Consider the following 143,526-nt stretch of genomic DNA (forward strand, 5'->3'; position numbering starts at 1 on the left):
TCAGATTGAGCACCCGCAGAAATTACTTTCAATCCCCTTAAAGACCGTAAGTAATTGATTTTTGGACTTTTATCAGGACTTATATATCCTCTTCTTTGTGGATTACAACTTTACTTAAGAAGCCCAGGTGTCAGAACTGCCTGAGCAGTAGAACTGTCAGACTGCAAATTTGGATACATTGTATTTAAACTTTGAGGCATTCTGAGGGAGTTCAGAATGGTTACGTTCTTGCACTACGGAACTCCAGTAAGCACAACTTGAAATATTGTGGCAAACTTAAAACCAACTCTGCTAAAACCAACTCTGCTAAAACTACTTTTGTGAAGGTTCCTAAGTATTGTTTCAGATTTTGTATGATTGGAATGGACTCTCCTTCTTAGGACATTTTATGCTCCCCCCAGAGGATTGAGGATTTATAACAAAAATATTGTTTTACTTTCTATTTCCCGGCCCTCTGTTTGACTGCTACCACCTGGGCCGTTGCTTTCTCATGGGAACAACTCAGCTTGACCTTGACTGCTAGATAACTCTGGAATGAGTGGCGCAAAAAGAAAGGGATTAAGAACTAGACAAACAACTCTGACAACCTTAACTGCAGCCTCATAAACACGCAGATCATCTGTGCCTACTCTGCCCTCGGAGGAAAAAGCTACCTCCCTGTCACAGGCAGGGGAGGGAGAAACTGAGGAATTACAACTAGAAGAGATGGCCTCAGGAGGATCTGGCTCTGTATTAGAGAGAATTCTTGAGAAATTGGAGTCTTTGGACAGGAAAGTTGACCAACAAACTGCGAAAATTGACCTTAATACAGAAACTTTAAACAAATTATCTGGGCAAGTTGCACAAAATGCACAAGCAATTGGACAACTGAAGGAGGCTGCAGGTGAAAATCAGAAACTGGCCGAAGAGACCAGCCAAAGAGTGGGAGAGTTGGAAAAAGAAGTAAGGCCGCTCAGCAAGCAGGTTGGGGAACATCAGACCTACCTCTCTATGTTGGAACTTCGGAACAGGGAGACTAACTTAAGGATAAGATCGATACCAGAAGCGGAAGAAGGTAATCTAGCTGAGTTTTTGACCAAAGAATTCTCCAAGTTCTGGGGTCTAGAGGAGGAAGACTTTAAAATTGTGTCAGCCTTCAGACTTGGAAGACTCATAAAGAGAGAGAAGCCCAGAGACTGTTTGATTACGTTGAGATCAAAGGAGGAAAGGGACAAGATTTTGGGCCTGCACTACGGAAGATCCCTGAACATTTCGGACAAAAGAATTGAGATTTTTAAGGACATTCCTAAACAGCTGTTGGACCTTAGATCTGAATATCTGGACTTAGTAAAACTGCTGAGAAGCAACTCAATCATCTTTAGGTGGGACTTTCCTCAAGGATTATCCTTTACCTTTAGAGGGAAGAAGATTAAAATCAGAACTTTGGAAGATAGGGATAAGTTTTTGACTGCCTACGGAGAGGACCTTCATAAAGGACTTGAACTACCCCCAGGGCCTGAACCACCAGAGGTACCTGCACCACAGAACCCTGAAGACTCACAGAACAAAACACCATCCCAAGGAAATTAAACAGATTCATCCAGGATGTCTCTGCAACTTTTAAGCTGGAATATAAATGGCTGTAACAGCCCGGAAAAAAGGAAGAAAATTTTTCACATATTAAAAAAGGAGCAACTAGACATTACTTGTCTACAAGAAACACATGTGACTAGGCCCCACAGAAAAATATTGGTAAATAAAAGGCTAGGCCAAGAATTTATATCTTCGGATTCAGTTAAGAAGAGAGGAGTGGTGATATATGCAAAGGAGAGCCTCTCACCAAAATTTCTATTTAAAGATGAACATGGAAGAATTTTGGCAATTGAAATACAGCACCAAGGAGAGAAAATTTTGATATTAGGAATCTACGCTCCAAATGAAGGGAAATCAGAATTCTACAAGAAGTTGCATGAGATTATGCTGGACTATCTGGACTACGATAACATCATCATGATGGGAGATATGAATGGGATCGTCTCAACGAACATGGATAGGTCACAAAGCCAAAAGGTTACTAAAGATGGCAGACTACCAAAGACCTTTTTCGAAATGACAGACAACATGGACTGGATTGACATATGGAGGACAAAGAACCCCTTGGGGAAAGAAGGAACATTTTTCTCTGAAGCCCAACTGACTTGGACAAGAATTGACCAAATATGGATTTCTAGAGGTCTGGCTCCTAAGGTTAGGAAAGTGGAAATCTGCCCAAAGACCTGCTCCGATCATAACGCGTTGAAAATGGACATGACATTATTACCAACCGGCTCCTTTAGATGGAAGATGAATGACAATTTGTTTAGAGATCAGGAGATTATTAAGAAGGCCAAAAAAACAATAAAGGACTATTTTGAGATAAATTTGAACACTGCAGTGGAAAAAAGAACAATCTGGGACGCAAGCAAAGCTGTGATGAGAGGGTTCTTGATACAACAGAACGCCATAAAGAAAAGACTACAAAATGAGAAAAAAGATAAGATTTTGGGGAAAATTAAAGAATTAGAGAAGAAACTAAGAGTAAACCCGAAGTCACAGCCGATCTTGAGAGAAATTAAACTTCATCAGGCACAATATTCTAAACTGATAAATCAGGAAATAGAATGGAAGATTAAATTAATGAAACAAAAAACATTTGAATCGGCTAACAAATGTGGGAAACTGCTGGCTTGGCAGTTGAAGAAGAGACAAAAGTTGAACATAGTAACAAATTTGGAAATCGAAGGAAGATATATTCAGAACCCGGTGGAAATTAGAAAATGCTTCCAGAAATATTTCAAGAAATTATATACTCAAGGGCCACAAAATGAGGAGGAGATTGCAAAATTTTTGGAGAAAAATGGACTTAAAAAACTATCACAAGAAAATAGATCACTCCTGAATAGCAAAATAACACGATTAGAGATAGAACATGCCATTCAGAATATGAAGCTGGGCAAGTCTCCAGGGCCAGATGGCTTGACCTCCAAGTACTATAAGACATTAAGTGACTATTTGATTCAACCACTGATGGAGGTCAGCAATGAAATTATGGAGGGAAAGAAGGCGCCTGAATCGTGGAAGGAAGCTTTCATCACATTGATACCAAAATCAGAAACTGAAAAGACACAACTTAAGAACTACCGTCCCATTTCCCTTTTAAATGTGGATTATAAAATATTTGCTGATGTTTTGGCAGGAAGACTCAAAAGAGTTTTAAATGAGATAATTCATAAAGACCAGGCAGGCTTTCTCCCAGGAAGACACTTGTTTGCTAATACAAGGAATATTATTGACATTTTGGAACTTTTGCAAACAAATATTAACACTAAAGCAGTTTTAATTTTTATAGACGCGGAGAAGGCCTTCGATAACATCTCTTGGAAATTTATGAAGGGGAATTTAAAAGAAATGGGAGTGGGGCGGGGTTTTGAAAATGGGATTGATGCGATTTACTCAGAACAAAAGGCAAAACTGATAGTTAACAATGTGGTTACAGAAGAGTTTAAGATTGAAAAAGGGACACGACAAGGCTGCCCGATTTCCCCCTTGCTGTTTATTTCTGTCCTGGAGGTGCTCTTGAACTTGATTAGAGGGGACCGGTTGGTGCAAGGGATTCAGATCGGAGCGAAACAATATAAACTTAAAGCTTTTGCAGATGACCTTGTCTTGACATTGCAAGAGCCAGAATCTAGCACAAAAAGAGTGTTACAATTGATTCAGGACTTTGGTCGGGTGGCGGGTTTCAAACTAAATAAACAGAAAACTAAGGTGTTGGGAAAAAACTTGACAGATACAGAGTTGGAACGGTTTCAGAGAGAAACAGAATTAAATTTGGTAAAAAGGGTGAAGTACCTAGGGGTAAATATAACAGCAAAAAATTTATGTCTCTTTAAGGATAACTATGATAAATGTTGGTCTGAAATTAAGAGAGACTTGGACAGCTGGACAAATTTGAAGCTCTCTCTGTTAGGCCGAATTGCTGCTATCAAGATGAATGTATTGCCAAAGATGTTGTTTTTGTTTCAAACATTGCAGATTGTAGACAAAACGGAGTGTTTCCGGAAGTGGCAGAGAGATATTTCTAAATTTGTCTGGCAGGGCAAAAAGCCCAGAATTAAGTTCAAGATACTAACTGACGCGAAAGAAAGAGGGGGCTTTGCCCTGCCAGACTTAAGGCTGTACTATGAAGCCGCAGCTTTCTGCTGGCTAAAAGACTGGCTACTTCTAGAAGACACTGATGTCTTAGATTTAGAAGGTTTTAACAATGCATTTGGTTGGCATGCATACTTATGGTATGATAAAGTTAAGATCAATAAGGCCTTTAAGAATCATATTGTCAGGAAAGCAGTGTTTAATGTCTGGATAAAATACAAAGACCTATTGGAAAATAAAACTCCAAGATGGCTATCACCTCTGGAGGCCAAGGCCCGAAAAAGACCCAATATGGAGGCCAAATGGCCGAAATATTGGGAAATAATAGAGAAAGAGGGCAATAATTGGAAATTGCAGAGTTTGGAAAAAATGAAAGACAAAGTGCGAGACTGGTTACACTACGCTCAGATCCAAGAAATTTTTAAAAATGATAAAAAGTTAGGATTCCAGGTGGAGAAATCGAAGTTGGAAACAGAATTGTTAGAACCTAAGACTAAAGTACTCTCAAGAATGTATAACTTGCTGTTGAAATGGAATACACAAGATGAAATGGTTAAGTCGGCCATGATAAAGTGGGCACAGGATATTGGGCATAATATTATGTTCGAGGATTGGGAAAGGTTGTGGACCACGGGGATGAACTTCACGGCATGTAATGCTCTGAAGGAAAATGTAATGAAAATGATATATAGGTGGTACATGACCCCAGTTAAACTTGCCAAAATATGCCATGTGCCAGACAATAAATGTTGGAAATGTAAGGAAAATGAAGGAACATTCTTTCACCTCTGGTGGACTTGTCCCAGGGTGAAGGCCTTCTGGGAAATGATATATAATGAGCTGAAAAAGGTATTTAAGTATACCTTCCTTAAGAAACCAGAGGCCTTCCTCTTGGGCATTGTCGGCCAGATGGTGCCAAAGAAGGATCGAACACTCTTTTTGTACGCAACAGCAGCAGCAAGGATACTTATCGCTAAGAAGTGGAAAACTCAAGATCTACCCACGCTGGAAGAATGGCAGATGCAGCTGATGGACTATATGCAACTGGCAGAGATGACTGGCAGAATTCGAGACCTGGGAGAAGAGAGGGTTGAAGAAGATTGGAGGAAATTTAAGACTTATTTACAAAAATATTGTGATTTGGTGGAAAGTTAAGTAGGATGTTTGATCATAAATAATTGGCCATCACAAAATCGGATTGGAATGGGATGTAAAGCGAGACTAAGAGAAACAAATTTTCAGAGGACTATATTTAAATAAGCGGTTATAAAATTTGCAAACTAGATGATAAATTGCTTGGAAAAAATTTATGATGATGAAAATGGCAGTGGGAGATGTGAGGAAGTCCAAAGAAGTTATGAAACTCTGTTGAGATAAAAGTAAGGTTGTTTATTGTCTTTGTACTTTATTCTGTAAAAAACCCTAATAAAAATTTTATTAAAAAAAAAAAAGAAGCAGCTGACAGGTCCCTATTTTTATAGAGGATACAGATTTCCGCTCTCCACTGCATGATGCAGGACTATAGACATTAGTGTTCCTGGGCATCCTGCGAGGGAAACATTGTAATTTAAATCAATGAGTTATTGATCCATTTTTCATGCTCAGGAAGATAAAAGGGAGCGTGTTATTTCAGCTTGTACTTCTAATGACCTCAGAACCTATAGCATAAACCCACTGTAAAATATTTTGTCGGCTAATAAGGGAGGGATTTCAATAACAGTGGGCCTAGATGAGCAGAAAAGCATCGGCAAAACAGCCTGCTGCAATCCACGGCCATCCTGGATATGGAGCTGCTTCTGGTAGAAAGCTAACACCCCAAAATTCAAAAGTAATCTTTTCCTGAGATGGCAATTTCTCTTTTGTGGGTGCGTGGAGGGGACTTCTGCAAACCTCGCAACTTAAAACGCAAGAGCCCTGCTGGATTAGGCCAAAGGCCCCTCTACATAGCCTGCAACCATCCTGTTTTTCTCAGGACACCCCAGAATTATAGAAGCCACCTGGCTTCTCATGGGATCCTGGAATGTCCCACACTCTCATCCAAATCAGCCGTCTCCCGCAAGAGTGAGGCAGTGAAAGACGTGAGTCTGAATGCTGGAGGGTCTGCATCTGGCCCAACATCTTCTTCTGACTGTGGCCAAGCAGATGCCTGTGGAAAAGCCACAAAGAAGAGCTGTGTGGAAGACCACTCTCCTCACTTGCGATTCCCGGGTACACAGAGACGTGGAGCAGGAACACAGCCATCGCGGCTTGTAAGCATTCTCCATGAATTTCTCTACTCCTCTTTTAAAGCCACCTTGTGGCAGTGAATTCCCTAGTTGAACGATGCCCTATGTGAAGAAGTGCTGTCCTGAAACTTCCAACACGGAACGGCCTGCAGTTCTGTTGTAAGAGAGGGAGAAAGGCTTTATCCACCTTCTCCGCATCGTGCATAATTGTAAACACCTCTATCATGTTCCCACTCCCTTAGCCATTTTGCTAAATTAAAAATTCCCCAATGTTGTATTCTTTGCTCATAGCAGGGTTACTCCAACCCCTTGGTCATCTTAGATGCATTGTAGGTCTCCCAAAGCCTGCTGACATCTCCTAAGGTGCATATGGTGGTGTTTTGGCTACATAAGGATTTGCCCTCACAGAACTGAGCCCACTACAGGTAAATAGGATTCATTGCATATGTACCCCACCCTTCATTCACAGAACTCATGGAGGTGGAGGTGCTCTTCCCTGCTCCCCATTTTATCTTCACAACAACTCTGTGAGATCAGGCTGAGAGATCGTCATCCAGTGAACTGTACGAATGGTGTGGGATTTGAACTTTTATCTCCTTGATCCTTGAACTCTGCACACTACAACACACATGGGAATGTATGTATAAAACCCAAATTTGTTTTAAATACGAATTCCAGGGGTTCTTGAGTGAGATTTGAATTTGGTTTTGTAACAGATTTGAATTTGGTTTTGAAGTAAGCCTTGAAACTACTTGCAAAAAACAAAGAACCTCAGTATTTTTGGAACAAGAATACACACACACACACACACACACACACACACACACCCCTTTCAAATTTTATCCAAATTCGGCCTCTGCATCAGGCTGATATTTATCATAGAAAGCTTGCTTGCTTGCTTGCTTGCTTATTTATTTATAAGTCCCAAGACAGATTACAACAATCTAGTATACTTACGAAAACTAGTAAAACACAGGAAACTATTATAACCAAAACAGAATGGTATATAGTTTCAGCAAAAGAGGTAGATTCCACAGAACAAAACAGCTTAACTGTTGAAGGCCCAGGATGAAGAGGTGTGTCTTCAGCATACAGCAAAAGCACTATATTTGTGGATTTCCACAAGCTTAGGAGGGGCCCTCACTCGAGCTGCCATTTTCTGGACTTCTGCGGGCAGCGGATCTACCAAGCTCCCTGCCACTCACTGCTGATCCTGCAGGCGGCCTTTCAGATATTTGGGGCCTAGGTCACTTAGGGTTTTAAACACTAGCCGGAGCCCCTTGAATTGGGCCAGGAAATAATTTGGCAGCTGTCTGAAGGAGGGGTGGCACATCCTGTTTTGCCACCTGAAGTGAAACAGGAAGGTGCTATCCTGCCTAGCTGCCACTACTTCGCCGAAGCCTCCTTAGCTGGGTTGTGTGTTGGCACCCACAAAGCAATGGCATCAACACCAGGTACTGGCAAGATCTTGCGCAGTGCAAAAGATCTCGTAAAATTTTGGTGAGATCTTGCCAAAAGCTGACATTGCCTCTTGGGCTTCTGCTGCCTGAGGTGGGCCGTCCCTGGTCTAAAGACGAGAGGAGGGGGTAACACTGTTCAGCCTAAGCAGGGTGTAAAATGAACGAAATTTACCACTGCTCATAACAGCGTTGATTAGATATTAGCCATCTCTGCACCAGAAGAGAACAGGGTTGCCTCTAAACTTTTCCAACTAGGGTTCAGAGCAGGACAGTCTTCCCCAGTAATCTAGCAGACAGCTAATTAACAGGAAAGCCAAATCTCCTGCTTCACCACATTAAACCAGGAGATGGTGAGCCAATAAAGCCTGCCAGTCATCGATCAAAAGGCATTTCCGAAGTGCGTGTTGGGGCGGGGAAGGGAATGCTGCTTTGACAAGGGTAAATGAGAGGTTCCTACAGACAGGTTGCCTTCACTACTTGAGGGCTCAAAGGGAAGTGCCATGCGCCAGCATTTAAGAAATTAAACCCACAAGGCGCCGCAGTGCCATCTTGCAATGACAGGGGGCCTCTCTGTCAAGAGGATAAATCCTTCTGAATCACTTTGCTTCAAGTGGGGGGCTCTTTCCAAAATTGCAAATGGCAAAGATCTAGTCTATCCAGATGGGAAATGCAAGACAGCCATCTGTCGTGGACAGGGAGTCTCAACAAACCAAAACATATTTATCTTCTTCTAAATACCTTTGAAGAAAGGTTACACCTTTGATTCCTTTTTAAAAAATAATTTTATTTATGAGTTTCAAAGGTTTACAAATTAATATATTTTTCCCAAATACACATTTATGTCACATTCGACTTCCCCTCCACCCCTCCATGGTTTCCCTGTCATTTCTAAATGTGCTGCATATTATAGACATTCTATACTTCATCTTTTCCATACTGTAATCCAATAAATATTCAACTGCTGTTCTTTATTCAAATCCTACCTGCGTTTTTACATGCTTACAATAATTATTTAAATATAGAACAAAAGGTTTCCACTCCTCCTTAAAATCTGCCTCTCCTTGATCTCTAGTTTTCCTAGTTAAATTTGCCAGTTTGGCATATTCCATCAGTTTTAACTGCCATTCTTATACAGTGGCTATCTCCTGGTTCTGCCATTTTTATGCATAAAGTATTCTTGCTGCTGTTGTGGCATGCAAGGATAGGTCCATCTGTCTTCTTGAAACTCTGACCCAGTTATCCCTAAGAGGGGTTTTTCTTTTTTTAAAAAATGTCACCTTAAACATTTTTTTATCTCATTATAAATCACCCCCCCAAGTCCTTAGCCACTTTGCATGTCCACCACATATGATAAAAAGTGCCTTCTATTTCTTTACATTTCCTGATTTCTTTGCCTAGTTCAGCAGTTTGCCAGCTGAGTTCTGGAGAAACCAGAGTCTCTACAGAAGCTCGTGGAGGAGGAGGAGGGAGGTTCTGAATAAGAAAAACAGCAATGAAGGGCTACCAATGACTCCTATTTATGAAGGCTGTGTACCACCTGGATTTTAGGGAGTTGTAGTCAGTTCCCCCACACAGTGCCCCAAGCCGAGAGGGCACAAAACTGAGAAGATCCATAACTGATAAGTTCTATTTGGGAGCACCAAATTTTGGGCTTCTACAGGGCGCTGTATTATGAATGATGACAAAAGTCCGCCCCTGATCAGAGGCTACCAGTTGCTGGACCTACGAGTCAGAGAGAGGTGTGCTCATGTCTTCCTCATGGTTGGCTACTGTGAGACCAGAATGTGCTTTGGCCTGATCCTACTCTGAACTCTGCTTCTTAAACCACTCTGCAAATTGTAGCGCTGTGAGGTGAATGGGATGTCTCCAAACAACTATTAAACAACAGGTCCCCTAATTCTTTGTAGGAACTCATGACTCTTTAAAGTGGTATCATAGTGCTTTAAATGTATGGTGTGAAAGTGACCATAGTAGTTACATAAATGGTGAGCACTGCTGGTTTTGATAAGGGGTGCTGCTAGATATTGGCCATGGGACACAGATTCCCCACTTTTTCCCTGAGCAGATACATAAATTGGGGGTGGGAATTGAATTACTGGTAGGATCTTAATTTGGGGCAATGATTTAAGATAACTTTCTCTGAAGATGATCTGAGGTTAATGACTGGGGTAACTGAAGGGGAGCTGAACTGATTTGGAGCAGAATTTGTTGGGAAGTTAATTGGGTGGGGCAAGTATATTGAAGAGGAACTGATTTGGTGTGATCTGTGTTGAAGTATAAATTAGTTGATTTATTTATTTATGGAGATGTGGATAGGGCTTGACTTCTGTGACATTTAAAATCTAAATTTCTGCTTATACATGTAAGCAAAATGCATATTTGATGTCATTTGTGTGTATTAACCCATTCCTGAGATCTTTAAGTATTAAGAGTTAGTGAAGAAGACAGTAATCTGACTTTTTGGAACTAGAGTACAAGAAGCAGTTTGGGGGGATGAGCACTGACAGCATACAGTTAGCTCTTGATCCAACTGATGTTGCTGTAAAAGTCCACCATGTCTGGGGGCTTGCCTGGGGGCTTGCCATGCTCATTAGTAAGCAATATTACATAACCATCACTAAGGCTGTTTCCAGACGGTTTATTGAGCACCAATCATTCATCCTCATTTCTTCACTTAAAATTTGAAGGAAGTTTGACAACAATGGTTATTTAGTAAGCATGCAGGGAGGTTAGACGACATCGCACCAAGTGATATCCCACACTCTCCAGTGCATTTCTTCATCACTCATCACCAAAAATTGGGGGGGGTAGGTGGGGTTGTTACAAATGAGCTCCAAATTGATTTTAATTGCACAATCTGATTTTTCTGGTTTGTAGTTGAAACCCACCCAAAAAAATAGTCATAAGACCACTGATATTGTAAAGATGCCAATAGAAATTGCTTCCACGTAGGAAAGTGACAAGAACAAAATTGGAGTGCAAAGGATATTATTATTGTCATTATCACTTATTTCATCTTCAAATATCTCAAAGGCTGTCACATGGAAGATGGAGCAAGTTTGTTTTCTCCTGCACTAGAGGACCAATTCAAGTTGCAAGGAAGGAGATTCTGACTAAACATCAGGAAATCTTTCTGACAGTAAGAGCTGTTCAACAGTCTCCCTTGGAGGTTTTTTAAGCAGAGGTTGGATGGCCATCTGTCATGGACGCTTTAGTTGAGATTCCTGCATTGCAGGAGGTTGGACTAGATCAGGGGTCAGCAACATGCAGCCCATGGGCTGGATGCGGCCCACGAAGACTGTTTTACCGGCCCACGAGCTGCCCCTGAACCGAGCCACCTGTGCACCTGTGCACTGTGTCTGACCATTGGTCCATCCAGCTGAGTACTATCTCTACACTGACTGCATCTCTGCAGGGTTTCCGGCAGGCGGCGCACCCAGCTCCACCTGGAGATGGCAGAGATCGAACCTGGGACCTTCTGCAGGCAAACCAGTTCACTGTCCTTTTCTGTTGGCTCCAGAGGAGCAAAGGGTCAAAGCCAGGGGAGGCTGCTGCAGTTGCTCCTCACCACTGTCACTCTTCACTTGGCCAAATGGCACAAGATTTTCTCAAGTAGTCCACTCTGGTGTAGCTGTTTTGCTTTTTTAAAACTAGCCAGCTTTTATTGGGGAGGGAGAGCCAAGCTGCATCAGGACTTGGTCTATATAGTAGACGAAGCCCTATATTGTAGAAAGTTTCTTGGGCCAAGTAGCAGTGAATCCTGCATAAGCAGACCTTTGCATATAACTTGCCTGGGCTCCTTTGCAGGAAGGCGTAAGTCAGACATCTAATGAATTAACAGGTAACTTTATCTATTGTAAACCGCTTTGACATCACCAGATAGTAAGTGGTCTATAAATGGAAATACAGTAAGTCTGTAACTTGTGCATATTTAACTTGCACACTTTACACACTTGGCAATATAAATAAAATAAATAAAAATAGGCTGGAAAGGGGGCAGACACCCATGAAAAAAGACTTCGACAATTCCACATGCCATTGAACCAAATGTGTTTTGACTACACGCGATTTTGCTTTAGGCACGATCCCCAGAATGTAACCCCTGTGTAAGTATTAATAACAATATACAAAATATTTTAACAATTGAAAGGCTTTTTCACAGCGTAGGAAAACAAACATTAAGAACCTTTGTGGCTTCTGGTTAAACTGGAACACAATTAGTTGCAGTTCTGCAAAACTGGGAGAAAGTTACTTGCAGTTGTGCAAAAATGAGAAAAAAAATGACTTGCAATTTTGCAAACTTAGGTTTTATTTCCCAGTTTGGCAAAGTCAAATATTTTTCTTAAAAAACAACAACCGAACAGTAGTCTAGCAATTAAAGCTCTCTCCCTCCTCAAAAAGCTAACATCCTTTTTTAATTTTGTGTATGTGTGTGTGATCCTTACATTACAGCCTTTTGTAGAGAGTCTACTGGTTCCTCCTATGCAAATATATATAAGTTAATAGTTTTGTTGTGCTTTATCATTCTTCTGAGCTAGTTGTCTTTCACTTTCGAGCTTATAGCAAGAGCCTCTGTGTACTTTGTTGCTGGATGTTGCGGAAAGCAATTAATCAAAAGTCCAACTCAGCCCCATAAAGGAAAGGTAAGCCGAGAACTGGGTGCTGCCACCGAGAAGCAGTTAAATGAACTGCATGCCTGCCATTTCAAATGCTGCAGAAATGCCACTTAGTCCATTAACCCCTTGCTATGGTATTTTGGATGCATTTTAAATGGGTTCACTTTATAACCAGTGGCCTGCCAAGCTAAATCAGCAAACCAGCCATCTAGGGCAGCCTGCTGAGGTCTGGGCAAGTCTGCCAGAATTGAGAGGGAGAGGGTCTCACCCCCAATACACAGCTTGTGTGCTGCATTGGACTGGGTGGGATTCCTGCTATGGAAGCCAGGGAGCCAGTAGCCAGTCTCAACATAGGAACACAAAAACAACCATGCTGGTTCAGGCCAATGGCCACCTAGTCCATCACCTAGTCCAGTTGCTGGAAACCGTGGGAGGGGAGAAGGCTGCTCTTGGGCTCATGTTCTGCTTGCCGGCTTCCCACAGGCGTCTGGTTGGCCACTGGGGGAACAGGAGGCTGGACCAGGTGGGCTACTGGCCTGATCCAGCAGTCTACTCACAGGCAGGACCAGAATGCAAGACCACTCTCCTCGCTTGCGATTCCCAACAACTGGTATACAGAAGCTTACTGCTTCTGACATTGGAGGTTCAACACAGGCATCATGCCTAGTGGCCACTGATGGCTTGGGAAGGAGGCAGCCTCATCTGCCTTCATCCTGTACAAACACTGAGGTATAAGAGGCAAGTGACTGTCCCCTCTGCTGCAGACTTCGATTTATTTATTTATTGCGGCCATTGGCCCATATCGAAAACAATACATCAAAATGTATCCATAAACAATACAATTTAAACAGTTCCAATTTAAAACACCCATATAAGACCAATTTTACTTCAGTTAAGTAAACACTATACACAATAAGCTCCCTCTATGTAAACCGCAATTCAAATCCATCAAACTTTGGGGTGTATGCGTCTTAGTTCTGGCACTTATTGATGGTTCTTAAGTTTAGCTAAGCTGTCAGAGTCATACAGTGATCCATTTCTCCTCTTTTGAAATAAAACATTAATCAGGTACCTAGCGACTGCAAGGGATCTACTTGTATCTTCGTCGTTTAATAAGTATATTATTTGGGCTTCCTGAGGTCCGTCAGCAATTCTCAATAAATATGGGGCCAGAAACTTGGACCCTCTGCTGCAGACTGTGGATGCGACTTCACCCTGGGAGTGCAACTGGCACCGTTTGTGCCACTTTGGCACCAGGCAAAGACTTACCTGTTTGCCTGGGTCTTTATGAGTGTCCCACTGCAATTAAAGAGCCACTGGGTCACTCTATGCATTTTCATTCTATATTAATGTGAAGAGATATGTTGCATTTTACGTGTGAGTGTGTATGTATTTGGGATTGAAGTTGCTTTGCGTTTCTAAATTTGCATTGTACTCTGGCATTCCTTCTGATCAAAATGACACTGCAGTAAACCGATCAATCAGCCAGCACTGGGGGAAATCAGCTGGGAGATTAATGCCTTTGGCTAGGGAAACAAGCACCTATTTGCCTTTTGCCTTTTAACAAGCGGCCTTGATTACTGCATTGACTTCGCCTTGACATTTGGGTAGTAGCAGGAGACCATTATCCCAAGACACTGTTTTGCACCACTTTCATTATCTCAAAATTATAATGAGAATTATGTAACCAGGAGGAGTTGGAGGAGGAGCAGAAGGAAATAGTGGAATTAGAAATATCTGTGTTTCAGAGAGCTGGGGTATGGGGGGGGGGCAGGAAAGAATTCCTTTTTCTCAAAAACTGGATGACAGACTTCAGGGTTCTAGTAAAAAAATGCAGGGGGATAGTAGATCCGAGAAGCTTGAGTTTTGCCAGTGGGAGCCAGATCCAAAACAGTGGCACAGGAAACAAAGCTCATTACAAAATGATGGCTGAGTGGCTGTGGTGCAGGGGTGAATGTTGACATGCAAGAGCTCATCATGACAGCCGCAACTCCTCCACAAGTAGTGTCCAAAACTGCTGGCAGCTATGTTGATCCTATATTATATATTTTATATTATTATATATTATATATTATTACATGTGTGTGTATGTGTGCACACAAAAGAGTCATTGACAATCTGGTGTCCTCTAGCTATCTCTGGACTACAATTTTTATCACCCCTGCCTGTTGGCCATGTTGGCTGGGGCTGATGGAAGATGGAGTACAACAGAAGTTTAGGAAAAGCCACTCCAGATGTGTGTGTGAAATAATCCAGTAGGTCCAAATTGTTTCCAGACCAGAACTGACAGGAGAACTGAGCCTTTCTTTTGCACTTAAATGCATGCAATCCATACTGAGCTTGTTGCACACACCCCTCCTCATCTGTTCCCCCAGTCGGAAAGCACCAGGCGAGTGGAGGCAAAAGTATAAAAAGGGCAGCGGAGACCCTTTGAGGCTGCTGGCAGTCTTTCGACAAACCTGTGGCCTGCTTCAGTGATTTACAGGCCTGCACCAGCACCTTCGGTCAGCTGCACTTTTCCAGGGTTGCTTAATGCTTGACTTGAAGGCCAATCGCATGCAGGTGGCACTGAGATGCCAGCTGCAAGCAGCTGTGCCAGGCTGGTTTGAGCTATTAGCTTTCATGCCAAAGCTTTTGAGACTGGGGGCAGAGAGATTAGAGGACAACTTTCTTTTGTCCATATCTCAGAAAGAAACAAAAGAAAGAAGTGTTTGCATCCTATTAATAACTGGAGTTTCATGAATAGTCATGATTCAAACAGTGCACTGGCCATGGTCCATTGGCAGGACCCCAGGAGAAAGGAATGGCTGTGTCCCTCGGGCCAGAGAGAGCATGGGAGGAGGAATGCAGAGAAGTGCAGCTCCAGGAGTTTTTCCAGACCAGGAGCAATGACATCATCTGCTGGGGTGGCCAGCATAAGTGCAGCCAGCGTAAGTGCTGGACCCTGCCTGCCCTGGCAAGTGAATGAGGGGAAGGCTTTCAAGTCGGTATGACTAACCTGGGCCAGTTAACGTCAATGGGTCTAGACCTAGTAGAACTCAGTTGGTACAAGTTCAGGGACGCAGGTGGCACTGTGGGTTAAACCACAGAGCCGAGAGCTTGCTGATCAGAAGGTCGGCAGTTCAAATCCCCGCAATGGGGTGAGCTCCCATTGCTCAGTCCCTGCTCCTGCCAACCTAAGCAGTTTGAAAGCAATTCAAAGTGCAAGTAAATAAATAGGTACCGCTTCGGTGGGAAGGTAAACGGCGTTTCCGTGCGCTGCTCTGGTTCGCCAGAAGCAGCTTAGTCATGCTGGCCACATGACCCAGAAGCTGTACTCCGGCTCCCTCGGCCAATAAAGCGAGATGAGCGCTGCAACCCCAGAGTCGGCCACAACTGGACCTAATGGTCAGGGGTCCCTTTACCCTTTACCTTTAACCCTCAATAAATAAAATAAAAACTACTCCAGGGTTATTTTGGAGCTAAATTGGGGTTGCTGGGGAGGGCGAGAACCAATTTGTATGTCACACCTTGGGTTCATTGAAAGGAGTGGCAAAATATTGTAATATGGTGCAGCTTTCTGGAACAAAAAAGACAGGATCTTCAGGTTTCTGCATGGCAGCCTAACAGCCATTGCCTTCAAGTAGGGATAAACAAAGATAAACAACAATACACTCTGTACTTCTAGTTCATGGTTGGTGCTAACACTATGCAATTGTGTACGAAGAGTGTAGCTGCTGGAAGACTCAAATCTTCCCAATGTGATACACTAGTTGGGAGTGTTAGACTAGGGCCACATCCGCCCGGTCATGACTTCCCCCAAAGAATTCTAGGAGCTATAGTTTGGTAAACATTGTAGGAGATCCCTATTCCCCTCAAAGAGCTACAATTTCCAGAGTAGTTTAACAGCCAAGGCTTCTTCTCACGAACTTTGGTAACTGTAGATCTATGAAGGGAATAGGGGGTCTCATAACAATGTTCATCACCTTTAACAAGCTATAGCTCCCAGAATCCCTTGGGGGAGGCCGCAGCTGTTTTCACAGTGCTTTAAAGGTATGGTGGGAATGCAGACTAGGATTAGAGGAGACCAGGCTCAAAGCAGAGTCCGCCTGGGAAGCTCCCTCCAGGACACTGGGCCCATCAAGGCCTAATCTACATCACAGGATTTGCTGTGAGGGGAAAAACTGTGGGCAGAGGAGAAACATGCCTGCAACTTTGAGGTCTTTGGAGGAAAAGGCAGGCTATAGTATGCAAGTAATTATTTGCAGAATATATGCAATTAATTATTTGCAATGTTCTAAGTGGCTAATGATTCACAGACAGGTTGACTTCAAAGCGGCTGGTTGACCACAGCAGGTGAAAGTGACCGGACTTCCTCTGCAAAACACGTGCGCATACACACACACACACACACACACACACAGAGGCTGGATGCTATTCAAACCACACAGGGGAAATCCAGCATGATGCTTTTTTCACTGTGCCCAGGTTTATCAAGGGCAGCACACTTCCTTAACCCAGATTAAACATTAAAACTAGGAGGGAGGGGATCTGGCTGATGTAGCTACAGCACCCTCACGGAACATTTGTTTACTACCATGCAGCAATATCTCCGCCCAGTGGCCAAGTGCTAAAGTGCTACTCCTAATGCTCCCAATCCTCTTCCACAGAAATGGGGAATTTGTGGGGGTCCCCTCCAGGCGTTTCTTGGACTCTAGCTCCCATCAGTCCTGGCCAATGTAGCCAGCAGTCAGGCACGATGGGAACTGGAGTCAAACACCACCGGAAGGCCAAGCATAGTAGTCCCCCACTTTGCCCCAACATTTTCACCAATGGAGATTCAGCAGGCACTTTCTCTATTAATGTTTAAATATTTGCTGAAAACTTTTCTATACTGTCAGGGCTTATGAAGACTAATAAGAAAAAATATTCCTGTAATAAGTTGGCTGCTTGATATGCGATTTCAGTTTTTATGAGGTTTTGTATTGTATATATAATAATTGTATAGCACTTCCGCTTCCCAAAACTGTGATTTATAAGCATTTCTATAAATAAACAAATAAAAAATTCTCATCATTTATGAAATCTTACCCCCACCACACACGCAAAGACTGTTTTGACAAGCCAACACTAAAATGCTTCTCTCCCTCTTCCCCTCTTCACAACCCTGCATTGACACACTAAGAGACCACCTTAATGAAAGACTCAGAGTACTTTAATTTTTCTCTTGAAAAAAGACACACATCTGGAATATTCTCTGTATACCATGGCATGGAAAATAGGATGAAATGGTATTTGGCAACAGTTGTTAAAAACAGGTCCTTTCCAGTAGCAAAGCTGGGATAAGGTGGAAAGTCTGAAACTGGAAACACTTTGGTGGTGGTGAGTTAAGTCAAGGATACTGTGCCACTCTGGTTCCCAGAATAATCTTAAGATAAAGGCACTTTCCCTTCTGTCACCCCAAAATTAGCACCGTGTTGTTACAGCCCTCAGCAACCCTGATGTGGAGAAGAACCGAGTGTTTCTTCTGTAATGCTGTGCGCATTGAAAACCAAGTGTCGTTTGTGCGCGCATGAGCAAGGAAGGATGCATCATGTTTCCAGCTGGGTTTAAACATACAAAAATGACAACAGCATTTAATTGCTTGTGGAGTGCAAGGCGTTGGGCTCAGGATAAAATCAGGGGGAGACTCTGATATCTTGCCTATGTGGCTTCCACAGATGCAAATTCCACCCTGCTCTCCAAACCCACCCAATTTTAATTCTTACATGAAACTTTTGGTAGGTTGTAATGGGAAGGTGGTGCTGTGGGAGTGAAGGCACTAAAATCTCAGGGCATGGAGATAACCACCTTTACTTTTTCAATAGGGTCAGCTTTCTGGAAAGCTACTTTAGTGTAAGAAGAGAAGAACCACGTGCACCTATCACTCTTCCAGAGTCAGTCCAAATACACCTGAGTTTGTTCTGCTGGGCCCACCCACACCACACCCAGGCCACATATATTGGTCATTAAGGATCCTTGGCAAAGAGGAACAGAGGTATCAAGTATCAGGAAAAATGCTGGAGTGAACTGTGTTTGAGTCCTTTTGCAGAAGAGGGGTAGTTTCTGAATCCTGAATTTGGCGGTTTGGTAGATTTGGCATCTGTGGAGTCTTTGCTCGAGCATCTCTCTGAAAGAAGCAAGAAGAGTCTAGTTAGAACCTGGACTGTCAGAAAGGAGAGTTTGCATTTGGTTCAGTTGGGCTGATCCTTCTCATAAATCCTGGTGTGGAGAGTCGGCTTGCAGTGGAACCTCGGTTCCCAAGCGCCTCCGTTATCGTACATTTCAGCTCCCGAATGCCAAAAACCCAGAAGTAAATGCTTCTGTTTTCAAACGTTTTTTGGAACCCGAACGTGCAACGCGGCGTCTGCTGAGTGCAAGAAGCTATTACAACCAATGGGAAGCTGCACCTTGGTTTTTGAACATTTCGGAAGCCGAATGGGCTTCCAGAACAGATTTCATTTGAGAACCGAGGTACCACTGTACCACATCCATTGCAGAAAGTGAACATTTTACCAGAACCCACCTCCACACAGCAGGAATCTGGCCTGCTTCACATGCAACACTAACAGCACAGCTAGCTAAGTGTCCGTGTGCAAGAGCCTCAGGCTTGGGCCCTTTCTGTTCCTCTTCAGTGTGGCTATGAGCTGTCACTTCCATTTTAAACGAACCATAGTTTAGTGTTGTGTCCGGACACTGTGATTAATTTTAATTCTGTTTTTTAAAAACAAAACAACATGCCAGCTTCAAAGACTACAGTTCTAAAATTTGCTTGTTTCAGATGTTCTGAACTACAATTCCAATCATGCCTAGTCAGCATAGCCAGTAGTAAGAGATGATAGGAGTTGTCATCCAAAAATTCTGTAGGGCACCAGGGTGATAAAGGCTGACGTAAGCCACAGCTGACTAGCCTTGGCTTGCCCAGGTTTGGACATGATGCTAAGCTGCAGCTAAACACAGAAGTGAAAGCTTCCAGTTTCCACCTAGCCATGCTGGAAAAGGAGAAAGGGGAAGAGTAGACAAGCCTGAGCCCCAGTCACTTCACCATAGTCCAGTGTTACATCCAAACACAGCCTCAATCTTTTACCACACTGAGGTGACTGAAGTTTCCCCTCACATTACCAACCTTTACCACACAAGGGCACCTTTGAACAAGATATTGATGAGGCAGAATTGATACATCCCTCCATCAGGCTAATTTCCATCTGTGTGAGAATATGCAAACTGCACAAATATCTAAAGCTCACATTACCTTCCCAACTACAGCAGCTGGTCAGAATTAACCAACAGCTTTTTCTGTTTCGCTGCCTTATATTTCATCTTTCCAATAACGCTAGAATTTAAGTAAAGCCAAAAAGCGGTAATTCCAGACAAACCAAGAGTAGGCAACTTCTTAGCACAATACATACCTGATAAGATTCACCGTTGTAAGATAATGGACCTTGTTTAGATGGCATTAAAAAACAACAACATTGAGGCAAATTCCTGGAGAAGAAATCTTAGCAAGGCTGTTGGTAACTAAAACAAAAACCCCATGTTGGGAGGCAGAAAGCTCCCAAACTTCGGGAGCTGTGTGTAGATAGTTTCAAAAGACACCTTCAAAAACAATGTGGACTAGGATGTCTGATCCGGAATGTATTTCTTACATTGGAATTATAGCAAAGGGTTACTTCCCAAAATCCCAAGCAGGCCTTCATGAACCTGGATCCAGCTTTATCATCATCATCATCATCATTATTATTTTCAAGAAAAATGAGGTGAGCAATAGCAGGGTATGGGGTGCTGGAGGAAGGGGATCCCAGGAGGCTGTTGGGATCAAGAGGGATTACCTGGGTGGAACTCAAGATGCCCACCGTTGCGCCTACGTCATTTTAAAAGCACCCAACCACTGAAGCAGCCGTTTAAAACCAAGAAGGTTTTAAACAGAATGAAGATACTTTGGTTTTACAATAGTTGACATTACCTTTTATTTTCATGTATCCACCTATAGTTTCGCTTCCTTCCGAGCTGCTGAGTTGATGTTTTTTTCTTTGGAGATGGGGTCGGTCCCTTTAGGTCCTGGCCCCTTATTACTACTCCAAAATAAAAAGAGCTTTCCCTAGAAAACAATCAGTCTGGTTTAAGCAGTGTTTTATGCTCTACTACTAGGTCTGTTTGGTTATTTATCTGAAGAAAGGAGAAGATTATCATTTAAGTGAGGGATGATTTTGTTTTTTTAAAAATAATAATTTCATCTGAAGAATAAGATCAAAGTAATCACTGGAACTAATTTATGGAGTCTAATTTATTCAATGTTTGGTAGAAAAGGTTTGGTTTTCTAGATACAAGATGATTTCCATCTTAGATTTATTAAGAGATGTCAAGTGTTACTTAGGATTTTTATTTTTTTAAGTTGGTTCTCAAGCCAGATTCAAAAATGGTTTGTTCACATCTCTCTCTCTCTTGTTTTTTTAAAGCAATGCTTTAAAAACTCAAATCTTCTCCCTTTGGAAATTTAAGGCAAGAGTTATAAGTCTGCAAGCTTCCCCTATGAGTTATACACACTCACACACACACCCTGTATGTTATTTTAGTTCACAGGGGGCTTTTCAATCTGTCTATCCACACAACCAGCTTACAAGGTAGGCCACTATTATAGACGGCCAGCCCAAGGGCAAGAGAGAGAGGAAGACAGACAGAACTTGGCCATGCATCACGGCTGGCTCAGGCATTTGCACGTCTTGGGGTCCAGGCAAAGTGCTTGGCTCTACTTGTCCCTCTGCCACATTCACTTTGCTCAGATTCCCCAATGGGGCAAGAAGCAGCGAGAGAGAGAGAGTTCTCTGTTTGCATGCCTGGCTTTTTCAGGATAAGGCTTCCCATCTAGGGGGCTCTTACCTGTGGGCCCCGATACTTATAGCCAGGGCCGGATCCAGGGTTAGAAAATTTTGTGCCAGACTGGGTCCGCATCTCAGTGGGCCCATCTTTCAATGTCTGTTGAGAGAATGAAGATTTCACGCGAACACCATTCTCAACTGGCTTGAGTGAGATTAGAGCTTCATTTAATTACTATAGTCATATTTTTTACTTGATAATCCAGGCTATGAATCACAGATAGCTGTGCAATTGAGTTGGAAGGAATTCTTATTGTTTAAAACAAAGTGGGCTTTAAAGAATCAGGATTCAACCTTCTTACACGTTTATGCCCAACAGTGGCAGCATCTCAGTAGAACTCCAGCTGATAAAAAAAAATCATGCTTAAAAGTTTAATGAATATTAAAACGATCAGCTAAGGAAATCAAGGAATGCACTCTAGTTGGAGCTGCAAGTTGGAGCTACAAGGCTACTTAACAGCCCTTAATGAGCAAACTACCAGCACTATGCCTTCATAGGGGAATTTTGTCCATTGAATCAGTATTGCACAGGACCAAACTGGACACATTATTCACAAATTAACTAATGTATAACTTTTTAAAATGTAATAGCAGTGGGGTGGGGAGGAAGACAGAAAAACTCTAAATTTAGAGTGTAGTCAGGACAGCAGAACATTTGATAACTTTCTTGATCAGCAACCAGTAACTGTTATTACTACTGGAAGGAGGAAGGAAACTGGCTGATTTGTGAACAACAGCAACATCATATGGGTAGAAGATGGGTCCTGGAGGATGGATCTTGGTACATGAGGCCACCAGCTTGCTGAAGCTAAGTACCGTACTTTTCGCACCATAGGATGCACTTTTTCCGTCTTAAAAACTAAGGGGAAAAGTCTGTGCGTCCTATGGAGCGAATGCAGGGGGGAGGCAGGCAGGAAAAGCCCCCAAGAGCCCCACACAAGCTTCGCGCGGTGCTTGCGGGCTTTTCCCCAGGAGGGAGAAGGGACTGACACCGCCAGTCAGTCCCTTCTCCCTCCTCTAGAAAAGCCTTGCACAACCTCTCCAGCTGGGGGGGGGCTGCGCAAGGCTAAAGAGGAAGCCCGGGCAGCGAGCGCGATCCACCAGAGGTAGATCTTAACCCTTGCCTCACCTGGGAGCTTCTCTGGGCAGGAATTCCCTCAGCTTAAGTGGGGTGGGGGAAGTGTGGCAGGTAGGGGGGTACCTACCTAGACACTGAAGCCAGTGTCTCTCCAATGAAAATTGGGAGTGGGCATTGTATGAAGTGGCTGTGGATCTCCTGCTGCAGAAGTGTAGGACTGTATAGAGTTGGGAGGGCCACCCGAGGGTCATCTAGCCCAGCCCCCTCACAATGTAGGAATCACAGCTAAAGAACGCCAGGCAGATGGTCCCCCAACCGCTGCTTAAAAGCCTCCAGTGGTGGAAACCCCCGACACCTTCCGAGGTCATAGAATTGCAGGGTTGGAAGGGAACCCCGGGAGTCATCTAGTCCAGCCCCGGTGGACAGCGGGCGCAAACCATCCCGTTGCGCAAGACTAAAGATGCTGCGCAAGGCTAAAGAGGAAGCCAAGGCAGCGAGCGGGATGGATCGCGCTTGCTGCCTTGTCTTCTTCTTTAGCCGCGCTGGAGAGGTTTAGCTCCTGGCTGGAGAGGTTGCGCGGCTATGGATCCCGCTCGCTGTCTTGGCTTCTTTGCTCTTTGGGGCTGGGGGGGGGGAACCTGGGCCTCCCCCGCAGCCCCGAGAAGCTCTGGGAGAAGCGGACAGGCTGCATGCAGCCTGTCCATTGCTCTTTGGGGCTGGGGGGGGAATAATATTTTCCCCCCCCTTGATTTCCCCCTCTTAAAACTAGGTGCGTCCTGTGGTCTGGTGCGTCCAATAGAGCGAAAAATACGGAAGGTTTGGATCTGGTCAGTGCCTGGGATGGGTGACACCTGGAAATTGCATTTATGCTGCCTTTGATCACATGTTGGAAGAAAGGTGCAAGATAGATGTCAACTAAATATTGTTGAGCTTAAGAAGTCCCGTCAGCCCCCGTCCAACATGGCCAATGGCCAGATGAGATGTGAGCTGTGGTCCTGCAACTGCTGACAAGCCACAGATTCCCAACCCTGGAAAGAACTATAGTTTGGTCCAAACTTCTATGTCTACTCATCTCTTCATATCAAGGATGACGTGAATCTAATGGGCCAGCATTTCCCCAAATTTTCAGGGGGGGGGGGGGAGGGGAGCTGTGCTTGCTGGGGTAGATGGGCATTGGGGTCTACAACATCTGGAGGATGCACTTGTATACCCTATACCCGTGGATCTCAGGGTGGTTCACAACATAAAATTAGAATATAAAAAACACAAAATACGGTATTTTGGATAAGGAATTTGTCAGAAGAGTGAGGGCTGGTGATAAATATGGGGGAAATCCCAGTGTCGTCATGAGAGCATGTGATTTGGGAATTGCTGAAATTGGCCATTTCTGACCCCAAGCCAATCATACGTATGATTACCACACCACTTTTCAAAAACTGTCAGTTTACACATTCAGCTGCCTTTTGTCGAAGACACAGTAATCAAGTGATCTATGCCTGCATGAACCTACTCAGAGTTTGTACACCCACCAAGTAGTTATTTGGAACCAAATTAAGTGTTTTATTTGTGAAAAGAGAAGTGGGGGTTGGGGGCAGATGGAGAGAAATAATTGCCCCCCCCCCCCCGCTGCCTGGAAACCCTTCTCCCTGCAAAACAGCCAGGATCCCCCTCCGGTGTATTAACTCAAAGGCACACTGCACATGACCAGAGGCATTCCAAACAAACAATAAAACCACACGGAATGGGTAATGTGCTTCTGACTGGTCTCAGTATAGTCTCTGACCCAAGAACTGAGCACCCTGCTTGTTTCAATAACTCTTCATTCCTCCCCCTACAAAGTTCAGCCTTTTTCATTCTGTTTTTGACTTTTTTTCCCATTCCTGCCTGAAAGTATTTGGGCAGGCAACCTGGGGACCTGCTGCTTAAGAAAAACAAGAGCACACAAACACATCAAAATCCCAACTCTGATCCTGAGCTGAAATCCTCACCACCACTTCTTGATCTTAAACAAGGAACATATCTACCCATCTAGTCCCTGTTCTGACTTCAGAGGCTGCCAAACGTTAGAGGCAACAAAGGGGAAAGACTACAGCACCCGAGAGACTGAACCTGGATCACTGAGCTATACACCTTTCCTCCGAGTAGTCCTTCCCTATTGCAGCAAGCCAGGCTTCCAGCACTGGTCAGGTGGTGGCAGAGTCTGCCAAATTTGATCCTACAGGCCATGCCAGACCTCACCAGAACCCATGGAGGGAGAATGGATGGGAACACCCAAAGTCATCAGCTGTGCTTGAGGGTCGATTTTTAAAAATTCCACTAGGAAAACCCTTATGTCCCTATGGAGATGGCCGTATTGAGTCAGTAGCTCACGTGCTTCTGGCTTGTACTCTTTATAAAGATTTGAGGAGTGAGGTTATTACCCCTCTACTACTATCCATACCAGATTGCTCAACCTTTGCTACTGTGTCTTTTTTTCCAGCAGATCAAGATAACCTGGCGACAGCAAAACCCACAATTTTTTTAGCAGGGGCAATTAGAATAAGATGTATTATTGTATTACTTCCTAACATTCCTCGGATGTTGTTTTTTCCTCACATTCAATCCTAGTAGTGCCTAAAATTGGCGAAAACTGGGTAAGATTAAATTAATACAGTTCTGAAGTTTATTTCAGTCGGTAGAGCATGAGGCTCTTAATCTCGGGGTCGTGGGTTTGAGCCCCACATTGGGCCAAAAGGTTCCTGCGTTGCAGGGGGTGGACTAGATGGCCCTCACAGTCCCTTTCGATTCTGTGATTCTAACACACTTTTCAACTTCCGAGGAGCATGACCAACTTCAAAGCAAACCTAATGAATAGTAGATACAATGCTATCAATTTAAATGGTTTTAAGAGTCTGTCAGAACAGGTTGCTTAAGCTTGCCTCCTGCAACATTTTGCAACAAAGGGATTTGCAACTGAACAGACGTAAGTCAATTATACAAAGGGGCACAGAGCAGACAGGGGAGGCTCCTTTAGGCAGCTTCAAAGAATGGGGGAGGGGCAAGAACAACTTCCTTTCTAACTAGGGGCTACTTTTAAAATGAGGGTGCATTTTAAATCACACTTTAACCTGTATTTTAAATTGCCCCCCCATTATGTTTTTACTGTAATTTTACTGGTGTTAGCTGCCCTGAGCCCAGCTCTGGCCAGGGAGGGCGGGGTATAAATACGTTGTTGTTGTTGTTGTTGTTACTAGCTCCCCAACCCCCTGGTCCCCTCAAATATAGACTGCAATTACATGAAAAGGATTCCAAAAGGAAATCCTAGCAATGTTGAACTCAACTCAATTGGTAACTGATTTCTCTCATGGCTGTGAACATTTGCAAGCTTTTGAAGGGACAGGTTTTCCTGTTTTCAAAAACAGGAAAATAATTTCTAGTAGCACGGGGCGGGAAAAAATACTTGCTTACTAATAGGAATCAGATTTGTTGTAAAATTACTCAGTCCGCCATCGCAAGCAGCTAATTTAGTAGCCCCGCTCTTGGTCTTCCCCAGTGTGGGAATGTTTTGGATGGCAACTACCATCAGCCCCAGCCAGCCTGGCCAGTGGTCAGGGAAGGGGCATCTGGAGGGCACCAGGGGGGAGAAAGCTGTCCTACTCCAATAGCCCGTTAACATACTTGTTTGTGTTATCTTCAAAACTCACAGCCAAAATCACTGGAGCACCTTCCAAACAAACTGATGGTTGCCCAGAGTCCACTTCATCCCATGCATCAGATGGAACATCTTGCGCACACCTATATCCCTTTGACAGCAAGAACTCACCTCACTGGTCATCCGTCTTTCAACGCTAAAAATGTAGCATCACCAACCTTGGCAGATGGTGACCAGGAGATTTACAGAGTACCTTTAAATCAGGGGTGGGGGGCCAGTGGCCCTCCACAAGTCACAGAATAATAGAATTGTAAAGTTGGGGTCCTGAGGGTCATCTAGTCCAACCCCTTCAGCCCCAGCAAGCATTGCCAATTACCAGGGGTGATGGGAGTTATGAACATTGGGTTCTCTGCCCCTGCTTAAAACATTGCCAGTGAAGAAGGCACCAGTGGGAAAACTCATTGCTACGTCACCCTACTGATTTGGTAACTATTTTGGTACAGCACAAAATTCCAAGTCACGTTCTAAACAAAGCCACTCAATCTTTGCTCCCTCCTGCGCACTTTAAAAAAGTGTGGATGCGCATGATGTGAGAAATCCAGGAAGTGAAGTGTCTTGTCAAAAGATCCTTGGAAATGCCTTTTCAAGTCATGGTATGCACAAGCCTTTTGACAAATCACTTCAATGCAGATAGGGATTGAAAACTGATAGGACAAAGACTTCAGGCATTTCCTTTAATTTAATTTAATTTAATTTAATGTTTTAAAAAATACTGCAGATTTCAACTGCAGAATTCTGGGCTGAAATACCTCTCTTCTCCAGCCTCTAAAAAGTTGAGATCTCATTACTGCCTGTCTAGTGTCATTATATAGTTTAGTCACAAGGTATGTATTTGGGTGGAATCAGGAGTATCCGGGGTCTATGCTTCCTGGTTGGAAAGAGAATAAAGTTCTTTTCAAACATCTCCCTCTAAGCTTTCTACAACAACTACCGGTACTTTCTGTTTCTTTGCCAGGTGACCTATTTCATTTTTAAAAGCAAAGCTTTCTACATACAGCTGAACTTCAAGAGTGACAGAATCACATCAGACAGCTGTTCAAGGAATGTACCACCTTCAGCAGCTGGTGCAGAAATAGCATCTTTGAATGCACACCATGTTAAATACAAGAAACCTCCCAACTTGTAGAAAACTAGTCTTTTTTTGGGGGGGAATGTAAATATGACTTTTTCTTCTTCTTGCCATTCTACTTCCTATATTGGAAATGGGAATGAAAGCATGCCACCCCCTTAGATTGCCCCCTCAGTTGGTGGTGCAAATCCATCAAGAGTCACGCCATAGAGTTGTTGCAGATCGTACAGCCTGGCTCTGAGTTTTGGCCTTCCTTTATAAAATGTGAGAGGATAAAAAGGAAAGCCAAAACCTGCATTCTGAAACAAATATGAATTTTCCAGTTTGAAAGCAAGTCAATCATGGGATTTAAGGAGCAAAGATTTCAGGGGTTCAGTTTTGATTTATTATTTTATTGATGTTGTAATTATGCACCAATTTGGATTTTTGTCATAAACAGCTTAGTGCATATTTACATGGAAAAGTGAAATAATAATTTACATAATTCAATCGATAATAATGATGTCGTTTTATTCCTACCTTGCTCCTGAGCCCAAGAAGAGTTGCAGTCACAAGCAGTAAACATCCCAGGGCGACCAGGATATACTGAGCATAGTTCAGCACCGCAGGGATAGTCACCATAAAGGTACGGTACATTGTGAATACATCACCTTCGATCTCTCCACTCTGCGCAAAATGAAGAAATGGGTGTCCATATTTTAAAATAAATAAGGTTATGAATAAACCTAATAAACCAAAGATAAAGAGCATAAAAAATACTGATACATCAGGCTGTAAGCAGCATAAGGTTGGACTTGCGGCTCCAAAACATTACAAAAAATAATCATTTCCCCATGAACTTGTTTGGCTGGTTTATATGTATTATTTTGTAATGTTAGCTTAATCACAGTTACTATGGACCAATATTTTTCAGTCTGTTCATATACAGTAAGATATATACTCCCTCTGCCCCCAGTTTTTAGATATTATAAACAACAGCAGTTATAAGATTGAGCACTAGTTCTTGATCATTTTCCAGAATGGCATCTTTTAGATAACCAAGCAGAAATATTTTAGGTTCCTAGCGTATATGATTTCCTAACATATCAGAGATATTCGCCTGAACAAATTTCTAGAATGCTTCTATTTGAGAAGAATTCCAAAAGATATATATGTATATGCTTTATCTGATCTACATATCCCAACATTTATCCAATCCTAATTTGTATATTAAATTCAATTTAAAAGGCATTACATACCATTGACAGAGGGTTTTAAAATAGTTCTCCTTTAGGTTTGCTGGAATTATATTAGAATGGAAATTGTCCCAAATAAAGTTCCATTGTTGCCTGGTTATTCTTTGATCCAAACCTCACACCCATTTTCTAACATATTTATCCTGTAAACCAAAGTTTACAGAATCTTGCAGAAGTTTACAGAATTATGCTTTTATCCAAATGAGAGATAAATAGAATTTCCAATTTCCCTCTTTCCTGACTTCCCCATATCAGAGAGGTCGCACCTCTAATTTGAAAATATTGGAAGAGGTTCTTATAGTAGCTAATACTGAGAGAAGAATTTCAAATTTAGATTCCCAATTCTTTACTTTAAAACACAGCATGTATTTAAGCATATCTCTTTTTTATCAATTCTTCCACCTCCAACAGTGGATTTTCTTTAAAACATTCTTTTAACTTAGTCAATTTTGTTGTGTACCCTTTCTGCTACGTACTGTCATACCACCACTGGTTGGTTTTTTTAAAAAATACAGAGTTTTGGCTGCTACCCTAGGTGATTTTTTTCATTCCATATAAAATACTGTAGCATCTCTGTCTCAGGCTGAGACCCCATCTGTCCACAGACTGTCTCACCAGAGTGGTGAATGCTCTAGTTATCTCTCGCTTGGACTACTGCAATGCGCTCTATGTGGGGCTGCCTTTGAAAGTGACCTGGAAACTACAACTAATCCAGAATGCGGCAGCTAGACTGGTGACCGGGAGTGGCCGCCGAGACCACATAACACCTGTCTTGAAAGATCTACATTAGCTCCTAGTACGTTTCCAAGCACAATTAAAAGTCTTGGTGCTGACCTTTAAAGCCCTAAATGGCCTCAGTCCAGTATACCTGAAGGAGCGTCTCCACCCCCATCATCCAGCCCAGACACTTGAGGTCCAGCGCTGAAGGCCTTCTGGCGGTTCACTCATTGCGAGAAGCCAAGTTACAGGGAACCAGGAAGAGGGCCTTCTTGGTAGTGGCACCAGCCCTGTGGAACGCCCGCTCAAAAAGAAGAACTACTACCAGACTTTTAGAAAGCATCTGAAGGCAGCCCTGTTTAGGGAAGCTTTTAACATTTAACAGACCACTGTATTTTAATATTTTGTTGGAAGCCGCCCAGAGTGGCTGGGGAAACCCAGCAAGATGGGCGGGGTATAAATTAGTAGTAGTAGTAGTAGTAGTAGTAGTAGTATTTTGACAGTATTTCAGATGGGACAACTAACGGAATGCTTAGTAGTATAATTACAATTTGGGGTAGGGTATTTTCCCACACCAAGAGATGGATTAGGAATTCCAGAATTCCAGTTCTTTCTCCAACTCACAAAATAGCTTTTGTTGATTAATCTTTACTATATCAGATTGGAAAACTGAGCCAAAACTAACAAAATGAATTTCAATAGGGACAAATGTCAAGTTCTTCATTTAAGTTGAGAATAACTACTTTTGCTGGCATCCGTCTGTCCTGCGAGACAATGGAGTGTGCCTCTGGGGGTGAAGCGCAAGCCTGTGTATGGAGTTCCTGGGCTGCCCGGACAACAAGATCCCCCCCCTCAGCCTCACTGATGTGGTCCAAAGGAAAGTAGAGCAATACGTTAGGCACCAGTCTGGCTGCAGGAGTTGCCGGAAGGAGGTGTAGAAGGCATTATCCAACCCTGTGAGGAACTCCACCCAAGATTTTGTAGGGTTTACTCCTTAGCCTTTTCTTCTCCGAAAGATATCCCGCAAGGCAGCGGAGGTTTAGCATCAGTTTTTCTTCTCCTAGATGGGGTTGAAGACCCTCATCTGCCCCTCACTTCCCTCTACAGCAGAAACCGCCTTCTTGATCTTTGGATCCACTATTGGCCTCGTCTGCTCAATCTGCTGGAGCCTCTTTTCGCATGCAGGCAAAGTCCCTTACTCACTGAGGGTTTGAGACCCATTGTCTACCCTCACCTGGTATAGTTGGCCTGGCAAAGCCATTCCCGGAATGGGACTGCTGTCACTGGCTGACAACTTCTAGAGGAGCCACAGGTGATAAGCTGAGTGCAAGGTGGCAACCAAAGATAGACAAGCTACCCCAGAAGGCACACAATGTGTCTAATATAACACAGGGGACACCTGAATTGCCAGCAGTAGATGTGAAAAGTATCTAGGGAGTTAGATTGTAAGTTTAACATAAGTCAACCGTGTGATACAGCAGCAAAAAAAGCTAATGCTACTCTAGGATGCTTAAAAGCTGACATGGATGGCGCCAGGCCTGCTTTCCTGTGGAGAGCATTAATTAAAGGGGGAGTCATCATTGAAAAAGCCTGTTCTTGTGTTGCCACCCTCTTCAGAGGATGCACACAGGGCTCTGGCCCTGCTCACCACCAGCAGGCAGCCCCTGGAAGGTGGCACAAGAGGGAAGGAGGCCTGGGGATTGGAAAAGGTCCCCCTGTCACAGGCTGTAGTAGTGCTGGGCTCCAGGGTCTAGGCAGCATTTCCAAGGGTGGCCCCAGATTGGCATGGGGACAATGTTACATGCACATCAGCCTCTTTTGGTTCATTTTGCAGAGCCTAATCCAGACGGTATCAAAAGTGGCAAAAATAGTTGCATTCTCACAAAGGGGTGGGGTGGGGGAGCTTTTTCTAGAAGAGATTATTCTGGACAGAGGCGTGATTCATGGCAAAAAGATTTAAAACTTGAAGCCAAGTGTTGAATAAGCCATTACAAAATTGGCTTACGCAAGACCAACAAATGTTTAAACACCCCCACTTTTAAAAAATTAAAAATAAAAGAGGAAGCAACAGTGTTTGGCCTGATTCAGCCCACTGCAAGCTTCTCACAACTCACCTCTGAGAACCAAAGGAGAGGTAACACGACTGTCTTGATTGACCCTGTTTGCCTGAAAGATGAGGGGACAACAATGAGAATTGCAAGAACTTTTGATGGTGTGACCGCTGGTTCAACATTCCTTTCTGGATTTAGGGCCCAGCTGAATGTTACATGCGAAGGCAGAGGTGGGAGGTCTCAGGCCCAGGGGCCAAATGCTTCCCTCCAGGCCTCTGCATTGGGTCCTTGGAGCTTTCCCAAGCCACATCCCTTTGCTGTATAGGCAAGCTATAGTTGATCTTATAGATAGTTTTAAGGAAAATGCTCCTCCAGGCATTCATCCCTCCTTGAATGCTGTTACCTGGATGGAGCATGGCCTTGCTTGCATGAGTAGAGAGGGGAGGTGTGCGCATGCATGCATGCATGCATGCACTCATCAAAACCTTTGGTTTTTTTGTAAAGCTCATTGGTGGGGAAGCTCAGACCAAGGAGGCAGATATGGCCCTGCGTGGCTTGAGAAGTTTTCCCAGGCCGCCCTCTCACTCCAGAAACACCCACGGTAACTGCTCTGCTTTTCACCTCAACTGTTTTTGCATGGCTGGAATATGGTCCCTGAATTCTGATAATGCCTCTTGCTTGTCTGGATGGAGGATACAAGGGTGGGTGTGCGTGTGCGTGGGTGTGTAAAAACTAGCCTAGTGTACACAGATAAAATTTACATTCGCTACTCTGTCCATTTCTGCCTCTGCTCTACACTGACATGTGGCCCTGGAAGGCTGCACAGATTGGAATGTGGCCCTCAGGCTGATAAATGTTATCCATCCTTGCGCTAAGGTGTACAGCAACCTGATCTGGCCAAAGCTGGCTGAGGAAGGGGTGGATCTGGATGAGAAGAACAGCCAAGATGGAGAGAGCAGAGGGTCACAGGGTTGAGAACAAGCAGGCTCAGGGCACCTGGAGAATTTTGCTACCTACCAGATGCCGGGGACTCTCTTCATGAAAAGATTCAGCTGCAACTTGATGGAGCAATTCATAGGAATGCCAGTTAACTGCATTAGGAGGAAAGAGATGGATTTTATCTTTTAAAAACTTTCCCCCCATTTAAGTACTTTTACACCGCTCTTCCAGGATTGACAACCTAAAAAAATCAATTCACAGCAGCAGCAGCAGCACACAAAACCAAATGAAAGCCTTTTAAAAAAGCAATGAAATGAGATAGCAGCAGCAAAACACTAAGTCACTTTTTAAAAGAAGTCACAGTACAGCAAAATAAAAAGCAACCATCAAAAGTTTGATAAAGTCTTTATTTCCAGGGCTCTTGGTTTTATGGCTGGCCCAACTGGCATGGAGTGAAGTGGGGGAGAAACACAACATGGCAGAAAGCACATATACCCTAGATTCTAGCACTTGTAAAAACAAGAAAATCTATGAAGTCAGTCAGGCAGAGAGATACTGGTCCAACATCACTCACTGAACTTCATAGCTGAGAAGGAATTTGACCTTCCCATCTTTGGTCACATTCCTCTACCCCACAGGCAGTGAATGTGCAGTGGCAGCCGGTGCCCACGGGGACCGGTAGGCTGAGAGACAGGGAGCCCACCATTAGGTGGCGCCAAAGCTACTGATAGGCAAAGCCTGCTATTCTACTTTTGTCCTAATCTTCCTCCCTGCGGAGTACAAGCGCAACACTTGGACTAAGCAGGGGGAAGCTAATAGGCAGTGCCTCCCTCTGCACTGGGTGGCAGGCAGGTGGGGGCCAGTTTGTGGGGCAGTGCCCCATTTGCCCTGATAGACCAGCCTCCACTGCAATGTGGTGCCTTCCAGATGTTGTGAACTATTCTTCACATTGTTCCTGTCCATTGGTCATGCTTGCTGATGGGAGTTAGGAGCAGCTACATCACAGTGGCTCCAGGTATATCCCTCCCTTCTTTGGGAAGCATGGGCCAGAAATGAGGAGCCAACACTGAAAACGCCCCTCCCTGGCTGCCAGACGTGTCACCTCTGACAGTGGGGACAGCCAGAGGAAAACCTCTGCCGCAGGACTGGCCAGGTTCATTGACCCAGAGTAGTCAAGACACAATTCAAACCCACCCCCCCAAAAAAATCATTTTATGCCTAGTAGTTATCTTGTTGAAGCAATATACCTCCTAGCACCAGCCACTAACTATCTTATCTCCTTAATTACAGTTACTTCGATAAAGTATTTATTGCTGTGGTGCTTGGTTTTATGGTTGACACAGCCAGGGTGTGTGGCAGGGAGAAGCACAATCCTTTTTATTTCAATATGACAGAAAGTACATATGCCTTAGGGACGCGGGTGGCGCTGTGGTCTAAACCACAGAGCCTAGGGCTTGCCAATCAGAAGGTCGGCAGTTTGAATCCCTCGGACTATAGAGTGAGATGAGCGTGCAACCTCAGAGTTGTCCGCAACTGGACCTAATGGTCAGGGGTACCTTTACCTTTTTTATATATGCCTTAGATTCCAGCACTCATAAAGGTAAGAAAATCCAGCATGTCAAGGGAGGTGCTCCTGATGTTACAATGACGCTCACCTGTGGCCCATCACCATGACTGTGGCTTGCAAAAGCTAGAGGGTTTGCAATGAAGCCAGTGGGTTGTGCAAAATGTTAGTCCCACTCTGAGGAGCCCCACTGAAACTAAGGACCATGACTAACCAGTTTGTTAATTGCAATGGGTATACTCCAAAGAAAACTCAGTTGGATGCACCTCATTACCTCCATGGGTGAGCAAATTTCCCAAAGGCTTCTGGGATTTGCGTGGTGTTTTTCTCAGCTAGAACCCCAAGGGCCACCAACTCGCCAGGTGCAAAATGGCAGCCTGGAGGACAAGCCAGAAAGATGGCAGAAGGGGTAGAGTCAGTTGCCAGATGGACCCCAGGAGTCACACAGCAGCCTTGTTCATGTGACATGCTAAGCCAAACCATGACTTCACTGTGAATATGCTTCTTCCCCTCTCCATCTTCCAACCCTTCTCAGGTACCACGTATATAACCTGGTTTGCCATGTAACCCCAAATCATGGTTTGTTTCAGACAGGCTACAACCGATGAGCTAAGACCTAAGCTCGGCTTTTTTCAGGCTTAGTGTTCATGTGTTGTTTCATACTACTCAGGTTTGCACAACAAACTGCACATAAGCTACACAAACGCTTGTTTGTGCTACCCATGGGGGTGGTGGAGGCACATTCACAATTAAGCCACAGTATAAAACAAACCATGGCTCAGTCTTGGGCCCGGTCTTATTCAACATCTTTATCAACGACTTGGATGATGGACTCAAGGGCATCCTGATCAAATTTGCAGATGACGCCAAACTGGGAGGGGTGACTAACACCCCAGAGGACAGGATCACACTTCAAAACGACCTTGACAGATTAGAGAACTGGGCCAAAACAAACAAGATGAATTTTAACAGGGAGAAATGTAAAGTATTGCACTTGGGCAAAAAAAAAATGAGAGGCACAAATACAAGATGGGTGACACCTGGCTTGAGAGCAGTACATGTGAAAAGGATCTAGGAGTCTTGGTTGACCACAAACTTGACATGAGCCAACAGTCTGACGTGGCAGTTAAATAGCCAATGCAATTCTGGGCTGCATCAATAGGAGTATAGCATCTAGATTAAGGGAAGTAATAGTGCCACTGTATTCTGCTCTGGTCAGACCTCACCTGGAGTACTGTGTCCAGTTCTGGGCACCACAGTTCAAGAAGGACACTGACAAACTGGAACGTGTCCAGAGGAGGGCAACCAAAATGGTCAAAGGCCTGGAAACGATGCCCTATGAGGAACGGCTAAGGGAGCTGGGCATGTTTAGCTTGGAGAAGAGGAGGTTAAGGGGTGATATGATAGCCATGTTCAAATATATAAAAGGATGTCACATAGAGGAGGGAGAAAGGTTGTTTTCTGCTGCTCCAGAGAAGCAGACACGGAGCAATGGATCCAAACTACAAGAAAGAAGATTCCACCTAAACATTAGGAAGAACTTCCTGACAGTAAGAGCTGTTCAACAGTGGAATTTGCTGCCAAGGAGTGTGGTGGAGTCTCCTTCTTTGGAGGTCTTTAAGCAGAGGCTTGACAACCATATGTCAGGAGTGCTCTGATGGTGTTTCCTGCTTGGCAGGGGGTTGGACTCGATGGCCCTTGTGGTCTCTTCCAACTCTATGATTCTATGATTCTAGTTCAGTGTCCTAACCAGGCCACTGAAATGACCTGCATAACAAAGCCCAAAGCTAATTCTGATTAAGTACAGATTAAGGATGTAAATACAAAAACTGTCATAAAGAACTCATCAAAGACAACCTATTAATATTCCTATTCTACAGGTATGGAACAATGAGGAAGAGAGAGAAGAAATTAGTACAAGGTGAGCTATGCATACCCTCCTACATTTCTCCGACGAAAATAGATGTCCTAAGCAAAAACCATTCCAGGATCAAATCAGAAACCGGGAAGGCTTCTGTAAGTCTGGGACTATCCCTGGAAAATAGGGACAGACCACTTGGAGGGTCTGTTAGAGCTAAGAGCATTTCTGAAACCTTTGCCAGCCTACTGCAAAAACCATCTAGACATCTACTCGTTGATCCTTGATGGACTCCCATAACACTTCACACTCCCACTTCTGTCCAGGTATAAGAATTACCTGCTGTCAGGAGGAAGCTAGTGCTGGCATTTCTACCTGAGCTGCCTTGCAGATCTTCCTTCTTAAAGAGAAGAGTGATCAGTGACTCATATATGACAAGATGCCTCTCCCAAAGGCAACCTCTCTGACTCCATCAGGGCTTTTATTTAACTGAAATATTGCAGCACACTTAGCATACCTTGGCCAACATGCCTTGGGCCATTTTCCTTTTGAGGTGGGGCAACCAGAATGGTACAACAGTGTTCCAGGTGTGGTTTCACAATCAATTTTTATAATGGCAGTTTGATAAAGTGTGTTCTCCTTCATGGAGAGCACATGTTGCGGTGGGGGCTAACAAGACACCCCACTGTTGCTGGGCGGGAAAAGAATGCTAGCCACCATTACAATTGGGTTCTATCTGTTGCTGAGGAGATTTATATGTTGCCATTTTGAGATTGACAGCCATAGCTTTTAAATACCTTGCACGCAGCACTGAGCTTCCTCTTTTCACTGCGCGCATCGGATCACCCACCCTCCCTCCATATGTTCAGGGTTGTTCGCTTGACCTTGCGATTGCCTGTCATGGGATCATCTGCTTTGGGGGCAGGGGCCCGGTAGGAATTTTGTCCATTTGGCTGATTGGCTGGTGCCATTTGGTTTTTGCCTGCTGCATAGCAAATTGTCACAATTTGTAAGGGGCAAAGAAAACACAGGTCATTCACCAGAGGGTTTTTTTGTTATCTTGACACAAGATAACCAAAGAACACTATGGGCCATGCTGAATCAGACCAAAGTCCCCTGCTCCCCTTCCAGCATTCTATTCTCACAGCAGCCAACCAGATGCCAGGCACCGACAATTCATAGAATCATAGAACTGTAGAGTTTGGAGGGACCATGAGGGTCATCTAGTCCAACCCCTTGCAATGCAGCAATCTTTTGCCCAACGTGGGGCTCAAACCCATCACCCTGAAGAGTCTCATGCTCTCCCAACTGAGTGAAGCCCCAAAGCAGGCCAAGAGCGCAACAGCACTCTCCTCACTTGCGCTCCCCAGCAACTACTACTTTTCTTTGTTGCTTATTAACTGCCGTCCACATCTGTCTCAACTGGTATCCAGAAGGATACCACCACAGACACCAGTGAACCGTCACTGTAGCTAGAATCCCCTGAAAGCCTTATCTTCCAGGAGTTTGTCCAACCCCCTTCTAAAGTTGTCCAAGTCTGTGGCCATTATTAAATCTCTGTGATGCGCCGGGTGGAAATGTTTTTCCTTGTCCAGGTTTCGATATTCTTTCAAATAAAGAGCTGTCAACTTGTCCAGCTCTGGCTTGAAACACCCTCATTTAGGGCCCAATATATCATGCTGCCTGAGGAGGAACAGCAAAAGGGATGTCCCTCTGCAGGCCTGCCTAATTATTTTGGGATCTGAAGCAGACAATCCTGTGAAGTGCCTGCCTTTGGCAGTAGAAAACAGCAGTCCATTAACTTATACGTAATTTACTGCCCCTCTGGAATTCGAAAACCAGCTGCTTGAGGCAACTGCTTCCCTCTGTCTAATGACAGGGCTGGCCCTGGCTGCTTTTATGCTGTTGTATATCCTGTTCTAAGTTAGCTATTTTTTACAATTGTATCCCTTTAGGGGTAGAACAAAAGAATATAAAGGGGCATACAAAATTATGTGTTTGTTGGAAATACACATAAAAATACAACTTACTCGACTGTCACCACCCCTGGTCTTTCTAACCTGACAAAGAACACAAACCTGCCATTTTAGAGAACATGCTTGGATTGGAGTGCAGAAGGCCCAGGAAATAGCCCTTACCATTGACTTTTCTGCAACTATGAGGTAACACTTGTTACGAGACAAAAATGCTATCTCAAGTGCCTTGGGGTGCAAAGTGTAATAAATCATTTAGTTTTTTTTAAAAATCAAACAACTTATCAGAAGCATGTTAAAAACAATCTTTCCTTTAATCTATATTATTATATTATTATATTAGTCCAGTGTAAAAGCTCAAAGATTAGGCTTAATGTAGTTCCAGAGACCTGCTATAGCTCTCTGAATATGCAGTTATGACAAAACTATACATTTAAAGCAGTATCATACCACTTTAAACAGCCATGGCTTCTCCCAAACGAGTTTACTAGGAAGAGGGATTGATTGTTCAATTACTCTGAGAATTGTCGCTCTGTGCGGGGAATAGGGGCCTCTTAACAGCTCTCAGTACCCTCTATAAACTACAGTTTCCAGGATTCTGCGTTGCGGGGACAACCATGACTGTTTAAAGCAGACTACATTAAAATGTATAGTGCAGATGGGTCTTAGAGTAAAAGAAGGAAAGTAAAAATCTAGTATGTAAAATTGGAGACAATGTTTGCTGAATAAAGCACCATTCTTCTCAAGATCCAACATACCTGAGATGGTCTAATGCAATATCAAATTATGAGTAGGGGTATATTGCACTTTCATTTATTTATTGCGATGTTTATACTCCACCTTGCCTCTAGAGAGCTCGGGGGCAAACACAATTCTTACCCTCCCCATTTTGTCCTCAACAACCCTGTGAGGTAGGCTAGGCTGAGTGATATTGAGAGGCCCAGGGCTGAGTGGGGATTTGAACCCTGGTCCTGCAGGTCATGGGTTCAACACTGTAACCACCAGTAACATTGTCATTTCTTTGTGTTACTTTCTTTTTATGTGGAATTTTTATATTGTATTTTTAAAAACTGGTAATCTCTTTTTCTTTTTTATGTTTAAAATACTTTTTTGTTCTTCTATTAATTATGTTGCTTTAAAAGTGGGTCTTTACTGTATCACAGAATTGTAGAGGTAGAAGAGACCCTGAGGATCCTCTAGTCCAACGCAGTGGTCCCAGACGGGATGGAACCTGCAACATTGGACTTATCAACAACATGTTCTAACCAACTAAGGTGATGTTCTAATTGATATTTTGAGCTAGATTATATACTTCTTAGAGGTTGGGGTTGTTGTTTTTTTGGAAATGTGAAGCAATCCAAAGGAGCCCAGACCTCCTAATCCTCAGATCCTTTGGGAGAGACTCTTCGGCCTCGTGTGAGCTGCTGGGCAAAAGGAAAGCTGGTTTGTTTTTGTGTTGTTTTTTTTTGCTTCTGTTTGAATTTGTGTGTTCAGGCCATTTTAGTTTCTTTTGAAGTGAGAGATGGCTGATGTAATTATTTTGTGTACAACATGTAGCTGTGTTTGTGTTGCGATTGTTCTGTTACTTATAAAAATAAAACATAAAAATGATTTAAATAAATAACTTAAGCTAGTTTCATAAAACTAAATAAAACTATTGTCGTCTCTCTCTCTCTGTTTTTAAAATTGTGTTGCACGTAACAGATTTTGTGTTGCAACTGTTTCCCCACTTAGGAAGATGTTTAGGAGGTTTTTTATTGGTTTGTTTTTAACTGTAATCTCTCATCTACACATTTACTGTTCCAGGTCTCTCCTAACCATCTTATTGCAACACTGGGTGAAATTAAAAATGCTATCACCTTGGTTGCCAAGTAACATTGACAAAGCTGAGTTGCACCATTAGTCCCAGGAAGGGGAGGCTGTGTTCCTCCAGGCGTAGCAACACTCCAGCTGCAACTCCCATCATCCCTGCTGCTTGGCCATAATGCCTTGGACTGATGGGAGATGGAGTCCAACAACAAAATACACGTTTTGCATGCACCATGTACACCAGGTGTCAGGAACCTGCCACTCTCCAGATGCTGCTGAACTACAACTCCCCTCATCCCTGGCCTCTGGCATTGTTGGCTGAGGCTGAGGAGAGGTGGAGTACAATAACATCTGGAAGCCGTAAGTGCTCCATTCATGTGCCTTTGAAAGCTCCTGGCCATCATAGGCAATCCTGAGTCTGATGGACTACCTGCCATAGTGCTGTCAGCCAAGGAAGGTCCAGAGGAAAGAATTAACTCTTTATTCTCAAAAGTACACTTACACGTTAGGACAAGGTACGTCCCTCAATCCTTCGTCCCTCAGCTATTCCTAGGTGTGTACCCAGTGAGGCGTCTCCTGTCTTTGATTCTCTTCTCCTGGCTGTTACAAGCTCCCCCAGATCACTGATCCCTTCTTCCAAGTCAGTCTCCAACCCCCTTTCTCCTCCTTATGCAGCCTCCACTCATCAGGGTCCAGCCAGTCCCTGACACTACCTGACGTCCCTTTAACTCAAGAGTAGGGAACCTTTGGCTGTCAAAGTGTTGCTAAACACATGCCCTAGGAAGCATGGCCGATGTCTAGGGGTGATGGGAGTTGTAGTTGAGCAACATCTGAAGGACCAAAGGTTCCCCATACTTGTTTTAGCTGGACATGCCAAGAAAGCTACAGGTTGGGTGACTGCAATGTTCAAACCTCTGCCAAGAGGAAGAAAGCAATTCTTGCTCTGTCTGCCACAGATCTTTCTTCCGCCACCCCGTATCTCCACATGCCTCACCTTCAGGTGTCCTGCCCACACTCCCACAAGGAGACAGAGCCAGCCCCCACCATTTGAGACAAATCACTGCACTAATTGATTTATGATTTTAAAGCTACCTTAATCAGTGCAATAATAAAAAATATCCTTGTACTATGGAATCCATGGCAAGCCATATGCCGCAAACAGATGACAGACACAGAGAGCAGATTAGATATAGGTGCAAGCAGGCGAGATTGTAAAACTGCCTTCTACAGATCAAGGGAAGGCTGTTGGGTTTGTACCAAGAGTAACTTCCCAGTTCAATTTCAAAAGAACAGAAAATACAGAAGTTATGTTCATGACTATTGGAATAGCATATTTGTTTCAACTTTTCCATTTGTAATTGTTGTAACCTGCCTGCTGGTGAAGGGTGGGTGGTAGTGGTAGCAATAATCATCATAAAAATAACCCTGGTCCACCCATGTAGTACAATGTGATGGTAAATGGACTGTATCACTGCATATGGGGACATTTGAAAACGTGAACACCGCGCTCCCTCCTTGCATGTAGAAAACTAGAACTGCAGGAAGAAAGTCAGGCTAGAATTCCTCACCCCCACCAATGCTGCTAATTTTCTACTTACAGACCATTATGTTTAACAGGATGGTGCATTAAAAGCATGGTATCCCTCCTCGCCTCCCCATAATCTAAAGTGATGCAATCTACTCTTCCATTCAACAGGCCATATTTGTGGGTCACAGATAAGGGTCCTCATTGTGCTGATAAAATATTACTGTAATCAAGAGGCAACCAGAAGGTTTACATCTAAGAGCCTGATAACGTTAAATACAGCAGGGTTTGCAAGTGTCATTTCACAAGCCCAATCTAGTTCTAGTAAAATGAGAGAGGGAGAAAAACTTCCCTCTGTCCACCTTCTCCACATCGTACATCATTTTATACACCTCTATCATGCCTCCTCTGACTTGCCTGTTCTCTAACCTAAAAAGCCCCCCCTCCCGGTTCCATCACCACAGTGACACCCACTAAACAAGCAAGAAAGCACCAGAGTTAGTGAATGAATGGTTCACTCACTGAGTGCAGATCCACAAAAAGCCCGTGCTTCTCTTCGTTGGGATGCAAGCCATCCACTGTCTCTAACAGTTCTGGGTCAGCATTCAGGAAGTGTGGGTGGGACATGAATACTGGTGCATCTAAAGAAGAAGAAGCAAAGACATGCAGATGAAAACAAAGCTGTTTGAGGCATAGAATCATCTCGCTACCTGTACTCATCCCTGATCCTGTGATTTTTTTTTATTTTTAGCCTTTGGAATATTTCAACCAGGAACTTGACATGAACAGTATTTCACACCCTTTATGATCATGAAGATTAGAAACGTCACTTAAAAAAACAATCACAACAATTGATCTTCTGCATGCAAAGCTGCAGGATGGAGATTGTGTGACACGCAAGTGGGTGGAAAAAATATATGATTTTGCAGACAAACAAGCATCAGACATTACTGTGAATAGCATCTTCTGTGCCGAATGCAAGCCTTGACCACAGCAAAAAAGTGCCAAAAATCATATTTGGAGAGCAAATACAGAGAGACTATGTTTTTAGAGCAGTGGGGGCCTTCAGGAAGACAACATAAAATGTAGGAGCAGCCCTGTGGGTTCACACCAAAGGTAAATTCCAGTCCAGCAAACTCTTTTCACAGCAGGGCCATCTGGTGCCCCTGCGTTCTGCCTGTAGGCTTCCCAGAGGCAACAGCCTTCACTGCATTCAATATAAAGGTAAAGGGACCCCTGACCATCAGGTCCAGTCGTGACCGACTCTGGGGTTGCGGCGCTCATCTCGCTTTATTGGCCAAGGGAGCCGGCGTACAGCTTCCGGGTCATGTGGCCAGCAGGACTAAGCCGCTTCTGGCGAACCAGAGCAGCGCACAGAAACACCATTTACCTTCCCGCCGAAGCAGTACCTATTTATCTACTTGCACGTTGACGTACTTTCAAACTGCTAGGTTGGCAGGAGCAGGGACCGAGCAAAGGGAGCTCACCCCGTCGTGGGGATTCGAACCGCCAACCTTCTGATCAGCAAGCTCTAGGCTCTGTAGTTTAACCCACAGCATTCAATATAGCCCTTGCATTCAATACAGATTGCAGCTTTTCCTCCCTGGGGCTGAGCTGGGGCTGGTTTTCCAAGGATGAAGCAAAAGCTGGCTGTGGACAGCAACTTCATTACCAATTCCTGGAGCAGCCCCCTCCCCTGCCCCCATTTTAAAGGAAAATAAATGTATAAGCAAATAAAAAATGCAAGCAGACATTTGCTTAAAAGGAAACGATTCACCTGAAGCATGAGTGAGGACCAAGACTCAACAGCTGAAAAAACACATTCTTTGCACACCTATACATCATTCCTGAAACGGTAAAGCCACAAATTTCAGAATCCCACACACTACAGGGGGTCTCTGTATTACATACTCTTTAACCAACTTGGCACCTAACACAGCTGGACTGGGCCACTTCTTAACGGCAGCTTGAAAATACTTATCCTAATTCTGAAGAGCATTACAGATTAGGGTAAATAATGGGTGATATTTCCAAGAGAGAGGCTGTGAATGGAAAGCCACTGATTAACACAAGTTAACCAAAGATCCATGAACACACAAACACAAAAAACCCACCATCCAGATTAGGCTACCAGTATGAATTGTGCAAATGAGAAATGTATTTTCCTTCTGCTAGCCAAGGCAAAAGTGCCAACGGAAGACACTCTTGGCCCCTGGAAACCTCATTCTGACATACATGGGGTCGGACCCGAGGTCATCCATCTAGTTCAGAACAGTCTACCACTGACTGGCAGAGGTTCTCCAGGGTTTCAGGCAGAGGACATTCCTAGCTCTGCCTCAAGGCACTGTGGACTGAATGTGGGGCCATCTGCATGGAAAGCAGAAGCTCTGGCACTCAGCCACTGCCTTTTCTCATGAGACTGCTCCCACAAGAAGCAGAGATGGCCACCAAGTTTGATGGCTTAAAAGGAGGACTAGCTAGCTGGCTATGATGACTAACTCAACTGTTGGAGGCCGAATGCCTCTGAGGGCCAGTGGCTGGTGGGAGGCTCAAGGGGGGAGATTATTTCTATTATTTCTGATAGCTAATGCTGTTCTAGGCTGCATCAACAGAAGTCTAGTGTCCAGATCAAGGGAAGACATAGTACCACTTTATTCTGCCTTGGTCAGACTACACTTGGAGTCATTTGTCCAATTCTGGGCACCACAATTCAAAGAGGATGTTGACAAGCTGGAATGTGTGCAAAGGAGGGCAACCAAAATGATAAATGGTCTCAAGAGTAACAGTTGAGGGAATTGGGTATGTTTAGCCCGGTAAGGAGGAGACTGAGAGGAGATATGATAGCCATCTTCAAATATCTGAATGGGTGTCAGATGGAAGATGCAGCAAGCTTGGTTTTTTTGCTTCAGAGGATAGGATTCAAATCACTGGATTCAAGTTACAAATAAACATCACAAAGAACTTTCTGACAGTAGGAGCTGTTTCATAGTGGAACGGATTCCCTCAGGGGGTTGTGGACTCTCCTTTCTTGAAAGTTTTTAAGCAGAGGTTGGATGGCCACTGGTCATGGATGCTTTAGTTGAGATTCCTGCATTGCAGGGGGTTGGACTAGATGACCCCTGGGGTCTCTTCCAACTCTATGATTCTGTTACTGGACACTCTGAGAACAGAATGCTGGATTAGATGTGACATTGGCTGGCCCAGCAGGCTCTTCTTATATCCTGCCCTTTCTCCAAGGTATTCATGGTGGCAAATATGGCTTCTTCCACTGCAATTTATTTTAACAGCCCCATGGAGGTGAGTTAGGCTGAGAGAGAGAGTAGCCCAAAGTCAGCCTCTGAGCCTGTATGTCCCCAAGAGGTGCTAACAATTATACGACACTGAGAGAACACGTCCGCACAATGAAGTCTGCCCAACAGCATTTTACGTATTACACAATCCCCACAGAGAACAGCATTGCCATTGTTCTCTCCCATAACAGTTTGTGATATTGAGCATTTTGTAAGGCAGAGGAACGATCCAAGTTTTCATCTTACAGGAAGCTGCTGTTGCACTCACTTGGCTTTTGTAAACTGCTCTGGGGATTTTATTGCAACCAAATCTTGGGAAATAAATTATATACAAATGTTAGGGGTTCAAACCCTGGCAACTCCACTTAAGAAATCTAGGGCAGGAGGGCTAGAAAAGGAGTCTGGCCGAGATGAACGGGCAAAACGAACTCTGAGCTAGATTGGCAATGTGTCCAGTTCCACATCAGGCAGGCTTTCCACATTCATGTGAGAGGCTATGGCAGCTGTCTCCCAATCTAGCACCCTCTAGCTGTTGCTGGACTACAACTCCCATCATCCCTGACTGCTGGCCATACTAGAAAGGGCTGGTGGGAGTTGGAGTCCCCCAAACACCTGGTGGGAACCAGGCTAGCAAAGGTTGGGTTATAGTACCAGATTTTCCTGCAAAACAAACAGCAACAGAACAATGAAAGAGATGTCTAAACACTTCTAGCCCCCCAACCCAACAAATTGGACAACACGGATGACTGCTGGGGGCAGGGACCAAAATACTTTTTAGACGTACTTAATTGACAGCTGCTGACATTCTGGATTCCAGACTGGCGGCACGGACAGAAGCCTTCGTTGGGAGGATAGTCTGTACCATTGTCAAACAAGTTCTTTGGAGCCACGTAACGCAGCGTTGGTATTCCCTTGAAGTCTCCAGATCTACTGTAGTTTAATTTAATGGACCTGAAAACAAGGGTTTCAAGAGATGAGGGGCATCCAAGCACCAGAAGACATACTTCAGAGATGAAAGTTGAAGACGTTGAGGCCCACTGCAGCATCTGCTGAAACGGGTCCCTTTGTAAACCTTGTACACCTTTCTAGTACTATCTATCTGCCACTTTTGAACAGAAGTGAGTCATGGTGTCTGGTGCCCATTTGGACTGGTAGGACTGATAAGGCGGAGGTCAGAGAAGCTCACAGGAAGTGGAGCCAAAGCCAATGCAGGCAGAACTAACAAATTCTGACACACACACACACACCATTTCTCCCCTCTTACTTCATGTTAGATGTTTTGGTATTAGTGATGTAAACTCTAAAGAATCAGACAAATGGGAACAGAATAAATAATCATATAATAAATATATAAATAAATGCAATGAATGTAATAAATAAAGGGCTTTATGTTCAAAAATAAAGAGAGCAAAAAACTACAAAAACAGTACTTTGAACTGTGCCTGTAAAGAAGCTAGAATGCTGAGTCATTTATTTTTGTAGAGACAGCCAACCAAGCTTCTAGGATGTTGGTCCGTCCCATACAGAGCAGCCCCTAATAGGCCACTGGGAATACCAAGAATCCAGTTTCAACATCCTCAACGGACCGCACCTGATTCAACCGTTCACACGGGAGCAGCCTTTTCTGAGAGAAGCTGCAAGAGGGACACTGCCAGGTAGGAGCAGGGACTGTGCCTTCTCCTGTGTGAGACCACAGCCTCATCAAAGGATTTCCTCCCCAAAAAGCAAACCCTGAAAGAACTCGCCAACCTCATATTTCGGCCAGGAGATGTTTCCACCCCTCTGCTTCCCAGCAGAGACTCCGACTTAGCCAACTTTTCCCATGGGCAGCTGCTGACAGGCCTAAAGCCCATTTGTGGATGATTCAAGGCATGTTTTTAATCACTTTCTGCCTTTTTGGATTGCGTCAAGTTCTGCAATTATGTATGTATTCACCCAGTGCCCAGAGCAGTAAGGGTACATCAAGATTGGGGCAGCCAGTGGGTGAGGCAAGGTGAAGCCATTTGCCTCAGATGGTGACTCCAATCCCCACCATGCTGCCAACGCAGTGCTGCTGCCCTTGCCGCTGCTGCTGCGTCATGGTAGCAGCACAGGTGCGGCTGCAGGTGAGGGTACAGTTGCGATGACAAGGCTTGTGGCAGCGAGGGCACGCTGGGGGCTGGGGGCAGCAGCAGCTGGGCAGCAGCAGGGCATTTTAACTACAGCAGCAAAATGTCTCGAGCCAGTCCTGATCAGGATATATATTCTAAACAAGCCAGAGGCAGGGATCTTGCACCAGAAGCCTCAAGTCAGCCTCTGCACTGCTTCCTCTAAAAGGGGGAAAGTGGGGTGTGCAGACTAGAGGTGGGTGCAAGGGAGTGTCAGGCCCCCGCAAAAAATAAGCAAGCTTTGGTCTCTGTCAACTGAAAAACACTGCAATGTGCCTGCCCTGACTGGGAGTGGCTCTCCAGGCTGGGTCTTTTCCAGGCCTACCAAGAGATGCCAGGGATTGAATCTGGGGCCTTCTGCATGCATAGCCGATGCTCTCCCACTGAGTCATGGCCTGTCCTCTTGACAAGTCTATCTACTGAGCTCAGGATAGAATGCAGATTCCTATGCTTCCAGTTTAGAACTGGGGGGGGGGGAATCCTGTGGCTTTCCAGGTGGACAACAGCTCCCATAATCTCCAAGGCCTGGCTTTGCTGGCTGGAGCTGATGTGGAGTCCAGCAATACCTGGAGGCGTATGCACTGTCCCTGCTGGGCAAGCAGGGATTTATTCTCAGCTTACCTGCAGGCATCAGGGCTGTACAATTCCACAGGTGAGGAAGGGGTCATAAATGGAGGCCAGATCTGTCCAGATGTTCCATTGATCATGTTGCATTGATCAGAGTTCCAGTAGGACACCTAGAGGGAAAATGGATCCCTAAGAATAACCAGAAGCTGGGCTGAGTCTAGCAAGAAACCCTCCCTGCCAAACAGGTTAAGCCTGGCTTTCATTACAAACCGTGGCCTCGTCTTCCCCATCCCCAATCCTGAGGAATTCTCCAGACCTTTCTGCCACACAACCTTTCCTTTAATTCAGTTACACAACTTGATTTGAAACTTTCCTTGCCATTCACAAACTGTACCAGGAAACTCTTCTGAGGTCTGAATCACTAGGAAGCAAAAGGTCTCTGATTAAAAGTACCATACAAAAGCTGTAAAAAAAAGAGTGCAGAATTTTTTTTCTTAGCTTGTGTAAAACTAAAGCAGCCACTCTAGATACAATCTCAAGTTATCTGAGCTGAATACATCCATTTAAGAACCTGCAGTCTTATCAATGTGGAAGGCACCCCTTTCAGATTGTGCAAAGGACTTAAATCTATTATTTGACATGGGCCAAAACATCTTGGCTGCATAGGAGGATCTGAATGGGTTGATTCTGTCTGCCTTTAAAAGAGAGACACTTACCTGGCCACATGGCTCACAAATAGGACTTGTGTCTGAGATGATTTCCAGAGGATTGTGTTGCACAAAGCACTGTTATTTTTCTATATTAAAAAATGCAGACCCTCTTCACTAGTATAGTTTATACCAGGGTGGGGAACCTCCAGCCCAAGGCCCAAACGCAGCCCTCCAGACTTCTCCATTTGGCCCCTGCAACTCCTCCCCTTTCCCCAGGCCTCACTGGCTCCACCTCACACCACAAGTACATTAGATTGGCTAGGATGCACCTTTGAACTCTGATGAATGACTCTTTTTAGTCCGGACGGAGGATAGAGAGGGGTGTGTGAGTATATTGTGCAGAAACTAGCCTACTGTGCAAAGGTATAATTGACCATGAGGTAAGCCCACAACTTATACAGGGCTTATTGCGCCTAAAGCCAAAATCATGTACAGTGGTACCTCTGGATATGTACTTAATTCGTTCCGGAGGTCCGTTCTTAACCTGAAACTGTTCTTAACCTGAAGCACCACTTTAGCTAATGGGGCCTCCCGCTGCTGCCATGCTGCCACCGCACAATTTTTGTTCTCATCCTGAAGCAAAGTTCTTAACCTGAAGCACTCTGGGTTAGCGGAGTCTGTAACCTGAAGCGTATGTAACCTGAAGCGTATGTAATCCGAGGTACCACTGTATAGTCAAAACACATTGGGTTCAATGGCAGGTGGGATTGCCAAAGTCATTTCTCCTGGAACTCCACCACCTTTCCACTATCTTTTAATCAATCAATTAATTAATTAATGGTCATGCACGTAAAGCTGAATGTCCACAAGTTAAGAATGTGCTTAAATTGCAGCTTCCATTTCTGCCCCAGCCCGTCATTGCCATGTGGTCCCTGGAAGACTTCCCAGAGGGGAATGTGGCCCTCAGGGTGAAAAAGGCTCCTCACACTTGGATTACAGCAACCGAAGAATTCAACTTTTTCTTGTGGCTGAATCTGAGCTGTCTCCATGGAAGTTTTTTATTCCCAACATGTGATGCACATGGGAGCAGGTGAGATTACAAAAGGAAAAAAATGAAGGAATCAATGGCTAATCCTATGCTGTGCCAAGTCTTCCACATTAAAAGAAGACTCTGTTCTGAGTTGATGGGGCAGCAAACAGCACTGGGAAGACAAAGGCAGAGCCAAAACATCTTGACTGCATAGGAGGATCTGAATGGGTTGATTCTGTCTGCCTTTAAAGAGAGACAATGGAAGAGGAGTTTCCACGAAGAGAGCAGTTTGCAGTTACCTCTTTCAGTCCATTCCAAGAATCTATCATATGGACTCTGCTGATGTTCTTCATGCCTGTGTACACCGTGAACAGCCCTGTATTTGAATTATTGAACTGCAGTAGAAGAGAAGATATATTATTAACATGCCTTGCTCACGTGCTTTTCAGAAGGGTTGGGGTTAGGGAAATCAGGGAGCAGAGAACAGGGAGGAAGGCCACTTCATACCTTGCCCTCTTAAGAAGGGTTTGCAAGGAAGGTTGGCCATAGCTCAGAGGTAGAGTATATGCTGCACCTCAGAGCCTTGAATAATGGTACAAATCCCTGACACCACCAGCAAAAACGATTTCAGGTTGCTGGGCTGGGCGAGATCTTGACCTTAGGCCTTGACAGTATCATTATCATTATCATTACATTTACACTCCACATTTCCTCTCCATTTTGCCCTCACAACAAGGTCACCCAGTGAGCTTCATGGCTGAGCAGGGATTTGAGCTTCAGTCTCCAAGGTGCGAGCGCGACACTCTAGCTGCTCTGCCACACTAGCTCCACCCAGTGAACAGAGCAGCCTTCCCCAATCTGGTGCCTTCCCAAGGTTGGCCATGCTGCCTGGGGTGGACGGTAACTGCTATCCAACATCTGGCAGGCACCACTTTGAGGAAACTGGAAGAGACACTGCTAAGCTGGATGCACCAAAAGTCTGATTCTGTACCAGGCACCCTAGACGGAAACATTGAACCAGTCACCGCATTGTTGCCACTGATACACGCCATAGCAGCCAACAGAAGGCGTAGTAGCCAGGATATGGTTACCAGATTTTTTTTTCAATGTATCCGGGGACACTCCCCCCCTTTTTTTTTGAAGCTGAGTGGCAACAGGGAGTCAGTAGTGGGGATGGTGAGGCAAAAGATCCTGGGCCCAAGCACACATGCATATTGTATAAAGGTGCAAAGCCCTTCTTTCACACCCTGTGAAACATAAATGCCCAGAGTTTTTAAAAAACTGGGCAACGGCCAGCCAGCCATGACTCCCGAGCCTCCCCCGATCATTCAAAACAAAGGGGGAAGGGGGCAGGAGATCTGTACTGCCGGACGTCCCCGGTCCCCCTTCGGCAGTGGCGGCGGCAGCAGCAGTCAGCAGCCTGGAGCCAACCTGGTAGCGCAGTTGGCTCTGGCTGGCTTCAGGAGCTGCTTGCTGCCATGGCGCCAGCCATTTTTCCTCGCCAGAAGTCCCCATATGATGTGTTGTGACACGGCAGCAAGCAGCTCCTGAAGCCAGCCAGAGCCAACTGCGCTACCAGGCTGGCTCCGGGCTGCTGGGGCTGCTGCCGCCATGCTTCCCAGGGGCAGATTTGAAAATCCGTGGACTGTCCCTGGGAACCAGGTGCTTCTGGTAACCCTAAGCTAGGAGCAAACCCTGCTTTCCAGAAATTCCTTATCTGGAGATGTCTTGCAAAACTGGCCTTACTTTTGCACACACTGCCCTGGACTGCTTCAGAAAGCAGTTCTCCAGTTACATGTTACTGGCAAGCCCTACAAATGCTGGTACATGGAAGGAGACTTCCTCTTAAGCTACTTGGTTTTGTCATGGGCGTGAAACTGTGCCCAATTATATTTTGCCTTAAATTCCTGACACCTCTGCTTGGAAGGATTAGTTGGGAGGTGACTGGGGAGAGCTGCTCTCTTTGAGGCTGGGCAGGGCAGGCAGATAGTTGGATCTGGAGCAGCTTCCCACGCCTCTCTCTTGGCATCTGCTACAGAATTGTTGCACCTGCCTGCTTCTCATTTCTGCCTTGCCCTTCATAACTTCCACCGCACCCCTCCACCACTAGCTTCAGAGACCCAAGCTCCCTCCCAAGGGTTTTACTTACTTCAGCAAACAAGCCAAATTTCCCTTTGAAGGGAAGTAAGCCAGGCTTGATGCTGTTCAGGAAGTCGATGAGCGGCTCATCATAACCCCACAAGATTTCTCCCACCGTCCGGTTCACAAAAGCACCCTGTCCGAAGGCAGCAAAGGTGGCACTGACAAGCATCTGAGCGGCCGCCGGCATGTCCTCCAACATCACCGCTGCAGCCTGGTTGTGAAAGATGGAAAGAAGAAAGAGGTTATCATGCATTGATGCTCCTAAGAAGAGCTCATGTTGTCTGGCACGGATACCTATTGCTGGCTAGTACTGGGAACAGATCCCCAGGCAAACTCTCTAATACAAGAATCACCTTCTATATATGTCTCATATTTAAACACACACCCCAACAACAGCTAAAGGTGCTGTGGAAACAGCACAATGTTAACCATCTCTACCTCAGAAGCAAGTCTTACTGAATTCAACAGGGCTTACTTCCAAGTATGGGAAGCTAGGATTGTAGACTTTTGCAATTTGTATGTATATATGAGAACAGTCGGTATGGATATAAAATGAACAGAAACTTATAGTCACCGATCCAGGAAATATAAAAATTAAAATAGATATTAAATCATTTGGGTATGTGGTAAAAATGTGTAAGAGGGGATGTTAACTTTGTTTAAGGCAGAGGTTTAATGTGTGACAGGAAGTGTCTCTGAATTTACTAGTGGATCTAAAATGATGTGTTTGTATTGCTTTGTTCTTTTATATGTTATACTTGGAATGTATAGAATAGTAAGTAATTTAAAATAAAGTAAATAAAATTAACTGGGAAACCAACCTCAGAAGAGGCAATTTGTCACATCTCTGTATGAGTCGGTGTTCTTGGCTCATCTCATTTCAATCAGGAAACCCAGAATAGTGACTCATTCAGAGATATTACCTTTAGAGCAGATAATTCTTACTCTTCAACAACCTACAAGTAAATTTTATGGGATGTAAGACTGGAGTGTGCCTCTGGTATTAGTTCAGGGGGAGGAAAGGTTGAGGGCAGGGAATGGGGAAAGGGGGGAATCAATTTTAAGTATGTAATCCATGACTATCCCTTGATTTCCCTGCATGTAGCTGGTGGCATTTCTGACTTTTTCCAGTGTAGGATTATCAAAATTCCTTCAGCCCTTAGTAAGCAATGAATCAATTCAACACGCTGCTCTGAATGGCCTACATACTTTCACGCATCTCTTCTCAACCATAAGCACTAGATGTTTGGGTATTTCTTTTTATTTCTTGTTTTAAAAGACAAAGATGGAAAGCCAGTATTCAGGGAATTGAAAACCTATAACCACATTGTACCCTTTCCCTTTCCTCCCACTGCATAGCATATGTTTAAACCCAGGTAAACAAAAACAATTAGAAACTAGAAATAATTATCACAGCAACTGTGAGTCCACTTACCGACACCAAGATATTTGGTATGACAACGTAGTCAGATTCTAACCCAACTGACAGCTCTGGCCGGAAGTAGAAACTCCGATACTCTAAGAAGGAGATGGTATCATTGTCATGGAAAGTTATGTTGGTTTTCTCTCTGTGCTCCCTGTAGAAGAGAGAGGCACAAAGACTCAGGCTAAATCAGTACCTGCATTGCTTCCACCATGGAAGGCTTTCCTCCATAATAGGCTATAGACGTTGCAGACACTCCATAGTTTTGTCATATGAAAGCTTTCTTGCAATGTCATTTTCTAGAGACAATATGCATAAAGAATTTAAGTGCTCTTCAGCAAAACAGTCTACTTACCACAACACTTCATCTTTACAACACCTGTGCTACTGACTCTCAAACTTTGGGATTGTTGAAATATATGCAACAAAAAAGTAATCAGTTTGAGTCATGCAACAAAAACTGGGTCCACTTGACCCAAAATGTGGACTGAAGTCGCTTCTGGGGCTCCTCTGGGAGCTTCATTACCTGCCCAGCAGATCTGCCCCTGAGGAACGGCCTAGGGCCCACTCCAAAGGAAGCCAGGGCATGCACCTCTCCCCTCCAGACACTGGCACAAACCATGTTCTTTGGTACACTTGGGGGTTTGTGGGTACACTTGTCAAGTGTTTCCAAGCGGCTGAAGATGGTAGTGGTGTGTGCCTCACTTTGACCAACAGCAGCAGTGGCTGCCACTGCCCGTGGAAGCAGGGGGGCCGAATGGAGGCTTGGCAGAGGCTACTGGTGCTACGCCTGGGTTGATGGCTGAGCATGGGTCTCCCCTCCCAGCGGCTTGGGGGTGACTGCAGGGAGGGTGCATGTGGTGATGTCACACTTGCGTGGACTTTGTAACGTAGCTATACAGTACTGCCCAAGTTATGGCTGACTGGGATAGAGGGGTTATCCATATTGTTTTCCTGAATTCTGAAGGGCTTGTGATATAGCTAAGAATGGGATGAAGTCATGAAAGACTGTTTGCTTTTTGTAGGAATGATGCTTTTGGGGAGGGGGCATTTTCTGGTTTGCCTCAGTCAACAAAATGCTGTGGGCCAGCCCTGACGTTTAGGTACAATGATAATGTTCATGTATTTGTGTTTATGTATTTATTATGTTTGTGTGGAGAGGGTATGAGTATTGCAAACCACTTTGAGATCTTCTATTAGCAAACAATTAATGATAACAACAACAGCAGCAGCAGCAGCAGCTTCCTATGTTCATTTAAAAACTGAATCACTATTTATGTCAATCGAATAAAAACCCCTTTAAATCATTTTTTTAAAGTGTCTTCCAATTGGGCAACAGATTTTTTTTAAAAAACAACATGGTTTTTCAATCAAAAGTACTCCTAAAAACTGTAAGCAGAGTCTTAAGAGGCGCTCTTGCTTTTTCTCACATGGGAGGGAATGACGCTTCCAGATACAGTCGTACGTTGGACCCCAAACGCAGCGAGAGTCAAACATTTTGGCTCCCAAATGCCGCAAACCGGTTTACAAGCGTTCTTTGGAATTCAAACATCTGACACGGCTTACGCGGCTTCCAATTGGCTGCAGGGGCTTCCTGCCAATCAAAAGCTGTGCCTTGGTTTCCAAACGTTTTGGAAGTTGATTGGACTTCCAGAACGGATTCCGTTTGACTTCCAAGGTACGACTATACAATACTTATTTGCATCTAAAAACTGAGTGTGTTTGTTACTCCAAAACATTTTTTCATTATTAAGATTTTATTGAAAGTTTTTTAAAGAGTTATACACATACAAAGTGTCCTCATTTGCCCACCAGTCAGGGATTAGGGGAACTGTAGCCCAAAATCTCTGCAGGGCAGACCAGGTTGGGAAAATCTGGCCCAAAGCAGAAAAAGCCCAGTGAGAAACTCTGTAAAAGTCATAGAACTGTAGAGCTGGAAAGGACCATGAGGATCATCTAGTCTACCTTCCTGGAATGCAGGAATCCTTTGTCCAATGTGGGGCTCAAACGCAGAATCTTGAGATTAAGAGTGTCATGTTCTGATCTCCCTGGCTTAGGAGTTACAGTGTTTTGAGACAAGAAGGCTGGATAGCATCATTATAACAAACTTCATGATTATCATCATTGTTCTCAACTCTCCTCCAAGGTGGTTCTTCCCCCACCCTTCCTATTTTATCCTCACAACCCCCCTGTAAGGGAAACTGGACTGAGACACAGTGACTGGCTGAGTGGGGATTCGAACCCTAGTCTCCTAGGTCTTTCCCCAGCACTACAGTTCACTACACTGGTTCTTTAGCACCATTTTTAATGTTATGAAGCGCTAAAAGCGCTATTTATCTGCTTTGTAAGTTGCAAGGCTTTTTTCATAACCTCCCTTGGATGTCGGCATTAATCCATTAATCCTACCTTTTCTCACCCTGACACTTCTAAAACAATCCTAGGTGTGCCGCAGACATAGCAATGGGTGCAGATTTCTCTCACTGGCCTCCCAACACTTTCTATTTCAACAGAGGGACAGATCAACACCTCGAACAAAAGGAGTCATTGATACTGAAACAAATAAGGAGCAATCATGTAACCTTTAATAAGTGGCCCAGCATAATCCACAGGCCAAGGGCGGAGAACTAAAAGGAAAAGCCAATTATATATTTCAACCACCAACTTCACAGAGGATGATGGTTCAAGACTTCTGAAGAAGTGTTCCGTTCAGACTACAACAAATCCTCAGAAGCTTCTGACGCTCTTGCACATGAGAGCCACCTGTTAGTTTTAACAGAAAAGCGTGCCAGTCGTGTGCAACCCTTTGCATGAACATGAACACTCACTGCATTGAAAGGCCAATGAGATGCTTGCAGGGGCTCCACCTGTCAGCATTGGTGGATTGACAGAGGCTTTGAACAGTAAAGATCAATTCAGCTGGTGGGGACTTCTGACCTCACATCATGCAGCTGACCAAGCCTGCCAAGAGCTGTCCAGTAGTTCTTAAAAGGAACTGGAGCCTCTGAGAGGAAGGGAAGCTGGCAATCCCAGACGGGTGACACAAGGATGGTGGATTAGGCAGCTCAGCAGAAAGCCCTGCTTGCTATGCGCCATTTAAATCCAATCTTGGGGCCGGAGCAGGAGAAGGGATAAGAGTCCCCATTCGCTTGGACTCTAATCTTGGGCAAAGGAGAAACAAAGACATTTGTGCTAAGAGGCTTTTGCTTCATTCCCTTTGCACAGAGCCACAATGCATACATTCAGCACCCGCAAGTGCATCAGGGAGCCACTATAGGCACAACATACGCAGAGGACAAGCTTGGCATTATGCTGGCAGCTAAGCCCAGTGGGGCGGGGGGGGGGGGGAATTGTGCATGAGATGGCAACAGAACTTGCTGAGTGCTGGGCAAAAGATTTGGATAAGCTTTCAAGAAGATCTTCCATCACTCCCTCCACTGACCTGTTTGGTGGCTTTCAAACTCCGTTCTTGGCTTGGAAGCTCCAAATCAAAGGAACTCCAAATTAGAGGAACTTTGAAAGCTGCCTTATACAGAAAGCCCACTGGTCTTTCTTGCTCAGCACTGTCCCCATGAACAGGCAGCGGATCTCCAAGGTTTCAGACAAAAGCCTCTCCCAGCCCTACTGGGAGAGGGCAGGGACTGAACCTGGATCCTTATGCATGCCAGGCAGGTGCTCTGCCACTGAACCACGGCCCTTCAATGATCCCTCCCCAATGGGAAGCAACATCTCCCAAGGAGACAGCCGGGCCACTGCTACCAACCATTAAAGGGCAGCTGGTGGGGGCACTAGGAACACTCTAGGTCTAGGACACATATTCTGCCCACAAGAGCCAAAAGGCCTGAGTTGATTATAAATGGTCTGGGCTCTGGGGTGAGTAAGGAGGTGTACTGGGGAACATGCGTTAGGGAAGCGCGGCAGATCAGTGGCACAGCATCTCCTTCAAAAGCAGAAGCATCTTTGGGTAGGGCTGGGAGTGCCTCTGACTCGTGAAAACAGGTTTTTTAATTTCACTCCATTGAGCTGGTGCTGGCAGTCAGAATGGGTCAGGGGTCAGACCACAAACAAAATAAACTGGAAATATTTATTTTAAAACAATGCTCAGAGATGATTAGCATATGCAAGCTTGGCAATAAGTGAAATATAATAATAAAGGGAATGTTTGAATTAATATATAAACATACGGGGTGGGGCGAATTAGACAGACTAATCATTTTTAATTGTTAAGCAGCTACAAATAAAGCATGAAAATCAGTAAAACCTGAACATCATGTTCCTAAATCTTCCACCAGTCCAAACTATTTACAAGTTTACTAAATTCCCAGCCTTATAGTAGCTGAAGCTAAAGATTAATAAGAAAACTGGATTATAACTACCAGTCCCAGCAGCAACCCAAGGAATTGGCTTCTGTGGACTAAGGGGCAAAGGTCAGAAAGGTGATCCAGAATGGCCCAAATAGGCAGTAAGTTCAGGCCAAGACTGAGGTGCAGCTGCTTTTTGATCTGGCGCCTCCAAATAGACCTGTTTTCTCGTCTGCTCTTATCTCTCACACACACCCTTTTTCTCACTTAAACAATTCTGTTATGGTAAATTATGTCAGGGGCAAGCTCCTATAAAATGAGCTTTATTTTTTTCTTAGCTGTTTTTGGGGAGGGACCTAGTCTCAAGCTTAAGCAGAGTGAAAGGAGTTTCATGAAGGTTACTCAGAGCTGCCAACAAATCTTGTATCTTTTTCACTCTGGCACACAATCTCCGCTGAACTAAAGCCTCTCCAAGCCTCCCAATTTCTCATATTCAGTAGACAAGAGACACTTCTACCCTAAAAGCAGACATTCAGGCTGGTTTAAACAATGGACCAGAGTTTTCTTGACCAGCCTGCTTTGCATTCTTTAGTTTCTGGGGGTGTCACCTTAACCATGCATGCAGGTTTCGTTGCTCATCAGGGAATGTGGTCTGCAGGCTAAAAAAAGCTTCTTCACCACCAGTTACATAAAAATCACGTGTGGTAAACTTTTGCTCCTCCAGATGTTGCTGGATCACAACTCCCATCAACCCAGCAAAGATGGCTAATGCCCAGGGATGATGAGAGTTGTAGTTCAGCAAGATGTGGTGGGCCAAAGGTTCCTCATGCCCAACATACAGGATAATTGACAAGAAAAATAATAAGATTGTCACATGGGATGAAGCAGACAGAAATGAGCTCAAACCTGTATACATAAGGACCACGCTGGCTCACTACCGGCTTTCCTCCTTGAAGAACTTCCTTTGGATTCAGCACCTCAAATAAATAGACTGAAAAGAAAAATGGCACCGGGAGGTCTTTCCACAAGTTGAATGCCATGCCACTGGGATCAAGGCGCACATTCTGTAATGACAAACATGTGCTTCATCAGAGGTTGTTGTTGTTTATTACACCCCCTTCTCCCTAAGGTGGGTGGCAACCATTTAAAAGACAAGATTAAAACCAAATTTTAAAACCTTACAATTACCAAAAAAAAATACAAACATGAAAAACAACATTTAGTAAAGATAAAAATTAGTAATAAAAAGAAACAAAAATTCTATGGCTGGGAAAAAAGCCCTAAGTGTGTGTATCTTATGCACCACATAGTCAATATAGCGTTTAACCAAAAAGTAGCAGAGAATTAGGCAGATATGCCAGTTTCTGTAAAATGAGGGCAATTGAGTAATAAAGAAAGGAGGGGATATTAAAACAAAGAAGGACAAAAGGGAAGTAAAAGAGAATACAGTTGTTTATTTCTCCTGGAACACATCAGCAGAGCATGTGTTGCGTTATATTTACATTCTTTGGCACATATTCTGGGAATTTTTGAGCTAGCATCTGATCTAATCTCAAAAATAAGAGGAATGCACTGCCCAAGTTTTGTACCCTTGAGATGAGGCAAGCCACAACTCGAAATTCTGTAATTAATGAGTAACTTTGTCTCTGAACCCTGAAGGGCCAGTCCCCCACCCTCCACCCCCGGGAGCTGGTGTTTAGGCCCTGTGTCCAACTCAGGCCAGGCTGCTTGGAACCAGCTGTGAGGAACCAGTGGCCATCCAGATGTTGGGCAGCATGACCAATGTCCAGCAACATGTTCACTATCCCTGAACCAGAATGCAAAATTACATCGCTCGCTTATCAGTTTAGTTAGAGCGTATTTAAATCAATGTTTGAACAACTCTGCAAATGCAGGATCCTTTGCTAGAGAGCCATTTTGGCACCATCTGCCTGCCTAGGTCAGGCCTTACAGGGTGGTCGTAAGTGGGCTGCTGCAAGAAATGTCATGGTGAGGGAGCAAGGAACCACGCTAGAAGAGAGAATAAATGCCTAAGGACATAAGACAAGCCCTTTTGGCTTGGGCCAAAACATCCTGGTCTCACAGTTGCCCCCCGGGTGCCTCTGGGAAGTCCAAACGAAGAACCTGCGTGGAACTCCCCCCACCTGTGATCATTCCCAGCAAAGAAGAAACAGAGCTACAAGGGGAATACAGAAACCCTAAGTTACTGAATCACTAACAATATCCATATATAATTGTATTTATAGGTTTTTTCTTTTTTTAAAAAAAATAAGGGTCTAATTCACATCAGTTATCCTAGTGCCTTTGTACTAAATGGCTAGAAAACCTTTTCACTGGGAGAAAAAGTTTACTTCTAAGCAAGTGGGATAAAATATTGCCTGTATCATTCTACTTATTTCTCTGCAAGTAAGGCCTGCTCTGCAGTATGCATTTAAAGCAGTAATGTACCCCCTTTTAAAAACAGCCATGGCTTCCATCAAATAATTCTGGGAACTGTCATCTCTGAAGGGTGCAGAGAGTTGTTAGGACGTCCCCATCTCCTCTCACCAAAGGACATCCTCCCCCCACCCCAGCTACAACCACCTCCACAGAACACCTCTGACTCCCAACGGTGCCAATCACAAGACGTTTTCTGGCATATGTGCCATAATAGCACATGATGTTCTGTCAGGGTTCATAACTAGCCAGTGCAGGGGATGGAACAAACAGCCTATTGAAAATGGACATGTTACGAGTCCTGAGATGCTACTGCGGGCTTTCTCCACACCAGATTAAATCCTCAGCTTCAAACAAAGTTCTGTTTTAAAGGGTGTTTTCTAGGATTGCAAGAACCACTTGAGGCAGAAGCCTGATCTTTTGAGATGCAAGAAGAACTTTGAGAACTCATTATATATGCTCCAGTTAGAACAGAAATTGTTTGTAGTGCCGTCAAAATGAGGTTTCTTGAGAGTGTGACAGCTCAGAAAGAGCTTGGAGAGGCAGCTGGTTCCCTTTAGAGTCAGTCATTTGGTTATCATCAGAAGAAGAAGAAGGAGAAGAAGAGGAGGAGGAGGAGTTTGGATTTGATATGCCGCTTTATCACTCCCCTTCAGGAGTCTCAAAGCGGCTCACATTCTCCTTTCCCTTCCTCCCCCACAACAAACACTCTGTGAGGTGAGTGGGGCTGAGAGACTTCAGAGAAGTGGGACTGGCCCAAGGTCACCCAGCAGCTGCAGGTGGAGGAGCAGGGAAGCGAAGCCGGTTCCCCAGATTACGAGTCTTATCGCTCTTAACCACTACACCACACTGGCTCAGAAGATACTTGGATAATTGATCAATCAAAAACCACAGCAGGAATCAAAGCAGTTTAAGAATTGGGCCCAGCGACTGAGTGGGCAGGGAGCCAGAGAGAATGCAGTAGTATGAGTTGGTATAACAGAGACCAAAGGGACTGAGCTACAAATTATGAATTCCCCAACTTGGAATTTGTCTGCTATGAACTCATTAGGCAGCCCCAGGAAAGCCACTCTCTTAAATTGGTTCTATCGGCAATAGGTTTTAATCTGAGTCATTCCAATGGATGCAGAGCGTGATGTTGCCTTGGACATTTTAATCACAAAGGTAGTGTGTCTTCCATCAAGATATCATTTAAACTTGCAAAAGATTTTATTAGAGGGAACAAATGTAATATACAAGTGTGATGTTGGGAAAGTATTAACAAAGCTTCAGAAACCAAGAATTACAAAAACAATTTGGTCCTCAGGAAAAGTAATTGTATAAGCTGCCACTTCACGGTTAGGTAACCTAACCAAGCACCTTTTATAAGACTGATGCGCATTAGACTAATAGCAAAAAAAGGGGGGGGGGACTGAACCGACATAGCCGAAGAGGTGCACACTCTTGACCACGGTGATAAACTCCAATCCCGTTTGGATTTTATTTGGAACGTTGCTGTATTGTTAAAACAAATATTTACAAGATACAACATGCTTTTCACGAGACATTCTATTTATTTCTGCAGTAATATCCAACCGTTTTAGGAACTCCTCTCCTTGGTCTTTTTTTGCTACTGAAGATGTCTCACAAGGCAGCGGGTACAGATTTTTCCTCAGGATTTACTCCCAAAGCCTTTCTCATGAATGAGCATAGCTGCAAAGTAGTGGAGGTTTAGGATCAGAGTTTTTCTTCTGCTAGATGGTTTACCTTCCCAGGTTGATGAGCCCCATCTGCCCCTCACTTCCCTCTACAGTATGTGCAGAAACCACCTTCTTGATCGTTGGACCCACTATTAGTCTTGTCCACTCCATCCGCCGGGGCCTGTCTTCACATGCAGGGGGTTGTCCCTAACTCAGTGAGGGTTTGAGACCCACCAGCTTCCTCCTGGTTTAGCCAGTCAGTTGAAGCTGTTTCCCAGGGTGTGGCCACTGTCACATCCTGACAGCTTCCAGGAGCCACAGGTGAGAGCTGAGTGCAGGGTGGGGACCAAAGGTGGACAAACTACCCCAGAAGGAGCATGGCATGTCCCCCACCAGAGGTACTACCTCTCCCCTAAGACACACCTGTGACCATGTAGTTGGTCCTTTTAAAAGGCATTGTGCTACTGTTGCTCTTTGGTTTCTTGCCTCTCATAGTTGTTTTAATACAGGGTTAGATACATGCAGAAGGTGCCAGGCTCAGTCCCGAGGCAGAGAAGAAAAGGCCCAGTTGGAACCCCGGCAGAGTTGCTGTTGCCAGTAAGACCAGTGGACAATGATAAGCTAGAGGGACTCATGGTCTGACTGGGAATAAGGCAGCTTCCTATGTTCTTGGGGTCCTCCAAATATTGTTGGACTCCAGCTGCCATTAGCCCCAGCCAGCATGCCCAATGGTGAGGTATCATGGGCAAGCATTCAAAATTAGCTAGGTGCCAGGTGCATTTTGCACCTTGCTTTTGACCACTTGTGAGCAAGTGAAGATGCCTGGGCCCCAGGATGGCACCTGACATTTCCACCATCTGGGGATCATTGGATCGGGACTGTTTGCACACACCAATACCCCATCCTGTAGAAGAGGTCACCATGAAGAAAAAGAGGTCAGAATAGGCCAATATATATGTGGCTGTCCCTGGATCAAGTGACTTTCCTTCTCTAAGTTTTCAAAGTTCTCAACCTGGCTTAAGGTTGTCATCTGAACTGAGAATCAATCAGAGACAGTCCATCATTTGAAAAATAAGACTTTTTAGAGCCATCTTGCCCCCCAACTAGACTTTCCGTTTTGGTGACTGTAGCCTTGGTTTAAGGAGCCCTTTGGTGCCTAGTTATATATTTGAGTTTCTAACACTGATCATGGGAGCTGTAGTCCAACTGTGTCCGAAAAGCCACAGGTCCCCTATCTAAATCAAGGATGTGTTATTATTTCCCAAGTGTAGATGCAAAAGTGGCTTGAATGCAAGGCAAGGAATGTCTACTGCTAAGTGGAGAGAGACTCTGGCAGGCAGAACAAGAGAGAGGGTTTCCTGCCAGGAGACAGGCAAGCACCACCCGCACAAGGCCATTCTTGGATTCCTAGAATATTTGGTTGTGCTTCAATAGACCACAACTGAAAATATTTGATCAGCCATAGTCATGTGGTCACTGGGATAGCTCAGCAGTGCCTTCCAACGCTGCAATTCTATGTTTCTGTGTCCCCAAATTCCCTTCTTCACAGGAATGTTTTTCTCAAGGTTGACCAAATTCATTTGGGCTTAATCCCTTTGCTCATTCTACAGCCTCAGCAGATAAGATCCAGATAAGAGAAGGCAGGAAAGGGCGGAGGGAGGGGGAAGCCAACCCCCCCTCCCTTACTTTTAGGGATATTTTGCAATGAGGCTCCTATTTGTGCATTAGAGCAGGAAGTGTTTCTGCTGATCTGATGCTTATGTAAGACAATGTCAGCTGCTCAAGCCCAAGCCTCCTGCCTTAACACGAGACTTCTGACCACAGCTGGACCCATGGTCTAATGCACCACCTGCCTGAGTCTTGCAGCTTTCCCTATCATTGTACCTCCATTTTTCAGATGTCCCTTAGGCAGTTGCAAAATACTTTTTCCTAAAAGTCCCCCAGCCCTACTGTATTTATTTAGGGCTTGACTAAGGCAGTTCCTGTTTATTTCCTGAAAAGCAGAGGTAAAGGATAGGGTTGCCAATAATTGGACTATAGTTATATTAAACCTACAGCTTATTCCTTCCACAAACACCATTGCCTCATGTGGTTTTCCAAAGGCTGAAGGACTGTTCAACTGAAGTCCCCCTTGCAGATTATGGTTCAGGCCAACCTCTTGGCCACGCTGGTGGGAGCTGGGGCCCAGGCACCTCTGAAGGGCCACAGCTTCCTCATGCCTGACTCAGGCCCTGGAGTTGGAGTTTCCTTTAATTACAGCTGCCAAACCTCTTTTCTTGGGAAACTATTGTGGCCATATTTAAAACAGTAAATTGTCTAACTTTGTAAACCACTCAGTGCAAGTGTATGGTCTCTCCTCTCTCTATAGGAGCTGGATACATTTATTATTCTGTACCAAACAATGTAGAAAATCATTATAGCATAAGCTCTTTTTGGAAATAGAAGTAAGAAATGTCATCATAAAGTTGCAGTCTTATAACTTATGTACATTTACCTGGGAGTATCACATTCCACTCAAAAATTCAGTGGGACTTCTTCTCAGTAAAGATGCATAGGGTCGTATTGCCTGCTGCAATATGTACACGTACTCATATGCCAAGGAATTGTGGCCCTGCAGAGATTGTTGTGTTCCAGCTCACATCAGCCCTAAGCTAACACAGCCAGTGATGAGAGCTGCAGTCCAGCACGCCCCCCCCCCGCCCCGCTCTCCAGAAATCACGCCTGCTTGTGGCGGAGTCAGGGGTCCATAAAACACAAGAACAGCTTGTGACATTCCAAGGCAAAGCTCAAGTGTATACTAGATAAGATGAGTGGCTCCATTCACAGCAGCTGAAACTGGTACCAACAATTTAATACAGCTCTGCTTTATAGAATTGTAGCATTGCAAAGGACCCCAAGGGTTGTCTAGTTCAACCGCCTGCAATGCAGGAATCTCAGCTAAAGCATCCATGACAGATGGCCATCCAACCTCTGCTTAAAAACTTTCAAGAGAGTCCACAACCTCCCGAACAGCTCTTACTGTCAGAAAATTCTTCCTGATGTTTAGTTGGAATCTTCTTTCTTGTAAGTTGAAGCCTTTGGTTCAAGTCCTACCCTCCAGAGCAGGAGAAAACAAGCTTGCTCCATCTTCCAACTAGCAACCCTTAAAATATTTGAAGATGGCTATCATGTCTCCTCTTAAGTCTCCTCTTTTCCAGCCTAAACACACCCAGCTTCTTCAACCGTTCAAGGCTTGGTTTCCAGACCCTTGATCATCTCGCTTGCCCTCCTCTGCACACATTCCAGCTTATCAATATCCTTCTTAAATTGTGGTGCCCAGAATTGGACACAATATTCCTTCCAGGTGTGGCATCACCAAGGCGGAACAGAGTGCTACAGTTGCTTCCCTTGATTTGAACACTAGACTTCTGCTGATGCAGCCTAGAATAGCATTAACTTTTTTTTGCTGCTGCATCTCATGTGTGACTGTGTGTGGTTGTGTGGAGTTTTCAATATATATATATATATATATATATATATATATATATATATATATATGCAGGTTTTGGTGTCCTCGGGTGTCTTCCCGTGTAAAAGTTGGGGTGTCTAGGCGACGTTTCGACGAGGTCTCACTCGTCATCTTCAGGCTGGTGCTTTCGGCTTCTTGTTACTGGAACAGAGCGGGATCTCAATGTTTGTTCATGTTGTGACGACACATCCCGCTTGCCAGACATCTGGAAATTAGCCCTCCCCACAAAAACTGACACCAGATCCAGAGGCACACAGAACGCCAACACCAATCAACCACACCAGACCCAAACCCAGACCCTCTCCACAGATGAATTACTGACACCATCCAGTAGCCAGTCCATGGTGGCACCTCCGGATGCTGCACCCCCCTGCAATCCCTACACAGATCTGGCTGACACAAGCCACAAAACCACAGCTCGCCCCTATACACGAAGCCAAGCCAAAGCACAACTAAGTGCAATACAGCCATCTTCTCAGGAAAACCCTTCACAAAGTTCAAGAGGTCAAGACACAAAGACTTTAGCAACTAATCCACACCTAATGACCCACCTAAGTGGTACTAAGGATATCACTCAAGAAATCACTCAAGGTATCTCTCAAGTAATTAAGGAACAAAAGAAGAAAAGGCACACTAGCCTGGGAACTTCCTCTCTGCCCAGAACATTGGAGGCTAGACACCACACCCCCTCTACAGTATTTATAGGAACTCAAACATTGAGATCCCGCTCTGTTCCAGTAACAAGAAGCCGAAAGCACCAGCCTGAAGATGACGAGTGAGACCTCGTCGAAACGTCGCCTAGACACCCCAACTTTTACACGGGAAGACACCCGAGGACACCAAAACCTGCATTCCTGTACCCGTGAAAATCTACGAAAGCATATATATATATATATATATATATACACACACAAAAGAAAAAGAAACACAACCTTTAAATATCTCCCCAAAATAAGATGGGTATAAGGTCTAGAATAAATCACTATACTGGCACTTTGGCACAAAGAGGAAGAGAAAATAAGTAAAAGGACAAATTGCATTTATAGTGAAGACAAAAAAAATAATGTAATCCAATCTCTGTTCTACGTAGCTAATGCGTAATTGGCATATGAAATAAAGTTACACTATATAGCTTGAATGTTTGCAGCTTCTCTTTCCCTTGTAATAGTTGTACATGGGAGTAACTTTCTCCAATATTCCAAAGATTTTTATCTCTGTGTATACTTTATTGGAAGCCGCCCAGAGTGGCTGGGGCAACCCAGTCAGATGGGAAGGGTACAAGAAATATATTATTCTTACTATAAAATGAAACAACAACAACAACTTTACCAAAAAGAAATACAAGGTCACTCCCATCAAAGGTGGAAGTATGTGCCTTTAACAGGAAACAAGGTTACAAGCAGGTCTAATATCTACCAGCTGTGCCTAAGTTCTGTATCAGCGGTGCAATATTTTCATTGACATTTCACAAATACCTGGTGACACAGATTTAAATCAGTTTTTTATCCACTCATTCAGACAGACTTCGCTACTGCTATATTCAAGCCATCCACCCAGATTTTCTTTGGGCCCAAAGAGGAACCTGTTTGACATAGCTTTGCCGTGCTAATTTAACATTTTTGAGGGTGGTGCAGGGAGTAGCCTGATCTCAGGTGAATCCTACATTAATTGAAGGGGTCTTGAGGACAAATAAATGCCGGGTCCTACCTGCACTAAACATTTAAAGCAGCACTCGCACCATCTTAAACAGTCAAGGCTTCCTCCAAAGAATCTTGAGAACTACAGTTTGTTATGAGTGGTGAGTTTTAGGAAACTCCCTATCAGAGCGGTAGCTGGGGGGGGCGGTCTAGCCACGGTTTCTGATCCAGTGAAGCCCCCTGTGGGTTTCTGCTATGGTGTAAGAAAGAAATTCTGAGGGACAGAGGGAGGGACAGGAAGCTGAGGAAGAGAATCAGTTGGACTAGATGACCCTTGGGCTCCCTTCCAACTCTACAATTCTATGATTCTATGATACCTTCAGAACTTTGAATGCGCTTAAATAGCTAAGGTTGAGGGATTTTACAGACTATACATGATCTGCACACAGGAAAGTAAAGGGTGTGTGTGAGCATTTTCCCTGCCAGAGGCAGTTCCCTGGCAAGCTCTGGTCAGCCCGGCTGCATTAGGAATGTAATAGATAGGCACTTTCTACCTTTCTACATTGGCTCCCAGTACGTTTCTGAGCACAATTCAAAGTGTTGGTATTGACCTTTAAAGCCCTAAACGGCGGCGTCCCAGTATACCTGAAGGAGCGTCTCCACCCCCATCGTTCTGCCCGGACACTGAGGTCCAGCTCCGAGGGCCTTCTGGCGGTTCCTTCATTGTGAGAAGCAAAGCTACAGGGAACCAGCCAGAGGGCCTTCTCGGTAGTGGCGCCCGCCCTGTGGAACGCTCTTCCAGCAGATGTCAAAGAGATAAACTACTACCTGATTTTCAGAAGACATCTGAAGGCAGCCCTGTTTAGGGAAGTTTTTAATGTGTGACATTTTAGTGTATTTTTTGTCTTTGTTGGAAGCTGCCCAGAGTGGCTGGGGAAACCCAACCAGGTGGGCGGGGTACAAATAATAAATTATTATATTACCTTAGACTTGCAAAAAGCATTTCTTCACCTCATATGGAACCTAAAATCACTACAAAACTATCATTTCCTAAAATGGGTAATAAAAAAAACAACTGAAAGGAATGTTGTTGAAGCTTACTCAGGAGTAAATTTACATGTCAAAACTCCTTGCACAGAACCAAGAGGGTTGGGTTTTTTCCTCAAAGAGGAAAAAAAATTAAAGGAAACACCAGAGGGTCTTGGCTGATCTTATGGAAATGCAGTCTTTTAATGATCCTGTGACCAAATAATCCAGTTCAAAACCTGACCAAATAGACAATTGCTGCACACAGAAGTTCAACTTTTGACAATTTGTTTTTAGTGGAAGAGATACTCATTTTCCCTTTGTTCATACAGTAATAATACTTCTTTGGATTCCTTTGTATTCAAATGATATTGCGCCTACTTTTATGTCCTTTACGAATAAATCTTTCAAGGGGGGGTGCTTGTATGCATGCATGTGTATGTACACAAACATGCATGGGGGGTGGAGTGCCAAACTGAGTCTAGGTGGCAGGAAGCCCAGTTTCAGCCCTGCTCCCTATTCCCTTCCAGAGCTGCACTCTCCAGATTGGTTTAACACTCAATCCCTTTTCCCAGGGAACTCTGGGAATTGTAGCTCTGTGGTGGAATAGAGTCTCCTAACACTCACAGCCCCCTTTAAAAACTGCAGCTCCCAGGATTTTTGGAGGAAGCCATGACTGTTTAGTGTGGTGTGATGATGCTTCAAATATATAGTGAAGACGAGTCTGGGGTAAAACAAACTTTGGCATTGACTCTTCACACATATATAAAAATAAAAGTTCCAAGAGGACAGGGGAGTGTTCAATCTACCTCAGAAAGTTTTTTCACGATTTCTCCCCTTCCCAAACAACACTGCACACCATAAGTGTCTTTATGGAAACTTCCCCAATGCTCTTCTTCTCTTTTGTTGCACACAGTCATTGCGCATTGCAACTACATAACATCTTCGGAGGGTATCGTTCAGGTCAACAACTGGTCCCCATCTGCCCTTAAACTTCTTGTAATTCTCAAGAGTAGGAGGAAGAATTGTCAGCTGACACCAGACAAGACTAAACAGTGTCCTGGAGTGCCTTGTATGTGGGTTTTCTTCCTCGGTGACCTGACACAGCAATTTAATTCTTATAGTTCTGCTGTGCAAGTTTGTTGGACCAACAACTGAAAAATGCCCAGAGACAGAACACTTCCTGTTCCCAGAAAATGGAGGCAGCAGTAGAAAGAACAGAAGCATGACCTCATTTTTTCAAATCTATCTTCAGCGCTATTTCTGCAAATGAGGACCCCAATTCTGCAGCAGAAAGTCAAGATTCTGAAAGTTTTGGATAATCATGTTTTCCCTAAGAGTTACTGCTTCCTGCTTCTTCCTGAATTAGCCAATGAGGGGTCATGAATGCTTTTGCAGAGTGGATAGATTTCCTTTGAGGAGATATTAACATGAGGGAGGCGTGAACAGAAGCTTAGTGAGAGGATGCTCACAAAGGAGGAAGCTTGCCCTCTGACCTGCATCAGATACCCATGCTAGCCCGCCCTCCCTCACAGCACACATGAAATCACAGCATTTGCTGCTTACCAGCTGAGGACCCCAAGGTGATCTGAGAGCTGGTGCGCTGTGCTTTGCCTCTCTCTGCCTTGGCCCCAAATCGCAAATGCGCACACACACAAACTCCCACCTTTCAATCTATCAAACAGGAATAAATTACAACAGCCCTGCAATGCACCTTATGATAGGCATTTTTGGCAGTCTGGATACTCTAATCAACAGCACAATACAAGTAGCAAAAATATTATAATTAACTAGCAAACAGGACATTCAAACTCACTATTAGTCATTCATACACAGGACAATAATTGTATCCAGTCAGCAAGTATATGCTTTGTGCAGGGGCCTTTAAAAAGCAAATATACGAACACACATTCAACTGGCACACAACCCAATTAGTTTGCAACATTCTGCACCAGATGAGATGCTCATTAGAAATCTTCCTCCAGCATTTTGCTTCAACCCAATTTCTGGTAAAGGAATAAAGAGACACACACATGCACACATAGTCTCTTTTTCACCTGGGCTGAACTGTGCTCTAGGTAAGGAACCCATTCCACATCCCCTCTACTTGTTCAGATTTGCATCACCTTATTTTATCCTATTAATTTCAATGGTAGGTGATTTGCATCCATGATTTATTGCTTCATGCAAGATGCCCAAGCTGCATGCACAGAGCAGAGCAGAAATCACACAGACCCACAATGCTACAGGGTGTGCCTTTCCCCACAGTTAAAGGAACAATTACATGAGGTATGTGCCAGATATCCAGAGTGAAAAGGAACTGTCTATTCTATTTGGACGAGCTGTTGAGTATAGAGTTGAGTGGATAGCCCATAGCAGGTGAGCCCAAGCCAGCCTCATTACTAAGGACATCACAGCTCAGTATAGAGCATCTCCCTGGCATCTCCAGGCAAGGGAAGAAAACTCCTGCCTGAAACCTTGGAGAATAACCATCAGTCTGTGAAGGCAATGCTGAGCCAAATCCTGCCCTCATCACACATCCCAAACAGAAATAAGCACCAGAATTTCTTAGATCTTGGAGAAAGGGGTTTAAGAGGAAGGTTTCATAAGCAGTTCACTTCAAAGGCTATATTGCAAATACAGCTGAACTAGAAGTTATGCAAAATGTGCAGTTGAATAACTACATGCTTAAAAAGATAATACTACTAGGTGCCAAGGGGAATCAGTTTGCACTGGGCCTGGAGCACATGAGGAAAGGAGCTCAATTCCTTCCCTCCTGTGACGGATCTGGGGGAAATTTCCCCTATTGAGGGTAATCTCAGATTAAGTGTCATGGACTGGCTGGAATGGTGGGAGGCACCAGCTGGGGAATGTCCAAGAGAAGGCGGCTCAGAGCCAAAGAATGGTGGTGGGATGACAATAAGTGGTCAGAGGGAGAAGAGAGAGCAGACTGGGAGTAGGTGGTGTTGGAAGCTGAAGAGGCAACGGGGGTTAGTGAGCAGGGGGAGTCTGTGGCAGAGAGCAGTCCAGCTGAAGCAGGAGAGGAGTGTGGCCAAGAGGCAGAGATGAGATAGGATGGTGAAGAAGCCAGGGGGTCTCCCCCTCCTGCTGTGACCAGCTCCCCTCCTCCCATTTGTCTCTCAGAACCAGAAGAGGTATGAAGAGGGATTGCTTGGGAAGGACCCAGGAAAGGAGATGATTTAGGTAGCTGTGGGAAGGCAGGGACCTTCAGTCTCCACAACTGCCTCATGGGGCAAGACCTATCCGATTTGCTGTGCTAATTACACCTGGCATTCCTCAGACGACCTTGTTTCTTCTAATAAAGAGTTAACTTCACTTACTCTGTGATTTATTGCTGGCTCGCTCCTGACAGAAAGATATGCTTGGTCTGCTTATAGAGTTCACCACACCTCCTGAGCTGTGATCCGAACAGAAATCTCCCCCACAGACACAAACACAAAACATACTCCATTTTGCCTTTGTGGGGAGGAGGCAGTCATTAGGAGCATTTTAAATAAACATTTTAAGATTCAGTGTTGCAATCAGCCTTAACACACATGCATAGTCACTAAGGATAATTAACTATGCTGTCCCAATTTCCATTCAAATGCGCAGGATGTATAAGATGGGGACAATTAAGAGCCTCCTTCCCAGGACAGGTAAACAAGCCACCTCAGGTGCATGCTGGCCAGGCTCTCTTCCCTCTGCAGCCCCAACCCAGGCCAACTGTTTTGAAGGCAGAAGGAGCAAAAAACTCATAAAAGCTGCCATATACTGAATTGGACCATATGAGCGTAGCAGCAGGAGAGTAGCTGGGTCAACTTCAAAGCAGGGAAAACTTTTGCTATGATCTTCCTGCTGTGCTACTGCTGCCCCTGAAGGAGAGGAGAGGCGCTGGACCATCCCTGGAGGAAGCTGGACCCGCCAAGCACGGATTTGCAACAGCTGGCAAATCCAGACTTTCCAGACTTCTGGAAAGGGGAAATTGTTCGTTTGATGTGAATGATTTTAGGACCAGGGGGAGGTTGTCTTCCCCCCCAGAGCGGCAAGTAAGATGTCGAGTCGCATTTTTAAAAAGCACCTCCAAGGAGCCCCCCCCCCCCCCGCCTGGAAGGGACCAGGTGCCCCTTCTGCCGGCGCCCCGCGGGAGCGCGCCGTGCCCGCCTCGCCCCTACCTTGACCACCTGCTCCTCCATGATGGCCGGCAGCGAGACCACCAGGAAGACCCCGAAGCCCAGGCAGAGCAGGCCGGCGATGGCCAGCCCCACGGCCGCGCGGAAGGCGGAGCAGCAGCGCGCCATGGCGAGCGCAGAAGGAGCCGCGAAGACGCCGCGGCCGCCGCGCTAGCCCCCATTTACGGTCCCGGATTGAGGCCGGGCCCTCCCCGCGGGACCGCCCCGTCGCGCCCAGAAAGGCCGGCAAGGGCCGCCCTTCGGAGCCGGGCGGGGGAGGCGCCGACGCGGCGCTGGGAAGGGATCTCGCGGGCGGGCGGGCGGGCGGGGGACGCGCTTACTCGCGAGGAAACGTGCTGCGCGCACTTTCCGGCGACTAAGTGCCCTGGGACGCAGCGGCGCTTCCTTCCGAGTAAAGCAGCACAGGGACGTGCCGTGTAAACACGTGGACGGATTGGTGGTAAACAGAGCAGGGCACAGGAGTTCGGTAGCTGCCTGCACGCCTCCAAGCCCAGTTTTGACTTCTCAAGCTCCTTAAGGGGAAGGAGCCTTCTTGGATATCAAAGCCAACCTCCCCACCCCCTCCTGGTTTGGGTAGACTAGGGTAGCATACCCTCCCTACATTTCTGCAATGAAAATAGGGACACGTTGGACATTCCAGGATCAAATCAGAAACTGGGGTGGCTTTTTTAAATCTGGGACTGTCCCTGGTGAAAAGGGACACTTGGAGGGTCAGGTATTTGTCCAGTTTGTCGGCTGCCAAAACTTACTGCTGCCTTTATGAGGTGACTGTTTTGTGTTTTTTTGGAGGAGCCCATTACTACATTTATGTTTTTTAATATACCAGAAGCTCCCTGTAGGCTTCTAGGTAACAAGCAAACTTACAATTATTATTGTTATTATTATTATTATTATTATTATTAAGTTCCTTAATAATAAACAGAGCAAGTTCCTTCAATGTTACTTTGGACTCTGAGGGCAGGGCACAGTGCACACAGCTGCTCCTGATTGCAGGCCCTTAGCACAGGTGTGAGGGAACCTTTGGCCCTCGGGGTGTTGCTAAACTACAACTCATCAGCCTCAGCAAAGCATGGCCAGGGGTGATGGGAGTTGTAGTTCAGGACCATCTGAAAGGCCAAAGATTCCTCACACCTGGTTTAGAGATCAGCCCTCAACCCTGCAATAGAGCAGACTTCACTGAGCAGGGGACTACAACTTCCTGAATGCTTGCTTTTAGAGCCAAAAACTGCCCATTGCCATTGCAGGGGAAGAGTAGCTGAGCCTTGAGAAGCTAAGACAGAGAGGTGTGGAAAAAGTGGGTTGAGAGCTATGGTTCCCCCCACCCTGAAAAAATTGGAAGACTGTATATGGAATGCATAAAACTGTTTACTATAGACAAGAGAGGAAGTATCTGTGCTAAGTGTGCATACATCTATACACAGGAACAGACATACCCCATCAATTGCTGCATTCTGCAGAAGAGGGCCTCCTGTCAATACATCTTCCATACTGGGCCACTAGGGCGCAAGCAACCTGTCCTTTGGAACTCTGTCCCATCTAGCAAGTATTGCCTCTGTTATCTTGTTAGTGCCAAACCCTTCCTGGATTCAGAAAATCTAAGTAGCTAATGGCCAGTCTGGAGCACTCTTGGAGGAAACTGAATTTCTAGATTCATTTCAATTGGTGTTTTGGCACAGAAACTGCTTTGATCACCTTGTATGATAACCTCTGTTGAGAAAGACAGCGAAAATGGGCCCCCATTAATTCTCCTCAACCTCTCAGCTGCTTTCAGTACTGTTGACCATGGTCTCCTAATCAAGCAGCTGCCCAAGTAAAAGATGGATGGCACTGCATTGTGGGCCTACTTGGTCATTTCCAGAGAGTGATGCTCGGTGAGTGCTCTTCAGCCCTGTGAAGCCTTCCATGTGGGGTTCCTCAGGACTGGATTTCATCCCGTATGTCGCTTAGCACCAAACCACTGAGGGGGGTTATCCAGAGTTTTAGAGTACCTTGTCAGCAAGACACACAGGGAATATGCTGGACTGTTGTCTTGCCTGGATTGGATGAGACCCAAAAAACTGAAGCTCAATCCAGATAAGAATGAGGCACGCTAGTGGGTGGTTCCCTAGACTGCATGGATGGGAGGTTGCCTGTTCTTGATGTGGTTACACTCCCTCTGAAGGAGTGGGTACGCAGCTTACAAATTATTCTGGATCCTTTGTCGCTTGAGGCTCAGGCAGCCTCAGTGGCACAGAGTGCCTTTCATCAGGGATAGCCTAGCTTCTGTTGTCTATGCTCTGGTAACCTCTAGGTTAGCAAGCAGAGCTGCCTGTGAAGGCAGTTCAGAAACTTCAGCTGGTGCAGAATTCAGCGGACAGTTGCTCACGGGGGCAAAACCTTTTGAGCACATAACGCCAATCCTGGCCTGACTTCACCAGCTGCCAATTAGTTTCCAGGCCCAATCCAAAGCGCGGATTTTGAACTATAAAGTCTTAACAGCTCAGGACAATACCTCAAGGACCACCTATCCCCATACAAGCCAACCTAGACCCTGTGATCATGCTGTGTGGCCCTCATTCGTGTGCCTCCTCCACAAAAGGTCTGGAAGGTGGCAATGCAAGAACGGGCCCTTCCTGCAGTAGATCTGTTTGTGGAATGAGCTCCCTGGGAAGGCTTGCTTGGCACCTTGGTTACATATCTTCAGTATCAAGTGAAAACATTTATCTGTAACCAAGCCTTTGGCTGATTTAAAATTCTGTGGCCTTTCAAATGTCTTTGTGGGAGGGGGATTGATTTGTTTTTATTCATTATGTATTTTGTATTCTCATTTTGTATTTTTATGTTGTGATATATGAAGGGCAGTATACATATTTAATAAAATTTCAACAAGCCTTTTAATTGGCTATCCAAATGTTATCCTTATTACATTTGAAAATGTTATTACTTTTTTTTAGTACCGGTATATTTTAAATCACTTTAAAGGTATTTATAAATGGAATCAAATGAAGTGTTTCTAAATTTGGAGGGCTTTAGCTCTCGATCCTAGTCACAGGCCACAAAAAGCTTTAGAGCAGACATAGGCAAACTTGGCCCTCCAGATGTTTTGGGACTACAATTCCCATCATCCCTAGCTAACAAGGCCAGTGGTCAGAGGTGATGGGAGTTGTAGCCCCAAAACATTTGGAGCAGAGTTTGCCTATGCCTGCTTTAGTGTTAAAACCAGCACCTTGAATTGAGCAACTGTAACACAGTGTTTGTAGAACTCCTAATATAATCAAGAGGGAATTGGCTTCCTTTACATCAGCTGAACTTTCTGGGTCATCTTAACGTAGCTTGCAAAGCTTGTAACATCTTGGTTACCTTTTATGATGTTCCAGGGGCTATTATCACTTTTATCTCTTAAATGCAGTCTACCCTTGAGCCTGTTAAGCAACACATTATTTCACTGGTCCTTTTGATAGCACAAATTAACTCAGCTACCACCATTACTGGTTAAGATTTCATTCACTTGACTGGCTACAATGTCTAAAGGTTTCAAGCTCACATGATACAGTACTAGGATTGACATATAAAGCTTGAAAGAGCCTTATCACAGCCGTATTATCCATTGGTAGATTCATGGGAGATTTGCAGTAAAAAAGGGCTTAGCAGTAACTTTAAGCTGCTAAACTTTAGGTGGCCTCTGACAAGCGACCTTGTGTTGCAAGCCAGAGGAATCAAGAACACAGGCCAGTCAAGGATCCTCACATACCCATTACCTCACTCTTTTGGCACTTTCTGCAAGCTGTTGCTGCCATCTTTAGCAAGCCTCAAATATTGTGCGATTGGTGCATTAACTCCTCCACTGATTAGTGTTGTGCTTGGAATAGGACCAGGGATACCAGGGTTCAATTCCTCCCTCCACATAAAGCTCCCTGGGAGACATTGAACCAACCAGGATCCCCCTTTAAAGTATTTTTTTCTGAGTTTGTTGTTGTAAGCCACTTTGTATGTTTTAATGGAGCTGTACACCACTGAATATAGGGACGCGGGTGGCGCTGTGGGTTAAACCACAGAGCCTAGGGGTTGCCAATCAGGTCGGCGGTTCGAATCCCTGCGACGGGGTGAGCTCCCGTTGCTCTGTCCCTGCTCCTGCCAACCTAGTAGTTTGAAAGCACGTCAAAGTGCAAGTAGATAAATAGGTACCACTCGTGGGAAGGTAAACTGTTTCTGTGTGCTGCTCTGGTTTGCCAGAAGCTGCTTAGTCATGCTGGCCACATGACCCGGAAGCTGTATGCTGGCTCCCTCGGCCAATAAAGCGAGATGAGAACATCAACCCATCAGCTATGACTGGACCTAATGGTCAGGGGTCCCCTTTACCTTTACACCATTTAATGTATGCTTGTTAAAAGGTTTTACCTGCAGATTACTGTCAAACCGTATTAAGAGCTCAACAGCCCACATTACCAAAGAGCTATTTTCCAGCACAGGAAAGAATTGGCCTGTGAGATGTTAGCACCTAAACACACAGAGCCAAATGCAAGGCAAATGATTTTCATTGCTGTAATGTATTCAGTATTTCAGGCCAGGAACAAAATTTGGATTGCTCATGAGGTATCAAATGTTGATGTCTGTGGTGCAGGAGATTCTGACCAAATTTCAGTAAGAACTTAAGATTGGATGGCCATCTGTCATTTATGATCTAGTTAGTTGAGATTCCTGCATTGGACTAGAATGATCCTGGGATCCCTTCCAACTCTACAATTCTGACCGTAGCAAGAGCTCCTGGGTGGGACAACTGCAGGAAAACTCTACAATGACCATAGGTAACTTACGATTTGTCAGAGTTCTGATAGCAAGACCTCTACTGCATCCTGACACTCCTATATGCTCAGTCAGGAAGCTGCAGAGTGTCAGTTATAACAAGTATATCCAGATATCCAAGAAAAAGGATTTGAAAATAGTGTAACTTTAAGTGGTAAGCAAACTTGCTTTGGAAAGTTTCCCCCCTGCTACCCAAGTGGCTTAGAGACTCCAAACCAATAAAAACTTGTCAACTTGAGAGCTTCTAACATTTCACCTGGTATTATTTCCAAGTCCAAAATGTCTTGCTTTGGATCATAAGGCACCATATTCAGCTTTCAGTTTCTGTACCTCCTTGGAGCCATTTTATTCCCAGACAGGCATATGAACCAGCTTTCCTGGATTAGCTTACTTTACTGCACTATTAAGCTCATAGAAGTTAGCTAAATGGATTAGAGACATATGTAGTGCAAAGGTGACGAACAAGGGCATGAGAACCTACCAAGTAGAATAAAAGATACTCCACTTTGAGCTAGTGCCTCAAGATTGCAATTTAAGGTACTTGAGCTGAACCATTAAGCTAAGAGGAAAAAACCTATTGTGTCACTGCTGTTTATTAAATAGACTGAAATACAAGTTTGGGGCATTTCCCCAAAGGCCAGCTTCCAATTTACTTCCATTGAGGCAGGGTTAGAGTTGAACTAACCACAACTGTAATTTAACAAGCGAATGACTCCAATTGTTTCCCAGTTTACACCAGCTATTTGCAATCCCACCATAGGAGCCGATAGCTGTTAAGTGCCAAGAACCACTGCCTGCTTCAATAGCACTGAATCTCAAATTCAATTTACCGGTCAACAGTTCTCCACTTTGGCTGAAATAAAACCACTCCACATAAGCAGTGCTCCTCTCGCCTTTCAGTCATTAGTGAACTCTTAATGCTTGCATGTATGACTTCAGCAATGCAATCCCATTTGCTGAGGCTGCCTTAGCTTCTGGCTTAAGGAAATTATGTAAGTTAAAGTTTGTCGATATGATACTCAATTATGCCCCCTGCCAAGTATTTGCCAGATATTGTTCAATGGAATATTCAGCACAAACACCCCCCGAAACATACTGATGCTAAATCACCAAACCACCTAAAATGATGAAACAAGTACATTTGGGAATGCAACAGCTTTAATGAAACAAAGTGCAGTGAGGTTTACTTGGGTGGTTGTAAGTAGCAAGTTTAAATGCCACCCCTTAAACGTAGAACCAGGTGCAAGGTGGACTCCTTCTGGATGTTGTAGTCAGACAGGGTGCGGCCGTCTTCCAGCTGCTTGCCAGCAAAGATCAGCCTCTGCTGGTCAGGGGGAATACCTTCTTTGTCCTGAATCTTGGCCTTGACGTTCTCAATGGTGTCACTTGGCTCCACCTCCAAGGTGATGGTCTTGCCTGTCAAGGTCTTCACAAAGATCTGCATGCCTCCCCTCAGGCGCAGCACAAGGTGGAGGGTGGACTCCTTCTGGATGTTGTAGTCAGACAGGGTGCGGCCGTCTTCCAGCTGCTTGCCAGCAAAGATCAGCCTCTGCTGGTCAGGGGGAATGCCTTCTTTGTCCTGAATCTTGGCCTTGACGTTCTCAATGGTGTCACTTGGCTCCACCTCCAAGGTGATGGTCTTGCCTGTCAAGGTCTTCACAAAGATCTGCATGCCTCCCCTCAGGCGCAGCACAAGGTGGAGGGTGGACTCCTTCTGGATGTTGTAGTCAGACAGGGTGCGGCCGTCTTCCAGCTGCTTGCCAGCAAAGATCAGCCTCTGCTGGTCAGGGGGAATGCCTTCTTTGTCCTGAATCTTGGCCTTGACGTTCTCAATGGTGTCACTTGGCTCCACCTCCAAGGTGATGGTCTTGCCTGTCAAGGTCTTCACAAAGATCTGCATTTTCTCTGCAAGGGGGGGGGGGGAGAAGCAGCACAATTCAGATTTGGAAAAAGTCTCACTTTATTTAAGATGCCCCGACTTAAAACAAGAAGCCAGCAATCAACCCACTGACCAAACAATGCCAACTCCGCTTGCTTAAGGTAACGAGCTCCGCCCCCTTCAGACCAACAAGGCAGAAAGAGAGCAAGGATGCGCGCGCACCCCTAGCCGACGCCTGGCTGCGTGACGTCACAGTGCCTGGCTGCGTCACAAGCGCAGGCGCGTTAACGGCCTTCGCCGTGTTGTTTCTCGTCTCTTCCTCGAGGCGGCCATTTTGGACCGCGGCGCCTTTAGGCTTTTTTGGCCAATTCGTACCCGAACTGGCATCCGTACACGTCGAAATGACAGCAACTCTTGAGGACCATATTGTGCCCCCTCGCTTAAAGGCTGATGACCCCTCAAGTACCAACCGGATTCCCTTCCCGCCTCCCTCCGCTTTCGCCCCTCAGCCGCTCCAAAGTATCCCTCACGAGCCCAAACACCCTTCAGAAAACAGCCCTTCCTCCTAGCCGGAAGGCAGCTTTAACGAAGAAGCCAAGCGGCAGAGGAAAAAGGAGAGAAATGAGCCCTATTTCCCAACGAAAAATATCTCACCGCAGAGCTCGAGCCGGTCCAAGCAGACAGCAAATTCCAGGCGAGGAGAGGCGATTTGTTCTAGCTGCGCAGCTGCCCGCGACCTCCTTTTATATAGGTTTTTCGCTGAACAATAAGATCACTCCGCCAAAAGAAAAAAACCACCAGCCAGCCGACGTCAGAAGGACTATTTTTCCGCCCCGCGCGTGCGCTCTGTCAAACCGTATGCTGCGAAGGGGGAAAGCAACAGAGGTGACGTCAGGAGCTTTGACCCGCCTTTGTCGGGGTTTTTTTTAACTGGCAACGCGGAAGGATAAAACCGCCTCAGCTGCGCTAAGCCGCAATTGGCGGTTGGGGGAGGGGCAAAGAAAACAAGGTGTGAGGAAGAAGCTGAGGCAAAAACCCGGAGTGGGGTATTTTTCGCAAGCCTGGAATGGTTTGCACTAAATACTGTATATAATAATATTGTTCTTGTTATTACATATTTATTTATACCCTGCCTTTTCCCCTGACGGGACTCAAGGCAATTTACAGATTTAAAAAAACTGCCAAAAACAGAAAAATCAGTTCATTTAAAAAATTTCACAATTAAACACTGATAAAATTAAAACTATATACATAAACTTATGCCTGAATGTCAGTAGCACAAGAGTCTGATCACTTTTGGAGGGGCAAGGTTGGGCCAAATAATTCATCCCTCAGCCATGCCCCCACCTGGCCCATGGCCTCCGCCTAACCTTCCTTGGAGGGTTGTGGAGGAAAAAAGACACAGGAAAAAGACGGGCCTCTCCATCTCCATCGTCCCTCAAGGAAAAGCGAGAGAGGAAGGAGGGAGTAGTTGAGGGGACGTCTCTCTCTCTCTCTCTCTCTCTCTCTCTCTCTCTCTCTCTCTCTCTCTCTCTCTCTCCCTCTCTCCCTTCCAACGCAAAGTTCAAAATTCATTCCTTTCTCCAGTCACAGTTGTGAATAGAGGTTCACACGAATATCGTATTCTGCTGCACCTCCTCTCCCCCCAGGAAAACCATAGGAAGGGTTGAGACAAATCTGGCTTCCACCATAAGCCAAGTGAAGGCCCTCATCCATCTGTCACTTGCTCCAGTGCTTTGCTTTCCCCCCTCCTTCCCAGTTCCTTTTTCCTTTCATGCAATGAGTGTTAGGCTACAACGAGAACAATACAACCAGCCATGTGAACTTTTCTTTGGCCAGCCCTCAATCCAATCAAACAGCTGTTGCTGGGACTACTGCTGATCCTTTTTTCAGAGATCATGGGGTTGAGATCATGTTTTTGAATTCTTCCCTTCTGTAAAATCTCCATGCCAACAAAAAACCAGCACAACTGTCTACGAGTTGTGCTGAGTCCAGTACTCTTTCTCCCTGGCGATGACAAACAGCAAAATATCATTATGCTCTTCTCCTGATTGTGGGCTTCCCATAGGTGACTTGGACCACTGAGGAAACAGTGTGCTAAACTAGATTGGCGTTTGGTTTAAGCCGCAGGGTTCTTCCTTATGTTTTTATGTCCCTGGCACCCTACATTTCTAGTTGCAGGAACAGGCATTCAAAAGCTAATGTTCCTGTTTGTAATTTGAGTGACAGAGATAAGTTTCTCTCCCACTCTCAGGGCCAGCCGATGGAAGTTGAATGTTGGAGGAAGATTGAGGACAGAAACGCAGCGCACAGTTCAAACTACAGAATTTGACTCCATAAGATGCAGCGATTGCCACCAACTTGGATGACTTTGCCAGAGGATTAGACGTATTAATGGAGGATAAGGCTATTGACGCGGGTGGCACTGTGGTCTAAACCACAGAGCCTTGGACTTGCCAATCAGAAGGTTGGCGGTTCGAATCCCCGCGACGGGGTGAGCTCCCGTTGCTCTGTCCTAGCTCCTGCCAAGCTAGCAGTTTGAAAGCATGTCAAAGTGCAAGTAGATAAATAGGTACCGCTCTGGAAGGAAGGTAAACGGCATTTCTGTGTGCTGCTCTGGTTCACCAGAAGCGGCTTAGTCATGCTGGCCACATGACCTGGAAGCTGTATGCCGGCTCCCTCGGCCAGTAAAGCGAGATGAGCGCCACAACCCCAGAGTCGGTCACGACTTGACCAAATGGTCAGGGTCCCTTTACCCTTTACCTGTAAGGCTATTGAAAGCTTCCAGCCACAACACCTATGGACTGCTTCCGCCATTGGAGGCAGTGCGCCTTTCAATATAATTTGTTGCAAGTCACAAACAGGGAACGCTGTTGTGTTCATCCCCTGCTTCTGTGCTTAGGTTGCCGTTGGCTGCTATGAAAACAGGATTCTGGACCAGATGGGCCTCTGTTCTGATCCTAGAAGGATCTTCTATCTCCTGAAAATGTGGGGCTCCGATTTAAACCATTTCATGTTGCTGCACATGTGTAAGACTCAGACATGAAGAACGGAGTCTGGATTGTGATAGGAATTTTATGGTCTTAGATATATGGCGATGTTCATTACAAGCACATACATAGATCAGCACAGGAAGGCCAACCTGGAACCATTTTGATTCCTAAACTGAGCAAATGTTTTCTCTGCAAGGTCAAAATGGAAAAGCCTCCCCATTGTCTTTTCCTTCACAAATCCTGTCTTAAGGGTATTTCTGTGTTTGAATAAGGGTGTGAGCTTTATCATTACAAAAGACTGACCAGGCTCCTCAGGCAATCCAATCAAGTAACCTGCCAGACAAGAAATAAACAAGGACAAGAGAAAAACAATATTGTAATTTCTGTTTTAAGGCCACCTTTTCTGTGATGTATCCGAGGGGTGCTCTTAGGTTACACCCCTCACGTGATGTATGTATGATGTTTCTGGGGGGTGGTCTTGATCTACAGGAGGGGAATTTCAAAAGTCTTTATAAGCCCTTGCCCAGCATTTTTGTGGGTCGACCTCCTCCTTTCCTGCGTGTGAGGGGAGCACCCTGTTGCAACAGATCAATAAAGATAAAGCTTACTAGCTGCTTTGCTTCTCAATATTCTCTGGTTGGCCTCTGTTATTTTCTCCTACCAATAGGGAACCTATGTAAGGACTCTATATGGGCTCTTGGATATCCCATAAGGGAAAAGGGCATATTTTTATTTACAACAGGATCCAGAATCTACTCTTCCTCTTATTCATGCAGAAGCCATTTCCTCTTGCCTCCTTTTTGTTTATGCCCGAAAGGAAGTAGCTGCCTGAACAGCTGACTAAGCCACCAATAAGCTGAAAAACAGGATCAGCAGCAGCCCCAGCAACAGCTGTTTGATTGGATTGAGGCCTGGCCAAAGAAAAGTTCACATGGCTGGTTGTATTGTTCTCTTTGTAGCTCATGGGGGTTCCCTTTGGAGCCTCTGTGAATTGGAGGCCAGGGCTGTATTAACAAAAGCAGATGCAACCTTCCAAAGCTGCAACAAAAAACCCAAAATACTTCTGAGACTAACTGAGCTTCAGACACGTCTGGTTTTGAAACTGTTTTCCTGTTGACAAATTCTAGCCATGTTGGCTTGTTATAGTAAACATACAAACAGTTTAGTCTTTAAGGTGGCATAAGACTCTCACCATGTTTTTGACATTTGCTCATTTACAAATACAGGTTTGGGTCTAGGTCTGAGCATGCAGCACCAGTTTCCCCAAATGCTAACACCATGTCCCACCTGCGAAAACTCAAGACTTTTGTCTCCTTCACTAGCTACAGTCATATCCACGCCATACATTTAAAGCACATTTTGCCAAATAATGAGGAGAACTTGTAATAGGAATTTTATGGTCTTAGATATATGGTAATGTTCATAAGTGTACCAACCAAGCACATACATAGATCAGCACAGGAAGGCCAACCTGGAACCATTTTGATTCCTAAACTGAGCAAATGTTTTCTCTGCAAGGTCAAACTGGAAAAGCCTCCCCATTGTCTCTTTCCTCACAAATCCTGTCTTAAGGGTATGTCTGTGTTTGAATAGGGTGTGAGCCTGTGACCTGGCCAGGAACTAAGTATTTATCATTACAAAAGACTGGCCAGGCTCCTCAGGCAATCCAATCAAGTAACCTGCTAGACAGGAGATAAACAACAACAGGAGAAGAACAATATTAAAATTTCTGTGATGTAGGTGGGATGTATCTGAGGGGTGGTCTTAGGTTACACCCCTTCTGTGATGTATGTATGATGTTTCTGGGGGTGGTCTTGATCTACAGGAGGGGAATTTCAAAAGTCTTTATAAGGCCTTGTGCGCCATTGTTCTGGGTCCTTCCTCTCTCCTGCAAGTGAGGGGAGCACCCTGTTGCAACAGATCAATAAATATCAGGCTTACTAGCTGCTTTGCTTCTCAATATTTTCTGGTTGGCCTCTTGGATACCCCATAAGGGGAAAAGGGCATATTTTTATTTACAACAAACTGTAGTTTAAATGATGCTAGAAATTATAGCTCTGTGAGGGGTAAACTACAGTATCCCAATATTCTTTGGGGGAAGCCATTACTGTTTGGGATAAATCATAGAAACTTCTTGTCCAACCCCCACAATGCAGGAATCCCAGCTCAAGAATCCCTGACAGATGGCCATCCAACCTCTGTCCAAAAACGTCTAAAGAAGGAGAGTCCACTATCTTCCCAGGTACTCCACTCCACAGTTGAATGGCTCTTATGTCAGGAAGTTCTTCCTCATGTTTAGTCAGAATCTCCTTTATTGTTATTTGAATCCATTGGTTCACAATCCATGCAAACTTGCTCCATCTTCCACGGGACAGTCCTTCTGATGGCTATCATATCACCTCTTGGACTTCTCTTCCACAGGCTAAGAATACGTAAGTTCATAACCATTCGTCATAAGGCTTGGTTTTCAGATGCTTTATCATCTTGGTTGCTCTCTTTTGTATATAAATGTTCTTTAAATTTATGGTGTGGGTGACTGTCCCAGTGCCCAAACTATTTATCTCTGGGTCCTCCACAAAGCATATGCTATGCGTCCAGAATATAGCAGCCACCAGCCATCAAAACCAACAGAACTCATTTTAAGGAGGGTCAGGAGGGGTCTTGGCCTACCTATTTATTTATCCAGGCTACCTAGTTGTTATTATCTTTGAGTCTCAGCATTCTAACCTGTTACGTGTGTTAGTTTAATAGAAAATCATATAAATACTTATAAATTTATCTTTTTGAACATAGCTTTTAATTAAAGCATTTTACATATCTCTAGAAACACACTATTCAACTGTCCACGCTGACTGGGGCAGATGAGAGTTGGAGTCCAGCAACATCTGCAAGGACAGAAGTCCCTCCCCCCCCCAAAAAAAAATAGACTATAGAAGCTTCTGAATGACTTGCTTGTCATTTCATGTTTGGCCTGTGTGCATAGTGCTGAATTATGGCACTGAGAGAGGAGTCACAGCTTTGCATAATGGGTTGCTTTGGTCATGTAATTGGTGGGGACTGCCCAGTGGTTTGACTTCACCCCTGGAGATCATTGTTTCTGAAGGCAGATGGATGCCAACTTTCTTTTTTTTTCTGCCCCAAAGGCTTGTTTATTCAGGTGTAAATCAAATGCTCTACCATACGCCAGCAATAAAGCTGATAATATCCAGTTTGCAAAATTGCATGCTTTTCTTAAGCACTTAAACAGGCATTGGGAGCCTTCTGTGATTGTCCCAAATGCCAACCTTCTTATCAAGTTAGATTTGCACCCCAGATTGTAAGTGATCATCTCCCAACCTCCTGGCTTTTCTTAAACTGCCAGCCAAGGAGGTGTGGTTTGTTTGTTTGTTTGTTTGTTTGTTTGTTTGTTTGTTTGTTTGAAGTTCCTAAGGGGTTACTGACAAGAAGATCAGAAATGGCAGGCATGCTTTAAATATATGGTGGGTGGGTGTGCGTGCGTGCAAGAAATACATCTTTTTTGCATTTCAGAAGTTTGCAGTCTGCTAGTGCAATTTGTTCTGTATTGTGCCTGAACCTGGCATTTTAAAAAAATCAACACAAAACATTTATGGAAGAGCAAGAAGCCTCACATATCCACCACTGTAAATATGCTTCAGTAGTGTCCAGTTATCAAAACAAATGTTGCCAAACTTGTTTCCTCTAGATAAATTTGCGAATGCAGGAAATCAGCAGCATTTTCTGGAAAGTTTAAAAGAGAAGAAAAAGTGGAGATGCCGGGGATTGAACCCGGGGCCTCATACATGCAAAGCATGCGCTCTACCACTGAGCTACATCCCCTGGGCGGCTAAGTCACTTCCTACGAAATGGGATAGCAAAATAATTTAATATCACCAGCTGTAATTTATGACATAATCGCAAAAGCGCGTAGGATTTGGTAGTGGTAAAGAAGATTATGTCGAAAAATGAAGGGGCGGGGGTGAAAGCGGCGGAGGAAATAAAATGTACATAACCGAATTAAAAGTTTAAGCGCTCCCTGTGTGCGCCCAAGCTGTACAACGCTAAAGAAAGCAACGCATTGCAGCGCATCTGCCGCGCAGTGCAGAACATGCAGCACATTAGCTGCACAAAAGCCCTTTTCAAGAAGGGCCACGAAACAGCGCTCATGGTGTGGGAAACAATGCAAGAAAGCTAGAGATGTGCTTGCACACCTTTGCACCTGCCGCGTGTCACTTCTTCGTGTCCGCGCGTGCAAATGGTAGCATTTCAGGACTGAGCAATGGAGGCAAAGGAAGAAAGCACGCACTCCAGCAAACAGCATGTTTTAACTGTAAAAAGGGCGAAAAGGCTGCATTTCACCGAATATTGAACACCTCTCCCCCCCATTTAATTTTTAAAATGTGACGAAGAGTGTTGGGAAGGGGGAAAAGTAGAACCTCCCCGTCGGGGAATTGAACCCCGGTCTCCCGCGTGACAGGCGGGGATACTCACCACTATACTAACGAGGAAGAGCTTGGCGCAGGGATCAGAAAAACGTCACTTGAGAGCGCAGTCGGGTGGATCTGCGCGCCTGCCTGGCAGCGAGGGCAGGCAGAGGGGGTTGCAAACACGAGGAGCGACTTGGGAGCCGCGAATGCAAAACCTGCGTTTTAGTTGCATTCATTCATTAACGCAAACAAAAGGTACAGTTAGTTCCTAGCAGACGAAAGGATGAAACAGTCAGTTGCTGGGTTTACGAAGCCTCTGCAAAATCGAAATCTCACCAGTTTCTTTGTTAAGGCTGTTCACCCCGCCGTCCCAGGAAAACGTCCTTAGTTAATTTAAGCATTGCAAGGCGGCCAGAGGGCGGATTTAATGCTCCCGCTCCGGCCAACCTGAAATGCAATGAGATGCAATGTGAAAAACATGCAGTTGTAACATCCAGCTCCTCCTTTCTTTTTTTTGCAAGGCCAGGCGCTGCACTGCACAAGACATTTCTGACCGCAGGAAAATGCCAGCTGGGGAGGTATTTTTAAAAAAGCAAGGTCTGCCGAAACCCGGGATCGAACCAGGGACCTTTAGATCTTCAGTCTAACGCTCTCCCAACTGAGCTATTTCGGCAGATAAACGTTGCTTTTACCCGGCTGGTACTACTTCACTATGATGTGTTTGCTTAAAGTTTATTTCCTTGTTAGTATTAATTGGCCCACTTCTTAACCTCTGGGGGGGAGGGGTATAACTTTGTATATATTTTGCTGTAAAATGAAAGTCTAAGCCCATTGCTCACATCTCTGTGCAGCATATGCCGCACCAACCAAGCAAGTCTCAGCTCAGCTGCAGGGGCGGGTAGGAAAGGAAGGTTCAGCTGCCAGTTGGGTCCGCTTTTTGTACCTGAATGGCGGGAGGAGTCGCCCTTCCCTTGCCCTGGGCAGCAAAAGGGGGGCGCGGATTCCCTTAATAACACACTGCTCCGGGCGTGTTTACTCAGAGTAAAGTCTCCCCTCCCCTCCAACATTTCTCCAATGAAAACCGGGACATCCAAGGGAAATGTTTCTGGGATCAAATCAGAAACAGGGCCGTCCCTGGAAAATAGGGACACTTGGAGGGTCTGGTCTCATTGAATTCAATGGCACATAATCCAAGGTGAGCATCAGACTGCAGCCTTACACAGGAGTAAGTCCCTTTGAGCTCAGCGAGACTTAACTCTGGCAGAGGATTGTGCTATAAAACTGCTAGCTGGATATGTCTCTAAGAGGCTTACTGCACAACCTAGACTAACGAATTTATCATGGATCTTAAGCTTTTGTCAACTGGACTAGAGTCCGCTTGATCAGATGCAAAAAATATTATTTTCAGCTGGCAGATATGCATATAGATAGAGGTCTAGACACACTGCTCTTTTATAGGGAAGGAATTCAAGCATGAGCCATCATCCTGCACCAGGTTCTGGTAGAAGGACACAAAAATGTCTGCAAATGTGACATGAAGTCCGGAGAGAGACAGCTCACAGCAGTAACCACAGGAGAAATGATCGCTGGGAGGAGCGCAGGGAGAATAATAGAATCACAGAATCACAGAACTGTAGCATTGGAAGGGACCACCAGGGTCATCTAGTCCAACGCTCTGCAGTGCAGAAGAAACGCCAGGATACGCCTGAAGCAGCACAACTGGGTGCCTTCATCTGCCCCAGTTGCAACAAAACCCGTCTCTCCCACATCAGTCCCTACAGCAGGGGCTTTCAGTCAGTGTGCTGTGGCACCCTGGGGTGCTGTGCCAGCGGTGCTGTGGGCAGCGCTGGCGTCTGTCCCTCTTTCCTTCCCTCCCTCGCATCTCTGCCTCCCCAAGGCTTGCACAGCTGCTTGTTGCAGCAGCCCTGGCTACAAGCTCCCCAGGCGAATGGGCCTCTGGGGCTGGCCAGGGGGTGCTTCCCAGGCCCCTGTGGGGCAGGGCGAGGATGCTCCTCTCTTGGGGGCAGCTGAGGACTCCCAAGGAGAGGGGAGAGGGGAGGGGTGGGGAGGGGAGGAGGAGGCCGAGGGAACCCTCCACAAGGGAGGGTGTTAGAAAAAGGGTGAGAGGCTGCCAGCTCTGCTGGCAAGGGGTGCATACCTGGGCTCCTGAGCGCCACAGGGGAGCCGCAGAAAGGATGGAGTTGGTCAAGGGAGCCGCGGACTCCGAAAGAATGAACACCTCTGTCCCACAGTCATAGCAGGCACTGTAACCTCCCAACAGTTTGACTTCACCCCCAAAGGCGCACTCCTCCATTGTCTCCCAGACGGACACCAACAGGAGAGAGAGATAGATAGATGGGCATGTGTGTAGAGGGAGAAAAAATGTAAACACTGGGGTCAAATGAAAATGAAATCTGAGTCTGTGACAAATTAAAGGTTAAATGTATGCAAAAGGAGAACAAGGGAATGTGGGGACGTAGTGTATCTCGATTTCATTATGGCTTTTGACAATGGCCCCCATCATATTCTTGTGAAGAAGCTGGTAAAAATGTGGATTGAACAACTGTTAGGTGGATTTGTAGCTGGTTAACAGACAGAATCCAAAGAGTACTAATTAATGGGAGGGTTATTGGGTTGTGGGGGGTTTATTGGGTTGTTGTTGTTTTGATTGCGTATCTTGTGGTTTTACATTGTGATTTTATTCTGTGAACTGCCCTGAGACTGCTGGGTATTGGGTGACATATCATTTCAATAAATAATCATAATCATCCTAGGAAAATGTGATCATTGGGGTGCTGTACGGTTTTGTCCTGAACCCATTGTTGTTCAATGTCTTTATCAATTACTTGGATGAAGGAATAAAGGGGATACTCATTAAATTTGCAGATGACACCACCTGGGAGGGGCAGCTAATGCCACAGAAGACAGAATCAGGATTCAAAATGACCTTAGCAGGTTGGAGACCTGAACTAACAAAATGGATCTTAATAGGGACAAATATAAAGTTCTGCACTTAGGCAGGAAGAACCAGATTCACAAATATAAGATGGGGGACACCTGGCTTAATAGCAGAAAAGGATCTTGGGGTCTTGGTGGACCACAAGCTTAACACGAGTCAACAGTGTGAGACAGCAGGGGGAAAAGTGAATGCTATTCTAGGCTGATTCAACAGAAGTATACCTGGGATACTGTGTCTAATTCTGGGCACCACAATTTAAGAAGGATGTGGACAAGCTGGAACATGTCAGAGGAAGGCAACCAAGATGACCAAGGGTCTAGAAACCAAGCCTTATTGAGGAACGGTTGAAGGAGCTGGGTATGTTTAGCCCGGAAAATATTCATATATCTGAAGGGTTGTCACATGGAGGAAGGAACAAGCTTGTTTCCTCCTGCTCTGGGGGTAGGACTTGAACCAATGGCTTCAAATTACAGGAAAGGAGATTCCAACTAAACCTCAGGAAAGAGCTGTTTGACAGTAGAACGGACGCCCTTGAGAGGTTGTAGACTTTCCTTCCTTGGAGGTTTTGAAGCAGAGGTTGGATGACCAGCTGTCCTGGATTCTTAGCTGAGATTCCTGCATTGCAGGGGGTTGGACTAGATGACCTTGGGGTCCCTTCCAACTCTACAATTCTATGACTATGACAGTGACTGTTCACAGGCCTGGCACCAGGGGATGGTAATGCTGGGCATTTGCCAGGGTCTCAAGGCAAAAGAGGGTCCACAGTGCTACAATTTCCACTTTGTCCAAAGTGTTGAAGAATTCAACTTCAGACGATTCTCAGTCTGATGCCCCCTATGCCAGGTGAGGAGGCACCCCTGGGGTCTTGGGCCCAGAGCCAGGTGGGAATCTTCCGCACTGGGCCATGAAGCTCACCGGGTGACACTGGAGCTGTCACTCTCCCTCACATCACAGGATTGTTTCATGCACACCACCTTGAGCTTCTCGGAGAATAGATGGGAAATAATAAGTTTAATTAACCACCATCATATTCAGCCCAGAAGCAGCACAGAACTTTCACAACAGGAGGAAATGAGTGATGTTGTGCTAAGCAAATTAACACACAGGGCAGGAAACCTTTTTTATTACTTGCACAATAATTAAAAGCTGTTAATTAGCAGCAATTATCTTCCTTATAGCTCCAGTTAGTATATATTTGAGGGCTGAGGGCTGGCACCAAGATCCAGAGCTGCGGTACAAGAGGAAAAATTTCTGATGCATGAGCACCTTCCCTAGCTCAAATAATTATAGATTATTTAAAATTACCAGAAGTGTCTTGCCAGGGGCAAATAAGTAACAATAACTCTGGAAAGAAATTGCAGATAAATTCCCCAGGATTAAGTACAAAATGCACACACAAAATAAAACAAACCCAACACACTATGATTTCTTTTTTGCAAATTAAGCAATCCTTTTTTTCAAATTTTCTGCATTTATAATCTATTTTGCAAGCCAATGCTTCCTACGGAAAATTAGAAGAAAAGCACGACTCAATAATAATAATACTGTAATATTACCGGTACTTATGGCCAGCCTGCCTTTTTGGTTAGAGAGGGAGAAACACCCTAATCCTTAACATCTTGCAGGGGAGGAAAATGACCCGCAGCCTCCCCGTCGGGGAATCGAACCCCGGTCTCCCGCGTGACAGGCGGGGATACTTACCACTATACTAACGAGGAACTACCGAAACAAAGGCTTTCACAAATCGCTGATGAAACAAGCAAGAATATTTCCAAGTCTTTTTATTTCTTTTGGCAGCTTTGCAAAGTAGAGAAAGTTCCCCCGAAGTGCAGCCCGACGTGGCAAATAGCTGCCTACGGTCCATATGCAGTTGGCTGGTTGGTTGTAAGTAACATGGAACAACAAAGCCTGCAAAGACAGGAAGCCGTTCGAAAAGCATTGGCATCGATTGCATTAAAAGGAGGAGGAGGAGGGAACCGTTGCTGCGTCTGCACTGGAGCTTCTGTGCAGGACCTCTGCAGCTTTAGATTCCATCTTGCTCCTTCGAAGTTAGAGAAGGGCGTAGCATGAAGCGTCCGGGCCTCTAATTCAGATTGAAATGCCAGAAATGAAAGAAGGAAACGAAAAAAGTAAAGATAAAGAGGAACCTTTTGGAAGAGGGAAACAGACGGGTGGAATAGTCCAATTTACATTGTAAAACCTTCCTGAGGCCCCTTCGCCAGTCGCGGGGATGTAGCTCAGTGGTAGAGCGCATGCTTTGCATGTATGAGGCCCCGGGTTCAATCCCCGGCATCTCCACTTTTCTTTCCCTTCCATTTGTTACATTTAATTTATGAAACAGAATAGGTCTTTTGCCTTTCTTTGCACGCAGTGGATTCAATTTCTATCAGTACTATCTCTCATGTTATTTTGTTTTTTCTTTTGGCAATGCTGCAAATATGCCATCCCCTAAACCAGGGAAATTAAAATGCACTCTGAGGCAACCCAAAAGGTTTTTAAGAACACCCACATCATTATAAAGATTTAAATCTTTTCTTATTCTTTTATTATTATTGGCAAATAAGGGGTGTTGGTCACTAGATAGCACAAAATACAGCCACAGTGTGTTAAGGCAGGAAGTAACAGCAGCATGCAGACTTAAATAATGAAGCCAAGATGCACGACTTGCAAGGGCTCTGGGTGACAAGTCATTAAAAAAAGAAACATAAAGCAATCAGCATCAAAAGTATTTTTATTTTTATTAGCTTTGCCACACATTTCTCTACAGCTTGTATACGTTTTATCCATGGAAGCCACAGAGCACATCCTAGCATGTGTCAAGGTGCTTTCAGCGGCTCCTGGCTGGTTGCCGGAAAAGTATAAAGACAAGGAAAAGTTTCTTACAGTTCTTTTTTATTTCAGACCTTACAGAGAGAGCCTCTTGGATAATGGCGCTGTCCCGAGTGGCTCTCCACCCCCTTCTCTCCCACTTCCTCATTGGTCATCGTCTCCTCTGTGCCCTCTGCCTCTGAGCTCTTTGCTCTGCTACTTTTAAGGCTTGCCGGGTTCTGGGAGATGAAGGGTCTGGAATGCTTTCTAGTGACAATGTGTCAGCCAACTGCTGCTCCGGCTGCCTGCTCCGCCTCTCCCGTCATTTCCCAAATTTCCCCTCATCTGCCTCTGAGCTGTGACCTCCCGCAAACCCCTTTGTAAATCTATACTATCTTCCTCTTCCTCCTCCATCGAAGGGTCAGGATGGGGAGTGGTCTCCACTCCTCCTCCTCTGCCCAGCTCCTAGCAGCATGCCACCTGCATCTTTTCCCAGTGTGCTGCCACAATGAGGTGGTTTACCAGAGCCTAACAAGGCAGAACTTGTGGCACCCCCTAAAGAGCAAAGCTAACCCGAGTTCCATTTGATTTAATCATTTCTTAATTATTGGGAGCAGGAGCCCAGTTGGAGATTGCCCAACCCTGCAAAGAACCATACATTTTCATTTCAAGGTTGATGGTGTGCCAAAGGATTCAGGGATGGGGGGCTGTCAGAGAAATTAAACATTAGCATACTCACCTATTAAAGAGCACAGTAAAAGAAAAATGAACATTTGCATAGTGTTGCTTCATTGTTTGTATGCTGCAGAAAAGTGGTCAAATTCTTCTACCCAAATCACAAAGGTCTACTTGGGCAGATACAACTCCACACTATTGGTCTCAATCTTAATTTTTTAAAAAAGTATTGATATACTGATATGTATTTTGTTCAATGCTTTCAAGACCGTCTTTCCCCTGCATAGTGGAATATACACTGTACATACACCATACATTTAAAGTAAATGTTTTCATGTTCTAACCTGCCCTAGAACCTCAGAGTGAAGAGCAGGTCAATTAATTGATCAATTAAGAACAAGAAGAATCATGGGAACTGTAGTTTAAACCTCAAAGAGCTATTATCACCCATAAGAAACTACAGTTCCCAGGATTCTTTGGAGAAGTTATGTGCTTTAAAGGTATGGTGCACAGAGAGGACACATGGGTGGCTCAGCGGTTTAGACCACAGCTTGTCAACCACAAGGTTGGTGGTTTGAATCAGCTCAACAGGGCGAGTGCCCATTGCTCTGCCCCAGCTCCTGCCAACCTAGGAGTTCGAAAGCACACCAGCACAAGTAGATAGTTACTGCTGTGACGGGAAGGTAAGTGGTGTTTCCGTGCGCTCTGGTTTCCACCACGGTTTCCTGAAGTGGTTTAGTCCTGCTGGTCACATGACCTGGAAAGCTGTCTGCAGACAAACGCCGGCTCCCTTGGCCTGAAAGCAAGATGAACGCCATACTCCACAGTTGCCTTTGACTGGAATTAACTGTCTAAGGGTCCTTTACCTATACCGTAACTACCTAGTTTCTCTTGCTGGGGTTGCCCATAATATTTAGCAGAAAACCTAAGAGGAGACAGGAAATAATGGTTTCAAACAGTTGCACCATAAAAGTTCACAAAACCCCAAGCATGAGTAAGAGACTTGTCTTTGCTGTGAGCACTCCCTGAATCCAGGGATTGGGATTTTTTTTTAACTCAGGAGATGCCCCAGCCAGGACCGCATACGGTCAGGGATGGTGGGATCTGTACTCCTGCAGCATCTGGAAAGCCAGTTTCCACATATTTGCCAGCTTCTTTTTCTCCTGACTCTGGTGTTTTATTTATAAAATAGTTTTCACAATGTGGTTCTAGTGGCTCTCAGCATGTATAAAACAAGTGTAACAGCAGAAGCACCATGAGACATCCTGCTAGAGGTTGTACTTCAGAAGCAGAGGATCTGCTTTTCACGTAGAAGGCCCCTGGGCTCAAGTCCTCCTTGTGTCCAGGGGAGGCTTTGGGGGAAGGCATCGCAATGGGCCTTTTCAGCGTCCCAGGGAGGCCCGCATGGAATCATCTTTACATGCTGGTCCCGCCAGCCAAATGCTTGTTACATGAAAATTCACTTATCCAAAGCCGAGGATCTAGTGCCCAGACCAGCTGAACAGGCAGACCTGTGCATAGTAAAGAAAGAAGCCTTAAATAAGCCTTACTTTCCTGTGTTTTGCTGGTCCATGGCAGTCCTTTCACTAGAAGTTATGGTGGGAGATTAGACAAATAAGAGCATTTTTTACTTTCTTGTTTGCCTTCTGAAAAGTTTCAGAGGGTTCCCCTAAGTTTCATCATTTGGGGGGTCAAAACTCCAGTGTCAGGAACACATTAGAAATTTCCCCACAGGAACTGATGGAAATCATTGACTCATTTCATGAATATTTGCCTAACAAACAATTTCCCGAGAATGCATTGAGTTAAGATAGCAGGACCTGCATGTATAAAAGCCAGGTAAGTACTTCTCTCCCCTCGCTGCTGCCCCAACTTTGCACCTTTAATTTGAAAAGAACTGCCTCTTAGTGAGATAGGACTTGTACTCCTGCATTTTTGTTTAACTGTGTGAACAGCTGCTGTTCAGTGTCCCAGCCAGCCACAGCCTCCTCCACAATACCCCCGTCTCTCTCTCAGCGGTTTCTCTATTTTCCACACTTTCACTTCTCAGCATTTTGTGGTAATTAAGAACATTGTTTTTTGGAGAAGGGAAACCGGCTCCTCTTCTCCAGGCTGCTCCAGCTACCTCTTGTGTGCTGTTCTGGCCTACGTAAGGAACAGCACTTGCAGACTTGAGAATCAGAAACAAGAGGAGCAAATAGGGAAACCTACAAGAAAATGTTGTAACATGGATCTGAAGCCCTGCTCAGTATTTCAGACATTTCATTCCACCCCCCCACACCTGCTTTTCCGTTCCAATCCTTCAGTCACTTAGCTTTCTATAGCTAAGAACGCTTAATCCTCACTGGGATGGTCTGAGGATTGTCCCTCAACCCTTCACACAGGGTTCTCTCCTGCCCACACTTACCCATAACTTATTTCTTGGATGGGGGTGGTGCCGTTTTGGCTATATGAGCACTCACAGCCTGAACTAGCCTTGCCCTCCAACCTGGTGCCCTCCATATGTTTTGGATTATTACTCCTCTAACCCCTAACCATTGGCTGTGCTAGCAGGGGCTGATGGGAGCTGTATCCACACCAGGAGGGCACCAGGTTGGAGAAGGAAGACGCCCTGAGCATCAGGAAACAGAGAGAGGAGACAGAGTCCAGAGATGGCAAAACACAATGGAGTAGAAAAACCAATAATGAGGCCAGACTTTCTCTCCAGAAAAATTCATTGATATCACTATTACACAATTGTTATTTTTTACAAACACAGGGCAATATATATATATAAAACACATACACACACGAAGCTCCCACGACGGTGAGCTCAACAGAAATAAGGCACAGTAATGGTGGCTCAGCAGTTTTCCAGAAATGAGTCATGGAATCATAGAATTGTGAAGTTGGAAAGGACCCTAAGGATCATCTAGTCCAACCCCCAGCAATGAAGGAATATGCCTCTGTCCCATATGGGGAGCAAACCTGAAACCTTGGCATTATCAGCACCACCAACCCTCTAACCAAATGAGCTACCCAGGATGGTGGTGGTTGTTGCTATATATTAAATTTCTATACCATCCTTCATCCAAAGATCACAGGGTGGTTTATGGTATAAAGCTGCTGGATGCTCAGCTCCCATCCACCCCAGCCAGGATGACCAGCAGCCAAGGATGATGGGAGTTACAAGTCCAGAAACATCTGGACATCTGATTCCCACCATCCCTGACCACTAGCTTCCTGAAGGGACAGGGAAAGACTGGGAAAGGCAACTTGACAAGAGAGAAGTGACTGGAGGGGGTAGCACTGCCTCCAAAATGTGCCCATGGGCCAACATAAGTTTGTAATTCCTGTTACAAACACACCCACCCATGACAGCTTCACAGTCAATCCAACCCCCAATCCTTTGCATGTGGGAGTCCAAAATGCAGTGGGCCTGCATGGATCATGGGTGGGGTGCTCCTTAGGAGGAAACTGATCCTGCTTCCTGCTCCTTGAGCATGAACTCTCTCTTTCCAAATACAGACATTGATTTTCCTTGTGTTTTCGCAGCCGGCGCTGGTTCCAGGACAGAGTGGATGGTAGGAGCTTGCATGAAAGATCACGGTGGCAAGGGTGGCCAGATTTTAGATACCTGTTGGTGTGTAACTTCCGGGATCCACTGGCAATATTCTGACAACAAATCTTTAAAAAGAGAAGGGCAGGGGGGCAACCATCAAAGAGTGAACACTTAAAAAACAGAATTTCAGAAACAGAGTGCAATCTTATGGGTCAAGGGAAGTCTGGGCAAAAAGAGGTAAGTCTTCACATGACATCTGAAGCAACTAACAGATGATGCTTCATAGGTGTCTGAGTGTTGGTGTGCAGATTATTCTGTTTTACACACTTCTATAATCCAGTTTGGAATGTTCTGATGGAAGGAGTGGGGGCTAACAAATATTATAAATAAACCATCAAAAAAACCCTGAAGCCACAGAGCAAATTGTCCTGTACTCTGCAAAATCCAACTGGTGTGTGGCAGACATAACAATGCTGCTGGCTGGATAGTCACAGTTAGGTCATGCCAGGGCCAAACACCAAGTCTCTGCCCCCATCGTCTAGTATGGTGGCATATCTAGCGATGAACCCTACTGTCGCATATAAACTATGAAGGCCTGCTCCAGGCAGACAGGTAACAAATTCCTGTGCTCATCTTCAAAACCACAAGTAACTGATTGCTACTGCGACGTCACCAACACCATAGCAGAGTACAGTGGGTGACCTACCTCCATGAGCTATTCTTAAAAGTTGCTTTAGAAATTCTAACACTGGACACAGAAATATTTGGGAGGAAATAGTTTTGGATTGTTTGTTTGCAAGCAGCAAAGGGGGAACCAGTTGCTGTTGGCCTACAACTCCCAGAACCCTAGCCGCTATGGGCCAATGGTCAGGCATGAGGGCAGATGTAGTTCCAGCACATCTGCAGGACCACAGCTCTACATTCCTGGGGCTAGAGGCCCAGGATGTTGCAACATACTTCCAAGGGAGAACTCACTCACACACTCACACACAGTTTGGGTAGAAGGTTGATGTGGCTCAAAAATAAAGTTAAAATAGATCCACAAGAATAATGAAGTGTGCTCCTCGTACATCTGAACAGCTTACATTTTGGGTTCTTCTTCCAGGCAGCAAGTAAAGCGTCCCTGTTATCCACATTTTCAGAGACAAGAGCTTGCAGCAGCGACTCTGTCCTTGGTTGCAGCCTGCAGGGATTCCCAAAGCAGACAGGCAAACATCAGCACATAAATTAAATGTACGCTCAAAATTCTGAAGGAACTCAAATAGCTCAGTTCTCAGTAAAACTCTCCCCCTGCTCAGATAAAATATGGTCCCAGAAGAAATCTGGATTTTTATTTATTACCTTCAGCCTCATGTGCTGTGTTTCTCCAGGAGCAACCTGCCTTCCCCCCAAAACAGTGCAGTTTAAATCAGTGAAGTTCTGAAAGGTCCAGTCTGCTATCTTGATTCAAAATAATGTCTAACTGTAGCCAAACAGATGATAATCTGCACCTTGACCTTGGGAACTATAATGCAAAATTAGATTGCATTATCTTAAGAGGTGTCCAAATGCATAGTGAACTGACAAAGAAATGCATTGAAGACTATATGAAAGTACCCAGCATTGTTCAGTTATTCTTAGAAACCAAAAAATACTGAGTTCTATAAACAGGTAATGCAATTTGTTAGTTTCTATGGCTGTGTATGCCCCTCACTCCCCCCCCCCCCCATCTGAGCTGACTTCAGGAATTCCTTACGCAGATCCAGCCCCAAATCGACTGGGGTGGGAAATGTTTAACTAGGGTTTTTAAAATCCTGTCTGGTTGGGAGGGGGCAGGGAAGGAGATGCCTTCGCTCTCTCCACCCAGTCGCACTGCAAAGAGCAGCAATCAGTCCTGCTGGGGGCTGCTAAGCCAGCGTGTTCCTGCACGGGGGGTGGGGTGGGGGTGGCCTAACGGGCCCAGCAAAGCAAACAATAGTATAGTTATTTTCCATATGTTCAATAAATGTTTCCCACTCTTCTTTACATATGTGTTCTTCTTGCTCTCTTATTCTATGTGTTAAGTCTGCAAGTTCTGCATATTCCGTCAACCTAAGTTGCCAATCCTCTCTAGCTGGGACCTTGCTCACTTTCGATTTTGGGGCTAACAAAACATGGGCTGCAGTTAAATAACCTTTTCTGACACCCAAAAAGAGCAGCTGGTTCGCTGTGGTAGAAACACCGACTTGCTTTTCCCCTTGCGGCAAACCAAGTCCTGTGTTAATTATGTTGCTTTGAATGTATACTTTTTATTTGACTTTCTTCAATAATGCTTTATTCTGGATTGTTTTACTGAATGCTTTAATGAGGTGGTTTTTTCCTGAAAAATATAAAGCAGTACAGACAACAACAACTTACTTGGACCACGTTTTCAGCATTGTCACTGGACTGGACAACAAGCAGCAGCTGTAAGCAGCCAGTTTTTTAACAACCTAAAAGAAGGAACAAGCTTTATATTCAATTTTAGAGCCACCATGCGTTTCAAGGAACCTTAAGGCAATGAGCTGTAAAACACTGAGGCTCTGATTAATTTGCTTGTTGAAAATGGGCATTAGAATTCACTGTTTCATTTCAGGTACTCACAGCCCACCTTTCAATATAATTCGCAGGATGTCTTGCAAAATCCTCGTTGGACATTTAGGTGCAACTCAGCACCCAGAGGGGATTGTGTGGGTTAAGACAGCTCCCCAAACTACCCCTATACCTTCATCACTATGCTGACTTCTCATTATCTCTTTGATGTTTATACTGATGGTCTTAGGTTGCATCCTGTTTACAAGTTCCTGCACTTGCTCTTCCTCTCACTCTGGGAGGTGGGAGGTCATCTTGGATCTGTCTTCTGAGAGCAAAGAGGCAAGCATGGCCTCCAAACTAGTTGGAGAAACCTAGCTAGGACTATATAATTGCTTCCTACCAGTAATGCACTTCCTTTAATAAACATAAGTTTTCTTATTTTATGCCAAGTCTCAGTCTGAATACATTTCAGCTAAAGGTGTACTCCAAGCAAGGAGTTGTTTAACTAACAAAATCTATACATTAAGAATCCTAACAACAGCAATGAAAATACTGTAATATACATAGATATATAAACACAAGGAATTAGGTGGAGAAAAATGTTCTTACCTTCCCTTCCAATAAGAACTTGGTGAAATATTTGTAGCACTCAAGGCCTTCTGGGTAATCCACTTCTACAGCAGGAAGCTGCCAGCCTACCCGATCTGCAGAGAGGTTACAAGACTTTGTTAAGGCACTAATCCACACTCATCCCCTTCATTTTGCTTCTCTCAGCAGAAGGCTGAGTAGGCAGGAGGGAAGGAGAAGGGCGGTGAAGTCTCCAGATTGCAAACTGGCTCTTGTTTGTGTGCAGGGCCAGCCTAAGACATCTGGCATCTAAGGAAAACCACAAATTGCCCCCCTTGCACCACTGCCAGGAAACAAGGGCAGAGTGAAGATTTACAAGGGGAGCAATCAAACCAACCCTACCTGATGGCTGAAGTGGGAATCAAAGAGCACTGCAGGGAAGGACCCTGCTTTGAATCATGCTAGGCAGGGGAGGAGAAAGGGGGGAGACCAGCAGCGCCTGCTATTTGCTGAGAGGCTGTTCTAGAGGAAGCAGGGGCAGAGGCAGCTCCGGCCTCCAAGCAGCACACTGCAGCGGAAGATGCCTTCCTTGGAGGCTGGACCTGCTGCCCCTGTGGAGCTTGCTGTTTGAGGCTGCTGCCTCCTGGGTGGGCCAGCCCTGGCACTCATCCCCTCCTACACATGGGTGAGGTTTGAAGGACATGAATGGCAGCTAGAAATACCTAAGTGGGAATCCTCATAGCAGAACTTCTATTTCAAGTGTATATTGTTAGCAAAACCTTTGTAGCACAGGTGCTTTTTGTGCAACAGCAATAAACCTGGTGAGTGCCAGCCAGTTCTGTGTTTTCACCGATGGGGGCTCAGGTATTATTTTGCTTCTTGTTCCCAACCTGATCCTTACACAAGTCCCCGCTAAATGTTTGCTATCCTACCCCTGCTCCCCACCCCCTTATGCCTGAAGACTGTGACATGATGTAGACTCTGGGGCTTTCATATTAAGAAACCCTGATGGGAATGTGAGCCATTTCCTAGACCTGCCTTTTTTAACCTGGCGCCCTCCAGATGCTGTTGGACTCCAACCCCCATCATCCCTAACCCCTGTCAATGCTGGATGCGGCCGATGGGAGCTGGAGCAGCACATTGGCTATCCCTGACCTACCCTGAGAAAGGATTGTTTTACTCAAGAGTAGATACACTGAAATACCGAACCTAAGTTATGCCATGTCCATTATTTTCAGTAGGTTTCAGTAGGATTAACACTGGCTGCAACCCCAAAGACTCCTGGAGAATGCAAAAGCTTGTGATATTGCGGTTGCCATGATGACAGTATTCTCCTAATGTGGATTTAGTAACAAATCTGCTTCCCATCAAAGCCAAGCTGTTCTTGAGAAACTTACAGAAGACACTTGGTCTGTGGCATCGAACCCTACCCGTTTCAGGGCAGTAAAAAGGAGGAGGGCTTTCCAGAGGTTTTTCGAAGTGGCAGTATGGATGCAAAAGGAGCGGGATCCATTCTGGTTCAATGGCTGAGACACCTTAAGGAGAGCAAAAGTGACCTGTTAAAGACGGTTCTGGGGAGCCATGAGTGACTTTTACTGAACTGCCTTTTTAAGTGCTGCAGGTTTACCTGGCAACAATGGTAGGTGGTCCAGGAAGCTGCTGTTAACGTTTCCCACAATGCCCTGGAGAAACGCCAAACACCCCAGGGCATTGTGGGAAATTTAAAATGGCAGTATCTCAGAGCCAGCTGCCTGGTGTAGGGCTCCCCACATTATTATTGCTTAGCCCCTATCCCATTTATTACCTGCCCTAAGGTAATATCCTAAGGTCCCAGGGCAGGTTACCACAATTTAAAATACAGTTTAAAACCTTGCTGTTAGAGAAACACAATAATAAAACGCAGTAGGCCCCATTAAGGTCCCTGGCTGTTGCCTAAAGCTGTAAAGTGCTGAGTCCAGGCCTGTGAGCACTCTCTCACAGCTATGTGCTGGGACTACTGGCAAGCGCAAGTGTCCATTCTTGTGTGCCACTTGTCTGCTCCCACTGATCTCTCTTATTGAAGAGAGAGCCTATGATAAAACTTCTGAGGCTCCTCTAAGAGTCTGTAGGGACACTGCATAAAAGCCACTAAGCTGTACTTCATACAATCTCAACTTTAAAAGGAAAAATAATTGTCAGTGCATTTAAGCCACTGCAAAGCTCTCACAGCCCACCCTAAACTGCTCATTTCTGTAGGCATGCTATATGACACACAAGGAAGGTGATGGGAATCCTTTGGCCCTCCAGATATTGCTTGAACTACAACTCCCATAGGCACCAGGAAGCATGGCCAATGGCCAGGGATGATGGGAACTGTAGTTTAGTGACATCTGGAGGGCCAGAGGCTTCCCACAGCTGCATTAGAGCAACTCCAGGAGGAGGAGGAGGAACCTATCAATGACTATTGAGCCATGATAGGTAAATAAATCTCCGTTTCAGAGGCAGTCTATCTCCAGAACAAGTTGCCAGGCAGTTAACAGCAGGGAGCTTTCTGGCAGAGGCATCTGGCTGGACTGAGGCAAAGAGGCTGCTGGGATAAAGGAGCCTTTGGGCTGATTCTTTAGGGATGTTCTCAAGAGGAGAGCAAGGGGAAAGGAGTTGATTTCACCTTTCATGTACATTTTTGTGGTTTCGACAATCTCCTGATACACCACAAACTCAGGGAGCTGCTTGAAGAGGACGGAATTGGGGTGGATGAAGACTGGATCGTCCAAAAGAGGAGTCTGGGTTGGCGCGGTGCAGCAAGAGACGGCAGTGTGTGGAGAAGGAAGAAAGCAAAACAAATAAAAACAAACTCAATGCTTTAGAGACCAGGAAGGTTCCAAAGGCAGGAAGGCACAAGGTCCATTAATGGAACAAAAGACGTTTTGTTCTTCTGCCCGGACACTGGCAGATCAAGCGCCTGTGGCCAATGCAACAGCACAGCTTCTCTGGTTGCATCTTTGCACGAGTCGCTGTTTGGCCCTCGCCTCTTGACAAATCAAGAACTATTTTGTACTTGGTTCTAAAGGGGCAGACCTTTGGGCTTTAGCAAAAAAAGCCACAAAAGTAGATCTGGTCAGGCAGAGTGCGCACACAATCCCTTGCTAATTCAACATGCAAAGCTGCCTGGATTAGCTGTTGACTCTTACTCTACCAACAGTTATGGGGCGCCTTAAGGGGCACAAAGTGCTCTGCCCTCTGACAGGGACATGTGTGGAGCTCAGCAATCGCAGAACTGTACAGCTGGGAGGAACCCAGGGGTCATCTAGTCCAACCCAACAGAACAGCAGGGGGGATAGCTTTTGCTATCACCTGCCACCTCAACCCCCCCCCCCCCCGGCAGCACTCTGAAATCCTTAAATTACATAAGTAACATATGTAAAATACCTACAGGGCCCCTTTGAGATTAAACTCTTTCAAGTCATTTTAAAAGAAATACAGTTACAAAACACTCCTCACAAATAAATTACCAGGAGACCGGTGATTAATGAAAAAGGCAGTCCACCCAAAATTACTAAGATATGGTTGAAGACAATAGTAAAAGCAGACCAATAATAAAAAGAACTTCACATCAGAGGAAAGCCACCAAGACACAGACACAGTCTGAGGTGCTTGGTCAGGAGAAGAACTGACCACCACTGGCCTGTGGCCCTCAGACCAAAAAGGGTTCCCAATTCTTGCCATAAATGATCCAAAGGGAATAAACTGAGCTGCACGTACTTTGTAACCATTTTTCCACTTCTCATCTAGGAGCTCCTCAGCTTGGATCTTCCGGGCAACGTGGTCTCCCAGGCCGGCCAAGACTATCTGCCTCAGGAAAGTCACCTGTGCTTCTGATGGGGGCTTCATTTTGGGATCGACAAAGAAGCCGGTGTCCGAGCAGACTGAATTCACTTGCAGCAAAGGGAAGAAAGAGGTCAAAAATCAGGAGGCCAGGCTAAGTTAACATGGCCTAGGTTGTGACTGAGGAGCAGCCTCTGTACAAAACTCAGAAAAATAACAAATGGGCAAAAGCAAAGGACAACTGAAGGAAAAGCAACATTAGTTCACAACAGCTTATGCAGCAACCCAGCACTGAAGGAAGACCTGTTTTCAAAATTGGGGGAGGCTCTCAGGGGAGGAGATATCCCATGGGGAAAATATATTTACTTCATAAAATGTATACACCGCTTAATTATTTAAAAAACACTCAAAGAGATTTACAAGAGATAAAACAGTAAAAGAAAGAGAAAAAAACACAACCATACTTTAAAACATCCTAAAGTATAAATACTAAAACAGATTAAAATTACCTCAACTTTCTAAGCATCTGGGAAGGCTTGTCTAAACATGAATGTTTTAAGCAGGTGCTGAAAATAATACAATGAAGGCACCTGCCTGGTCTCAACGGGCAGGGAGTTGCAAAGTGAAGGGGCTGCCACATGATCAAATTATTACAAATGCGGGAAAGTTATTACGTGGCACCTGCAGTAGTGACTATTCTGCCAATTGGATGGGCACATGTGGAGTAACTCAGTGTCACAATCAATTAGTGAGTCTTTTTAAGGTGTCACAAAACACTTTGGCTCAGTTTGAACATTGCAAACAAGGAATGCAAGGAAAATGAGTGAAAGGAAAGCAACATTTCAAGAAGTATTTTTCTGGACATTAGGCCCCAACAGCTTTCTGCACTCAACTGGAAGCCGCGGAAGACGTTTGACTTCCAAAAAATGTTTGCAAACCGGAAAACTCACTTCCGTGTTTGCGGCGTTCAGGAGCCAAAACGTTTGAGTCACAAGGTGTACGGGATCCAAGGTACGACTGTACTTATCATGCTTAAGATATATACAGTGTTATATTAGGGAGAAAGAAAAAAAAGGTCCTACCCCACAAACTCTTCCTATTTGCACAATGGACCTTCCCTGCCTCTGGAACACCAGAGTGCCCACTCAATCTCTTCTGGGCTTTTCCCCAGCCCTCCATAGCAGACGCGGGGAAACAGGAAGGAGACATGGAGAAGGGAAGTTCCACTGCATAAGTGGAAGGCCTTTCACGAATGGGACCTCCCAAAATCCTGTGTTTTCATGCATGTTTTTTATTGTAAAACAGCATAATAAAAATTATTAAATGTTAAGAAAAGGAAAAAGGAAGGAAGGAAGAACAGAGCTGATTCTTTGGCGTCCCCCCGACAAAGGACAAATGTGGCTTATTCCGTAGAGGCAGAAAACAACCACTGGCTCCCGGGGTATTTACCTGCAGTTGTCAGCTGCCCACGCAAGCGCCGGATTTCCACCATGGCTTTGTAGCGTAGGCCGTTTGCCTCACAGAACTTGGGCGTGCACCCAGCATACTCACAGGCGCCCACAGCTCCTGGAACAGAAGGGCAGCATCATGTGAGGAATTCAGCCAAAACCAAGGCACAATTAAAAAATACGGAAAGATAAAGGGAGAGCAGAAGAGCATACCTAGCATGACCATGAGGTCTCCCAGTTTCTGAGAAGGCCCTTGTCCAGCCCAGATCCGCTGCATCTGGACCACGCGCGCCCCTTTCCCCCTGAGCGTTTCCAGCTCTTCCTCGCTAGTGGCAGGCCTGCAGCAAATGTAAGGCACAAGCCAGCATGCACCCGGATCCCTCAGCAAAGGCAATTTCAGAAAACTCACTTCCCATTGCGAGGAGGTGTGTGTGAACATGAACTTATGATATGGTTTATCTCAGTAGATTGTGACATAAATATAAGATTGACAGGACTCTCATATGACATGAGAGACTCTCTGATGAACTCCAGTAACCACGAATCAAGCCTGATTCCAGCCACTTGCTGAAAAGCATTCAGGAATATCCTGAGTTCACACATCTGACTTAAAGGTTAACACATACAAATTTATTTTCAAGTACAGGATACTCCTCAATGGTCCTCAATGGTTGTGTGATTGGAGGGCAGGTAGCAGGGATGCCCAGGTTCAGAAAATGGCTCTCTGTCTTTCAGCCTTTGGTTAAACAAACACAATGGCCAGTTTTAACCATTTCTTACTACGTAGTCTGAAAGGCATTATGGAAATTGTAGGAATCCCTCAGTCCACAGCCCCCTGCCCTTTCCACTGGCATGCCTGGCAAAACGATTCAAAGTTCGTTAGCTTGCATGCCTCCAACAGGACAGAACTTGCCCAGTGCTCCCAGGACTCAGCACCTGTCTGCTTCGCCTTAAGGACAGGTAACCCCCCCCCCTTCTAGTGTGGGTTTATGACAAAACTGTCCTGCCCATGCATCTGTAGGCTTCTTAGAATAGTTTGGGAATCTTTTACTCTTTATTATTCTTATTTTGGGTAAATCTTATTTATTGATTTTTCACACAAAAAATCCCAAACAAAACAAAAAGGACCATATATTACTTTATCTGTGAACTTCCCACTCACATATATTACTTTATCTGTGAACTTCACATATACTATTCAATGCATCCATTTTAATCTACTGTATTTATCTTAATAATTAATGCTGATGCTCATATTTCAAATCCTGATTGTGTTTTCATCTTGCTATAATAGTTGTTTAAATACTAATAAAAAGGTATCCAGTCCTGGAATCTTTTACTCTTTACGGTATGTATGTCTTTTGCTACCTGTTTAGGCTGTAACTCTGCTGCCTAAAGCAGCATTTTTATATATTTTCTGCTACTCCTGTTTTATATAATAAACCAAGCTTTCTTCATTTCTTTGTGAGAGAGCTTCTTGTGGGCATAAGGTCAAGCGTTAACACACATCCATAACAAGAGCGTGGCATAACTCAAGCAGAAGATCCCAAGCCTCTGGGCAGGGTGTATATGAACTTACATGAGTGCTGGCTGTGCACATACTTTCTAAGGTTGCAATCGTATACATTCTTTCCTGGGAATAAGCGCCTGGTTTCAAATAAGGATGGAGGGCAAATCTGGTAGACACAAACTCACCAATTCAATTGCCCCAGACTTATAAGTGGATTGGAGCACAGCCATCAATCAAATCAGTATTTCTCCAAATTTTGCGATGCAAAAAATTAGTTTAAGGTTCAAAAAAATGCATCCGAAAATCAGTATTTTATCGGAAATACATATTTTAGGGGGAAGTGCAATGACAAAGCCCACAAAGTGCATTACTTTACGGAAAGAATGCATACAAAGAGGGACCTGTGTACAATTTAAATGCAAGTTTTTCCTGCATGCTTTTTAAAAGCTGCAAAAAAAGGACAGAACTATGCTTGGGTGCATGCAGAACTGACACTGAACAGAAATAGACTGATACATCTTTCCAAATTTATGAGTAGACATGCATAGGATTGCAGTGCAGGACACTGCTGAATCTCTACCACAATACTTGTTTTATTAAATTTGTGACTTGTACTAAAAAAACAGAAGCAACTTATGCTCAGCTGGAGGCTACCATTATTCATCACAGGGTGACCATGGGCTGTGTGTCCTCAGCAGCACAGTGAGAGGAATTGCAACAACTTTCAGAGGTGCAATTCTTTACTGCCAATGAACTACCACCAAGGGGACCACACCAAAGGGGATCATTCCTTTGGGCCACCAGTTCAGAGAGTGGCAAGTTTGTTTGTTTCCTTCCACCCCACCATTCTTCCCAAAGGAGTCCAGGGCAGCAAACAGCAGACACAGACATGGAGCCAACGCCCAGCACTTCTGTTGGGGGAACGCTCACCTGTTAAACTCTTCAAAGAGTTCCCGAACCGTCAGGGCTGACACTAAGGTGATGACATATGGGAGGCAGTCCTGCTGTTTGCTCAAGGCAAGCATCTTTGCGTAACGGGGAGCCACAGGAAAGGCTGCCATTGTGGCCCCCAGGGGGCTGATGGGGCAGGTTAGCTTTGCTTCTTGCAACTTTTTCAGCCTGGAAGAAGGGAACAGGAGGTAATTCCTAGAGCAGGCCTCTCTTGACTTACTGCCCTCCAAATGTGGCTTTTAGAATTTGTATTTTTGGTGTGCTATTTACCGTATTTTTTGCTCTATAAGACTCACTTTTTCCCTCCTAAAAAGTAAGGGGAAATGTGTGTGCGTCTTATGGAGCGAATGCAGGCTGTGCAGCTATCCCAGAAGCCAGAACAGGCAAGAGGGATCGCTGCTTTCGCTGCGCAACGATCCCTCTTGCTCTTCTGGCTTCTGGGATTCAGAATATTTTTTTTCTTGTTTACCTCCTCCAAAAACTAGGTGGGTCTTATAGAGCGAAAAATACGGTATTTCGTTTATCATGTTGTTCACTGCTTTGATGGCCTCAGGCAATGGTATGATTTATGCAGTTGTAAAACAAAAACATAATTTTTCTGCTCTTTCATGGCAGCTCAAAAGAACTGTGCAAGATGGGCCCCCCCCCACTCGATCCAATGGGAGGGATGGCTCTGCACAGTGGGAGAAAAGAGAGGAAGCACAATCCACCAACCGGCATAGTTCAACTTGGTTTTTCAGAAAAGCAACAAAGACAGCAACAATCAGTAAAAAGTCTACCTTCCAGATTTGGAGGGTTCCTGCAAGGCTCCAAGGGCTATCAACAACTCCTCAGCAGCAACTAGCGCTTCCAGCGGCGGGGGTGTAGGAAAGGGAAAATTGACCACCTGCAAACACAAAGATGACGACACACCTGGCATGAACAGATGAGATGCCCAAGAACTGAGTAAGATGGGCATGGAATAACTTCAGGCTTGTGGGGTCTACTCACATCATCACCACCACTAGAACCCAGAGATCCACTGACCAGACCCAGGTGCAGAACACTGGTTAAGAAATGGGGTGCCTCAGTGCGCATGCATGCCCAGTGCAGAAATTTGGTTTTAGTACCAGAACGTAGCATAAGCTCCTGCGACACAAAAATCCACTCCTGGTTCTTCCCCCACCCCAACAAATTCCTACCTTAACCTCACTACAGATTTCTTCTTCCCAGCAGCATAATTCAAAAGGGGAGAGGGGGATTTGCTGCTATTAATAAACAACTGCCCATCCCCATCTGTCTGCAAGCCACCTTCCAACTTCAGCAGTGCTGGAATTCACCAAAGAGCGGGGGGGGGGGGGAGGCTGCTGAGCAACTTATTTTAGAGGGTGGGCCAATATAACCTGGGGGTTTCAGCAGAATCACAGAATTGTGGAATTAGATAATCATAGAGTTGGAAGGAGCCCCCAGGGTTAACTAGTCCAACCCCCTGAAATGCAGGGCCATCCAAGACCGATGGCCATCCAGCCTCTGCTTAAAAACCTCCAAGGAAGGAGAGGCCACCCCACCCCCCGAGGGAGTCCAGATTTAAACCTTTTTCTTGTGCTAATTAGAATAGCAATATTTCGAACGTTAGCTTTCTTTTTTTCTAACAAAAAGAAAATTAAATATTATATACACACAAAATCATTAAATAGGCTTTGTCTCCGAGGCAGTTTCTAGGTTTCAGAATGATGGCCCACATACGAGTCACAATCGAACATAAATCTGTGGGGGTCTACTTCCTCCCTGACCACTGGTGACGATAGGCTAATTTAACCCTTTGACTTGATCCTTGCACCTGCAATTTGCATGGTGGGAAAGATCCCATAGTGGGACCAAAGGGTTAACGCTCCCCACACCTGCCATCTATTTTTCAAAAAGGAGCCGGGTGATTGGTGGGGAAGGGCTGTAGCTCCGAGGAAGAGCATCTGCCTTGCATGCAGGAGATCCCACGTTCAGCCCCCAATGGCATCTCCAGGCAGGGCTGGGAGAGAAGCATGCCTGAAACCCAAGATAAAAGCTGCTAGTCAGTGTTGACAACCCTGGGATAGATGGAGCAATCAATGGCCTGATTCAGTATAAGGCAGCTTCCTATGTTGGTGTCCCATCTAGTAAGAAGCCCTTCCCCACCATGCGGTGCCCTCCGGTTTTGAACTACAACTCCCATCAAACCCAGGCAGCATGGCCAACTTAGACGGGAATGACACAATCCATGTTGCAGAAGGAAGGCTGCCCTAAATTGACTCTCACCTTTTCAATGTTTAGCGCTTTCATTTGCAGGATTAAATCTTCAACAGGTCGCCTGGTAATCTCAGGAGAAGTGAACTTCTCAAAGTCACTGAAGACAGCCGAAGAGTAAAGCCTAGAACAAAACAAGAGAGGAAGCCGGGGGCAGGGGGATTAGCAGCTGCCTAGAAGGCTTCAGAAATATACTACTACACAGCTTTTGCTCCCAACTGTTGAGACCAGCTAGAGATGTGAGCCTCCTGGATTGTGCAGGGGTGCTGCATTCTAGCTGTCTGAAACCCAGGAGAGCGCCTGCCAGTCAGTGTAAACAATATTGAGATAGATGAACCAGCGGTTTTAGGATCACACAACATAAAATAAAAATAGGATAAGGCAGGAAAAGGAAATCAAGCAAACACTGGTATTGGTTCTTAAAGATGCAATTTTTTTAAATAATGTCCTGCTAAAATGTAAACAGTTGGGGGCTCTTTTACACAGGGAGATCATAGAATCATAGAATTGGAAGAGACCACAAGGGCCATCGAGTCCAACCCCCTGCCAAGCAGGAAACACCAAGATAGAAAACGAACTTCTACTGAGGTAGACCAATGGGTCCCCCTAGCTCACAACTGTCCACACGGACTGGCAGAGGCTCTCTGGGGTTTCTGGTAAGGAGTCATTTGCAGCCCTACCTGGAAATGCCACCGGGGACTGGACCTGGGATCTTCTGCATTACCCACTGAAATTGCAGCCCTTTTACTTTGGGAAAGGGCCATAGCCCAGTGGCAGAGCATCTGCTTTGAGGCCAGAAGGTCCCAGGTTCGATCCTTGGGATCTCTAGACAGGGCTGAGAAGGGCTCCTGTAGAGGAAACCTAATGCTGAAGAATTTTGTATTCTGAGGAGACAGGTTAATTGGTTCGTACAATTATTCCCCCATGCTTATTGTCAAGGGTTTTTGGTTTGCCTTATGCTCTTGATTTGCTGCTTGTGCTTCTGGGATGTGGAAAGATCCACTTGTAGCTGAAGCTTGAGTGCCTGTCAGTAATGGTGCAGCTGCAGGATCAACTAACAACCCTGGCCTGTGTATTTGCCTAGCTTAACAGGTGGAAGGAATTTAGATATTAGGCCAGCCAGCACTTGGCCACTCTGGATCTAAGGCAGGCACAGGCAAACTCAGCCCTCCAGTTGCTTTGGGACTACAACTCCCATCATCCCTAGCTAACAGAACCAGTGGTCAGGGATTATGGGAGTTGTATTCCCAAAACAACTGGAGGGCCGAGTTTGCCTATGCCTGTTCTAAGGGGTATAAATCTCCCTGGTGGGGTCTGATCTTCAAGCTTTGATCTTGTTGGGTGCTGTGTACTGTGTACTGTGCTGCTGGAGTCTCCCCCTTATCATTCCCTGATAGCTGAACGGGGAAGTATTTTAACTTGCATATGCTATATTATTCTGCTTAAAGACTGTTTCGCTGCTTTTTATTCTGCATCCAAGCCTGCTACTTAATAAAAGTGAGGAACTTCTCTCCACTGGTGCTACTGCCACTGAATCCAAAAGAACTTGCATTTAGCAAAACAGCTCCTGGCTGAAACCTTGGCAAGCCACTGCCAGTCAAATCAAATATTTGTCATTACAGTCAATGATCAGCGTTGCCACTGCCAGTCAGTGCAGACAATATTGATCTTGAGGGCCCAGTGGTTTGACTCAGCAGAAGACAGCTTCTTGTGTTCCTACAGAGAAGGGAAGTCAGCTGACCTGTAACAGTGGCCAGGCTCTGTGCGCCCAGCTCGGCCGGCCCGCTGGTTGGCAGATGCCTGAGACGTCCAGGTGACTCTGAAAGATGAGACTCCAGTGACTTTGTCATAGAAGCGTTTCTTGACCTTCCCACAGTCGACCACGTACTTGATGCCCGGGATGGTCAGGGATGTTTCAGCCACGTTGGTTGCTACAACACAGAGCCTGGTCCCAGGAGGATGGGGCCTAAAAACCTGGAGTACAGAAATAAAAGGGGGGGGGGGAGATCCTAGAAAAATCACCCAGGAATATGGAAACTGATGCCCACAACCTATAAATTCTGCAAGTGAGGCATATAACAAAGTGATGCAGCATCCAGTGCTCAGGGCTCTACCCAGCCAAGCCCTCCTTCCAGGATATTCTGTTTTATTCCCCTCTCTGCCAGCTTTCTGCCAATTCCTACTACTCAGCATTCTGTGCCCACTGAGCATGCTTGATTCTCACTGGGCTGGTTCTCAGGTGTTTTTTGGGCTTCTGCAAACCTGCCCAGACCATTCTCTTGTGTATGGGTTTACGGATGTTTTATAAAGGATCCATACTGGGAGAATGAGCTCATGGGTACATTTTCTGAGGAGCCAGGGAAATGAATCATTACCTTGGCTTGCTTTTCTGGTGCCAGCAAGGAGTAAAGTGGAAGAACATAAAGTGGGAGGGAAGAATCTGGGTTCTCACCTGTACACAAAATTAAAAAACACACACAATAGTAATAAGCAACAGCCTGCTGGCTGTCCAACTGACTTCACCATTTGAATCAACAGCCCCACCAGCACTCTACATTTTAAGCAGTATCATAACGCTTGGAACAGTCCTTGCTTCCTCAAAGAATCCTGGGAACTGTAGTTTGCAAAGTGTTGAGAGCTGTTAGGAGGCCCCTATTCCTTTCACAGAACTACAATTCCCAGAGTGGATTAACTGTCAGTTCCTCTTCACAGGGATCCCTGGGGAAACTTTGCAAAAATGGTGTGATTTATTTGGAGTGAGAGAGAAAATGCAACAAATAGAACAGAGCAGGATAAATTAGGGCACATCGGCAGAGCATGAGACTCTTAACTGAGCCCCATGTTGGGCGAAAGATTCCTGCACTGCAGGTGGTTGGAACTAGATGACCCTCCCAGTCCCTTCCAACTCTCATTCTATGATTCTATGTGCCATGACAGCTCAGTGATAAAGTCTGGTCCCAACATGTATAAACACAAGCCAGCCTCAGGGGTTGGTATATTTGGGCATCTTGCCAGCGAGGGACGTCTCTGGCAAGGGACCCCCCTAAGCCTGCACCTGTTCTTCATCACTGCAACCCACTCGCTTCCTCACCAGCCTCTTCCTCTGGCCTGAGCAACTGCGTCGGGGAGGAGGAGGAGCAGAAAATGCCAGTGCCCGCTTGCTCACTGACTTTCTGCCTGGCAAGCTAGTGGCAGGGTGGGGAAATGCATGAGGAGGAGTGGGGCAGCAGCAGATGATGACAGGAGCGAGGAAGGCTCACTGAGGAAGTCTTGCCCACGGGCCCTGCAGAAACTGAACCAACACTGCCTTAGCATATTTTCTAAGAGGCGAACCTTCTTCCAACCCATCATCTCCATATTCCAGGTCGAGATCTGAGCAAGCAGCATCAGCATCTTCTTCAGCTCCTGCATCTCTGTCTTCATCTCCTTCATCTACTGGCATAACAGAATAGTTATCCAGATCTATTTTGGGCAGCACCTGAAAGGATCAGGAGAAATGCACAAAGGGATCATGGCTTTCGAAGGCTGAAATTCAGAGCACATACAGGCACAGAGAGGCAGTGGTTTCTGAAACACTATTACAAAACAGCCACAGTCCCCTGGTCCCCTGTGGTTGACATGAGGCCCATGGAGGTGTCATGGAGGGGATGGTCGGATCCTGAGGAGGAATGTGAGGAGCTTGGAGAGTTAGAGCTGGAAGACCCTCGGAGGGTCCAAGTGGGATGGGAGATGGATTTGTGTCAGAGACTGGCTGGATGAAGAGGAGTGGTGGGAGGCAGCAGCCGGAGAACCCAAAGGAAGCCTGAGGAGGAAGGTTCAGAGCCAGGGTGGTGGTGGGACACTGAGGACAGATCAGAGGGGGAAGGAGGGGAGGAATGGTTGGATGCTGAAAAGGCAACAGCAAGAGGTGTGGAAAGCAGTGAAGACTCTGCTGATGAAGCAGAGGAGGGACAGATGCTGCACCAGCATCCCAGGAGCTGGGGGGAAGACTTAGAGGTAAGTAGAAGGTGAAGAGCTTCAGTCCTGGCATCTGTTTCACAGGGGCCAGTCTTGTGTGTTGGCATTGTTGCCGTATATGTTGCTTTCTTCAATGAAGAGCTAACTTTTCTGCTTGTGCCTTCTTCTTGAGTGCTGACCTGCATCTGACCCAGCCCTGAGAACCTGGGACCCCAATAAGTGTCTGGGACTGGGGAGGAGGCAAATGTATTGGAAATAAGGAGCATTTTCATGTGTCTGGATCAAAAGGCTGTTAATCTGGGGGACCCTATTGTGAAGCAGGGAAGTGCTGAGGAATCTGTCCCTATTTTGGCTTGCAATACAGTTTTCCCAGTGTGTGTGTGCACATGCGCGCACACATGCGCACGCACACACACACACCAGGTGTGGGGCAGCGAAAGAGATGGCTGCAAAGGAGCCTTGAACTGCTCCTCGGTGCCTTTTAAATTTGGTGCCAAATGCAAGCCCCGCCAGGGTTGGTTCCACTTGGGAGCCCTCAGTGAAAGCATACCACATTCTTTTTCCGTTTGGATTTCTTAAATCTTCGTATTTCTTCAGCCGAATCCTCCTTGTCTCCTCCACCGCCTGGGAAGAAGAAAGGAAGCAGCATCGACATCAATATTTTTACTTAAGAAAAAGGCTCACACCTTTTGGATTGTAGTAAAACCTCTAAGCAGCTTACTGTATTTATTATCAGTGAAAAGAGTTTAAATAATTAAAAACATTTAACGATAACGAAAATTGACAGTAAAAATGATTAAAACACCTTTAGGTTTGCCTAAACAAATATGTTTCAAGCTGGTGCTGAAAACAGTACAGTGACAGCACCTGTCAAAGAATAGTGAGGAGCCAAACTGAAAGATCCACTGCTCACAACTGTGGGATGAGTGTTATGTGGCAACTGTAACAGCAATAGCCCAAAGGAGGAGGTCCCTCAATAACACAAGCAAAAAAACCAAGTCACAGACCAAATACAAAATTACATCTCTCCCCAGTGATATTGTGAGGAGTCAAGCTAGGCTGCCTTCCATCACAGTAATTTCTGAAGTACTTAAAAATTATATATATTCGGAATTTTCAAGAAAATTCATTGGATGTTTGCAAGTTCTAGAGTTAAGAGAAAAACATATTCTTTATCCACTTTTCCATGCCATGCTGAATTTTATGAACTTTTAACAAGTCGCCTCTCACTCATTTTTCCTCTAAGCTAAAAAGTACGAAACCCTGCAGCTTTTCTTCATGGGGGAGTCGCTCCAACCCCTTGATAATTCAGGATGCCTTTTTCTGAACCTTTTCCAGCTCTAGAATACCCTCTTTGAGTTGAGCTGGCCAGAACAGAGACTCAAACTGTGGTCACCAGCATTTTGATATTGGCAGTTTTATTTTTAATAGAGCAATGTAAAGGGGAAGTGCAGCCAGTTCCAAACACGTTTGGTGTGTGAAACTGGCATAAATGTCTAGAGCTGTGCTTTGCTGCCTTTGGTGGTGAGCCATGGAGAATTGCAGCATGTAAAGTTCCCTGGCCGAAGGCGTCCTCCCAGACTTTCAGGGTGGCTTCACCCACCTCCGCAAGCTTCCAGGCCAGGTTTTGGCACTGCCAGGTTAACAGCCAGTCTTGGTCTGGCCTACCAGGGTGCTATACTTGGCTCTTGCTCAAATGCATGCTTTGCACCCAGGGCGCAAAATCATTCAACTCTGGGATTGCTGTTTTCCCTGCCACTGGACAAGGAAAAGCAGTGGCTGTCAGAGAAGTAACTTCTCACGCAAATTCTGTCCCTCAAGGACTTGAGGCAGGCCACGTGCAAAGGCTTGGAGAATGCTTTTAACAAATATGCTTTTTGGAAGAGTTGCAAGACTGCATTTATTGAGTTGGTACCATGCCAATTATTTGGGATTTTAATACAGAAATACCAATGCGTTTCTCTGAGGGCATCAGTTACCTTGGGGTGCATTTTTGCGGAAAGGGAACGATTTCCTCAGCCTCCTACACAGTGAATGTACTTCAGCCTGGCCAGTGAGGAACACCAGGATGCCCCCTGCAAGAAGATAAAATATCTTAAAATTAGGCCACAGGCATTGTGGAAGCGGGAAATGTGGCAAGAAGCACCAGTGTCTATGCTTTGAAATAAAACATTATTCAATGTCTTCTTCATAAAAACTGTCACAATTTTTTTTTTTAAGTCACAGAATTTTGTCGCATCAAGGCAACATCTGTACTATACATTTAAAGCAGTGTCATCCCACTTTAAACAGTCATGGCTTTCCCCATAGGATTCTGGGAACTATAGTTTCTTATGGGTGCTGTGGGCTGTTAGGAGGCCCTCTGTGCCCTTCACAGAGCGGTTGAATTGCCAATCCCTCTCCTCAGGGGATTTTCTCCAGTTCAGGCAAGTCTCTAATTTGGTTGGGACAACTAAAATATTCTTGCAATTCAGAAAGAATTTCAGCGTACTGAAACCATAAAGTGTTCTTTCCTGCCCCCACCTCTTAACCTTTAAGTATGTAATCATACGCCTCCGGCTCACTATTTATCTAAATTAAAAAGCCCCAAATGTGGCCAAGTTCCCTCCCGGGAGTGTTGTCTTCAGCCCCCTGATCATTCTGCCCTTTTCTGAACCTGCTCCAGGACATAAAAGAGAATCACTCCAGTTCCTTATTTGAAAGCTAATTTTATGGTTTTTATTACAGACAAAAGTCTGCACCAGTCAGCTTACCTGATGGCAACATTCGGTGAATTTTACAGACTTTCCGGAAACATTCTCCATTATAATCATCCAGTGGGGTCCTTTTGTTAAAATGAACTGCCACAGGAAATTGCCTTGCATCCACCTACAGAGAAAACAATACAGGTAAAGAAAGAGCAGTTGCCCAGAACGACAAAGCATGTCTATTTAGACCTGGGGAACCTCTGGCTCACAGGTCCCTTTTGGCCTGCCAGGGGCTCCAATTTGGCCTGTGAGGCCATTTCCTCCAAACCACACCCACCCACCTGTGATGCCAGCTAACGGGCAAGAAGATGTGGTTTAATCCTGCATTGGTTCTATGCCTCCAGCAGGGAACAGGATCATGAAGCCAAGGCAGCAGGATATAATCTCTGCTCTTAAATGAGCAGAGATTAAAGCCTTCTCGAAACAGGAATATGATGGGAGCTCTTTTAAAATGGTTCTCAAAAGTGTTTTTCTTTAAGCTTGTGCATCCCACCCTGCTGTTTGCCCACTCTCAGGAGAAGTGCAGGAGCTGTGCTTCTGAGAAAGCTGCAATCTCCACTCCTGAGCTGGAGACCGCCGTGCCTGAGGGAATTATTGCTAAAAAAATTATACTGCCCTATACCCACAAGTATAGATAGGAACCTCCCAGACTGCCAGGGCCCACAGGCCAGACACAGACACTTTCTTGAAGAACCAGGTCCCTCCTCTCACCCGCCCTGATACATGCCAGGAGGGAGGCTATGGGAGGAGGAGGAGGAGGAGTGCCCGTGCTCAGGCCTTTTAGGGCTCAGCAGCTCTCTCAAGGGGATGGAGTCTGGTGGATGCAGTCCAGAGACAGGAGACATCAAAGGCAGATGCAGGCCAGAATCCTTTGACCAGCCCTGCTCCCCTCTCCAGGCTTGCCACTTTCCCTGGGGCCTCTGGTGTTGGAACAAAACGTGACACCCAATCCAACCACTATCACCAGTTGAATGTCACACTGTTACCTGTATAACAGGAGGAGGACTGGCAAACAGTTTCTTGTTGGTGGTGAAATCTTCCACACGCAGTGTGGCAGACATGATGATCAGCTTCAGCGGATGTCCTTTCTGTCAATGTGTAAGAACAAAAACACAGGCAAGAAGGCAGGAGTTTTGGTTGGTGGAGATAAGATGTAGCCAAATCTGGAGGAACTTGATGTAAGATCTTTGAAGACTGTTCAGAAACTGCCCGCAGTATTCTAGCAGCTGAATGACAAATTAACTAGGCCTATGAGCATATTATGCTCAAAACCTATTTTTGAGATTTCCCCCAAAAAGCTCAACAACTTTGGCAACCCTACCTTATCTGTTCCTGGACCAAATTTAAAGTGCTGCTATTTATTCACTCTCTTACTTTCAGCATCAATGTGCCTTCTTTTCATGCAAAGTTTGCACATAAGTATTAAAATAGTAAGAATCAAATGGAAACTGTGAAACATCAGCTGTGAAACATCAGTTTAAGGAGCACTGGAGTCCTAGTATTTTCAATGCGTGAATGTAAGATCAAGCACATACGATTACAGTGGACCCTTGGTTTGTGAATGTGATCCGTGCGGGAGGCACATTTGCAACCCGCAGCGCCGCATCTGCGCACATGTGGGTCACAATTCGGCTCTTCAGCGCATGTGCAAGCGCCGAAACCCAGAAGTAACCCATTCCGGTACTTCTGGGTTTGGCACAGTGCGCAACCTGAAAACACGCAACCTGAAGTGTCTGTAAACCGAGGTAGGACTGTATTTGTAAAAACCAAAATAATGAAATGTTAGAATGCTATTGATACGTGACCCCCCTTTCCCTCCTTACCTTGGCTCTGAGTGGCACAATGCGTGATAAAAGACCAACCAGGATATCCGTATAGATGCTTCTTTCATGAGCTTCATCGAGAATAATGACCCGGTACTTGGTCAACAAGAAATCCTGGGAAGACCAAAAGGGTGGGTGGGTGTATGAGGAACACCACAACCACACATCAAAATTCAACCAGACTTATCAACTGATTTGATCTTTAAGGGGGAGTCTAAGCAGGCTGGGCTGATGGGAGTGGCAATCAAAAACATCTATGCCCCTAAGCCACTTCTTCAAACTGAACATGGTTCTGAGGACCTCACAAGGAAGTGCAAAACCCTTCTCTCATTCCTGAATCTGAATTCGGGGGGTTTTTTGCGGGGGGGACCTGTTGCCTAGTGACTCAGTCAATGACAACCCAACCAATTCAGCTCCACCCTGAGCTATCTCTTAGTCACCCTAAACCCAACCTGGTGCCTTCCACATCTTTTGGACTCCGACTCCCATCAGCCTCAGTAAACATGGCAGATGGCCAGAATAATGAAAGTCTGGAGGGCAGCAGGTTGGGGGGAACTGGCTGCGTCTAAAGTATGTCAACGTGTTAAAAAGTAGCATTACATAGGCACAGCTGCATTTCGTTTCTGAAAGGAAGAACCACCACCATACCTTCTGGATTTCCTTCAACAACACACCATCTGTCATGAATTTGATTTTGGTGTCATCTGTCACGTTTCCTTCGTAACGGATTTGGTATGAAATCACCCTGAGGACAGAGGATGAAAGGAACTCTGGGATCAACCCAACATCAAACAAACCAGCACTCTAGAACAGGGGTGGGCAACCTAAGGCCCGTGGGCAGATGCGGCCCAATCGCATTCTCAATCCGGCCCACAGAATCAGCGTGTTTTTACATTAGTAGAATGTGTCCTTTTATTTAAAATGCATATCTTGGTTATTTGTGGGGCATAGGAATTCGTTCATATTTTTTTTCAAAATATAGTTGTCCCCCACAAGGTCTGAGGGATGGTGGACCGGCCCACGGCTGAAAAAGGTGGCTGACCCCTGCTCTAGAACCACACACAGTCATAGAATGGTAGAGCTGGCAGGGACCCCAAGGGTCCTCTAGTCCAGCCCCCTGCCATGCAGGAATCTCAGCAAAAGCATAATGCTAGATGACCATCCAACCTCTGCTTAGAAACCTCCAGTGAAGTACGTAGACTCCACTTCCTTCTGATGGAGTCTGGACCACTGAACAGCTCTTACTGTCAGAAAGTTCTTCCCGATGTTTAGTCGGATTCTTTCTTGCAACTTGAGTCCATTGAATGGGGTCCTACCCTCCAGAGCAGCAGAAAACAAGCTTGCTGCCTCTTCCATGTGGCAGCCCTTAAGATATTTGAAGATGGCTATCATAACTCCTCTCTGTCCTCTTTTCCAGTGTTTGAAAGTATGACCCACTGAAATATTTTAGACCCATGGCATTTGCATTTTCAAGATCGAAGAGAACTGTTACACCGCTGGGACCTGGCTACAACCCCCTTCTAACTCACTCCTCCTTATAGCTACAGCTGCCTGCCCCATGGACACAACATCCCGCCCACAACACATCCCACTGTGTAGCCAAGCATTTTGAGTTGGACCACAGATGGCCTTCAGCCAGTGGGTTGGGGCCCACAGATGGGGCACAAGGCCATCCCAGGTGGGTTGCAGCAAGGCTGTTGCTGCTTCATCAGACCCCAGCTAAAGCTGACCGAACCAAAGGAGCACTGCCTGGGTTGGAACTCAATTCTTCTGGCGAGACATTCGTTTTATCAGTCTCCCTGGGCACTGCAAAGTGGTAGGAGAAAGGCAGGAGCATTTTCCAGTATGAAATGTATTTCTGGCCTGTTGTGTGTCCCACCTTCATGGGAGTCCTCTATGAAGCAGGAACAGCCATTCACATTCTAAGGCTTTCTAGACTTCTAGAATGGAAGTATGCTGGGCACTAGAATACACAAGTGTCTACTGAGGTGGGAAGCTCAACTGCACAGCGGTTGCCATTATGAGTCTGTTTTAAAAAACTCACTGGGTTTCAATAGCTCCTCGGCCTTTTGGTTAAGAACAAGTATACAAATCAACAGTTTTCATTTACTAGCTATGCTAAGAAAACACTATGTACCGTATTTTTCCGTCTATAAGACGCCCTCATGTATAAGACACCCCCTATTCTGGGGGACTCTGATTTAAGAAAATGGGGGGAGATGTATCCATGTATAAGATGTCCCCAAATTTTTGACATTATTTTTTAGGAAAAAAACCTAGCATTATACACAGAAAAATACGGTATACTTTTCTGTGGATTGCCATTTTACAGCTAATAATGTGCCCTATCAGAGCTATTATGTATAAATCAAAGCAAGTACTGTATGTGAGCATGGGTACCATGTGGCAGGAGAGGAGTTAGAGGTGGGTCAAGTGATGATCACTGAGCCAGAGTATGAACTCCAGCCAGGAAGGAAAGCACCTATTATGCATGCTCAGACCCCGACTCCTAAATGGCTGGGGTCTGCCCTGAGAAAAACCATCCCAGTAAAAACACCCGCTGGTGGCAACAAATCTCACACAGGACAGCATCTCTGTACTCTGGTAGGCATACTGAGACTTGCCCCATGTTGTTCACAATGTCCCAACTCTACCAGCCAATGACGTGCAGTGGAGAAGGGGGAACATGCAGAGTGATTGATGTCAGGATATGGGGTGACTTTATTACTTGGTCAAGGAGCAGGGGAATAATCAGAAGTGGGATGCAGTGAATGAGCAGCTCCACCTTGTGACAGCTCACTTTCCTGAGTTCTGAACACGTCCCAACAGTGGGCTGGCCAACATTTGTTCCCGGTTTCTCAACTCCTTTTCTGATGTCATCTGAAGCAGAGGCTTCCCCCAACCATCACTTGGCTGAAGGCACAGACCTTGGCTGGGGCCAAGGGGAGTTGGTAGGCCAAAACACTTGGAGAGAAGGCTGATCTAAAGCACACTTTCTGGAGTCTGTGCAAGTATGCTTACCTATGTGATAAGTTCATCTCCTTTGCAACACGCTGGGACATAGAAATTGCAGCCACACGCCGTGGTTCTGTGATTCCAATGATGCCGCCAGGCCTACAAGAGCAGTGAACGAAAGATTATTACTGTCAGCAAGGAAAGAAAAAAGGAGGGGGGGGGAGAAGATCATATTGCAACACAACCCCTGTTCCTGGTGCCTCGCAAGACGAAAAGAATCAGTTCTGCGAGTCTCTTCGTATTGCGGTTTTTTCGTCTTGCGAAGCAAGCCCATTAGCGGCTTAGCGCTATTAGCGGCATAGCGGATCAGCTGATAAGTGGCTTAGCGGATCAGCTGATAAGCGGCTTAACGGCTTAGCGGATCAGCTGTTAAGCGGCTTAGTGGCTTTGGGAAAAGGGGGGGGAGGGAAAAAAACCCCGCAGGAACTCGCAAGACATTTTCGTCTTGCGAAGCAAGCCCATAGGAAATTCGTTTTGCGAAGCACCTCCAAAATGGAAAACCCTTTCGTCTAGCGGGTTTTCCGTCTTGCGAGACATTCGTCTTGCGGGGCACCACTGTATCTTACTAACAGCCTGAACCCAAAGAAGGTGCAGTGGTTAGTGTCAGGCTAGGACATGGGAGACCAGGGTTCAAATCCCCACTTGGCCATGAAGTTCACAGGGTGATCTTCAGCCATCAATGTCTCTTAGCCTAACAACACAAGGTTGTTGCAAGGACAAAACAGTGAGGGGGAGAGGCATGTAATTGCCACCTTGAGATTCTTGGAGGAAGGCTGGGATAGAAACAAAACAGCAACAACTGCTGGCTGACTAGTGCAAATTAATGTTTGAGATTTACCCTCATGGCTGTGACACACTGACTCTCACAAATGCACAAAAATGTTGGTATGTCACAATGCCAAAAGTAGAAGCCACTACTGATGAGTTTCACTCTCCAATACCAGCCTTTACCCAGCCTGATGCTGCTGGACTACAACCCCCATCAGCTCTAGTCAGTGCGGCTAACGGTCAGGGATGATGGGTGTTGTCATCCACCATCATCTGGTGGGCACTTGGTTGGGCCAGGCTGTCTAGGCACAGCGATGCTCTGCTTTCTTGCCCTGGACCAGGCCCCTCTGCCACCCTTTGCCTGCGCAATTCCTTTCTGCTTACAGTGCACAGCCCCAGGCTTCTCTTATCTTTGGCTTCTCCGCTTCTTTCTAACTGCAAGACCCCACCAGATATTATTTCCTCTGCTCCCTGCTTTCCAGGCTTATTTTGCCCCAGGCCATTTATAAAAGCAACTGAAATCTTCATAGTGATATACATATATTTAAAGTCCCCGCCCAGACTCAACATCCAAGAGGCACAACACAAAAGAGAAAAGGAATGGGGAGAGAAGACAAGAGCAAGTGTTGTGGCATCTGCTCCTTCACTGGCTGTGCCACTTGCCCTTGCCATGATGCTGTTCCTGGGAGCTGAGACCAGTGTGTGCAGTCCCAGGGCAACAAGTTAAACCAGTCTGCTTCCTGAGCAAAGAAAACATAAGAAGCGGCCTTATGTTTAAGAAAGGTCCACTGAACTCAGTGATGTCTATACTGACTGGCAGCAGCTCTAAAGGAATTCAGGCTGGGTTCTCTCTAAGACCTACCAGGAGGTGCCAGGGATTGTACCTGCAACCTTCTGCATGCAGAAGCAGCCATTTCTGGAATCGCCTAGCATTCCTGTTTCCCTTCCAAAGCATACAGCCTCTCCTGTCTTTAAGTGCTATAAACCTTCAGAGCCCCTTCTCTGCTTGGTCCCTTCACTTGCTCCTCTTCTTCACAAGTTTCCTTCAGCCTCACTCTCTGCACGCCCTTCTCTCCCTTTCCTCTTTCCCATGGCACGGCCTACTTATCACCCTTGCTCTGGCCTCCTTGCTGCTCAGATATCCTGCATCCTGGGACCTCCTTCTAGTTTGCAATCTTCCTGTGGGCAAGATTATAATCCCAACCTAACAGACAACTTTCTTTTCCAGCACAGAAGCTGGGCTACAAACGGGTTTACTAGCTCCCCCTGAACACCTGAAGATTCTGTGCCATCACACCAGCTCAGCCAATCACTGTCAGGGTACAATTATTGTTTTTGGAGGGAACTCCATGGCGAAGGAGAAGGCAACTTGTCAAAGCACCAAAATCTAGGAACAATGATATTTTTTCCTCTTGGCATAAAATAAGTGGTGTTTCTTTAAAAGGTGTAATACCTGGCATATCCTGCTTCGTAGAGAAATTGAGGGACTTGCGTGGTCTTCCCACTGCCAGTTTCTCCACATATGATAACAATAGAGTTCTCATTGATGGCTTCCATTATGACTTGTTCTTCGGCAAGGATTGGGAGCTTCAGCCTGGCTTCCTTTCAAAGCAAAGTTACATCTTTACATAGGCAAAGGGTCAAATTACTGATTTAAAATGAATTAAAATGGCATCAAACAATTAATTTAAAGTAACTTCCAGTGGTGTAAGCTTAGGGTGCAGTCCTCTGCATGTTTACACAGATGTATGTCCCACTGTGTTCTGTGGAGCTTAATTATCAGTTAGTGTGTTTAGGGTTGCAGCCCTACGAATCAACATACAAGCAGTATCTTACTGCAATAGGAATTTAATCCTCTAAGGAAACCAGTAATCTAGTTTTTTTGCCATGCCCAAGAATTTTAAACAACCGTGGGTAATGTCAGATTTCTGACATTAGGCAAGTGCATAAATCTGAGGTAAAATTCACCTCATTACTTGGCAGAGTGTTACCAAAGGATACACAAGTGGTAAGCTTCCGTGGTGAAAAGTGGGAGACATATATTAAATGAAATAAACAATAATCACAACCACTTGGTGAAACAGCTGCCTGTCCCATCCTTCAGAGAGGCTTTTTTAATAAATAAATAAAAAACTGCTTTCCTGTTTCTCTATATCTCTGCCAGGGGTTCAAGTGTGAAGGGGGAAATTCTCCTCTCTGTGACAAGAAATTTAAGAGGCCAAAGATGGGCATGCCATCTGGTCTTCAGCATTGTCTGACCATGTAATGAGGAGAATTTCACCTCACATCCGTATGCAGAAGTTGAAAATTTTCCCTCACCATACTGAATGGTGAGACGGGCAAGTCTGAGGGCACGTGATGTAGACACCTTGATAAAGCTAGGCAGGGCCTAGTCTGGTTAGTGCATGTGGATGAATGACAGGATATATATGCACCAATACAGGCAGTAGCCACTGAGGTGCCTTCCAGATCATGTTGACTACAATTTCCCATCTTTCCAGCTAACTATCCATGCTGACTGGGGCTGATGGGAGCTGGAGTCCATCAACACTTTGGAGGGCACCTGAACTAAATAAATGAATATGAGCTCTTTAGGTCCAAATGTTGACCTCCTCTTCAGCATCTGTCCAGCTCCAAGGTCACAAATATAATGTGCCCAAGAACAATTAAATCAAAAGATTCCACATCTCAAAACATCCCGTTTATTGTTAACACAAATACTAAAAGGCATTTTGTGCATGCAATCTGCATGCACTTCTGCAGAGAAAAGTGTCATGAATCTCGCATGGGTGACCCACTGTTGCTGCTGCTGCTTGTGATGCAACAGGGTGCATTTTTGGCTTGTTTGCATTCAAAACTGACCTGAATCTCGGGGGATCTGTCCACTGGGATGAACACAGTAGGCCCCAGTGATGGCTTGGGAGCATGAAAATGTTGCTTCGGTGTGCTGGGTGGAGATGCAATGGCTTTCTTTGGCTCCGCAGGCAGCAGGATAGTGCTAGGAACCTCTGGGGCTGCCCTTTCTGCCTGCTCTTCTGGCTCCTTTTCCTCCTCTTCCTCTGAGGAAATCTCAGACTCCTCTTCAGACTCCAGTTCAGGTCTGCATCTTTTTCTGTTTGCACCACCGACGCTTTTAATTTTTTCTGGATGAATGGCACTCACTTCTTGGATTGCCCTGAAACACCCATGTCACATTGACACACGAGACAAGTCCACCCCAAAGCACATCTAAGATCGTGAGATGCAACACAGCAGGGATAAGGAACTATTTTTCTGTCAGGGGCCACAAGCCAAAGCCAAATGTGGAGGAAATTGGAGCAAGAAGTGGGTGGAGTCTGCAGCATTGCATCTCTCTCTCTGCCACTCCCTCACTCACTTTCTTTGCCACCCTGTCTGTTTCTCTCCCTCTTTCTCCAATCCCCACTCTCTTATTCACACCCTCTGTGCCATCTCCCTCTCATACACATACTCTTTCTCACTTCACCCGTCTCTTTCTGTTCCCGTCTCTCTGTGTGTGTGTGTGTCCCCCCATCTTTCTCCACCCTACCCATCCCTCACTTTCTCTCTCTGTTCCCCACCCCTCCAGCTCTCTGCAGCATTTGGAGGACCATATGGAACGAGGCAGGGACTGCATTCAGCCCCTGGGCTACAGGCTGCCCATCCTGCTTTATAGAACCAGAGACACCAGCTAAGAAGATGCACTCTGAAAGCTGGAGATGTCAAGGGAAGCTACAGGGGGAGAACACCCCACACCTGCTGTGAATCACAAAAAGGCCAAAGAAGGGAAGAGTATGTCCACACTGCAACAAGAGCAAGAATCTGGACGTACCCAGAACTTACCGTTTAGGCTGGTACATCCGGTCCCCGGTCCCGATTTTGGACGTGGTATAAAACATCTTCATCTCGGCCTCGGAAGCCTGGACTTCACTCAGCTTTCTCAGCAACTCCGCTCGCTAGGATTAGAAAGAGTTGTTTGAAGCAAGTCTGCCCTAGGAGGCGTTCACACTAGGATAGCACTGTTTAGTGATGGCTTCCCCCAGATAATTGTGGGAGCTGTAGTTTGTTAAGGGCGCTGAGAGTTGCTAGGAGACCCCCCTGCACAGAGCTACAGTTCTCAAAAATGGAAGAGGAGAGTTAACTCCTCTTCCCAGGGCACTCTAGGAATTGTAGCTCTGAGATGGGAAGAAGGTCTTCTAACAACTCTCGGCACTCTTAAAAAACTACAGCTCCCCAGATTCTTTGGGGAACGCCAAGCGGTATCATATGCTTCAAATGAACGGTGTGAATACAGGCCTCGCTAATACTGGGTGGTGTGTAAGATTTTCCTAACAGTTCAAATACAGTGGGAAGCAAAATGAAGAGTGCCTTGTATATGCTGTGATGCCACAGAACTTCCCTCACCCTGCAAAAAGTGGAGCAGGGGGAGAGACTGGCAGAGGGGCTCGACTGAGATGCCAGCTCCACTGGGTTCCTCCTCACCCAGAACTGCTTACATTCTAGCAGGGCATTATTTTAAAAATTGCATCTTTAAAAACCAATACCAATGTTTGCTTGATTTCCTTTTCCTGCCTTATCCTATTTTTCTTTTATGTTGTATGATCCTAAAACCGCTGGTCCATCTATCTCAATATTGTTTACACTGACTGGCAGGAGCTCTCCTGGGTTTCAGACAGCGGATACTCCCAGCCCTTCCCAAAGGATGCCGCGGGCCACATGTCTCCTTGGTGTTCTCTTGGCCTCCACACTCCAAAACATACCTTTTCCTTCTTTGCTTTCTGTTCCAAAACCTTCTGCAGGATTTTTTTCTGCTTCTTGGTCAGCGGCTTCTTTTCTGGGGCCTTTTCAGAAGTTACTTTTTTATCCTTGGTTTTCTGTGATGGGAGGACCAGGGCGTTACTCTCATCCACCCCTTTTGAAATGGCTTCATCTGGAACAACAGAAAGAAGGGCTTGTTTTGGTCAGCACAATATTGAAACGGGGAGTGGGGGGACCTGTGGCCTTTCAGACGTTGCTGGGACTGCAGCATTTGGTGGGACACATGTTCCCCATCCCAGCTTGAAGTATTTTCAGCACAATCTTGTGCATGTTTGCTCCAGTGTGTGCCCTGTTCAGCTTAGTGACATAAGAACATCAGGACAGCCTCCTGGATCAGGTCAGTGGTCCATCTAATCCAGTACCGGTATTTTCTCACAGTGACCAGCCAGATTACTGCAGGAAGCACACAAGCAGGACCTGAGCACAACACCACTCTCCCCTCTTGCAGTTTTAAAGGTGGGTGTAGCAATGAATACAAATTTAGCCTTTGCACAGTTGGCTACTTTCTACACACACAGCCCTTTGTATCCTCCCAACCAGACAAGCAGGACGCATTATCAGAATTCAAGGATGCAGTCCAGCCAGGCAAAGACACTCCAGGAGTGTCTGAAGTAAGACCAGTAACGGGGGTTGGGAGAGCCAAGGGCCAGACAGGAACCTGGAGGGTCACATTTCACCCTCAGGCTTGAGGCTTCTCACTCCAGGCCTAAAACGGACCTCCAGAACGAATTAAGTATGTAACCAGAGGTACCACTGTATTATTAATAATAATTTATTACATTTCTAAGCGCCTGAGGATCACAGGGTGGTTTACAATACGAAAGCACAAACATATACATCACAGTACCAGTGCAAAACAACAACAGCCACGCCCCACCCCCAGCTAGCAGACTCGTGGTCTGGGATGACGGGAGTTGGGGGCCGGGGGGGGGGGAGAAAGGCTGCTTCAAAAGGCCAGAATTCTTTAGCCAGCCACAGGCCTGGGAGAAGAGGGACGCTTTTGCCTGGCCCTAAGCAGATGAGAGGAAGGCGCCAGGCGAGCCTCCCGGGGGTGGGGCGGGGGGGGGAGACCCCGGGGAGCCCCTCCCTGCGGGGGCGCCGACTCACCGCCCAGCTCCAGCTGCACGGGCTCCGGGGGGCCCCGCGGGCCGCGGCTCTCCGGGCGACGGGCCTTCCAGTTGCGCCTCTGGCGCGCTTTCCCCATCGGGGCGACTCGGGGCGCGCAGCTCGCCACGCGCTCCGCCAGACGCCGCTTCCGCCTCCCGCGAGCCAGGGGGCCGCCAGTCTCGCGAGAACGGGCACCACTCACGTGGGCGGGGCCTCGCTGAGGTCGCCAATGGAGCGCCCAGGGCGGGATTGCTGTGCCGCGTGGCGCGGTGCTTTCTGCCATACAGAAATAAAGGCCAAAGCTCAGGTGCCCGTTGCTCCCTCCCCGATGCTCGCAGGGGAGCTGCTCGTTGCTCATCTTGCTTGAGGAGTCCTTCGCAAACTCTCTTTCTGGGCCGCATTCGCAGAAGAAAAATGTGCTCGCGCCACACCGAATTTTCAATTGATGAAGCTGCGTTGGAAAACACAACTAGGATTGTCCTCAGTATCGCTTGATGCTCTTGCCTTCATTTTGAAATATTATATATCCTCCCTGCCCGCGGACTGTCTCGCTAGAGGGGTGAATGCTCTAGTTATCTCCCGCTTGGACTACTGCAATGCGCTCTACGTGGGGCTACCTTTGAAGGTCACCCGGAAACTGCAACTAATCCAGAATGTGGCAACTAGAAAGATCTACATTGGCTCCCAGTATGTTTCTGAGCGGAGGGACGCGGGTGCCGCTGTGGGTAAAACCTCAGCGCCTAGGACTTGCCGATCGCATGGTCGGTGGTTCGAATCCCCACGGCGGGGTGCGCTCCCGTTGCTCGGTCCTTGCTCCTACCAACCTGGCAGTTCGAAAGCACATCAAAGTGCAAGTAGATAAATAGGGACCGCTTACTAGTGGGAAGGTAAACAGCGTTCCGTGTGCGGTGGTGCTGGCTTGCCAGATGCAGCTTGTTACGCGGGCCACGTGACCCGGAAGTGTCTGCGGACAGCGCTGGCTCCCGGCCTATAGAGTGAGATGGGCACACAACCCTAGAGTCTGGCAAGACTGGCCCGTACGGGCAGGGGTACCTTTACCTTTACCTATGTTTCTGAGCACAATTCAAAGTGTTGGTGCTGACCTTTCAAGCCCTAAATGGCCTCAGCCCAGTAGACCTGAAGGAGCGTCTCCACCCCCATCATTCTGCCCGGACACTGAGGTCCACCACTGAGGGCCTTCTAGCGGTTCCCTCCCTGCGAGAAGCAAAGCTACAGGGAACCAGGCAGAGGGCCTTCTTGGTAGTGGCACCCGCCCTGTGGAACGCCCTCCCACCAGATGTCAAAGAAATAAGCAGCTATATAACCTTTAAACAGCAGCCCTATACAAGAAAGCTTTTTAAGGTTTAATGTTTGATTATGTTTTTTGATATGTTGGAAGCTGCCCAGACAGGCTGGGGAAACCCAGCCAGGTGGGCAGGGTATATGTAAATCATCACAATCTTTTCCTGCAGATCATATATCTATGCGATATATGATATATGATCTGCGATCTCCCGCATTGAATGTGTTGGTCTCGTGTGGGGCACCAAGGAGAGCTTGGCTGTCTGGCTGGTGTACCGACCACCCAGCGCACCTGCAGCCACCCTGTCAGACCTGCTGGAGGTGGTGGCAGGCTAGGCCTTGGAGTTCCCAAACCTACTGGTTTTGGGAGACTTCAACGTCCATGCCGATGCCGCTCCCTCCTCACAGGCTCTGGATCTAGTGACTTCCATGGCAACACTAGGGCTCTCACAGGTTGTTTTGGGCCCCACTCATCAAGCAGGCCACACGCTGGATCTGATCTTTGGGGCTGGCGTAGATGTGATCATGCTCCCTGCTGTGGAAGTGCCATGGTCTGATCACTACGCTCTGAAAGCCAAGATAGACTTCCCGCTCCTCCCCAGCTCGGGTGGCAAACCTATTTGCGCTCGTCCGCGAAAACTGATGGATCCTGATAGATTCCAACAAGCCTTGCGGAACCCTGCTCCTCCTGGCGACTCATTAGATGACCTTGTTGAGGACTGGAATAACCGGCTCTTGGCAGCCATTGATGAGATCGCGCCTAAGCGCCCTCTGCAACCCCGTCGAAACCGGGCCCCTTGGTTTACTGAGGAGCTCCGGAAAATGAAGCGGGATCTCAGACGGCTAGAGCGAATATGGCGACGGACTCGTGACAGAGCCTCAAGAACATCTTATAGGACACTTATGAAAGCCTATGAGATGGCAATGAAAGCTGCTAAGAAATCTTACTTTGCAGCTTCCATTGCATCCGCTAGCTCTCACCCGGCATAACTTTTTAAAATAATTAGGTCAATAACGTCCTTAGGAGGACAACCAAATTTAAGCACAAATTCGACCCACAGCTGTGAGGCATTCGTGAGTTTTTTTGCGGAGAAAGTCCTGTTGCTCCGCCGTGACCTCCCTGCCAATTTAGATACAGTGACTGAACTGGAGGCCCCTCAACTGACTTCAGGTCCAGTGTTGGACCATTTCGATCGGATACTCCCTACTGATGTGGATAGATTCCTCCAAGTTGGTAGGCCCACCACCTGCCTCCTTGATCCGTGCCCGTCTTGGCTGATTAGGGAGTGTCCAGATGTTGTGCGGACCCCCCTGGTTGAAATTATCAATTTGTCCCTTGACACGGGGACATTCCCAGGGGAACTGAAGGAAGCAGTGGTGTGTCCACTCTTAAAAAAAACTTCATTAGATCCCTTAGACCTATCCAATTACCACCCAGTTTCAAATCTTCCATACCTGGGTAAGGTAATTGAGAGAGCAGTTGCTGAACAGCTTGGTAGGTTTCTGGAGGAAACATCGGCATTAGATCCATTTCAGTCCGGTTTCCGTCCTGGTTTTGGGACGGAGACGGCTCTGGTTGCCCTAACAGATGATCTCCATAGACAACTGGATCGAGGCGGGTGAGGACTGCTGATCCTTTTAGATTTGTCAGCAGCCTTTGACGTGGTCGATCATGATCTTCTGGACCACCGCCTCGCAGACGTGGGGATACAGGGCATAGCCCATAACTGGTTGTGCTCTTTTATCTCTGGTCGGGGACAGAGGGTGGCACTGGGGAGGGAAATGTCGTCGCGCCACTCCTTGGTGTGTGGAGTGCCACAGAGCGCAATTCTCTCCTCAATGCTTTTTAACATCTTTATGCGCCCCCTTGCCCAGATTATCCGGAGCTTTGGGCTGGGCTGTCACCAATATGCTGATGACACTCAGCTCTATCTGCTGATGGATGGCCACACTGACTCGGCCCCGAACACACTGACCAGATGTTTGGAAGCTGTGGCTGGATGGTTTCGTGGGAGCCGATTGAAACTAAATCCTTCGAAGACAGAGGTCCTATGGCTAGGTCGGGATGGCATGGGGATGAGGGACCAACTCCCTTCTCTTGCGGGGGCCCAATTAGTGCCATTGCCTTCCGTTAAGAGTTTGGGTGTAATCCTTGACGCCTCCCTTTCCATGGAGGCGCCTCCATGGAAAGTTACAGCAACAGCCAAGGCGACATTTTTCCACCTTCGCCGCATCAAACAGTCGGTCCCTTACCTTTCCCGCCCCGACCTGGCCACAGTGATCCATGCGACGGTCATCTCCAGGCTTGACTATTGTAATTCGCTCTATGCGGGGCTGCCCTTGAAGCTGTCCCAGGAACTCCAGCGGGTACAGAATGCTGCAGCGAGGCTCCTCACGGGGTCTCTGCCATGGGAGCATATTCACCCAGTGCTTTTCAAGCTGCACTGGCTCCCGGTGGAGTACAGGGTCAGATTTAAGGTGCTGATTTTGACCTTTAAAGCCCTTCACGGCCTAGGACCCTCGTACCTACGGGACCGCCTCTCCCGGTATGCCCCACGGAGAGCCTCAAGGTCCATAAATAACAGCACCCTAGTGGTCCCAGGCCCTAAAGAAGTTAGATTGGCTTCGACCAGAGCCAGGGCCTTTTCAACTCTGGCTCCGGCCTGGTGGAACGCTCTGTCTCATGAGACCAGGGCCCTGCAGGATCTGATCTCTTTCCGCAGGGCCTGTAAGACAGAGTTGTTCCGCCTGGCCTTTGGCTTGGAGCCAATTTGATTCCCTCCCTCTCTTTTTCCCCCCTTTTCCTTCTCCTCCTGCGATGAGGCTACATTTTAATATTTTAATGTTCCATTATTTTAATGTTGTATTTTATTTTTGTTTTTAAGTTGTAATCATTCATCTTGTTTTTATTATTGCTTGTAAGCCGCTCTGAGCCCGGCCTTGGCTGGGGAGGGCGGGGTATAAATAATAAATTATTATTATTATTATTATTATTATTATCATCTATAGGTATGCACAATGGTACTCTGAAATGCTACTCTGAAACTTGCCACCCCCTCTTGCCCCACCCTTTGAGAACTACTTTAGTTCAACCATACAGTATTTCTGTAGCAGAATAGGTAAATCTCTAAACAAGAAACATCAAGAAACATCACAATTATTAGGAAGAGTCAAATGTAAATACTTTTTGGGGGGGCTTGTGTATATGTAGGACAGAATTCAGCATATATATTTTGACAATGAGTTCATATCTTTGCTCAGTAGTAACAGAGCAGTCCTATAAACCCTGTCTGCTGAGAAGCATGCCCTGTTGAATTCAATAAGAGTGACTCCCAGGTAAGTTAAGGTTGCAGCCTAAGCCCCACTGTGTTCAATCAATAATTGCAATCCTAGCCCCCTTCAATTTGGAATAAGCCTCATTTAATTCAATAGGATTTACTTCTGAGTAGACATGGTAGGATTGCACTAGCAAATGTATACACTCAGTTCTTCTATACATGTAGACAAGCAATATTTCCCTTTACTTTTGACTCTTCATAATCATTGTGACTGGTTCGTCTTGTACACACTTTTAAGATGGTGAGCTTCAATGATCAATAAAGTACTATAAAAGATAATGTGAGTACTTCCAGACAACCTGCTATCACAGGCATGCGCAGGAGTGCCCAGGCACATCCTAATGTTTAGAAAAACCAGGCATCAAGGCAAACAGCCAGAGAAAGACACGGGCAGAATAAAAAAGCTGGAATGGATCTGGAATAAATCTGCTTCTTCCTGTGTATGTCTCTAGAAGTCGTGGTTGGGGGGGATGGATAGTGGTGGTTGTAAGTGGTCAAAACTGTACATTCACCTTACCCTTCATATGCTGCCTGCATCTGTCTCATGGCTCTGTCTCCCTCCAAACTCTGCTCACCACCTTTTGTGAAAAGAGATCTGTGGTGGTTAGGGGCTGTGTTTTATAGTTCACAAGCAAGGAGGACTCATTCTGCCCTTGGCCCTCTGCTTAGCTTGACATAAGTCATTTCTTCTGCAGGAAAACAATCTCGTTTTCGCTTCTTGATTAATTCTCGTGGTTGTTGTGTTAGCTTTTTGCCTTTTTTTACCTCCTCACTTGTTTTGTCATCCCCACCCCGCTAATGAAATGTGCTGTGCACACCTATGCCTATTATTTATTTTGAGCATTTGTCCCGATTTGTTCATAGGAAGGCTTGACAGTGAGGTTGTGTCCAGCAAGTTATTGTCGTGTCACTTTCCTTACTGGAAAAAGCCCAACCTTGTGGAGATGCAGGTTTGTCCTGCAAGAACTCTAAATAAAATTGTAATTGTGCAACCTGAATGTGTCAGCATGTGATTGAAAGCCACTAGAAAATAACAAGAGTCTGAAAGGGCCTTCTGAGGTGAAGGGGCTTTGTACTGAGAGTTAGCTGTTAACCACTGTGATTTGCATCTCTAGTGGGAATGCCGCTTACGGCTGCAATCCAGAGCACACTAGGAATAAGCACTCATTTAAAGATTATTATATTATTTACTTATTTGTATACGATATACTGCCCTTCATCATCAAGCAATTTCTGGGTGGGTCAGTAAAGTATCATCCTACCCTTATACTGTATATCCAATCGATCACCAAACTCTGCAGATACCGTCTCATCAGGACTGTTCCACACGATGTAGGAGTCAGGTGTTTAGTGCTGTGACGCCTGATTTTTGGAATTCCCTCCCCTTGAATTTTAGACAAGTGAAGTCTCTTGTATTTTGGTGGCGCTGTGGGTAAAACTGCAGTGCCTAGGACTTGCCGATCGTATGGTCGGCGGTTCGAATCCCCGCAGCGGGGTGAGCTCCCGTCTTTCGGTCCCAGCTCCTGCCCACCTAGCAGTTCAAAAGCACCCCTAAGTGCAAGTAGATAAATAGGTACTGCTTTATAGCGGGAAGGTAAACAGCGTTTCTGTGTGCTGTGCTGGTGCTGGCTCACCAGAGCAGCTTCGTCACGCTGGCCACGTGACCCGGAAGTGTCTTCGGACAGCGCTGGCTCCCGGCCTCTTAAGTGAGATGAGCGCACAACCCTAGAGTCGGACACAACTGGCCCGTACGGGCAGGGGTACCTTTACCTTTAAAGACCTTCCACTTCCAGCAAGCCTTTTAAGTGGAGAGCTTTCTCAGTCTCCACCTGTGTTGGAATGGTTTTTAATATCTTTTTATTGTTTTTATCACCTTTTCCCGCTCTGGGCTCCTTTTTGAGGCAGGGCAGGATATAAATTTAATAAATTAACAAACATCAACCATTTTTTCCCGACCAGCCAATATTGCAAAAATTAATATATAAGGTACTGCCTTTATGATGTCTACATAATGTCCTGGATGAAGAGGCAAGTTCTATTTTTGTTCAAATTTTAGTTGCCATTTTGATGCCACGGTCCTGGTTCCTAAGTAGGAACTAATGCCTTTGCACTTTGCCTATACCCTACCCATCTGTCAAAGGTTGCTCTGGGAGTGGGGAAGGTTAGATGGTAGGTAACTACCTGGCAAATCCTATTCTGCTGCAATAATGGTTACTCCTTGATGGGGAAGCAGCATAAAACTCAAGGTGCAGATACCCCAAGCCTCCTGCAACTTTAGCTTTCTGAATGATCTGGTGTTAACAAGGATGCAGACATAACCATTCATACAGCCTCCAAAATTATGGTTTGGAGAACCTATTAAAGAAAGACATTGATACAGTCAATGTCTAATACAGTCAAAGATTTGGGTGGGTGATTATGGCATAAGGTGGTTATAAGGTAGTGCAGGAGAGCAAACAACTTTCCTTGCACAAAGGAAGCATTTCATCAAATAGTTCCTTATTTATGAAATTCATAAATGGGGGGGGGGGGGAGAGAGAATGAGAAGTTGTCATTGCAGAGATTAGTTAAAAGGAAGTGGCCAGGTTCAAAGGTTCTGTATCTTGGATTACCAGAAACTGGATATTACATATAGCATCCAGCTAAGTAGACCCACTGAAATTAATGAATCTAAGTTAAAGGTAAAGGGACCCCTGACCGTTAGGTCCAGTCGTGGCCGACTCTGGGGTTGCGGCGCTCATCTTGCTTTATTGGCCGAGGGAGCCAGCGTACAGCTTCTGGGTCATGTGACCAGCATGACTAAGCCTCTGGCAAATCAGAGCAGCGCACGGAAACACGTTTACCTTCCCGCCAGAGCGGTATCTATTTATCTACTTGCACTTTGACATGCTTTCCAACTGCTAGGTTGGCAGAAGCAGGGACCGAGCAACGGGAGCTCAGTCATGCCCATATTCTGAGAAGGACTAACACTGGAAAAACAGATTGGTGGTAGCTACTGCCATCCCATTTAGCTTGTGAGTTTTGAGGGAAACTGTATGGCCAATGAGGGCTGGGCCAGATAAACATGATCTGATCTCCACAAGGAACAGAATCTGTCTCTCAAAAATTCAAGTTCTAGGATGCTACTAATCTAGTGTGTGGCTTGTTGTTTTTATACCAAGGATGGGAGAAACACAATAACCCTTGTGTTGTGTCTTAAAAGCCTCAGGGAACCTTCTCCACAAAGCCCACATGTGGCAAAGGATTCTGGAACATGTTCTATCTTGCATATTAATGCAAAGCAGGCACTAGACCTGTTGTGCTCAACTCCTTTCCTTGCCATCAAGAAAGAGCACACTAGAATGCACCAGACTCTCCTGCAACTAGACACCGTGAAGGAAGGTCAATGATGGGCATTGGTCACCTGTCACATAATTATGCCCACCTTTACTGATGAATCCATGATAAGCTTCCAAAGTGCCCCAGGGTTCTCTTCAATGCACCCCCAAAATCATGGGAATAAAAGACCAACCACTGCACTGCAAAGTTACAGTAAACATTTAAAGTTTAATTGGTCACAACACCATAATTCAGTTGTGAAATCAGTCTACAAATAGTCCACTAAATAGTAGTATACTGAGCTGGTGGTCAGTTAATAAATAAGGACATGAATAGCAGTTTCTTTAAAAAAAAGAGGGGAAAAAGCTTGAGATCATTATGGCTACTCAACATTATTGTGAGCAAAACCTAGTGTTTCCCTAAAGATCATAATTAAAATAATACACACATTTTCTTCAGACCATTTAAAAAAAAAAAAACACAAAAAAACCAGAACACACAGTTTTGGTATACAGACTTTTTAAAACTACCTAATACTTAAGATCAGAAGTCCAAACAGGATACAAGGTCACTATATTCAGTGCTGATAAACAGTGTCACAATCAACATTTTTTCCCTTGCTTTACAACAGAAAAAGATTTCTAACATGGCAATTGTCATCATAGCTCAATGGAATCATCCAAGTTTAAATTCACATGCAGAACACAGTATAACTTCATGTTCTCCAAAAGGGGGGGAAATAGATAGATAGGTCAAGATAGATCACTAGCTGCCAAATACAGATTATTGGGATGGTCCATGAGTCACAAGGAAACAAATATTTACCTTCATCAAAACAAAGCTACAGCAGAAGCAGAGGAACTGTCCACATTAAGCAGATTACATCTTGGGAGGGCAGAATATGCCACTAAGCTACAGTAGTTTCGGTACACAGTACTTAAACATCCAATATCACTTCTTAAAAAGCAGTACATTCAGGAAACAGCAACTCTGTTCTATTTATCACCACAGCTGATACACAGATTGATGTTTCCACTACATTTGTGAACCACTGGGAGAGTAAAGCATGAGGTTCTCTCAAGTAGCAGCTTCCAAGGAATTAAGTTACTTCATTTATCAAGCTGAAATCAAAGGTGGACACATGCACAATAGTTTCTTCCACAGTGGGAGTGCAAATAGCTCAACACACGTTCACATTCATTGTGTTGTGTCTCACTGGGCCAAACTTCTAACCACAGGCAAGAAGTCCACAGTGTCGCCTTCACTCATCATTTGCTCTAGGGTGTGAATTGCCCTCTCCCTTCTGCAGTTTGCTTTAGCCATGATGTAGCACATGTGGCCCTCTAGATTCTGTTGTTCTCCAGCTCTCATCAGCTTCAACCAGAATGGCCAGCAGACAGAGATGATGGGAGTTGTGCTCCAGCAACATCTGGCAAGCAACAAGTTCCCCATCCCTGGCGCTGTGCTTTGTCTCTCTTGGCCCTAACCAGGAATGCGTTTGAACCACATGGTTAGCACAGATGTAGTTTAACAGTATTGGAAGGGAAAAGAATATTAACACACCAGAGAAGTGCAATAAGGGTGAGGAAAGAGAGGATGTACGCAAGCCTCCTAGTTAAGACATCTGGAATGTTCTCCCTACACTTACTCATTATGACTTTATATGGTTTTGGCTATTTTTAATTTTGACCCTAATAGGCTCCTTTGTGAGGAACTTCTTGATGTGAATGCAAGAAGACAGCTTGTAGAGGAATAAGCAAGGAATCACAGTAGGCAGCAATACCAAAGGAGTGTTAGTGGTAATTGAAAAGTGATTATGTGTATTTAAGCCTATGATTTTATTCCTGCCAATGACTGACTGCCTTGCCCTGCTGCTTGCCCCTTGAACATTCTTGTCTCTCAGTGTATACATTGGTTAAATGAGGATATAGGTGCTTTCTCTTCTCTTAAGTGCCTCTAGATATAGCAGCAGCACAAAGCAGAGAAGTCTGACTCATCCCATGGGATGAGATTACGAAGAAACCGAACAAAGGAGCCAATTACAAGAAGAACAATGCTTGTATCCTGTAGAACTTGAGAAAACTGTTAATATAACATCACATTTACCTTCAAAAGTGTAATAGCTGCATTTTGTAATAATGGTCAGAACATTTTTCAAGTACACTGGACAATAGTTTGTGCTCCTCTCTAATTTTAAGAACAGACCATACATAAATGGTGAAGGGGGAAGCTAGGAAAACACACACCCAGTTTTACTTATACTGTCCAAGCACAGTGTGCAAACTATGTACATCAGTATTTCTCTCAACAATAACCTTATACAGTGAAATGTTTTTGTGTATAAAAATATATACATTCTTCTTGCATTTACTATAGCCATGGTGAACTAATTTTAACAATAGGGGTAATAGGGGTTTTATAGAGGTTTTCTCAGCTAAAAAGAAATCCAGTTTTTATACCAAGGGTATATTTTTCCAATAGTAGTTATGAGCATTTGATTGCAGAGACTGGCTGCAGTCCTCTGTATACTTATTCAGAATCAAGTTCCATTGTGACACTTACTCCAGAGCAAATAATCAGCAAGGGATGGGGAGGGAAGACACAAATATTGATAGTTAACTTACAGGCATAAGCTGCAAAATCTTTTTTTTTTAAATGATATCTGGTGGCTCTTTGTGGTTTTCAAAATCTGAAATGCCAATAATTGTGTCAACATTAACAGCAAGATTTTTAAATATCTATATATCATGTATAGTTTGTTTACATACAAAACTTTTAGCAACTCTGTTACTATCCTGCTAAAGCAATAGGGTAGTTTAGCCAAATCCTACTCAGTTCTATATGCATTCTATGAATGGACACATGTAGGCAGAATTTGGCAAAGCACTTTCCAAGCTTTCCTGCTTTTTGTCTAGAATGCTATTTAAAAACACTATTTTTACAAACAAATGCTAAGGGTCAGTGGATAGAACTTGGTTCTGAGGCAACAGAAGGTCACTTTTTTCGTAGAGCACTTGACTGCCGCATCACTATTTCATAGGCATGTTTCACAGCACAAACCCCATATCATTATTTGGACAAACTATTGCTGATCCCTTGGTTATGATCTTAGCAGTCTGAATGCAAGCATCCTCATCAGAGACCCACTGTGTAGAAGCAGATTTCAAGTGAAAAAGCACCAGATCTTCCTGAAAGTGTTATTATTTAATTTAATTTATTGCCACTTAATGGTCCTGAGAAAGATTTCAGCAGCCAATGTCTTTGCAATATCATTTTATACACTGCTTCCCCAACAAATAAAGAAACCATGTAGAGCAGGCTTCCTCAAACTCGGCCCTCCAGATGCTTTGAGACTACAATTCCCATCATCCTTGACCACTACTGGTCCTGCTAGCTAGGGATCATGGGAGTTGTAGGCCAGTAACATCTGGAGGACCGAGTTTGAGGAAGCCTGATGTAGAGGGTCCTGACGTGATCCCCCACCCCACCCCCCTTTTAAAAACTGGTGCATAATTTCTGTTTAACATTCCTTCTGCTTGGAAAATATTTTATCGCAAAAGCCAACTCTGCATTGCCACCACTGTGCACAATGCCTTCATTTCCAGTCACTTTTATTTAACTAAAGCTGTTTTTTGTTGTTAGTTATTTCCAGCTTAAGTGGCATTAAAATAGGTGGGGATTAGGTAGGAGCAGTGTTTTCCCCCCTAGAAAATAAGGTGCTGGTACTCACTGCCTAGAAATAGCTGGAGGAAGGAAAGTCAAGTGGGCTAAGGAGAGGAAGCAGCAGGGCTCCAGGATCCTGGCAGAACCTTGTGCCTCATTCCCCCAAGCCCAGGAAGCACTTGCCTGGCTTTGGGACAGAGGCAGGAGGCTCTGACAGGGTCCAAAGGCCCTCCAGTTTCCTTTTTAAAGCCCGTCCGCCTGGCTTTTGGAAGAAGATAGTAGGGCACCAGGATGCTGACAGAACCACGTGTCTCATTCCCCAAGCCCAGGAAGCGCTTGCCCAGCTTGGGAATGAGGAACAAGTCACAAGGCTCTGTCAGGATCCTGGTGTCCTGCTCCCTCCTTCCCAAAGCCAGGCAGGTGCGGGGAGCGAGCGACCGAGCAAACAAGTGGGGGGGGGGGCGGCCTAGCAGCAGCAGTGGCAAAATGGCAGCTGGGAAACAGAGATCGGGGTATGCTGTACCAGCACATACCACCGCAAAAAAACCACTGGGGAGGAGTATTAGGAATGCTTTTAATTCCCACTGTATTTGTGGCAAGAGGGCTTTTGCAAGAGGTTCTGGAGGTGTGCACCTTTACACATTGCTAATGGAGATCCTGCATGAGTGGATTCACTGCATTCACTACAAAGGAGCAAGAATGCAGCCTTCTGCGTGAGCTGCTCTCTCTGCTGAAACTCTTACAGCAGGGATAGGGAACCTGTGGCCCTGCTGATGTTACTGCACTCTAATATCTACCAGACTCAACTATCATGGTCAATGGCCCACCAAAGTCTGGAAGACCACAGGTTCCCAATCCCTGCTTCAATTTGGCCAGCTAAGGGAAAAACACAGAAAACCCCACAAGTTCTTTAAAGAGCACTTTGTGTCCCACAGATGCCCTCCTTTGCCACTAAGACCCATGGTGTGTGATCTTCTGTTCTAATTAGAAGAAATTCCTTCCACTGCAATCATATAAAAAGGCAACTTGAGGTAATGAAAGTAAGTCATTGGTGAGAGCGGGGGGGGGGGGAATTAAATTATAAAAATGAGAAGCTGACCCCCACATTTTTCATAACGAAAGCATTTGATAGAATTCTTTAAGCTTTCTCTCTTCAAAATGTCAAATCTGCATAAACCTCATTTTAATTTTTAATTGATTTTAAATAGACTACTCAATATGCCTTTATAAAAACCTTTTACAAAATATGTTCTAAATGCTTGGAAAAAAGTAAGCGGATAAAATTCTACTCATGGAGGAAAATCTCTGAATATACAGCTAAAGAATCTTATCTTACAAGTGCATTTTTTTCTTTCAGTATATTGTCTAGATAAACTAATGTTAACATTTAACGGCTTAATGTTGCACATTGTTTTATCCATGTTGGCTTGTTGCTTCGCTAACTTTTCATGAACTAGAGACAGTGCTTGGTGATTTCCTAGAGAGCTGGTGTTGAAAGTGAGATAAACCATGTTTCATTGGTCACCTCCTCGATCCATGTTTTCGATCACCCTAGAAAGACGTATGTTCAGGAGTCGGATCTGGCTGTCAAGATGGTCAATCTTCTCCTCAAGGGTGCTGTGGCTGTTCCTCCTCCAGTAGAAGCCAACAGGTCCGGTCATGAAATAGACAGCAACTACAAAGCACAGCGGAAGGACAGCATGTTCTGGCTCACCTTCATATTTCTGAAGGATGTACACACAAGAAAGTGCAAAGAGGGCGACCCTCACGATCCAGAAGAAGCGGCCACACAGCACATGTAAGAGATAGAAGAAGAACCCAAGGAGGAGAGAGACAAACCAATAAGCAAGCAAGATGGCGCCAATCAGCAAAAGAGCACGGGTGGGGTTGTTGGCGAGGGACCCAGGGCTGAAATAATGGGTCAAGTTGGAACCTGAAAATTCAAACAGAGAAAGCTTTATTTGATATAATCATTACCTTTGTAGATACAGCTATGAATAATACCATAATTAAAAGCATAAGGAGAAAACTCCTAAATGCTGCTTTAAAAGCAGAAAACTATTTCAGCAGAAGAATGAAAGAGTTGAACATATACAGTAGTTTCTAAAGATGGCGGCAGGGGAATAATACACTGCCTCACCTCCTGTAATGCTTACCAACGATACAAAAGAAATTATTATTTATATACACCAAAACCTTGCAGGAAACAAATTTTAAAAAGAGGAAAATAAAAAGACAGATTTCTGCCACAAGGAGCTTTCCCTCTAATTTTTGATACTGAGGGACACAGAATGAGTGAGTGGAGGAGGGAGAAAAGCAAGGATAAAGATAAGAAAATGCTGGGTTTTTGTTTTGTTTTTTGCAGTGAAGGGAAAGGACTATAGGATTAAAACCAAAGAGTTCACAAGAAAAATAGGTTTGAGGAAGGATTTGAAGGGGAGCAAAGAGGTATTCTGGACAAGACCTCTTGGAATGGAGATCAGAGAGGGAGAAGGGATGGATCTTAAGGGACCTTACATCAAGTCAGACTATTGGTTCATCTAGATCAGGCATCCCCAACCTGTGGCCCTCCAAATGTTGTGGACTACAACTCCCATGATCCCCAGCTAACAAGATCCGTGGTAAGGGATCATGGGAGTTGTAGGCCAAAACATCTGGAGGGCCACAGGTTGGGGATGCCTGATCTAGATCACTACTGCCTACAATGCCTGAGAAGTATTTCCCATCTCTGCCTGGAGATACCAGGGATTGAATCTGGGACCTTCAGCATGCCTCTACGACTGAGGTACAACCTATTCCCACTTCCCTGGTGGTACTCTCCTTCCACTGAAGCAATCCAGGAAACTAAATTTCCTAATTTTCGACAGGGCAAACATAAAATGCCCTTCCTCCAACCCTGTCATGGGAAGGCAAAATCAATCTCTTAAGGAGATGCATTTACAGCTGGTGTTAGTTACAAGCAGCACTCTGCACCCCCCAAGATAATTTCTTGTGTAATATTTGCATTTACACAGGATGGGATTAAAGTAATGGGTCCCACTAGTGGAAGCCAGCACAAATGGACTTTCCCCCTGCCTGCACTTAGCTTGAGGTGGGGGTCGGGGGAACCCCCAGAACAATGTGTGGGGAGGAGGGGAAATTGTTCCACCCGGCAAGCTGAAAAGCTTGTTCTGATGGAATGACTGCCATAGCTCAACTGAATCCCTCCCATAAAGTCCTATTCAAGTCGCTTACTTGTACACTAACATTGACGGGGAGTTGTTGTTGTTACACGGGTAGTTGTAACTACTGGCCCATAGTTCCTGAAGGAGGAAGTCAGATAAAATAACATTCTTATAAGAAAGCTTATTTAGGCTGCTGTGTACATTTACTTGAGAGAAAGCTCCAGCGAACTTAATGGGATTTGCTTCTGAATGGATAGGCACATGATTGGACTGCTAAGGCTTCTATCCCAGCTACATATTTTAGCTATATGATCCCCACCCCACCCCACCCCACATCTGTATTTTGTTTCTAACACCTCTACCAGCTAAGGACTGTGATTTATATTTTGTACCGATATGTACAGGTTGTGTAGTTCTAGCGTTAGGCAGTCTTTGTATATGTATTCAGGGGATAATTGGATCTATAACTGTCAAGGAGTGTGGGTAGCTGTCTTCAGACTGACAGATGTACAGGTGTGTTAGTAGATGTGGATAGTGAGTGCTAGGCTAGATCTAGACATGTCAAAGAAGCAGTTCAGTTAAACTTGTTGTAAACTCATACAGGGAAATCTGGTAGGGAAAGACTGGACTCCACAGCGCCATCTGGTGTCACAGCATTATATCACATATAAAACACATATAAAACACTTTTTCTTTACCAATCTAGCTGAGTTCTTAAAAGTATATTAAGTGAGTGGAAATTCTGTTATGGAATTTGACATTTTATAGTTTGCACTATTTATAGATTTTGATGTTTTCCATTTAATGTTTATTAATTTACATATTTTTCTTTGCAAACCACTTTATATTTTTTCTGATGAAAATTACTACTACTGCTGCTGCTGCTCTACTAAAACTTCACACATAAAACTTGAGAGAGCTTGGAGAATGCTGTGTGGTCCCTGGTTCAGCTGTGAACTATGAATGTAGCTACAACTGAATGGAGCAACTGTAACTGTCCAAGGAACAGGATGACAGAGGTTCATGCTTTGGTTTGGGGCAGCTGCCTCCACAAGCTGCAGCAATACTGTTGATCATTGCATGGCATCTGGGCCAGGCAACGTCCCAATTCCAGCAGCCCCAGCATTGACCAGGGAGGAGTGTGTGGGAAGTGTTGATGAGCTGGGTATTGGGTCTCAGTGGTTCTACCCGTTCAAATATTGGCAGAACCAACTGTCCCATCCTTGGAAGAGAGTTGGCTGACTGAGGGAGGGAGATGCTCTGAGGAAGACTAGGGTGAAGTCCTTCCCCTCCAACCTCAAGTATGAGAAGTGGTAAATGAAGGTTAGCTGTGTAGAAGAACAGAGTAAAGTTAGGAGGGATATTGCAGGAGCTGATCTCTCAGCAGACCAGGATGAAGGGAATGAATGCATAGGAAATAAAGAATGTAGCAGAGAAGAGGCCAACAAACCCAGAAGAGCGTTTCCAGTGAGCCCTGTTCAGGCATTCTCTCTTCATGCGTGAAGGAACTTTAAAGGTAAATTTGCACACCCTTTTCCCTTGTTCCTGCCAGCCTTGCCTCCATGCTGTCCATGCACTGGGGAAAGGTCTGAAGTGAAAAGCCTCCCCAACACATGGAGGCTGCCCACTTCAGCTGAAACCATGAGCCCATGGGAGCAGCCTATGCTTGATGTTGAGAATAGGGCTCCTTTTAACACTCTTTCCCCTTTCAAACGAATTAATGTGTGAGGAGTGACAACGATGTTACAGCATCCAGAAATAACTTATGATGATTGGAAGCTGGAAGCTAATAGCTAGAGCACCAGGCTCTCAAAAATGTAAGACCATACACTAAGCCAGGGAAGGCAACGACTGCCTGGATCTTGCAATAATTAACAGGGGAACAAGGTGGCTTTTTGCACAGTACGGCAAAGTGAGAAAGAATTATCAGAAGTGTACATAGTTAGAAAATTATATTTAGACAATAACTGGAATAATCCAGGCATTACAGTAAAAGAACTGGGGACCTTGGGGCTCAAATTATGACACAAAACCCTTCAGGCAGCCTCAAAGGATGGTTTTGTTGCACAAGTAAAAGCCTTTGCTCACTTTCTACTTCCCAACAAATGCAGATAAACTAGGACTAAAGCTACCTAGACAGAAAGACTGGCTGCCCAGCTAACTGAAGCATGCAAAATGTCCCAACCCAGGAGAAAGTTCAGGAAACAGGGGGAGATAGAAGTTCAAATTCTTGGCAAAGGTTTGCTGGGAAAGGTCCACCCAGAAGAATGTATAATAACCGAGACAGAAGCGGATGAACTTTCTATAAGTTTCCCCCACCCCAACACCAGTGCATTATTATTAAAATCCCCCATAGCTCCAAGTAAGCAATTTGACATACTGCACCTACAAAACGCATTGTCTTAGGAGAAGGGATTATATATAACATAAATATATCTTAATGACTTTTATCACAACAATTATTCTGTAGGGACTACATC

The 143,526-nt window shown here is 45.3% G+C and overlaps 4 protein-coding genes and 1 long non-coding RNA gene across 11 annotated transcripts in view; all 5 read right to left on the minus strand.

Moving 5' to 3' along the window:
- Window positions 1-17,647: 17,647 nt before the first annotated feature.
- SCARB1 (scavenger receptor class B member 1) lies at window positions 17,648-71,294 on the minus strand. 5 transcript variants are annotated; one of them, XM_083717364.1, is made up of 14 exons: window positions 70,880-71,290; window positions 57,325-57,482; window positions 52,133-52,274; window positions 50,705-50,908; window positions 48,855-48,950; window positions 46,930-47,045; window positions 44,946-45,112; window positions 41,394-41,512; window positions 32,221-32,294; window positions 31,267-31,318; window positions 27,720-27,866; window positions 21,367-21,462; window positions 20,453-20,587; window positions 17,648-18,619 (listed from the first exon to the last, which is right to left on the minus strand). In XM_083717364.1, the coding sequence occupies exons 1-13, from the start codon at window positions 71,003-71,005 to the stop codon at window positions 20,474-20,476; spliced, it is 1,611 nt and encodes a 536-aa protein (XP_083573490.1). In that variant the 5' UTR covers window positions 71,006-71,290; the 3' UTR covers window positions 17,648-18,619; window positions 20,453-20,473. The 5 variants fall into 5 exon arrangements, 4 of the variants coding, with proteins under 4 accessions (XP_083573490.1, XP_083573493.1, XP_083573492.1 ...); XM_083717367.1 differs by lacking the exon at window positions 70,880-71,290 and adding an exon at window positions 58,867-58,889; XM_083717366.1 differs by lacking the exon at window positions 21,367-21,462.
- Window positions 71,295-76,819: 5,525 nt separating this feature from the next.
- OASL (2'-5'-oligoadenylate synthetase like) lies at window positions 76,820-78,371 on the minus strand. The gene is made up of 2 exons (XM_083717711.1): window positions 78,213-78,371; window positions 76,820-77,584 (listed from the first exon to the last, which is right to left on the minus strand). The coding sequence occupies exon 2, from the start codon at window positions 77,577-77,579 to the stop codon at window positions 76,890-76,892; it is 690 nt and encodes a 229-aa protein (XP_083573837.1). The 5' UTR covers window positions 77,580-77,584; window positions 78,213-78,371; the 3' UTR covers window positions 76,820-76,889.
- A 15,742-nt stretch (window positions 78,372-94,113) lies between these two features.
- On the minus strand, window positions 94,114-126,412 carry DHX37 (DEAH-box helicase 37). 2 transcript variants are annotated; one of them, XM_083716994.1, is made up of 27 exons: window positions 126,262-126,412; window positions 125,097-125,266; window positions 124,180-124,292; window positions 123,202-123,514; window positions 121,793-121,941; window positions 119,578-119,670; window positions 117,205-117,301; window positions 116,557-116,670; window positions 115,720-115,821; window positions 114,740-114,854; window positions 113,966-114,061; window positions 112,537-112,610; window positions 111,363-111,507; window positions 110,405-110,481; window positions 109,771-110,003; window positions 108,042-108,153; window positions 106,550-106,656; window positions 105,750-105,938; window positions 103,523-103,647; window positions 103,311-103,427; window positions 101,799-101,971; window positions 100,705-100,819; window positions 99,455-99,592; window positions 98,100-98,194; window positions 97,335-97,408; window positions 96,044-96,141; window positions 94,114-95,083 (listed from the first exon to the last, which is right to left on the minus strand). In XM_083716994.1, the coding sequence occupies exons 1-27, from the start codon at window positions 126,356-126,358 to the stop codon at window positions 95,001-95,003; spliced, it is 3,414 nt and encodes a 1,137-aa protein (XP_083573120.1). In that variant the 5' UTR covers window positions 126,359-126,412; the 3' UTR covers window positions 94,114-95,000. The 2 variants fall into 2 exon arrangements, with proteins under 2 accessions (XP_083573120.1, XP_083573121.1); XM_083716995.1 differs by having other exon boundaries at window positions 125,097-125,260; window positions 126,262-126,392.
- A 4,345-nt stretch (window positions 126,413-130,757) lies between these two features.
- On the minus strand, window positions 130,758-133,670 carry LOC310834327. Its single transcript, XR_014559191.1, has 2 exons — window positions 132,672-133,670; window positions 130,758-132,327 (listed from the first exon to the last, which is right to left on the minus strand). It is a non-coding gene; the product is annotated as an uncharacterized lncRNA (long non-coding RNA).
- A 757-nt stretch (window positions 133,671-134,427) lies between these two features.
- Window positions 134,428-143,526, minus strand: part of BRI3BP (BRI3 binding protein) — an 18,053-nt gene continuing 8,954 nt past the window's right edge. For both annotated transcript variants that reach the window (XM_083717707.1, XM_083717708.1), the window contains exon 3: window positions 134,428-139,815. In XM_083717707.1, coding sequence (XP_083573833.1) covers window positions 139,397-139,815 — 419 coding nt within the window. In that variant the 3' untranslated portion in view covers window positions 134,428-139,396. The remainder of the gene's footprint in view (window positions 139,816-143,526) is intronic.

The sequence above is a fragment of the Podarcis gaigeae genome (genome assembly GCF_964106915.1).
Source record: "Podarcis gaigeae genome assembly, chromosome: 16".
NCBI classification, from domain to species: Eukaryota; Metazoa; Chordata; class Lepidosauria; order Squamata; family Lacertidae; genus Podarcis; species Podarcis gaigeae.

Coding starts and splice junctions, on each gene's coding strand:
- SCARB1 (XM_083717364.1), bottom strand. CDS start 71,005: ATGGCGCGCTGCTGCTCCGCCTTCCGCGCGGCCGTGGGGCTGGCCATC. Junction 57,483..70,879: donor TGGAGGAGCAGGTGGTCAAG/GTAGGGGCGAGG, acceptor TTGTCATTACAG/AATGTGCGCCTTGATCCCAG. Junction 47,046..48,854: donor CTTGGAATGGACTGAAAGAG/GTAACTGCAAAC, acceptor TTTTCCCTCTAG/GTGTCCTACTGGAACTCTGA.
- OASL (XM_083717711.1), bottom strand. CDS start 77,579: ATGCAGATCTTTGTGAAGACCTTGACAGGCAAGACCATCACCTTGGAG.
- DHX37 (XM_083716994.1), bottom strand. CDS start 126,358: ATGGGGAAAGCGCGCCAGAGGCGCAACTGGAAGGCCCGTCGCCCGGAG. Junction 114,855..115,719: donor GTCCTCCTCCTGTTATACAG/GTAACAGTGTGA, acceptor TTTTCTCTGTAG/GTGGATGCAAGGCAATTTCC. Junction 114,062..114,739: donor TCACCGAATGTTGCCATCAG/GTAAGCTGACTG, acceptor ATCTTCTTGCAG/GGGGCATCCTGGTGTTCCTC.